We start from the raw sequence: 111,889 nt of genomic DNA on the forward strand, positions 1-111,889 counted from the left end.
TTATAGAGGGTCTTTCCAGTGCCCTGGCCTGTCAACTCATTGGCCCCTTTGTCTTTTGCATGGTCCTAGATGTTGACCCTGTCCCCCCTGGCCACTGTCTAGCACCTTTTATTCCCCCCCCCCCAATTTTGTATAATATGATAAAATACACATAAAATTACAATTTATTTATTTATTTTTGGTACTAAGGGTTGAACCCAAGGGCGCTTAACCACTGAGCTACATCCCCCCCACCTTTTTTTTTTTTTTTTTTTTTTTTTAGAGACAGGGTTTGCTAGGTTGTTGAGGCCCTCACTAAGTTGCTTAGGCTGGCTTTGAACTTGTGATCCTTCTACCTCAGTCTTCCAAACTTCTGGGATTACAGGCATGTGCCACCATGCCTAGCTATTAGTGTTAATTTGTATTTCCCCAGTAATTAAATGACATTGAGCATCTTTTTGTGTATTTGCCTCAAATGCTTTTAATCATGACTCATGTTACCAATTATATTTTATGTATACAATGTTTCTATTTTGGATAATGAAAAATTTTGGAACTAGTGGGTGATTTTGCAACAATGTAATATACCTGATGCCACGGAATAATACATTTTAAAATTGTTAAAATGGTAAATTTTATGTTATACAGGTTTAGCATGTCTAATCAGCAAATCCAAAATCTGAAATATTTTGAGGGCTGACATGATGCCACAAATGGAAAATTCCACACCTAACACCCTGGGGTGGTTCACAGTTAAAACTAAAAATGTAAAAAATGACCTTCACTTTTGTTTTAAGGTTTGGGTCCCTTTCCCCAAGGTACCTCATTAAATATATGTGAATATGCCAAAATTGAAAACAATCCAAAATACTTCTGGATAAGGGATACTCAAACTGTATATTTTTACCACAACCAAAAATAATTTTAAAATTGTTTCAAGTCAGGTGTAGTCCTGTAGTCCCAGCTACTGGAGAGGCTGTGGCAGGAACATTACAATTTCCAGGTCAGCAACTTAGACCGTGTCTCAAAAAAATAATGAAAGGGATAGGGATGTAGCCCAGTGGTAGACCACTTGCTTATCATGTGCAAGGCCCTGGGTTCAATCCCCAATACCACCACCACCACCAAAAAAAAAAAAAAAATGTTTACATTGTGATCCAGTGCACATATATGTGAAATAAAAGTTTCATGATTTAATATCATTTTTAAAATGCCCTGATATGTTTCATGCTTCTACTTCTATTTTATTAACAAAATCCAGGACACAACTCTCTAAGTGATCTTGTCACCATAAGGAGGTTCAAGGCAATTCTTTATAGAAGCAGAGGATGCCTTTCAGGCTCTTGACATTGCAGAAGAGATTTTAACGATGTGTCAGGTTTTAGCGATAAGAGGAAGAGCTTTATTAGAACGTGAAAGGCAAAGATACATATTCTTGGCCTGAGGTTGTGGCTTAGAGGTAGAATGCTCGCCTAGCATGTGTAGCACGTGTGAGGCCCTGGATTCGAACTAACAAATATTTTAAAAAGATACATATTCTCAGAGCAGAATGTGGCTATCACCAGAGCAAGATGTGCTTTTGGAGTCTTGGACTTTTCTTTTACAGGAAACTTTGAGAGGGGAGGGATGGGCAGGAGAAAGTAGATAGGAATGACATCTTCCTAGTGAACTCAGTTCTTTGATTATGGATCACAAGACTTTTATGATGTCAACCCTATCTAATGTTGGGAATGTGCCTATGTTTTAGGTTTTTTAAAATACAGCTCTTTGTTTTATCTAGCCTGAAAAAAAAACAACAACATTGTGTAAACTGACAGTACATGTAAGTTTTAATCAAAATAAGGCAGTGTTCATAGATGAGTGAATTTACAATAACTTTAACATTTGTAGATTCCTCAGAAATTTGGGAATGAAAGTTGTGGAGGAAAAATCAGGTCTACGGAGTAAGTCTAATCATGGGACTTTTAGATTTATAGCTGCAGTCTCTTTCTTTCCCCTTAATCTACTTTCTCCTTTATTTCTCATCTTTATTTCTTTTATTCTTTTTTTTTTAATTTTAATATTTATTTTTTAGTTTTTTTGGCGGACACACATCTTCGTTTGTATGTGGTGCTGAGGATCGAACCCGGGCCGCACGCATGCCAGGCGAGCGCGCTACCGCTTGAGCCACATCCCCAGCCCTCTTTTATTCTTAATTATTTTTTAGTTGTAGGCAGACATAATACCTTTATTTCATTTATTTTAATGTGGTGCTGAGGTTTGAACCCAGTGCCTCGTGTGAGCTAGGCGAGCACTCTACCACTGAGCCCCAGCCCCAGCCCCTCATCTTTATTTCTTCTATTTTATCTCAGTTTCACAAGATGCACATCAGCCATGCTCTGCCATCTGCCACCCACTGCTGGTCCTTCTCATCACACTGTCTATAACCAGCCCATGCTGATAGGCTTCCTTTCCACTCTTGAAACCTCTCCTTTTAGCTCCCAGCCCCACAACTCATGGTCCTATTGCCTGTCCTCCTCCTCTCTCAGTCCCTTTCCCACACTCATGTTTGAAAAAAAAAAGTCTTCTGACACCTGGAAACACAGCAGTGCAGCTGGCTGCAGCTTTACTTTCAGGAGATTAATTTGTCAGAGAGCTTAGTCCTCATGGCCACCCTCCATCAGCTCCACCTCTCATGTCCATTAGGTTCCTACCCTTCTGCAAGACAATTATATGTCTCCTACTTTGCTAACTCTGTGCCCTCCTATATGAAAACAGACACGGACAGGAGAAAATTTCTCCCTGTTCCCACCATTAAACATCCCATCAGTGTGCCTCCCTTGCCCATCAGCCAACGCCATTAATACAGAGCTCATGTCCTCAATTCTCCTCTTTCCTAAGTGGTCCCACAGAAAAGGAGACACTTTGTAAATTCCATCTGCCCCTTTAGCTATCCCCATGTACTGTGGTTTGAATATGGCTTGTTTCTTCTGAAAATTGTTGAAATTTGACATTGCGACAGTTTGGGAGGTGGGGCCTTAAAGAGGTGATTAGGTGGTTAAGAGGGATTAATGCCTTTCTGTCAGTGAATTCTCATTCTTGGGGAGAATGAATTAGTACCCCTCCCAAGTAGGCTATTTAAAAGCCAGGCTGTCCTTCTTATTTCCCTCCTTTCACACATGCCTTTCTGCTTTCTGCCATGAATTAAAGCAGCAAAATGCCCTCACTAGAAGTGGCTGCCTAAACTTAGATTTCCCCAGCCTCCAGAACCATGAGTCAAAATGAACCTCTTTTCTCTCTCCCTCTCTCTCTCTTTTTTCTTCTTCTTAGTACTGGGGATTGAACCCAGGGGCTCTTAACCATTGAGCTCCATCTCCAGTCCTTTTTATTTTTTTATTTTGAGACAGGGTCTCACTGAGTTAATAAAATTCTGACTAAATTGTTAAGGCTGTTCTCAGATTTTCAGTCCTCCTGACTCAGTCTCCTTAGAGTTGCTGAAACTGCAGATGTGCACCATTTTGACTGGCAAGACAAACCTCTTTTCTTTATAAATCATCAAGATTCAGGAATTTTCTCATAGTAATAGAAAATGAACTAAGACCCCACATTTCTCTACAACTGTTCATGGCAAGATTATTTAGAAGTGGCCTAACCTGGGTCCTCGCATCCTCATTCACCCCTCATTCCCATTGCACCTCCACATTACCAAACCTCAAGTCTGGGCTCAGTTCACAACTTACCAGATGGTTGAGGCAGCATTTCATATGGCTTGGTCACTACCTCTGAACACCTTCACTTTGATTCTGGGACTCCACTCTCCCTCACTGGTTTCCCTTTTTCCAAATCTTCTTACCCACCTGATGTTGGAGGACATAAAGCTCTGTCCTCAGGACTCTGTTCTTCCTTATGCATTTGTGACAGGTGATTTCCTTTAAGACCATCTGCTATGAAAACAATCTTTACACTGATACTTATCAAATGGATACCTCGGCACAAACTTACCTGCATGCCAGGCTTACATGTCCAATTGCCTAATATATAAATAAATAAATAAATAAACTTTCATCTATATGTGGTGCTGAATCAAACCCAGTGCCTCACACATGCTAGGTAAGTGCCCTGTTACTGAGCCACAACTCCAGCCCCATGTTGTTGTTCTCCTGCCAGGGAGAAAGTTTCAAGAACTTTCTGATCCAGAAGCTGAGGGTAGAGGCCAGTCCACTGGGCCAGTCCACTCTTTTTTTTTTAGTGGTGCTAGGGATTGAACCCAGGGCCTTGGGCATGCAAGGCAAGCACTCTACCAACTGAGCTATATCCCCAGTCCACCAACCCACTCTTTCAGGAAAGTTAAACCTTTTACTCCACAGTTCCTCTGCTTACTGCTCTCCAGGCACACCCACTTTTTTGCTGCTCCTTCATAGTGACCCTTCCTTCAGGGTTCTAGAATTGAATAAGATCCAAGATAGGAGCTACAGAGTTGATGCTGAGGAAATGTTAGTGTTCTTTCTGACATTCAGCCCCTTCCTCTCAGGAAATCCAGTGGAGAGTTTCTCAGGAAAAGACAGTATCAAGGGACAGAGGTTACACTGAGCAAGTCTGCCTTGTGTTCCAATGTGGGTGAGTGGAACAGGCTATGTATTTCGCTTTTTTGGGTGGGGGGTGGTGTTGGGAATTGAACTTAGGGGCACTCTGAGCCACATCCCTAGCCCTATTTTATATTTTTTAAAAATATATTTGTTTTATTTATCTATTATGTGGTGCTGAGGATCCAACCCAGAGCCTCATGCATGTGAAGCAAGCGCTTAACCACTGAGCTACAACCCCAACCCCCACCTATTTTGTATTTTATTTAGAGACAGGGTCTCTCCGAGTTGCTTAGTGCCTTGCCTTTGCTGAGGTTGGCTTTGAACTTGCGATCTTAAGAGTGCCACCTTTCTCAGCCTCCTGAGGTGTGGACCACCATGCCCTACTCAAGCTATGTATTTCATAAATGGATAAGAACATTAAATCTTTGGAATTGTATTAGTTTCAGGGTCTGTTGGAAGCTCTCCAACTCTGTATAGAATGGCATCATGCAAGCATTCACTGCTGTTCTGGAGCCAGACCTTGAAGATAGGGTCTGGCAAACTTGGAATGGAACCACCATTTGACCCAGTTATCCCACTCCTTGGTCTATACCCAAAGGACTTAAAATCAGCATACTACAGTGATGCAGCCACATCAATGTTTATAGCAGCTCAATTCACAATAGCTAAGCTATGGAACTAACCTAGGTGCCCTTCAACAGAAGGATGGATAAAAAATGTGATATATATCTATATATATCCATATATATGGATATATATATATATATATATATATATATGTATATGTGTGTATATATATATATATATATATATATATATATATATATATATATACATTTACTTGCAAGTGTCCTCAATTCATTCCTCTTTATGGCTGAGTAATAAAAAATGGAATATTACTCAGCCATAAAGAGGAAAGAATTGATGACACTTGCAAGTAAATGTATGGATTGGGAGACTATCATGCTAAGTGAAATAAGCCAGTCCTTTGTAGTTTAATGTTTTTATTGATATGTGGAAGCTAACCCACAATGAGGGGAGAGAGGGGAAAAAATAGATATTTAGTAATTTGGACAATGGGGAATGAAGAGATTGCCGCCCCCTTTTTTTCCTTTTCTTTTTTAAGTGTTCCTTTTTTTAAAATTTATTTTTTTTAAGAGAGAGAGAGAGAGAGAACTTTCTAATATTTATTTTTTAGTTCTCGGCAGACACAACATCTTTGTTTGTATGTGGTGCTGAGGATCGAACCCGGGGCGCACACATGCCAGGGGAGCGCGTTACTGCTTGAGCCACATCCCTAGCCCCTGGAGATTGCCCCTTTAAGCAACAAGGATTTCTCTGGAATCTCCCGGCAGAATCAGAACTGAGATAATGACCAACCAGTAAACCCCATAAAACGCTCCTCCATTTCCTTATTTGGGGAGCTCTCTCCCTAAGTGCTGTCTTACCTCTCCTTGAGGTTAAACTCCTCAATTAAAGCTTTGCCTGTGTGTCCCATACTCTTGGCCTGGTTTCATTTCTATTGTCCTGGGGTCAGAGGCTCCCAGCTCTTGTATCACCCCCAAAATTTGACAGCAAATGGATCTTTAAGGAAGTAATTAAATTCAAATGATGTCATTAAGATGGACCTTAAACCGGGCAGGTGCAGTGTCAGTGTTGTGTGTCCGCCCAGCGGCTGGGGAGGCTGAGACAGGAGGATTTCGAGTTCAAAGCCAGCCTCAGCAAATTGGTGAGGCACTTAGCAACTCCGAGAGACCCTGTCTCTAAATAAAATATTAAAAAGGGCTGGGAATGTGGCTCAGTGGTTAAGCACCCGTGGGTTCAATCCTCAGTACCAAAAAAAAAAAAAAATGCCCTTAATCCAATATGACCAGCATCCTTATAAGAAGGGATTAGGAGTGGGCATAGTGGTACATGCTTGTAATCCCAGCAACTAGGGAGGTTGAGGCAAGAGGTTCACAAGTTCAAGGCCAGCCTCAGCAATTTAACAAGACCCTGTATCAAAATAAAACATAAAAATGAGTGGGAATGTAGCTCAGTGGTTCAATCCCCAGTACAAACAAACAAAAACCAAAGAATGAAATAAATATATACAAGAATAAGACATGTGAAGATCATGCCATGAGAAAATGGCATCTACACATCTAGGAGAGGCCTCAGAGGAAGTCGATCCTGCTGACATCCTGATTTTGGACTTCTAACTCTAGAATTCTGTAATCCCTATTGTTTAAGTCACCAGTCTGTGGTACTCTGTCATGGTGGTCCTAGAAGACAAATACACTTGATTTTGTGGGCGCAGAAAGATACCTAAACCAATTCTTCTGAAGCATCTTCCAGCTGGCCTTCCATCCCCAAATCCTGCCTCGAACCCCTGGGTCAGTCAGGACTGAAGAGTCTACTTACGTGGAACTTTAATTCAAGCTGACAGGACAACTGTTCCAAAGACAGAGAACTTAATCTCTTCAGGCACCGGGGGTCTGCTTGGCCATGTTAGGGGCTGGGATGAAGACATTCCAGTTCCCCTTGAGTTCTAAACTTCTATGGTTCCCTAATAGTTTCCTTCATGATATTAAAACCCATTAGGAAGTATGCAGGTGCCGTTGCCATAGCAACTGCAAGTCATCTTATGTTCTTCCCAAATTAAAAAGTCTCCTGCTTTAGGACAGAGGAAAGATGTAAGAGAATAGATGAAATTAAGTTATTGATGGAAGCAGTTACCATGGTATCATGCTGTCCTTGGAGCCTGCCAGCTGCCACTTGATTTCTCCATTTCTCGTGTAAATGAAGGAGAGAAGAAAAGGACCTGCCTTCCACAGTGAGGGAGAAAAATAAATTATATATTTTTTCCATAGTTTTTACTCAAACTATATGTTTTAATTAGAGATAGTTGACTAATTATAGGAATTTATATCTGCAGAGTAGCTCTGCACCAAATGTACTGGGCCAAGCTTTAACAAATCACTTGCAGATCTTATTAAAATGTAGACACTAAAATGGTAAATGTGGAGGGCCACCTGAGATTCTGCATTTTTAAATTTAAACTGTGATAAAAGACATATGACATAAATTTTTTAAAAAAAGTGTTGGTAATGTGGCTTAGTGATCAAATGCTCCTGGATTCAATCCCTGTCACACACACACACACAAAAAAAAAAAAGACATGAAATTTGCCATCATGCTTGGGAGGCTGAGACAGGAAGATCACGAGTTCAAAGCCAGTCTCAGCAACTTAGAGAGGCCCTAAGACCCTGTCTGTAAATAAAATATAAAAAATATGGCTGGGGAGGTGGTTCAGTGGTTAAGTGACCCTGGGTTCAATCCCCGGTACCAAACAAACAAACAAACCCACTACCACCAACAAAAAAACCTCCAGAACACATTCCAACTCCCCCTCCCCCCCGCCCACCAGTGTTGAGGATGAATCCAGGGCCTTAAGCCTGATAGGTAAGTGCTCTACAACTGAGCTAAACCCCTAGCCCCACCAAAACACTTCCTGCAAACCTGAAACCCTTTTTAAATAAGTCCCCATTTTCCTCCTTGTTGAGGATGAATCCAGGGCCTTAAGCCTGATAGGTAAGTGCTCTACAACTGAGCTAAACCCCTAGCCCCACCAAAACACTTCCTGCAAACCTGAAACCCTTTTTAAATAAGTCCCCATTTTCCTCCTTGCAGAATCTGCATCTATGACCAGGTAATGGACCACATTTGGAGCATCAGGCTTTTGTTTGCAGCTGCTCTTTTTCCAGAGTCTGAGGAAGGTGGCAGGCAGATGAAGAATAAGCAGGCCATATGGTGGGCTTTCCAGGGACTTCCTGGCAGATGGAACAAGAGAACAGGAGATGTCAATTCAGAGGAGTGGAGAAAGGGCTACCTAATTTACAAGTGTGAGTAGGATTTACGTAATTGTAGGGAGATCAAAGCATGGTAGAAGTAATGTGAAGACACTAAAAATTCTTTGTTACTGTTTGCTATGGTTTGGAGGTGGTTTGAGTGTTCCTCAAGGCTTCACATGTTGACATTTAATCACCAACATGAAGCATTAAGATGGTGGACACTTAATCCAGCTATTGTGTTTGGACATGGGGCCTCTGGGAAGTGATTAGGATTAGGTGGAGTCATCAGGATGGAGCCCCCATGATGGAATCCTGGTGGCTTTATAGGAAGAGGGAGGGAGACCAGAAGACACACAGACACTTGCTCCTTCTTTATCTTGCCCTGTGATCTCCTGTACTGCTTCTGGATTCCAGTGAGATGCGAGCCCTTGAACCTTCAGAACTGTGAATTAAATAAACCTGTTTCTTTAAAACTTGCCCAGCGTGTGATTTTGTGTTATTAGCATCAGAAAATGGATTATTATACTGCTGTATTGACTTGCTAAATTCACTAGCCAGCTGACTTACTTTCTTTTTGCTATAGCAAATAGTGGTGATATTTATGTTTTTGTACACATGACCGCTTTTCTCTTGAATTGTTCTCAAGGGAAAAAAATACCAGTAATGGAATTACTGAGTCAGAACTCATCTTCTCATTGGCTTCAGTCACAGTGAGATTCCACTGTATTCGTTTTCAGTACTATCAGCAATGCCAAAGGGTACATATTGCTTTACAACTTTACAACATTTGGCTTTTATAATTTCCCTTTTGCTGAAAACAGAATGAAAAAAGTAGAGTATGCAGGGCTGAGGGTAGAGCTCTGTGGTAGAGTGCTCCTCTGGCTTATGCAAGCACTTGTGCTCAATCCTGAGCACTGAAAAAACAAAACAAAAAGCACAAAATAGCTCTGCCCAGAACGACACTTCCTCCTTAATTTACTGCACATTAATATATTTATTTATTATTATTATTTTTTTTTTTTGGTGGTGCTGGGGATTGAACCCAGGGCCTTGTGCATGTGAGGCAAGCACTTTGCCAACTGAGCTATATCCCCAGCCCCTACATTCCCATATTTACTAATGGCATTGGATGCTTTTCCTCATGTAAGTAGATAATATCCTTTGATTGATTGTCAGTTGGGAATGAGAAAATTGAATTTTTTTGTCTCCGTATGTTTTGGATTTATTATTGGTCATACATGGCGGATGTGTCCCCAGACTCAGCCTTCCTCCCTGTTGTCTGCATTGGTCTGTGTAAAATCAGGTGGAAGATAATTCTCCATTCTTCCAGTTTTTCTAAGACACTAGAGTTAATGGTTTTCTCTTACCATATCTGCTGAGTGAACACCTGACCTTCTAGTTGCATCTGTTAGAAAGGGTACTGGGTAACAGACTAAGAAGAGGGGTGACTTCCAATTTTAGTTCTGACATGAAAGAGCTTAGAAATCGTTACTCTTTTCCTTATAATAAGAAAAAAGGCAAATAAACTGAAAATCAGTGACTTTTCTTAGAACCATCAGAGAGAGTTGAGGTCAATGGACCACTTCCCCTACCAAATTAGTGAACCAGGAAAAGACAGAAATTTTTTTCAATATCTTTATTTTGTTTATTTATTTTTATGTGGTGCTGAGGATCGAACCCAGGGTCTCACACATGCGAGGTGAGTGCTTCTACCACTGAGCCACAACCCCAGCCCCACAGAAATTTTCATATGTTAATCAGATTTCTGTTACTATGACAAAATTCCTGAGATAATTAACTTAAAAGGAAGAAAGTTTATTTTGGTTTACCATTTCAGAGGTTTCAGTCCATGGACACTTGCCCTTTGCACTGGGCTTATGCAGCACAGTATACCTTGGCAGGAGCACATGGCAGAAGAGGCCTGTTCAACCTATGTTGGCTGGGGAGCAAACAAAGACAGGAAAGGGCAAGATCCTAATATCCTTGTCAAGGGTGTACCTCCAATGACCTAACTTCCTTCCACTACACCCCATCTTCTAAAAGCACCAAGCCTTTAACACATGGAACTTTGTGGGACATTTACCATCCCAGGTTACTTTGAACAGAAGTCACTGGAACCAAGAATGGGTAGGAAGAATGAAAGGACCATTTAAATATAACTGTGCTGAATTGCCAGAGGCTGAATATGGATGAACTTAAAGATTCATAGGAAACCAATCTAAAAATATTCCAAAATTAAGGACAGAAACCAAAATACCAAGCCAGTAATCTCCCCTGCCCACACACCGCAAAGTATTGAGTATTGAACTCAGGGGCTCTCTTCCACTGAGCTACATCGCCAGTCCTTTGACTTTTTATTTTGAGAAGGGATCTTGCTTAGTTGCTGAGGCTGGCCTTGAACTTATGATCCTCCTGTCTCACCTTCCCAAGTTGCTGGAATTACAGGTGTGAGCCACCATGCCTGGCTCAAATCCAGAAATCTTAGAAAACACTGAGCAGGAAAAAATATTGAAAAACGTTTACACTTAAGCATATCATATTCAAATTGGAGAAAGCAAAGATAAAGAAAATCTTGATAGAAGCCAGAGTGGGAAAAACATCTTACCTACTGTGGTGGTTTGAATATGTTTTGAGTGTGTCCCTCAGGAGTTATTAGGTGAGGAGGCTGGTCCCTAGGGTGGCTATGTTGAGAGGTGGTGGTACCTAGTGGGAGGTCACAAGATGGTCTATCCCTTTCACTCTGGCTTCCTGTCTTGAGATGTGATCTCTTCTACCCTGCTCACTGCTGCCATTATGATGATGCATTGTCATGAATTCCTTACCAGAGTGCTAATGCCCATGCTATGCCCAGAAGTGGAAGCTAAATAAACTTATTTTCCTTATAAATGCCTTAGGCATTTTATTATAGCAATGAAAAATCAGACTAATATATCTACAGAGGATAAGAAATACATTGGGGACTGGGGTTGTAGCTCAGTGGTAGAGCGCTTGCCTGGCACGTGTGAGGCACTGGGTTTGATCCTTAGCACTATATAAAAATAAACAAATATAATAAAGGTATTATGTCCATCTAATATACTGGACTTATTAGAAACCATGTAAGAAGACAGAGGAATAGAATATTTATATTGCTTATGAAGATCTGAGCTTCTGATCCACAAAATTTTCTTTCTGAAAAAAAATTTAATATTTCTTACACCACAGGTCTATTGGCGACAAATTCCTCCAGTTTTAGATTTTCTAAAAAAGTCTTTCTCCTCCATTTTGCTCTGCTAGGCAAGCACTTTGCCACTGAGCTACATCCCCAACCCTTCTTATCAATTTTTGAAGGTTAATCTCACCAGATATAAACTAGATTGGTGATTTTTCTCTCAATACTATGTTTTTAATAGGCATGGCAAGAGGGGATATTCAATCTTAGGGGGAAAGCATCTAGCTTTTCACCATTAATATGATATTAGGTGCAGGATTTAAAAAAATTTTTTTTAGTTGTTGACGGACCTTTATTTTATTCATTTATTTATATGTGGTGCTGAGAATTAAACCCAGTGCCTCACACTTGCAAGGCAAGTGCTCTACCACTGAGCCACAATCTCAGCCCCTAGTTGTAGGATTTTTATAGTTGCTTTTTTAAAAAAAACTTTATTTTTTTTTTTTATGTGGTGCTGAGGATCGAACCCAGTGCTCATGCATGCTAGGCAAGCGCTCTACCACTGAGCCACAACCTCAGCCCCTAGATGCTTTTTATAAAGTTGAGAAATTCTTTTCTATCCTAGTCTGCTGAGAGCTTATATCATGAATGGGTGTCAGATTTTTGTCAAATACTTTTTCTGCATGCATTGTTACAATCATATGATTTTTCTTTATCAACCTTATATTTTGATGAGCATTTTTGCATCTATGCTCGTTAGAGACAGTCTGTAGTTTTTCTTCCTTGCAATGTCTTTATCTGGTTTTTGTATTAGGGCAATAATGCTGGCCTCACCAAATGAGTTATGTGCATTCCTCTGCTTCTGCTTTCTGGAAGGGATAATAAGGAATTGATATTTCTTTCTCAAAATATCTGGGCTTAGAAACCATCTCTTCATATTTTCAAGTTGTAATTTTTACCTTTCTGCATTTAAAAAAATTCGGCCATCATTCTATATGCACTCTTCTTCTTCTCCTTCTCCTTCTTCTTTTTTTTAGTTTGACCTGTTTTTTATTTTGAAATGTGATTGCTAAAATATTTTAAAACTACCTGTAAGGCTTGCATTCTGTTTCTTTTCTTTTTAATTGCTCAAGACAATACAATGATCTTGACATATCATACATTTGATTCAAATGGGTATGAATTCTCATTTTTCCACGTGTACAGATTGCAGGATCACATTGATTATATATCCATGTGTATACATACAGCAATCCCAGTGTCAGTTGTATTCTGCTGCCCTCCCTATCCTCCCCTCCCCTCCCCTCCCCTCCCATCACCTCTCTCTCTACCCAATCTACTGTGACACTTTTCTCTCTCTCTTTTTTTCCCCTTCCCCCTCACACCATCATATATGTATTTTGTATAACGATGAGGATCTCCTTCCTTCTTCCGTGCAATTCCCCTTCTCCCTCCCATTCCCTCCCACCTCTCTTCCCTGTTTAGTGGTAAGCTTCTTCTCATGCTCTTCCTCCCTACCCCATTTTGAGTCACCCCCCTTATATCAGAGAAGACATTCGGCATTTGTTTTTTAGAGATTGGCTAACTTCACTTAGCATAATCTGCTCTAATGCCATCCATTTCCCTGCAAATGCCATGATCTTGTTATTTTTTTAGTGCTGAGTAATACTCCATTGTGTATAAATGCCACTTTTTTTTTATCCATTCATCTATTGAAGGAATCTAGGTTTTTTACCCCTCACACTTTTATTTTTACCCCTCACACTTCAGATAGAGCTCTAATCTCCAGAATATACAAAGAACTCAAAAAGTTAAACAACAAAAAACAAATAACCCAATCAACAAATGCGCCAAGGATCTGAACAGACACTTCTCAGAGGAGGATATACAATCAATCAACAATTACACAAAAAAATGCTTACTGTCTTTAGCGATCAGAGAAATGCAAATTAAAACCATCTCACTCCAGTAAGAATGGCAGCCATTATGAAGTCAAACAATAACAAGTGCTGGTGAGGATGTGGGGGAAAAGGTACACTTGTACATTGCTGGTGGAAATGCAAATTGGTGCAGCCAATTTGGAAAGCAGTATGGAGATTCCTTCGAAAGCTGGGAATGGAACCACCATTTGACCCAGCTATTCCCCTTCTCGTACTATACCCAAAAGATCTACAAAAAGCATACTACAGGGACATAGCTACATCAATGTTCATAGCAGCACAATTCACAATAGCTAGACTGTGGAACCAACCTAGATGCCCTTCAATAGATGAATGGATAAAAAAAAATGTGGCATTTATACACAATACATGCTTCTTTTTTAATTTTTTTTTTAGTTTTTGATGAACCTTTATTTTATTTATATGTGATGCTGAGAATTGAACCCAGTACCTCACACATGCTAGACAAGTGAGCCATAACCACAGCTCATAGATGTGTGCTTCTAATTCATGTTCCTGCACATGTGACCTTTGTGAACAGAAATTTGCATGGAAAAGTTATTTACTGCTTATAGCTTTGGATTTAAGTTACTGAAGTGAATACCAATAAAAAGAAAAACCAAGGCCATGTTCACTGGTTACACATTTGGAATGTTAACCAATATATTTTGTAAGTTATGATTTTTATTAACTGTTACATTTTATGTATGCTCTAACAAATTATTCCTTTTAAAATCTAGAGTGAGTATACTAAAGACTGCTAGTAAAGATCTGAATTAAAAAAAAATCTGGGGCTGGGGATGTGGCTCAAGCGGTAGCGCGCTCGCCTGGCATGCGTGCGCCCCGGGTTCGATCCTCAGCACCACATACAAACAAAGATGTTGTGTCTGCCAAAAAATAAATATTAAAACTCTCTCTCTCAATCTCTCTTTTAAAAAATAAAATATACTACAAAAGTAATTTAAAAAAAAATCTGGACCTGGTACAATCATGTTTCTAGGTGAACTCCTGAATAAGTTGAAAACATGTGTATACCCAAATCTGCAAAATCTGCCAGTATTTAAAGCAGGTTTATTTTATTTTTGCTTCTGCAGATTGAACCCAAGGATGCTTTACCACAGAGATACATCCCTAGTCCTTTTTTTTTTTTTTTTTTTAATTTGGAGACAGAGGCTTGCTAAGTTGCCGAGGCTGCCTCAAACTTGCTTTAGCCTCCTGAGTCTCTGGAATTATAGGTGTGTGCCACTGCACCTGGCTTTATAGCAGCTTTATTCACAATTTCCAAAACTGAAAGCAACTCAGATGTCCTTCACTAGGTGAATGGGTAAACAAACTGTGGAACATCCATATGATGGAATGTTATTCAGTGATATGAACAAATTAGTTATCTAGACATGAGCAGACATGGAGAAATCTTGAGTGCATATTACTAAGTGAAAAAAGCAAGTCTGCTTTTTTTTTGCATTTGTTTCCATACACAAAACACTTTTTTTTTTTTTTAAAGAAAAGGTAATGGCAATAGTAAACAACTTGTGATTGCCAGGAGTTGGGGAGGGAAAACCAGGTATGCAGAGGATTGGGGGTAAGAGTGGGGTAGATATGTGGAGCTTTACATATTATCTGCTCAATGATTCAAAAAGTCTAAAACTGACTAAAAAAAAAGTAAGATATGTACAAGAAGGGAAAATTGGCCAGATTTTCTGAAGAAAAGAACATTCACAGGAATCAAGAGGTATCTAAAATGAGATTTGATAACCACAGTGAATGAGATATATAGGGATCCCTGATATCAGAGGATTTTGACAAAGGAGTATTAACTGCTCTCAAGACAAATGTTAGAGCCTGAAAAGCAGAAGAAATCAGGAGTTCCTCCACTCATAATGGGTTTATCCTGATAAACCCTTCATAAATTGAAAGCATCAAAAAGTATATCATTATTATTATTTTTAAGTACTGGGGAATGAACCCAGAGGTGCTTTACTTCTGAGCTATATTCTGGGCCCTCTTTATTCTTTAATTTTGAGACAGAGTTGCTAAGTTGCCCAGTTTAGCTTTGAACTTGCAGTCCTTCTGCCTCAGCCTCCTGCATCTTTGGGATTACAGGCATGCTGCCACAATGCCTGACTTCAAAATTGTATTTAATCCATTTAACCTACGAACATCCTAGCTTACAACACAGCACACTGGAGTGTTGGTTGTTTCCTTTTGTGATCTCAAAACAGCTGCTACTGCTGTTCAGCATCATTGTGAGAGGATCATATTGCATGTTTTCCAGAGAAAACATCAAAACTCACAATTCAAAGTATGGTTTCTATTGAATGCGCATCACTTTTGCACCACTGAAAAGTCAAAAGATTTTAAATACAACAAAGGTATGCTGGGGACCTCCTTAGTTGAATAGGCAGCCTGAGGTCTGCTTGTTATGCTAAGTAAACAAATCAATGCATCAATGAAAGAGGTAAAATGAAAGACTTTTTTGTGGATGGCAATGTTCTGGAATTCTCAGAGTCTCTATGCAGGCTCCATGCTTGCCATCTGGTATGCCTGCATGAAATGCTTTCTAGTTCTAATGATTCCCCTGCCCTGCTTATCAGAGTAATTATAAAGTATTAAAAAACCTCTTGCTTGGGCTAGGATGTGGCTCAGTGGTAGACTGCTTGCCTAGCATACATGAGGCCCTGGGTTCCATCCCCAGCACCAAAACGACAAAAAATACCCAAACAAGCTAAAACACCAAAACAACAAAAAACCCTCTTGTACCTGTCAAGAGAATGCTGCATCTTAGAAATTCCCTGGTATACAAGGAACACTACCTGAATCCTGGATCACAGGGACACCCTTCATCTGGCCAATCTCAGAGGCAGGGCTGCCATGGCAGAGCTGGGGAGGTCTTGGCCTCCATCCTGGGTAAAGCTTTGCCTTCCTGCTCCAGCCTGAGGGGTTGTGGTCCTGAGCTTTTCCTCCAATGTCTGGTTTGTTTCAACACTGGAGTTAGGTCTGGCAGGCTCATGCTGTGAATTCACCCTGGCCAAGAAGTCCTGGCAAAGGGTCCTTGGGCTGAGGTGCAGAGGGGCAAGCCTGGAAAGGTCTGGGGTCCATAGGTGGTAGCAGCAGCAGCAGTTAACACTATGTAGACTCAGGGCCTTTTGCAGGAGACATTCCACTTGGGAGATCACACCATCTGATTTCTGTTGTGTGTGGTTGCTGCTTGAGGTAGGACGGAGATAGGATGTTGAATGGAGGCTGCTGCTGTGCTGTTCATTGGCACTGAAGACCAGAGCAGTGGGGCTCTTTCAGGGGCCTGACAGGGCCTCCAGAAACAGAAACATACCCCTGCTCTCTCCAAGGAAAAAGAAAACTCAAAGCAAACAAGACACACAAGAAGGAAAGGAGTGAACTAGCAAGCCACTAAGAGGCAGGGCCTGTCATCAGGCAGAGGCCCAAGGCAGGGAGGGTCCTGCCTGAAATCAGCGAACCACTGAGCAGCAGGGTCAAGAGCGGAACATCTCTCTTGGACCCCAGGCTTTCTGAGCATCCTAGTAGAGATCTTTCTCCTTTTAAAATCAAGCTAGTCCCTGGCATTTGTACAAAGACCGGGTCTCATCATAGTTCAGCAGCAAGGAAGCCTCACAGGGATGCTACCCAAACCCCAGCTGTCCCTGAGATGCCCTGTGGTGGTATCTCAGGGGTGTATCTGCTTTCCTTTTGGAGCTCCTTTGCCAGCAGAGATATTTTGCTTTCATCTCAGATGGGGCATTCTATGATGACAGCCTGTTCTTAAATGAAAATAGCAGGTGCTTGCACAGGCATGCAAACCTGGGTTAGCATGTCAATGTCAGAGAGGTAAGCAACAAAGGGTGGCCAGAGGGTGTGTCCAAGCCAGTTTCATGTGGCCTCAAGGTTCCTGTGTGCTTGAGGATCTCCCTTCCCTTTAGAGGGATGCCAGAGAGAATCAAGGTGGGGCTTGTCCTGGGCCCCTGCCTTCCAGGGTCCAGGGAGGGATGGTTGTGTTGAAGTGCACTGACTGTTGGCTTCTAGTGTCCCCAGCCTACATCATTGGTCAGAGAACAGAGAAACAAGTCAGAGCTGAGGCATTTTATTTACTCTTCAGTCAATGACCTCATTGGCCTTTTTCTCCCCTTCTGAATTTCATTAAAATGTTCTTTGTGTGGTCTGCATGTGACTGGCAGCAGTGGGCTCTTCCCGGAGAATTTAATAGCGAGGCCCCTGTAACTTCTCCTTGCCCCATGCTTCTCCCTTTGGAGAAGCCCTTTAAATGCTGTGCTCCCAGACTCTGCTCCCAGGGGTGGAATTTGATAACATTGATCCCTGGTGTTAATTCCCCTAATGCCTTCCTACCACACTTTCTCCTTTTAAAATCTGCTTTGGTCCCACATTTCCTTCCCAATCAACTGACACAGACAAGAGGCAGCTGCCCTTGCTGATTTAGATTTTTATTTTCAATCTAGCAGTGATTACATTTTCTAATACTGTCGAAGTTGGTACCTTTAGTTCATCCTTGTAGATATTTTCTTTGAAGCCCCTATGGCATTGTAATGTTTTCAATTTTTTTTTTGGGGGGGGGGTACCAGGGATTGAACCCAGGGGCACTTAACCACTGAGCCATATCCCCAGCCCTTTTTTTTTTTTTTTTTAAATCATTACATATTTTATTTGGAAATGTTTACATAAGTACAGGGAAACTAATTTTTTGAGTCAGTGGATGTTATTAGATTATCATCAGTTTATTATAAGAGACGAGGAAATTATTTACATGATGAAAGGTTTCAGCACTTCAGTGGAATGAGCAGCTTCATAGGACGCCATTTCAACAGCAATTTGTTTCAGTCTACATACTTTCCAAGAATGTCACCATCTCTAAATAAGAAATAATCCTTGTCATCTAGAACTACTGTGGTGCCTCCATTCTCTGGGAGAACTTTATCTCCAACTTTCACACTAACTGGCAGAATCTCCCCACCCTTTCCTTTAGAGCCTGATCCCACAGCTACTACTGTCACTTGCAATACTTTTCCTTGAGATTTTTCTGGAAGCATAATGCCTCCTTTGGTTACAGTTTCACATGCACTCCTTTCGACCAATACTCGGCCAAAAAGTGGAAGAAACTTTCTAAGTGCTTGTCTGGCCGTGACTCATGCCACTGCAGCTCGGACTCTGCTCTCATGCCACCGCCGCAGAGACCCACAGTCCGGCCCTTGGAATACATTAAAAGGCCTCCCCAGCCCTTTATTATTATTATTATTATTTTTAGTTGTCAGTGGACCTGTATTTTATTTATTTATATGTGGTGCTGAGAATTGAACCCAGTGTCTCACACATGCTAGGCAAGCACTCTGCCACTAGCTACAGCCCCAGCCCCCCAGCCTTTTTTTGTATTTTATTTAGAGACAGGGTCTCACTGAATTGCTTAGGGCCTCGCTAAATTGCTAAGGCTGGTTTTGAACTCGCAATCCTCCTGCCTCAGCCTCCCAAACTGCTGGGATTATAGATATGTGCCACCATTCCTGGCCGATTTTTCCCTCTTTATAGTTGTTAACTAAAATTGAATGCCTAACTACTGCAATACTGCTGCCTTCCCCTCCTTGTTTATTTATATGGTTTCTCCACTGGTCTTAACAATTCTTCCTGTCCTTTTAAACCAGGAGGATGACCTTACCCAACATGACAGGCTCTCCTGCATGGACCATGAGATGGGCAGGTGACGTGTGCCCATCTCAATCTGTAGTGGAGGTGCTGACAACCATTGTGGCCTTGCTGTTTCTTTGATTGCTTGTTCTTTTGTGACACATTTGTTCTTCTCTCTGGTTTCTCTCATCATCTGATTCATAAATAAAATGTTCTGGCAGAATATTATGCTATTTGGTGGATGGCAGATAGGTAAGGGATGCAGGTAGTTTTTAGATTTCATTTCAGGGAAGGGCAATAGTGATAAGTATTCAAAAATGCAAAAACCTGAGCATGACATATTACCAAGCTACAGTCCCAGCCCACTGGCTCTTGGAGCTGTTCTCATGTCTCTGGTGTATGTCTCTTGCTGAGGTCTTGGATTATGGTTGGTTCCATCTCAAAAAACCCACATTTCCTAGCTTATTAAAGTCTAGCCAGCTCCCCATGAAGTGGGAATACTTTATAATTTTAAAAGGAAGTAATGGCACTTTTGGACAGAGAATAAAACAAATCTCTGGGCTTAGGGGAATGTAGATTTATGGGCTGGTAATGTGGCCATTGACTCCCTGCCTGCCTCTTCTAAATTGGCCTCAGAGTGACCCTAAAGGGGGCTGAGGATGTAGCTCCGTGGTAGCATGGCTTGCCTAACAAGGTTCTGGGTTCAATTCCCAGCACTCTAAAACCAACAACCATGGAAAAACAACTAGAACAAGGATCATCTATGTGTGGATAGCCTGTGTGCCTATATTGCCAATCTGCAACATACCTTCCTCCAGTGCCTTGTACTGGGCTTGAGAGCTATGGCCCTGGTTCAAGTGTCCCAGGTTGCACAACTTCCACCCCCTCTTGCTCTTTCATATGCTTGGCTTCTATTGCCAGATTTCCCACCACACAGATGTGCCCTCCTTGGCCCAATAGGCAGCTTCCTCCTACCATTTATGCAACTGACAACTGGTTTCTGTTACCTTCTGGTCTTACTATACAAGACAGGTATTGGCTCCCCTGCTCCTTCTGGCCATTCAAGAGTAATCCTTCCTGACGGAGAAATTTTGGACTGGGTAGAGGGTAGTGAGGGGAGGGGAGTGGGTAAGGAGGTAGGAAAGATGGTGGAATGAGACAGACATCATTACCCTAAGTACATGTATGATTACACAAATGATGTGACCACATCATGTACAACCAGAGAAATGAAAAGTTGTGCTTCATTTGTGTACATTGAATCAAAATGCATTCTGCTGTCCCATATAAGCAGTTAGAACAAATAAAGAGTAATTCTTCCTAATTCCCAATCAGGTGCTTCTCTTATCTAATATTTTAATTGAGAAGGTCCTGAATTCTTGGGCTCAAGCCATTGTTTTGCCTTATCCTCAGGAACTGACTGCTGGTGTGTGCCACTGTGCCTGGCCCTTACCTAATATTTTGACTCTTTTTTCCCCAAGTTTGTGTTTACAGCATTCTTGTTCTAAATCCTTGAGCTGAAACTGCTGGGCTTCCTATCCTCGGGACCCAGACCAGCACATCACAGGCTGTAGTTCCCAACTGTGTCCCATCACCTGAGGGTGAATATCTTATACAAAGAATTCCCTTAAACTATTGTCTTTCGGAAGAGGAAATTAAGAAACAGAATGAAGGAAGAATTTCCCCAAGCATCAGGGATTAAAGATGTTTTTCATTTCAAGCAAAAAAGATCTTGCCTATTTTCCATGTTTGTCTGCACCACTATAATGGTTCTCAAAGCCCATGAGAAACTTGATGGCCACTCAGAGTGTCTGATCTTCTCAGAATGGGAAAGTTGTTTTTAGATAAATTACTTTCCACGTTCCTGTTATCATCAAGCTTTTAAAATCACACTCTATGTATCACCATAGAAATATCACAAAGATACTGGACATAGGTCTTTTTGCCCTTTATATAGATGAAAAGCTCTCCCCTCTTTCTCAAACTTACAACTCCAGGGATTCTGTGAAGATGGAGGAAATCCTTGATGCAGCCGAGCCATTTGCTCTGCAGGTCTATGGCAGGAACTCAGTAAGTGTACGCTGAATTGATCTGAAAGCATATTAGTAAACTGAGGCGAGACCCATGGTTTCTTCCACTCAATGACTCGCAACTGAAATCGAACAGGGTCTCTTTCTCCTGGCTATCCATCTTTTCAAATTGGTGCTGGGGATTAAACCCAGGGCCTTATGCACACATCCCCAGCCCTCCTACCTACCATCTTAATATCACTATCCACAAAGGTGACACATCCAATGCACTGATCTCACAGCCCTACCACAACAAATTTCTGCTCCCCATATACAGTTCAGGTTTGTTTCTTCATTTAAATAATAAACAAACCTGAAAACGAGGCAGGTATCTGTTCAGTCTCCCCATCATGTCTGCTTCGTGTATGCAGTGGGTGTTCACCATGTGATCTCTACCCATCTACTGCAGCTCCTTCCCCCTAGTCCTATGGCCTCAGTCTTACCACTCCATCTCATCTCCTTGGTCCTTCCCTTTGCCCCGCCCAGCTAATGATATATATGAACAATGTCCTATTGCATCACTGAGGCCTCTCTCAGTGGTGGGCAGTTCTCATTTCCACTTCTTAGGAGGATCTTCCTCATCCTCACACACTTCACCCAAAAAGACATGTTATGGGGCATGACCTGTTTCTTCCTTTTTACCTATGAAATGAATGTCTTTAGCCATCCTTGGCCAGACTCAAAGAGTGAGGCTGTGTCCATCTCCACCTCCTTCTTCCCCTTGGCAAGCCCAGTCCCAATCCTCCATCTCCTCTTCCCTGATAGTGCCTTCCTCTTAGACTCACTCAGAGGTACCACTGTCCCCTCATAAAAACTCATTCCTTCACTGCTCCCTTTTGGATACCCTCACCCTGGGGCCTCAGAGGTGTGATTCCCTCCTTGCTTCCACCTCTCTGTGACCCGTTGCTTGGCTTTATTCTCTCCTCTCTCGGATGACCTGAAGTGACCTCTGCCCAGCTCTAAACACTTGGTTTTGATTAAATACAGCAGACAGTCCAGATGCTGGTCTACTGCCAACCAGAATTGGTATGCCATTACTAAGGAAGGAGCTCATTATCGGTAAAGTGGGGAAAACTGTTGATTATCAGCTTTCTGTGAACAGACTGTGACTACTTTCTATTGGATTTGGACAACAACAAAGTGTTAACCCACCAAGGAGAAAGTGAATGTTATGTACCCTCAAGTGTTTCAAATGTCCCCTTGAAAACTTCCAGTTTAGGCTATATTTCCCTGAAGAAAGTTTTTGGATAGGTTTTCCTTTCTCAGATCTATAGAAAGCAGTTTCTTTAGTAAGTAGACATTTTAATGCTCTAACATTTAATGAAATTAAAAAAAAAAAAGCACTTAAGAAGACTTGCTGTTTACTGAATTCTTGCTTTGAGGTAAATCACTTGAAATATATTTTTATAATCTTTACCACATACAAGGCAATTTTGGTTCTGCTTCATAGCTGATGGTCTGCCATGGAGAGACTGAAGCACAAACAAGTAGGAATGAGCAACCCAAAGCAGAGGGTCAGGCTGAGAACCTGGTTTAGGGGCCTGTGTTTTTTCCTACAATACTACATCAAAAACATTTCCCACCAGGGCACATGCCTATAATCCCAGCAATTTGGGAGGCTGATGCAGGAGGTTCACAAGTTCCAGGCCACCTTCAGTAACTTAACAAGACCCTGTCTCAAAATGAAAAAGGGAGGGGGATGTAGTTCAGTGGCAATCTGGGTTCAATCACCAGTACCAAATAAACAACAACTAAAAATTTCTGTCTTGTGAATAAGTCACTGCATAATGCTCAATACTGACATGAATCAAAATGTCTAAGACTCACTAATACAGCTATAACTTCTTGGTCTGAAAAAAGAGCTGCCCCCATACTAGGACTGCTGAAGATAAGGGTGGGAGGCATACAAAGAGAGGACGTGGGGAATACCTTCCTCTCCCCCATTTATACCTAAGGAAATGTAGAGGACTAAAATTAAAACCCCTTTTTGACTCTAGAGAACCAGCTTATGATCCTATCACTAATTGACATAAGCAAAGCCAAAGGAGGAAGGCTGGCTTACTTGCTGTAATTAAGGCCTAGACGATTTCATACTTTCACATGTAAAACTGCAATTAAACTATACATGCACAGTACTGTTATTTTGGTAACACAGGGACACAATTTAATGATTCTAAGGATTTTTTTTTGTAGATTTTTTTTTTTTACAAGTCAGGTGCCATAAACATTCAAATAATCCATCTTTTAAAAAGTACGTTTACAACATCAAAAGAATTAAGATGAAATATAAACCTTTCTACTTACAATTTTTATACAGATTAACCAAATCACAAATACCACAAATAAATGTTAAGTTGTAGCAATATAATGAATAAACATTCAGATTCTTAATAAAATCTTCCTTTAACATTTTTTTTAAACTTACCATTATACTAAATAATCTATGCAGAGTTTTGGGGTACAATACCAAGAAGGCACCAACAGTACAAAGCAGATACAAAGCAGTTTCAGAACTTTCTGGAGTGCTCTACACGGATAAACAGCACAAAAAGGCAACAAGCTTAAGCTAAACCTGGTATAACCCTAGAGAATTCACTCAGAATTCACTCTGGATTCCCAGTTGTTGCTGATCCATCATGTCGAGTTGGATGACAGTAAGAGAAACCACATCCTTACTCCACTCTTACATGCTTCTCATCTGCACTATAGGAGTATCTTGTTTCAATACCAGCATAACAATTTTAAAGCACAAATGCTTTAAAAATGTGTAAGCAAAAGGATTGCTCAGATTTTCAAAACCACTACATTTACAAAAATATTTCCCTTAAACTTGGGATTGCTCCAAAACATTGATTTACAAATATAAAAGTATTATGGAAGGACCCAAAGCGTGTGCATATGTATGTGTGTATTAACATACAGTTATCATACTATATAAAAGTTAATTAAAAAACCATATTAACATAAAAGCAAATAAAGATCAAAGTCTCCTCTGAATGGGCTGAATATTATGTGGCATGTGGGTGGTTTACCTTCATGATTCCTCAGAAACAACTACTGGTGAGCCATGTATAGTTTACTGAAGCTAACAGTTTTCTCCACACCCACTGCCTCTGCCTGAAAACAGCAGAAATGAGTGTGAACATACCACACCTGCACACAGAACATGATGATATTTGTTTACCCAGATTCCATTGTGGTCTGTGTTTCTCTGTAAGCTCTAAAGACTGTCAGGGCAGAGTCTTCATAATTGGTTCTCACATCTATCCCAAAGGCTTATTGGCTGGCTGTTTCATACCAAACAGAATGTCTTGGAATGTTTCAATGGGAATTTTTTGCTTACATTTTAGACACCAAAAAAGACATCCATCAGAAAGCTTATCTGAGCATGCTAATAATGGAGGCATTCAGCATCACCAATATGAATTGAGATGACATAATCTGTACATATTTAGAAATATAAAACCAAAATGATGTGTCTGTTATACATAATAACTTGTAGTTTCACAGGTACCTTGGTTATAACAATTCTCTGACCTGTTAAACTACATTTCACATGATATTAATGAAAAGTATACCACTTGTGGCTACAGTAATTCAACAATGCAGTGAGTGGTTTCATGCCAATCTGATTCCACAGTACCAACAAAGAGGATGGCAAAGAGCTTGTAGCCCCTAGATATTAATAAGCAGCCAAGGCTAGTTTTTCTACCTAGAAGATTGCAAATTAAACTAATAATATTAACATTGCATTAAAAAAGTACAAAGAAATGAGTAATAAAACTGCCAATGCTCTTTTTAAAATGAAAACTGACTTATTTATCAATATATCAAATAACAGTCAAATCTCTGTATCCTGTCAATGCTGCATGGACCATGACATGGCAGCTCTGAGTATGTAAGTGAAAAGTTAGTTATGTATTTTTAGGGCAAGAATCAAGATGTGATTCTTATTTCTAAGGATGAGTCAGCCATCTTTCTTTAGTCACATGAGGTGTGTCAGCATACTTGGCCAGGTGGCATGCACCATGTGGTGCTGGGCAGCTCTTCCCAGCACTTGGCTGTGCTAGCAACAGCTCTGGGGCATATAGGCAAGCCCCTTTTTGGAGGGAACCAGAGATTCCAACCTGAGATGTCTGGCTTTTGTCCCCAGGGTTTGACAGACTTTTTTGAGACTTAATATTTGAACAAAGAAACATGTCAGAATTATCTGCTGTGCAGAGGGAAAAAGGCCCTTTGTAAGCCACCTCATGTAAACTGAAGTGTGGGGCAATGCCTAGGGTGGGGAAGTGAGGCCCATGGGCACTTCTATTTGGAGCACAAACAGAACCTGTTTTGTCCATTCAGACACACTGATCCAGAGGAAATCAACACTGAATCTTAACATGAATGTGAAGATAAAGATGTACATTTATTTCCATGAATTACAAGTGCATTGCTGTTCATATTAGCAGGCAGTCTTTATATAACCCATTCTCCATTGCTGTCAAAAATAAAAGAAAAAAAGAAAAATAGGACAGCTGAGAGACGAAAAGCAAAAAATAGAATTATTTTCCCTAAATGATCTGCTGGATAGCATTTTCCGTGGAACACAACTCAGAGGTAACAATAGATTTTTCATTTCAATCATAGGCATGTGGCACTTGGACAGTCATCTCTGCACAGAAAGCTGTAACAGTCATGCGAGGGTACAGTAATTATTGAACAAGGCAAATTTCTCACCACAGAGAGCAGTGGGGGAGTCAGGAGGCACCGCACTGGGACAGAACACCGAGTCAACTCCACAGTACACAGTGGCAGAACAAATACTTAAAGAGATTAGGAAAATATGGAGAGCTCTGAACATGACTTAATGCTAGCTTCAGCTTCTTCTGATGGTCTTAACTCAGCAGTATCAGAAATATTTAAAGAGTACTTGATGACAGAACAGTGCTTCATGTCATGAGCTCATGAAGGCTTTATTACAAATTGTTATATTGTAGGTTGAAAAATAAACTTGAGATGCTGACATGCTATAGAAGGAAAAAGAATTGTACACTTTCTCATTAAAGTTGCAGTGTTCCTCTCTGCTAAATCCTCCAGCATTGAATGTGGTTACTGAAATAGTTCAGGGTATATATGCACCGGGTATGTGGAATTCCATCGTGGATCAGCCTGCTCACTACTTCTCCAGAAACATTCCATAGTACTGTCACCTTTTGTGTCTCATCAAATGCTGAGCACAGCTGCCATTTCAAATCTTTTTATGTAGGTTTAGCAAACAGTAAGTACTGCATGTAATACATTTTGACAAGTGTTATACCTCTATAATTGTTATAAGTAACCACAGTAAATCTGCAGAATGACATTGCTGGGTGCAGTACTTCCTTTCTGTTTAGAATGACTGAATTTTCTAAAAGCTGGGCAAATAGCACATACCTTAAATATGTTAGTAACTAACATGATATTAGAAAAGACACTGACAAGTGCTCCCAAAGGATTCCCGAGACAGAAGCACTTGCTGTAGGCTGCAATGTCATCCAAGGTATTTCCATAAGCTCTGGGGGAAAGTTACAGTCAACAGATGAAGTGCAAATTTGGGGCTGTCACTGACTTAAAGTGCCCTAGGTAGTAGCCTTCCCTATCATAAAGATGCCAGTGACTAGAGCCAATGTGGAAAGACTCTTGCTCTGGTGAGGCTGCATGGGTCAGTCAGCAGGGCATCATGTAGAAAGGATTCAGGAGTGGGAGGAACCACTGCATCTTTCAAATCAGAAAGCGATTAGTGACTAAAGCAACGGTAAGCAGTACGTGCATTGGAAGTACATACTGCTGCCAGTCACCGGTGGGTGACACACACAGGGGTGGCCAGGAGGAATTCTCTGGACTGAAGGAATTCTTTGAAAGCATAAAAGCCACAACTACCAGAAACCGCCCCTCCGAACGGCTCAAAGGAGTCAAACTGAATAAGCCATGACAGGCTGGAGACAGGACCAGGGGTCAAGAACTGGAAAGAAGAACATCGATGTCTGAGCACGTCCAGTCCTCTGATCCCTTGTCCTATAAAAACACAAATAAACCTGGGAGTTAGGACTGAATTATGTTAAATCAACATCAGCAGCATTACAAAATGGAGAAGTGAAAAAAATGAACATTAATACGTCATCGTCAGCATCATGAAACAAAAGTAAAAAAAGCAAAAGGGGGAAAATTACTACAAAAAAATCACTTAATTTACACATTTGTGGGCATGTGTAACACATGGCAATTTTGAAGGGGCTGGTGCTCTGCCCAGACTTCAACAGCACCTTTCTCAGACAGTTCTCAGAGGCTTTTTTTCATAACAATCATAGGAAAGACATACAGGCACTGACATACACAGTTAGGTTGGCTTCAGTGTTCCTGGGATGCCCTTTAGTAACCACATGGTATCCATCCAAAGTCAAGAGGCTTGGCCCTCTCTCTGTCTCCTATTCTTATTAAGCCTCTTTTTTCTCTGAATGACCAGGTAGAATTAAGTCAACTGCACTGACAACAGAGTTTGTGTTGTTATTAATGCTCAAATTTTCTCTGAAAGCTAAACCTGGTGCTGGTGGACAGCAGGGGTGGGATTCTGGAAAAGTAAGCTGGGGCTGGTTCCCAGAGGGTCGGAACATGAATATCTAGCAGAGGGCTAGGGATGTAGCTAGGTGGTAGAGCACTTGTCTAGCTTGTGTGAGGCCCCAGGTTCTACCCTCAGCACTGCTATGGCTTTCACTTGCCATTTAGGAGTTAGGGCATGAAGGATGGGTGTCATGGTCCAACTAAGGACAAGGAAATGGACTGAGGGGGAAGTGGCTCTTGCTGTTTAGAGGTACACATCTTAAGTTGCAGCCAAACCTACTGGCTCCCCTAAGTTAAAGATGCCCTAAGATGCTTTTACCTTCCAGGAAACCACAGGGAGATGAGATTGATAGTCCCGAGTAATTAATTTCTGAGAAAGTTTGTATCACTAACAGGCAGAAGAGAAAGAAAGATGAGTATTTCATCTTCACAGTCTCATGGCAGGGGACTGAGGAGATGGGTCTAAGTGAGGATGAGGCATGTCACAGGTACTGACTTCATATACCTTTGAGACTGGTAACTGAGAACATTTCCACAAGCAAAATACAATGAAATACTCTGATCCTTTAAGACCCCACACAAATACTGGCCCTAGCAAGGGGGGGGGGGGGGTCCCTTGAGAACTTCCTCTACCAAAAAAAAGTCCCCAGTGTGCACGTTTTCCAGTTTTTTCTAGCTTCAGCAAAGTAGGTGATCAGCACCTCTATATAACTTCCCTGTGTCTTCTACCTGGCAGGCTTTCTGATTTGGAGCTTTTTATCTCACGTCTATAAGGAAAGGAACTCAGGAACATGTTCCTTAGTGTTGTGAACAAGTCCCAAGACCTCTCTAGGGAACAAGGTTAGCGGGAGGCAGTGTTGATCGATCATAAGAAAATGGCATCTTAAGTCTACAATGCCTGAATCCTCTGCTTAGTTTTGCACTGATGTACAATCTTTATATATATATATATATATATAGTTATAGGTGGACACAATACCTTTATTTTAATTTTATGTGGTGCTGAGGATCAAACCCAGTGCCTCACGTGTGCTAGGCCAGCGCTCTACCACTGAGCCACAACCCCAGCCCTGATCTACAATCCTGAGCAAAACCCTTAGGTACTCTAATCTTTTATTTCCTTAATCATAGACCTGCAGTGTGTGCTGACTTCAGAGAGTGCTGCTGTGACCACTAAAATGAAATGCTTATGAAAAGAACCTGGCTGGTAGGTTACAGATTTCCTAGTCCCACCTTCCCTGCTGGATTCATTTTTATATTCCAGATGACTAAACTATAAGTCAGTCTAGATGTTGAAAACTTCCTTTGAAATACATGAAGAAAATGGATTGATGGGTAGATGGAGGAACATATTAAGGGGGAAACCAAGCATAGTAAAACAACTGCAGATAGCCCAGTGTAGTGGTGCATGCCTGTAATCCCAGTGGCTCAGGAAGCTGAGAAAGGAGTATTGCGAGTTCAAAGCCAGCCTCAGTAAAAACGAGGCACTAAGCAACTCAGTGAGACCCTATCTCTAAATAAAATACAAAATAGAGCTGGGGATGTGGCTCAGTAGTCAAGTGCCCCTGAGTTCAATTACTGATAATCCTCCCTGCCCCCCAAAAAGAAACCCTGTAGAATCTAGGTGGTGGGAATACGGGTGTTTACTTTAAAATTCTTTTAACTTTTAAGAATAGCTGAAAACTGCCATTTAAAAGAACAATGGAAAAGACCAGGCTCTAAGTACATAATGAGCATCTGCGTGCCTCATGTGTGCCTAGAACAAAAGAATGACACCGAAGTGATATACTTGCCACACCTGAATTCAGAGTTGGAGTGCACCTAGTGAGAATCTTGTCCCTGTCTGTAATGCTAACTTCAAAGGGCATTTAGTCAGCAGCCACATCATGTAGCCCCAGGAGTACCCTGGCCAACCATCCCATTGGTCTCTGCTTGCAAAGTCCTTTTACTTCCTTGCTGCCCTTACAGTCTCCTGAGATAACACTTCAGGATGGGTAACTACTTGTGAAGGAGATTTAGCCTCCTTAATAAGGCAAGGGCTATGTCCTGGGCTTGGCCCTCTCTCTGCAGACTCCTCCTACTTATTAGCTCGAGGCTGTGCTTACATGCTCTACCATTCCTGGTTTAGTACTACTGTGTTCCCTTTCCCACCAGTAATCAAGATTCAGCATAGCACAAATGCCTCACTCTATGATGCTTAGTTTTACTTCTGGGGCCTGTTGTGCCCTTACTCACCTCTGTTATAGTACCTCTGATCCTGAGTTGCTCTGGTTATATGGTTTCTCCCCTGCTAGATTGGGTGCTCCTTGGAGGCCACATGTAGGCCTGTCTGTTCTGTTTATTCCTGGAGTCTGACAAAGTACCTGGTACAGACTAAGTAGAAATGTGTCTGAACTAAGACAAGGAAGATGGGGAAAATCAGAATCTACTCACTAGTTTAAGAAAAATAACCTGTGAAAGGAATCATGAGGGAGCCCTTGTTTTTCAGGAGCATGAGGAGGGTAGTTTCCTAGATTTCAGAGGCACTGGATGATGTTAGTGGCTTTGGCTCCACAGTCTCCCTGAGTCAGTGATAGTAAGGTCTCCTGATGAGAAGTGTCTGCAGTCTCTGACAGCTGCAGTTATAGTGAGTTCCCCAGCATCCTCACTTGATCAAGGACTTTGGTTAACAACCTCTTACTATTTTAGCTGGAGAACAGGAATAGCTTCCTGCAGTGACCAATCTGTAGTAATTCCACTTTCCCTCTTGAGCCCTTCTAGCACCTCTGATCAATCACCTGCCTTTTGTGTGGAACACCTGGAGTGGCTTCTGCTTTCCAGCCTGGGAACTGACCAACAGAGTCCCAGGGATCCCACAGCTTGAGGTATTGTTTCCAGACCCCAATATGATGATAAAAACAACGAGGAGAGGATGGATATCTACCTAATGAAAACCTCAAAGGAAAAAATCACTGCCAAAACCACTATTCCAAAACTCCACCCTTGGCCTCCTGTTCCAACACAACCTCAATGCCACTTTGGCCATTTGTCTGCAGTCTCTGCAGACACATCTGCCTGTCAAGGGATATCTCTGGCTCCTTCCATGTTGCTTCCATGTAAAGCACTTCCCCCTTCCTCGCAATTCTTTACTTCCCTGTCATTTCTAGGGTTCTGACATAAGCTTTATTCTCTTCTCCTCTCACCATATGTTCTGGAAAATCCAGATTTGTATTTTCTTTTTTTGTACATTTTTAAATTTACCAACATTACCACCTTGTACTGTATTCCTGGTGCAGTTTCTATCCAGGTCCATATAAATCCCTCTAATGGATCAGCTTAGCCTTTACCTCCTTGATGAAGCTTTTCCCAGCTTTGCTTGCCCATACTCCTGATCTGAACAGAGAACCGTGTTTGGACTCCCTTGTGGGAAGCATTAATTACAGAACTAGGTCTCCACTAGGAGTTTCTCAGGGGCAAGCACCTAAATTTCCATTTCTTTTTTATCCGTCTCCCAAAAGAGGCAGATACAGAGGACTCTGTAACACTCTGTAACTCTTTGGATTTGCTAAACTGGTGGCTGCACTTTCCATGGGAGGAAGGGAGTCCTGGAGTGAACCCTTTTCAGAGAGATGCTCACATACGGCAGCAAGAAAAAGATAAGAATCAAAAGACAGTCTATTATACAAACAAGCAGTTGCCAAATAATTACATTCATTACTCTTGAATAAAGAAAGGAAGGACTTTCAATTTCTAATAAAAAGTGTGTGTGCGTGTATGTGGTGTGTGACTCCTACAAGTATCTAAGTAAAACTCTCTGAATTATTCAAAAATCTAAATTAAAGGAGGTGCTTGGAAATGAACATGAACCAATGGAATCTTAAGGAACAGAATGTTCTAAAGACCAAGGGAAATGTGGGGCCTGATGGTGCACACCTGTAATCCCAGCAATCTGGGGAGCTAAGGCAGAAGTACTGCAAATTTGAGATTAGCCCTGGCAAGTTTGAGGCCAGACAACAGCAACTTAACAAGACCCTGTCTTAAAAACAAACGAACACAATGAATGCTCAGCAATCAGACTGTTACTCTGAGCACATGGCTGGCTCCTCTCTTTGGAAAGTGGTGAACCCGATGTCCATGTTTCCTAGCAAGTACAAGAGTTACCCTGTGCACATACCCCTTCTGTACACACTGGTACTATGCATCTAAAAAAATGAAGTTAAGTCAGGCACAGTGGCACATGCCCGTAATCTCAGCAACTTTGTAGGCTGAGGCAAGAGGACTGCAAGTTTGAGGCTAGCCTCAGTTGCTTAGTGAGACTGAATCAAAATAAAAAATAAAGGCTGGGGATGTAGCTCAATGGTAAGAATGCTTACCTGGTATTCACAAGGCCCTGGGTTCAATCCCCAGTACTACCAAAATCAAAAACAAACCCAAACCAAACCAACCCATTAAGTTAGGTTGTGAAAACTTATGTCTTCTTGGGACTCCATGCATCTTCCTTCCTTTCCTGACTATTTCCCATGTCCAGTCTTCATGATTTTTCACTCTCATGCTCCTTGTCTTCCTAGCACTTCACTGGCTTATCAGTGTTTCTCTGTCCTGACTGGCCACTGTGTGTGTACTTAAAGTCACTGTGTTTACTGCATGAAATTCTATGTTCTTAATTCTTAGAGAAACATTCTAGGTAGCTGGGGATGGAGCTCAGTGGTACAGTGCTTGCCTAGCAAGGCCCTGTGTTCAATCCCTAGTACTGGGGGGAAAAGGGGAAGTCCTAGGGCCTCAAAAGTTGCATGTTAAAATTTCCCAATGTTTAAAATGTCGTATAAAGTAAAAAACCTAAAATTTTCAGGAACGAAGGCCTCAAACTTATTCTATCCCATGAATTTATTTTCTCAAAAAATAATCAGGTTTTTGGGCTGGGGATGTGGCTCAAGTGGTAGCGTGCTCGCCTGGCATGCGTGCAGCCCGGGTTCGGTCCTCAGCACCACATACAAACAAAGATGTTGTGTCCGCCGAAAATTAAAAAATAAATATTAAAATTCTCTCTCTCTCTCAAAAAAAAAAAAAAAAACAAAAAACAAAACCAGGTTTTGGAGCTGAGGCTATGCTCAATGGTAGAGCACTCACCTAGCATGGGTGAGGCACTGGGTTTGATCCTGAGCACCACATAAAGATAAATAAATAAAGTTACTGTGTCCATTTACAACTAAAAAATATTAAAAAAAAAAAAAAATCAGGTTTGTAAGTCCCCTTGTGCCTAAACACCAGTCTTACTGTAGCTATTACTCTAGAAACTGTCATTCAAACTTCATGTCACTGTAACTGTAGGTCAATATAAACTGCCAGAAATTAAAAAATTCCAAGTATATTCACAATGGTGAAAGACAGAATGTATTTTCCCCAGTTTTAAATTCAAAAGTGTCAGTATACAAATGTATATTTAAGTAAAGAGGAATACATTGAATTCTTTTACTTTCTAATGACACTTATATTCCCTCTCCTTCTCTAGGGTTAACTATGTGGTTAAAGCTCCAGGTACCTGACAAATTTAAGATCTGTATCCTGGCTGAAATCTAGCAGTCTCTTCAAAAATGAGTTCTTTGAGCTTTTCCTTAGGTAAGTCATCCAATTCCATGTCAAACTTGAATGGTGCTTCAGCGATGGGCTTTAAGAGAAGACAAAACATTTATTAGTCAAAAGTTGTTCTTGTTCAGGCAGTAATTTACTGATTAGATTCATAAAATGACTCTAAATTACATTCTGAAATTTATACAACAAGATTGAAGTCTCATAAAACCTGAGAGCACCAGGGCTTGGAGTGTAGCTCAGTGGTAGAGCACATGCTTAGCATGTAAGAGGCTTTGAGTTTGATCCCCAGCACCATGAAATAAACAAAAACATCTGAGAGTTCTGATAAACATTGTATTTGTGCCCATACTCCTGAAAGCACCGTTCTCATAAGCATTTAATAAATGGACTGGGGGGGTAGGGATGTAGTGGTATAGCACCAGCCCACCATGCACCAGGCCCTGGGTTCAATCCCCAGCAAAACATACACACACCCACACACAAACAAAGCAACTGAACCCATTTTGTTTTTTTGTAAACTTATCACAAATCCCAGAATAACTTGCAAATGTTTCAAGGTACTGGATGTTGTAATAACAGAAATGTGCTGTTGTGGAGGTGGTATGTTTATATGATCCAAACCCATGAGACTAAAATAAATGCATTTGATTAAATTATAGCATCTTTGTTATGAGGAACGATTATAGAGCTGTTAAAAATGAAGCTGCAGCTGGCTACAGTGGTACATGCTCGTAATCCCAAAGACTTGGTGAGATCCTGTCTCAAAAAAAAAAAAAAGGGGGGGGGGGGCGCTAGGGATGTAGCTAGGCACAGTGGCGCACACCTGTAATCCCAGCAGCTTGGGAGGCTGAGATAGGAGGATCCTGAGTTCAAAGCCAGCCTCAGCAACTGCAAGGCACTAAGTAACTCAGTGAGACCTTGTCTTTAAATAAAATACAAAACAGGGGGGCTGGTGCTGGGGCTGAGTGGTAGAGTGCTCGCCTAGCACATGTGAGGCCCTGGGTTTGATCCTCAGCACCACATACAAATAAATAAAATAAGGGTTAAAAAAAGAAAAGAAAAGAAGAAAAAAATATATACAAAATAAGGCTGGGGATGTGGCTCAGTGGTCAAGTGCCCCTGAGTTCAATCCCTGCTACCAAAAAAAAAAAAAAAAAAAAAAAAAAGGCTAGGGTTATAGCTCAGTGTTACTGTGCCTAGAGTTCAATCCCCAGTAACTGACAGCCCCCCCGAAACAAAAGCTGCAAAGATGCCCATGTTTTGCATTTGCATTTAACAGAATGAACACTAACCCTACTTTAAAAATTTAGATATAGAAACATAAGATTATGAAGGTAATATTCCAAAATTTTACTAAGAACTGCAACTAGATTAAACGATTAAAGAGATCTTTTAAAATATCTTTCTCCAAGTTTTTTGCCTTTGTTTTTTCCTGGTCCTGGAGATTAAACCCAGGACCTTACGCATACAAGGCAAATGCTCTATCACTGAGTTATATCCCGAGCCCCACACATTTTTAATTTAATTCTTACCATACTGTATGCATACTCAGAAAGTTATTTAAGAAATATATAAACTGTTTAGGTCAAAGAACCTCCATATATACTGAATGACAAAGATAATTAATTACATATTTATTCATTTAGTAGTTAATAGATGGACAGAATGCTTTTATTTTATTTTTTTAGGGTGCTAAGTATTGAACCCAGTGCCTTAGCACATGCCAGGCAAGCACTCTACCACCCAGCCCATATTACATTTTTATTTAGGGGGGCAGTACTGGGGACTGAACACATAGCCTCAAGCATGGTAGGCAAAATTTCTACCACTGAACTACATTCCAGCCTCTACATTTTGATTTTTTTTTTGGTGCTGGAGACTGACATGGGTCTTGCACATGTTTGGCAAATGTTGTACCCCTGAGTTACATCCCCAGCACCTATTTTTAAATGTCCACAAACTAATGCAATGTTAAAGAACTAAGCTGAGGGCTGGGGCTGTAGCTCAGCGACAGAGCATTTGCCTAGCATTGCTGAGGCACTGGGTTCGATCCTCAGCACCACATAAAACTAAACAAATAAAGGCATTCTGTCCATTTATAACTACCAAAACAAAACAAAACAAAAACAAAACTAAGCTGATGATGATGGCAACTGTCAATCAGTGGTTGAAAAGACCCCCAGATCTCACCCACCTAATCTTCATGAGAACTTAAGGGGGAGGAAGTATGAACCTCAGATACTATAGTATGCTTTGGCTACTTGAAAGGGGAAAAGGATTCAAGTTCCAAGAGAAGAACAGGTAGCTCTCTCTGGAGGGTGATCTGTATTTGGGATCATACTAGGAATCTTACATATAGGTGCACTGCCCAAACTTGTTGATTAGGACACAGAATCTTTAGCTCACAAGGCCAGGATGAGACACATTTTCATCTGTTTCCATGTCACTGACTGAACTGTAGTATCTCTGCAAACTGCCTCAAGTATTTTTTTTTTTGGTGGGAGATGGATGTGGAAGGGGAAGCCAATTAATAAATACTCCCTTGTTTTGATTTCTATCTTCTTTCTCTGTATCAGCTTTTAGCTTTGCTAGTTTTTCATTTTTCTTTTCCATTTTGTCCTGTAATTTTAAGATAATACACTTGCTTCTTTCCTTTAAGAAGAGGATGTGGAGGCTTTATTTTCTATTTACGTAAGCTTCAACCAGAACAATCTAAACTTTTGGCTCATGCTGAATTTTTGTTAACCTCCAGAGAATAAAGGTTAAACTGAATCCATAGAGGAACCAGAGAAGTACAGTAAGAGAACTGTCTTGGAGTGAACAAGACACCAAGTCTCTTTCACAGGGATGTCTAGTCGGCTCTGAAGAGCTGCACATGCCCCTCTGGTCACATTAAATCTCTCAATAAAACAGACTCTTGTGGCCTATCTCCAGAGAATGGCATACCCAACACAGAGTTGCCAGGCACAGTGGAAACTGTCTAGACTGACTTCTCACTCAGTGTGTTGCCTTCCTTAGCAGGCTGCCAACTCATCTCCATCCTCAAGGTCAGTACATTTGTCTTTTCCTTCTCTGGACCATGTCAATGGTCTCCAGCCTCAGTTCCCTGCCCTCTACATACTCTACATTCCACACTGGTGAAGCTATTCCCCGTTATCCATGTACTGCCCTGGTCCCATCTACTGCAGATGACTTGGAGGAAGTCTTTTGAGGTAGAAAGGTAGGTCTTGGGGACAGGGATCTCAAACTGTGTCCCACAGTGCTTGTCCTCAAGGTAGAGGAGGTAAATATGTTGGGAGGATCAGGTATGCAACCATAACCTCACAAGCTGAACATGGTTAGGCCTGTTGCTCACTGGTCTACATCCCTGAACAAGCAGCCAGGAGCATGGACTCTTACCTCATCACTTGGGTCATAATACTGCTCCAGATATGGATGGGCCAGAGCCTGCTCGACTTCAATTCTCTTATGGGGGTTGAATGTCAACATTTTGTCCAGTAAATCCAGAGCTACAAAGATAAAGGTTTTATAATGTGAGAAGCAGAAGTATTCACTAAAATACTTTCCATTTAAGTAAACTGATCCATAAAAAATGAAATGAAGCATTACTGAGGGGCAACCAGCTAGCATACTGAATGCCTCTGCTGACCACCAATCACAGATTTCAATGCTCAGCAAGATGGAGTGGTTAGACAAAGGCTAAAAGTGGAAGATGAGGACACAAACTTACATTTGCCTAAAAAATGTGACATTTTCCAAATCACTGATCTGTAGTTATCGAAAGCAAAGTCCTCCTTTCAGATTAACTCTGAAGTCATTTTTGCTATGGTCATTTTATCCATCAACACAAAGGAAAGGCCTCTACAGTCATAAAAGACAATAGTCTTTTCAGGTCCTGGCTAACAGTCACGTGTGACCCACAGGCTATAGGCTTACTACTTCCTAGATGGGAGTCTTTCTGGAAGGCCCAAAGTTAAAAGCACTCTTTTGATCTGGCTAGGTGTAAAGAGTTGAGCATTTCCTTTGCATCAGAAGCCCAATAGGAGGATCAAGTGCAGATCAATGGGAATGGAACATATGGGCAGCTAATGAGAAGCCTACCCTAGCCTCTGTAGTTAGTGACCACCTCAGGTCATGACTGTGGCCAAAGGGCAAGGTTAACACTGCCTGGGACAAAGGTTTGGGAAAATATAATGAGATACTTCCTGTATTAGAAGGAGTAGAATTGTACCAGAGACTGAAACCAGGGGGGTTTACATGGAGCTACATGTCCAGCCCTTTTTATATTTTATTTAGAAACAGGGTCTTGCTGAGTTGCTTAGGGCCTCACTAAGTTGCTAAGGCTGGCTTTGAACTCAAAATCTTCTGGCCTCAGCCTCCTGAGCACTGGGATTACAGGCATGAGGAGTAGGAATTCACAAGAAAAAATAGATGCAAGAAAATACATTGACTGGGGGTGATGGTACATGCCTGTGATCCCAGCAGCTTGGGAAGCTGAGGCAGGAAGATCAAGAGTTCAAAGCCAGTCTTATCAACTTAGCGAGGTCCTCAGCAACTCAACAAGACCCTGTCTCTAAATAAAATATAAAAATGGGGGCAGGGGGGAGGCCTGGGCCTGTGGCTCAGCAGTAGTGCACTTGCCTGGCATGTGTGAGGCACTGGGTTCAATTCTCAGCACCATATATAAATAAACAAAATAAAGGTCTATCAACAACAAACCAAAAAAAACCACCACCACCACCAAAAAACCCCACAAACACATGCATAAAAGAATACATAAAAATGGGCTGGGGATTTGGCTCAGTGGTTAAGCCCTTCTGGGTTCAATCTCTGGTACAAAAAAGAAAATATTTATGTATACATTACGGTTTTGAAGATCAGGTTACAAAAGGCTCTTCTTTTAAAAACATTTTGACTCCTTTCATTTAACAATGTTTAGACCAATGGTTTTCAACTTAAGCAGCAGGTTCTCTCTTCAAATTAAATCCTAACAGGAGAAGCCTCAAAATATGGAATGGATAAAAAAGGAACTACCCGATCTTTTCTTGAATCCTAGTTCATAGACCTTCAGGCACCCCTGAAAAATTCAAGGCTCAAGTATGAGAACCTACTGCAAGTCTGAAAAACTACTAGTCAACGACAAATACAGTTCTTTTTTTTTAATATTTTTGTTTTAATTAGTTATATATGATAGTAGAATGCACTTATGAACTTTGATATATCATACATAGATGACTCATTTTTCTGAGTGTACATGCTGCAGAATCATATGGGTCATGTAGTCACATATATACATATGGTAATAATGTCTTTTTCCTATCTCCACACCCCCCCCCTTCTACCTAATCTAACGTTATTCTTCCCTAGTGTTCCCCTGCCACCCCACCCCGCCTTATTGTAAAATAGCATCCGCACATTAGAGAAAACATTCAGTCTTTGATTTTGTGGGATTGGCTTATTTCGCTTAGCATGATATTTTCATCTCCAACCATTTACTGGCAAATGCTATAATTTCACACTTCTTTCTTCCAAGCTGAGTAATATTCCACTGAGCATATGCCCCACATTTTCTTTATCCATTCATCTGCTGAGGGACATCTAGGTTAGTTCCACAATTTAGACATCTGAACACAAGTTCTTTATAGAGTGTAAATTATCTTAAAACAAAACAAAAAATATGTACAAGCTTAATGAAGTTTCTTTTCTAATAATGATTATTTCTTACTTTATTTTAAGGTGGCAATGTCAATCTTGCCCATCTCAAATTAGTACACTAAGACCTAAGAGTAGAATGGTAAAAGATCATTTAATAATCAAATGTATATGGTACACTTTAATATTCGTGATCAGTTTAGCTTACTTTCAAGAAAAGTTTTAATCATTTATTCATTAAAAAAAGTCAATCAACTCTTGAAAGTAGATAAGTAAAATGTCCAAAGTGACTTCTTGTTTACTAAATGAGGGTCAGGGAGGTATTCTGTTGCCTGAGGTTATTGTAAGGGTGTGTGCAGGGCTGGGGCTGTAACCCAGTGGCAGAGTGCTTGCCTAGCATATGTGAGGCACTGGGTTTGATCCTTAGCACTACATTAAAAAAATAAATTAAATAAAATAAAGGCATTTTGCTCATCTACAACTACAATTTTTTTTTAAAAAAAGGAAAACAAAACAAACAAAAAACGAAATAAAGGGTATATACGTGTGCATGTTCACATATGTTATACACACAGTTCTGACCCCCCCCTTTCAATTTCCTTTATTGAATGCCACCATAGGGCCAATCTCTTTTTTTTTTTCTAAAGAGAGAGAGAGTGAGAGCAAGAGAGAGAGAGAGAGAGAGAGAGAGAGAGAGAGAGAGAGAGAGAGAGAATTTTTAATATTTATTTTTCAGTTTTCGGCGGACACAACATCTTTGTTTGTATGTGGTGCTGAGGATTGAACCCGGGCTGCACACATGCCAGGCGAGCGCGCTACCGCTTGAGCCCCAGCCCCAGCCCCCAATCTCTTTTATTTAAGAAAAAATAATAAATGTCATAAATGACACATTGGACATAATAAAGAGAACTTTTCTCATATCTAATAAGTGTAAGTGGGTGCTGTATTTAAGAAAAAAAACCAAATAAACCAGACAATGAATTTCTACAATTCATTTCAAATTTATTTGTGTCTTTGTCTACAATCTTTTTAATACATATCTAAAATGTACTTTAGGAAATTATGGAATAATGACACTTTGCTTTATATGCTAGAAAACATTTTGGAGCAGGGATCTCCAGACAGGTTTGGCCTTGACTGAAGCAGTCTGGCCCAGCAGAAGAGGTGTTCATGCCTGCAGCTGTAACAAAGGGTCTTCAGATTGGTGAGGTTTAGGAGGAGGCCCTCTTGATAGTCAAGACAATGCCACATGATGGTCAAGAACTCAGATACCTCCAGCTCAAATCCTAGTTGTATCCAATACTTGGTAGATGTATGTATGAGAATTCTTAGATGTATCATGAGCTTTAGATTCCTATTGTCAGTAACAGGTAATAAGACCTAACTTACTTCCTGCTTTGGACCATCCCTTACCACAAAGAGCTTCCAGATACTTTCCCTATGACTTTCTTGAGAGGCAATGAAGTCATTTGGGCTTTTTGCCCAGTACAGTCTATGCTAGGAAAAGGTTGAATCTGACCACAGATTCTAACAGCACTGTTTCTAAGTTATTGGGGGGTACTTCTCCCTGGCTCACACTTGTTGGTGTAAGTAGTGAACCACTTCGAGGCAACTTGTATTTTGCAGCTTAAGCATTTCTAAAACAGATCTGTTAGCTCTTTCTAACTAAATCTTAGGACCTTAAACCTCCAGATAAAAATTTCAAAGGAAGGTAGCTTTTCTCCCCCTACTTGAAAAATAACTGAATCTCAGCTTTCTTTTATTGCAAGTGCTATTTCTGCATTATTCACAGCTACCAAAGGAGAAAAGGAGAGAAATGGGAAGCAGCTGGCAGGTGCTGATCCCATAGTCAGAGTGCTGGGCCTCCTCCTCCCACGCTACACAGCAATCTGCTGGCACCATTCACATACTATGAATCATGGTTCCCTGTGTGCATGCTTACTTGGGAGCAGGTTTCTTTCCCCTGAAAGAATGGAAGTTCCTTTGAGGCTGGGAGTACATCTGACCATGATACATGACTCTCCTTAGTGTCCTCCCAGAATCCCATATTTGTCTTAAGTTTCAAGGATATATAGCAATCTGGCCTCCATCATTCTCTTCTATTTATTAGCTCTTTTCCCCTCCTGGGCAGATCCTGAGCAGGCCATTTGCCTGGCTCTCTACAGTATCTCTTCACCTACTCAGCAAAACTTTGATCCTGGATCAATGATGCAACCTGTCACTTTTATCCCCAAATGAAGGTTCTGGGCAAGAACCTTCATTTTCAGAGAAAATGCCCAAATTGTACAAACTCTGCCTCAGTAGCCCCAATTCTCAAACCTTATGATCTTAGAACTTCTTATAACTCAAAAATTACTGATGATCAGTTTCATTTTATTCCCCCGCCCCCGCCTTTTTAAAAAAGATATCATCTTGCTATGCTGCCCAGTCTGGCTTTAAGCTCTCAGTCGTCCTGCTTCAGCCTCCTGATTAGCTGGGAATTCAGGGGTGCATCACTGCACCTGTCCTCAGAATCAATTTTAAAAAGCACTTAACTTAGCTCACAGCTCAAGTAACTATACCAGACTTTTCCTTGTGAAACCATTCCATATGTAGCACAGAGCTCAGAGAGACATGTATTGAGGATGGTATCTAAAAGAGTGAGCACTCTTTACTGTTTCACATCTTCTGTGTAATTGGTGTTGATTTTAGCTGTGAGAAAATTATATGTGTGGAGCCTGAGGCCTACCCTGGTGCCATGGTCTTGCCCTGGGCTGAGTTGCTATAGTCCTGCTCACTGCTGCTTTGGTACCATGAATGTAGATAGCATGGCAGAGCAGCAGTGTAAAGATGGCTTGGTGCAACTGTGAAAACAGTTTTAACTTCATGAACACCCGGAAAGGATCTTGGAGACTTCAGGTCTAAGTCGAAAATATCAAGAACAATTATGTTGTGGGTCTGGGCTGTGGCTCAGGGGTAGAGCACTTGCCTAGCACGGATAAGGCACTGGGTTCGATCCTTAGTACCATATATAAATAAATAAAATAAAGGTATTGTATCCATCTACAATTAAACAAACAAACAATTATGTTATAAAAATTCAAGATTTTCCATTTCATCAAGGCCGTTAAGAACTCCAAGAAAGTCCTGATCAACTCCTTCCTCTATTCTAACAGTGGGTTCATCTTGTATGGCTTAAATCATGGCCTTCCTTCCTATCAAGTGACCCTCACTACTCTCAACAGATGTTTCCGAGGAAAAACTGAGAACCCCAGAGGTAATATTCCTGGACTTCCCCTATCCTCACCAACAATGCCAAGAGGAGAATTTTTTCCTATTTAAAACCAATTCTCTCCTATGTGCAGCCTGCCCCAGCCGAACCAGTCATTTCTACTTTCACTTTCCAAATTTTTCACTCCAACTCTTGTTTTTACTAATCTTATGTGGTCACCAACTACTCCATAGTTGGAAAACCAACTTACATTTTTCAGTTTATATCTTGCCAGGTATTTTTTTGTTTGTTTTTTTGCTCCATGATGCTGCTGTGTAGTCCACTTTCTTTTTTGGTACTGGGAACTTAACTCAGGAAGTGTTTTGCCACTGAGCTATATCCCTAGTCCTTTATAGTCTTTATTTTATTATCTATCTATTTATTTAAGTATCAGGGATTGAGCCCAAGGGTGCTTAATCATTGAGCCGCACCCCAGCCTTTTTTATTTTGAGTAGGGTCTTGATAAATTGTTTAGGGCCTCGCTAAATTGCTGAGACTCATTTTGAATCTGTGAGTCTCCTGCCTCAGCCTCCCCGAGTCACTGGGATTATAGGCATGTACCACCATGACTGGCTATATATATATTTTCTTTAAAAATTTTGAGACAAGGTCTAAGGTCCTGAGGGTCTTGCTAAGTAGCCAAGTCTGGCCATGAACTTGCAATCCTCCTGCCTGAGCCTCCAGAGTCTCTGGAATTAGAGGTTTACAGCTGTATGCCATTGTGCCCAGATAGCCTTTCTTAAAATGCCATCTTCTGTTTCTATGAAAACACATGACACGTTTTCTTTGCTTTGTCTAGTCTTTCTATATATTTTAAGGGGTTCCTATTTCTATCCCATTGCCCACTGAAGGTTTGTTTTCTCCAGCTTCTTATAGTATCACTCTTCTTTCTTCTCAATCTCTTATATAAAAGGCCATGGGTTAAATAACTCTCAAAACTGTCATTAGTTTAGGGTGGTCAAGCTTCAGATGAATAAATACAACTCTCTGTAGGTAAAAGAAGAGGATGTAGCCTATGATCCTATTTACAAATAATGCATGAATCCAAGTGAGCAATAATAAAGTTCATAAACTCTTCAAACAGGTTATTTGAGAAATGGAGATAAGATTTCTGACATGAACTGCATTTTGTTATTTATTTATTGTTAAATATTTTGTGGTTGTAGATGGACACAATACCTTTATTTATTTATCTTTGTGGTGCTGAGGATCGAACCCAGGGCCTCATACATGCTAGGTGAGTGCTCTACCACTGCGCTACAACCCCTGTTGTTGTTATTATTATTATTATTTTTAAGAGAGAAAGATAGTATTTCTCACCCTTCTTCAAGATGATGGTCATGTGTTGGTTTTACCTGCCAGAGTTCACTGCCTCTGCAAGCAAGCTGTGTTTGCTATGAGGGAGCTCATGGGCTTGCCCATGTTCCCTGGCTGTGTTGTGGGAATGGGAACACTGTTTGGCCATTCAGCTGAGTCCCCCCTTGGCCACAATGACTGGTGATGGCATCTAAGCTGGGCACAAACAGGCAACTGAGATCAGTCCCATGACTTGGGCTAAAACAATCAGGAAAACAGGTCAGTTTTCTCCAAGTTCTTGTTATGTGAAACTGAAAAGGCAGGCCTCAAATAGCTAACCATCAAACCTGCCCCGAAGTTCCCTTACTCTAGCACCCATAGCCCCGTCACTTAAGGGTAACCTCTGGTAATCATTTGATGTATTTTGTTGAAATTTTCTATACACTTTCTTTTACATAACTGAAATCATACTGTATAACAAATGTTGTCTTATTTTTCCTGAGTAAATATTACTCATTATTTCCCTATCAAAACTTAAAAAAAAATCACCTTTAGTGGCTTTACAATACTCCTTTAAGTAAATATATCATAATCTACTAAATGATTTGATTAACATTTGGCATTTGGGTGATTTCTAATGCGTGGTAGGTGACTTAAATTTAACAAGTTCAAACCAAATTCTCAACTGATATCCCCCAAACTGTTCCTCCTATATTTCCTGTGAATTGTTAACTCTTTATTTATTTATTTACCCACTGAGGTCTTACATTTGTCTCTATTCTTTATATATGAATAATATTAATGAGGAATCCAGCATCAATAAATGATAATTCACCTAACCCTCTCAATTACCATATGAGGTGGGACTGAATTTGTATTTTTGAGATGTGGAAATCATGAAACTAAGAGGCTAAATCACTGGTTCAAAGTCAAAGGCTCCAAATGGTGGCTCCCTGGTTTGAACTCAGGAGGCAGATTCCAGACCACTGGGCAAATGGTCCCTTCCATGTGATAGGATAGGAATCCTTAAATGTTACTTAGTTTAACTACTACTCAACCTAAACAGTCTAATTTCTCCTAAGTTTTAAACTTTAAGGTCACAAAATCTATTCTCTTTCCTTCATGTTTGTTTGATTTGTTTTTAAAGCTCATGAAGATTGGGCTGGGGATGTGGCTCAAGCCGTAGTGCGCTCTCTTGGCATGCGTGCGGCCCGGGTTCAATCCTCAGCACCACATACAAACAAAGATATTGTGTCTGCCGAAAACTAAAAAATAAATATTAAAAAATTCTCTCTCTCTCTCTTTAAAAATAAATAAATAAATAAATAAAGGTATTGTGTCCATCTATAACTAAAGAAGATTAAAAAAAAAAAAGCTCATGAAGATAGTCTTTCTTCATTTAGTGATCAGAACAACACCAAATACTCTAAATATTGTTAGTTTTTAGATTTGATTTTTTTAAAAAAAACATTTAATCATCTATTATTTTGAAATTAATTTTCATGTGTGAGTAATGATTTAAATTGATTATCTTCCAAATAGCAATTCACCAGCCTAGCACCATCTGCTGAATAATAATCATTTCTTCCCCCTCACTGGAGTCATTTTGGAGAGATTTCTTAGTTAAGATTCCTTTGAAGAAAAATTTACAATACTATTGGCTCAAGAGACTCAGCAATCAAAAATTACTAACAAATATGTGAAAAATGTTCAATCTCTTTTAATTAAAGATGAACAAGTTCAATGCCACCCTCATCTCCATTTGGTTGGCAGACCCAAAAGTTCAATACTCAGAAATGCTGGAACAAAAAGATATGGGACAGAATTGCCAAAATGCCCTCCGCAGAGACTCAACCAATTTACACTCTACCAGCAAGCTGTCTTGAGAACATCTTTTCCTCACAGCATTGACCACCCAATGTGCTATCAAACTCTTTGACTTCTGCTCTTGTGATGAGTGGGGTTATTAAAAACAAAAGGAATTACCGATATTTCAATGTTCATATTTTGTGTGAGTAAAAATGAGTGGCTTTTCCCCATATTTAAGAGACGTTCCTTTTTTTTTTTCTTTTTGGTGGGGCGGGGGGGGGGGGGGGCGGTGGCGCAGGTGTCCTGGGGATCAAACTCAGGGGCACTCAAGCACTGAGACACAGACAGGGTCTTACTGAGTTACTTAGCACCTCAATTTTGCTGAGGCTGGCTTTGAACTCGCTGTCTTCCTGCCTCAGCCTCTTAAGCAGTTGAAATTACAGGTGTGCAGCACCACGCCTGGCTTATATTCCTTTCTGTGAACTATCATTAACTAGACTTTCTTTTGAGTTCCTTGAGGTCTTCCATTGATTTTCTTAAGTTACTTTCATATTTGATACAATCTGGACTATCAGTTTTCTGCAGACCAGTCCTTTATCTCTTTGTTACTGGTTCTATGTCTAGGGCCATAGAAACCTTGATGGCACAGAACAGACACCCATATTTATTATTAAATGAATAAATTCAAATATTATAATAAAACTACAAATAACTTAAGGGCATGCTAATTGTGGCATGAATTCTTTGCAGTTTCTCTTACCAGTGGGAATATTTATTTCCCCATCACTTGAATCTGTTTTGCCTATGTGATTTACTCTGACCCACTGAGTGAGGCAGATTGCTATTCTGGGACCTGCTCTCAAAAGACCTTGTAGCTTCTGCTCTTGCTCTTGAATATTTTTGTTATCAGGAGAAGAAGCCTAGACTTGTTTATTATGGGATGAAAGAACAACAACTGTGAGGAAGAAGACCAATGGCAAGATGTGGTGAGGTCACCTTGGACCACCCTACTGGAGGGGAGTCAGCAGACCCACTCAGCTATACCAGTCTAAGAAACTCATAGCAGTTGTTTCAAGCCCCGAGTTTTGGGGTGGTTGTTACACAGCAATAGATAGCTCATGCACCAACAGATAGGTCATGTGAACTTCAATGTTCAGTATGAGACTGATTAAGGACATTTATGGGCCATCCCTACAAGGGAACGCTCTTCATAACTACATATATGGAAGGATCTTCAAACTTTACACCTACAAATGCTAGAAGAGTGGACATTCACAGAATCCTGACATGGGTACTATTACTAATTCTATTTTATAAGTAAGAAAATAAGGCCCTGAGAAGTTGAGTGAGTAGTTTCCCTAAAGGTCACACAACTGGTAAGTGGCTAGGCTGTGGATTAAACCCAGGAGGTATGGCTGCAAAGCCTGGGCTCCAAACATATGATGCTCTACTGTTCTCCTCTGTACCACTAACTCCTATTTTTCCATTTTCTTCATTCTATTTCTATCTTTTCCCTGCATCTGTATTATATTCATCCAATACTTACATCTCAAAATTAATTTCCTAGATTTTAGTGGTATTAATTTGTACTTTCATGAACCAATCTCAAAGTTCATGACCTTAAACTAAGGAAAATAAGCATTAAAAAAAGACTCAGAGCTGGGTGCAGTGGTTTAAGAAATTCCAGTGACTCAGGAGACTGAGAGAAAGATCGCAAGTTTGCCTCAGTAATTTAGCAAGACTCTGTCTCAAAATAAAAAACAAAAGGGCTGGGAATATAGCTTTAAGCACTCCTGGGTTCAATACCCAGCAACGCCCACCCTACTAAACAAACTTCAGAAATAATTTAATATGAAACACGACTGACAATAGAAGAGTGAAGAAACAAACAAGAAGTGGAGCCTGGAGTTGGTCTATTATCAGAAAATCTTATTATGTAGTTTTTGTTAGGTATGCACCTCCTTTTAAAAAGGTGACTCAGGAAATAACATCTAAATAGGCAATTGTTATATGTTGATACATATATGTACACATGCACATACATATGTACTATATATATAGATATATACAGTATCTATCTATCTATCTATCTATATATATATATACACACACACACATACATATAGATAAAATAGCAAAAATTAGAAAAAGCTGAGTGCGGTGGCACACACTTATAATCCCAGTGACTTGGGAGGCTGAGACAGGAGAATCCCGAATTCAAATCCAGCCTCAGCAATTTAGCAAGGCCTCAAGCAACTCGGCAACGCCCTATCTCCAATAAAATATAAAAAAGGGCTAGGGATGTGGCTTGGTGATTAAGCCCCACTGGGTTCAATCCCTGGTATAAAAAAAAATAAAATAAATCAGAAAAAGCTAAATATCCAACTGAAGATTGAATAGAAATAATACAAAACCATTAAAGATAAGCCAGATCTATGTATTAAACATGGAAGAGTATTCAAAACACAATTCTATTAACAGTGCTATTCAAGAGCTGCTTCTAAAATAATTTTTACCTTCTCAGTTAAACAGTACTATAATTTTTTGAATTTTTACAAAAAATGTTAATTTTAATAATAATAATAATTTTTGTGGTGCTGGGAATCAAATCTAGAGTTTTGTGCATGCTTGCTAGGCAAGCACTGTACCACTGGCTATAGCCCTACTAATTACTTTTTAAAAGTAAATTTTAGGTAAAAATACACATATGTATATAGAAAGAGTAGATATGGAAAGATAAATAACAAAGTACTGGTAAGCTGCTATATCTCAGGTTCATCATTCAGATTTCCTATCATACTTAAAAGAACCTGTGCTTATATTGTGCCCGCCTATATAATCCAAGATAACTTCCTGTCTCAAAGTCAATGGATTTACTTTTAATTACATCTGTAATTCCCCTCTGCCATGCAACCAAACACACTCAGATTCATGGGCATCTTAGAATGGGGAGAGTCATTACCTATCTACCATATTTTTATACTGGTATAAAATTAAAAAAAATAGCTAACTAATATTTTTACCAGAGACATGTAAAATGAGAATAAAAGACATTAAGATTATTAAAGTCAACCCTAAATTATACAAAGGATAAAACTAATGTGTTACTTAAAAAAAAAAAAAAGATGGGTATTGAATCTAAGAAAATTTCAACTAAGGTAATGAGGATTCTGTCCTATTTTTTTTCTCTAAGATTACTAGTTTTAGTGTGGGAGACCAACCTCACACATGACTGAGTCACACTCCCCGGCTGGGTACTGAGGCGCTCAGTCACAGAAATGTGGCAGAGCTTTCCCCACCCTTCTTGGGTTCGAGGGTTGGTGTCTCGTGCATGGGTGTGTCTTGCTACAGCCCCATGGGTGAAGCTATGCTCACCCGTTCCTTTGTAATATAACCCCTTGACCTGTTTAGGATAGAATCTTCCATGGAAGTGCCTTATGTGTGTCCTCTTTTCTTACTGTCCCTTTGGGTGTGGCCTACCCAGATGTCAATCAACCTGTTGACAGTGGACATCATGAAGATAGACTCAGCCCCCTGAAACCTGACCCCTTGCCTCATTTGAATAGCTTCTCCTCAATAAAAGGGGTCAGCGCATGATCTCGCTCTCTCTTCCTGTGGACCCTTAAGGTCAGAGGAGCCGTCACAGCTACCCCAAAGAAAAAGGTATCTGTGTCTCTTGTGTGGCTTTTTTGCGCAGCCCAGTTAGCCCAGTTCAACTGAAGTGACCCCTGAGCCTTTTAGTCGCAAGAACTGAAACCCGTTAGGTCTTATATTTAGGTCTAAGTTCCAATTTTAGGGATTTTTAATTGTTGTTTTGCTTTTTGCACATGATCGTCTTTAATTGTTCCAGCACCATTTGGTGAAGAGTAAGATAGATAATGAGATGCTCAAATGCTTTCTAAATCTCAAATGCTTCAAGCCGAATGTAGACAAAAGGCCACATACTCTATGATTCTATTAATATGACATTCCAGAAAAGGCAAAACTATAGGGATAGACATCAGATCAGTGACTGCCAGAGACTGGGGAAAAAACTTACCCCAAGAGGGCACAGGACACTTTTAGTGATGATGGAACTATTCCATATATTGATTGCAGTAGTGGTTAACTTAAAAGTATACGTTTGGTGGGGCTTAGAGTCCTAGTTCAGTAGTAGAGCACGTGCCTAGCACATGTGAGACACTGGGTTTGATCCTCAGAATGACATAAAAATAAAATAAAGGAATTGTGTCCATCTACAACTTAAAAAAAAAAGTATATATTTGTTTAAACTCAGAAGCCTGAACAACTAAAAAGTGTGAACTTTGTGTAAATTATGTTCCAATTTACCCGACATTAAAAATTATCAAAAGAGTCAGGTAATCATGTGGTACACGACTGTAATACCTGCAGCTTGGGAGGCTGAGGCAGGAGGATTGCAAGTTTGAAGCCAGCCTCAGCAATTTAGTGAGACCCTGTCTCACATAAAATATAAAAATGAGCTGGGGATGTAGCTCAGTGGCAAAACATCCCTGGGTTCAATCCCCAGTAAACCTGCCCCCCTGCCCCCCCCCCAAAAAAAAACCCTTAACAATAACAACAAACAAAACCAAATGAGAAGATAAAAAGATTATAAGGTTGAAAATCTCTGTTCCTAAATTTGAAATACTCCAAAATCTGAAATATTTTGAACACCAACATGATACCACAGGTGGAAAATTCCACACCTGACTGATCTCGTGTGACAAATCTCAAAGTACAGGTGCACTAAAAATAATGTATAAAATTACCTTCAAGCTGTGTGTATAAGGGGTACTAAAACATAAATGAATTTTCTGTTTAGATGTGGGTCTCATCTCCAAGATATCTGTCATATTTATGCAAATACACACACAAAAAAATCCAAATCCCAGATACTTTTGATCCCAAACATTTTAGGTAAGGGATATTCAACTGTAATTTATTTTGTAGGCTCCTAGGCTTTCTGAGCCCTGAAGATGTGAACATAATCAAAATTAAAAAGTAGCAGAGAAACCAAAAGGTAGAAAACCAGAGTCATCCCCAGAAAGGAGATATAGCTCAGTGGCAAAGTGCTTGCCTAGCCTGACTCAGACCCTGGATTCCATCTCAGCAAGGCAGGAGTGGTGGGCAATAAAGTATGAGAAGAAACACTTTTTAAATAAAGAGTTACCCAAGAGCCATAGGCTGATTTTTTTAGGACAGTGACCTAACACTTTAACAAATACAACAAACAGACAAACATGAAGTTAAGCCAGGGGTTGGGGGGCGGGGAGACAATCAAAGTAAAATTTACCTTTAGAGTCAGCATTGGGGAACAGCCTGTTCCATGGCACCTTATTTTTGTGTGGAAGAGAAAGCAAATAGTTTCTAGCTTTTAAATTTATTATACAATTCAGGTCTTCCTGTGATGGGGATCCAAGAATACCTAATGGATAAAATAATTAGCTGTTAATTACCAAGATTAAAACAAACAACTGCACACCACCAGCTATGGGACAGAATGAACCCTGGTACTACTTTATGTCTTCTCGTCACCAACCTTACCTTTCTTAATGAAAAAGATTTTTAACATTTTAAATCAGAGAAGATAAAAACCTCATGTCTATCATAGGTTTCAATTATCAGAACTCTTTTACAGTTAATGATGTGACTTGATGTAAACTGTGCTCAGGAACCTTACCCAGAATGTGGTTCAGCTGGTCGAGATAATGTTTCCCTGGAAAGATGGGCCTGTTGGACAGCATCTCTGCCAGGATGCAGCCCACAGACCAAATATCAATGGACTTGGTATAGCCCTGCAGCAGAAAGGGAGAAAAGGCTAAGAATGATATCTGCTGTTGCAAACAACATGTTGAGATTTCCCTATGTGACAGGCACATGGCTGTTAAGAGTTTTGAGATTCTCCTTTGATTTTAAAATTGAGTAACAACACTGAAAAAACAAATAATAATTTGGCTTTCTTATGAGATGCCAAACAACCAAGATAACTTAAATTTCTTTTTTCTATAATATTATCATTAAACTGGAATTTCAAAAGTATACATCAGTCCTTTAAAAAAATATTTGAAAGACAGATTCAAAATTTTTTATAATGGGAGCTGGAAAAGAAAAAAGTCATAACATTTATTGTTTTAGGATATTTGTGGCCCATCTATTCATTTTTGTAAACCTGGAAGTCAACTCAAAAGAAAGATCATTGCGGTACTCTCAGAATGTCTAGCCATCTTGCAAATCGTATTAAAAAACATCATGTTGAAAGGACTAGGGGATGTCCAACTCAGTGGTATAGTGCTTGTCTAGCATGCATGAGGCACTGGGTTTGATTCCCAGCACTGAAAAAACAAAAATGAAAACATCAGGTTGAAAAACTGTGATCTCTGGGGGAAAAAAGAGTGTGCTGCCTCCAATATTCTCATCTCCTTTCTGAATTATAAAATTTCTCTTAAAGGAAGTCTATTCAAAGTCATGGATGAATTCTGTCTAAATCATAATAGCATCAAACAACAACAACAACAAAAAGTTCCAAGGAATGAAAGCTGAATTTTATGAAAAGAAAAAGTTGCCTCTGGTGATAAGTAGGAGAACTGTAGAAATAATAATAGAAAAAAAATTAAGTCAAACAGTTGAAAATTTAGGTTAAGAATGAAATCTTTTTGGAAAATCAAATTAAAAAACAGTGATAAGATTTATAGCTATGATAAGATGGGTCTGAATTTTAAAATAAGTCTAAAATTATTATAATCTATAATAGTTTTTGCTTTGGGCCAAATGTAACAAAGGTAAATATTGAAAGTACACACAAAAAAATAAATAGCTAAAAAAGGGAGAAATGGCTGCTCCAGGTCTGGGGCAGGGCAAGTACAAAGTGACCCCAGAGCATCTAATGCCAGAAAGCAAGGAAGTACCTGATGCTAGTGGGAATGTCAAAAGCAGCTCTTACCTGCCAAATCTGGAACAAAAACATTTAACGATAGAGATGGATAATAAATCATAGAATAAATAAATGGAGATAACTAAAACAAAATAATAGAGTTATAAAATCATCAATGAATGATAAGAATACCAGGTTCAAGTCTGATAAAGAAGACAACTTTAGGGCTGGAGTTGTGGCCCAGTGGTAAAGTGCTTGCCTAGCACATGTGAGGCACTGGATTCGATCCCTAGCACCATTTAAAAAAAAATAAGCAAAATAAAGGTAGAAGAAAGAAGAAGAAGACGACAACTTTAAACAAAGTATTTCCCCACAAACTATTATTATAAAGAGGGTAATGATAATCTGATTGTGGAGACCTGGAGGATACCATCTTAATCAAAAGAGCAATGTGACCATTACCAATTATTTGGCACAAACCAGCTGTGCCTTCTGATACTAGGCACTTAGAATACAACATTGCGCCACATCAATGATCATGGCAGCACAATTCACAATAACTAGACTTTGGAATCAACCCAGATGCCCTTCAATAGATGAATGGATTAAAAAACTGTGGCATTTATACACAATGGAGTATTACGCAGCACTAAAAAATGACAAAATCATGGATTTTGCAGGGAAATGGATGGCATTAGAGCAGATTATGCTAAGTGAAGCTAGCCAATCCTTAAAAAACAAATGCCAAATGTCTTCCTTGATATAAAGAGAGCAACTAAGATCAGAACAGGGAAGAAGAGCATGAGGAAAAGATTAACATTAAACAGAGACGAGTGGGGGGAGAGAAAGGGAGAGAGAAGGGAAACTATGGAAATGGAAGGAGACCCTCATTGTTACACAAAATTACATATAAGAGTTTGTGAGGGGAAAGGGGAAAAAAAAAAAAAAACAAGGGAGAGAATTAAACAACAGCAGATGGGGTAGAGAGGGAAGATGAGAGGGAAGGGGAGGGGGGATAGTAGGGAATAGGAAAGGTAGCAGAATACAACAGTCACTAATATGGTATTATGTAAAAATGTGGATGTGTAACCGATGTGATTCTGCAACTTGTATTTGGGGTAAAAAATGGGAGTTCATAACCCACTTGAATCAAATGTATGGAAGATGATATGTCATGAGCTGTGTAATGTTTTGAACAACCAATAAAAAAAAAAAAAAATTAAAAAAAAAAAAAAAAAAAGAATACAACATTGCTTCTGTGGTATTTGTGCCAAAAATCCAGGACCCAAAACTGCACAGCATTCTGCAAAATAATTGATCTTCATTCTTCAAAAAAATGACACTGAATTAATGTTGGTATCTTAGATATGCTAAAGTATCATGGCTGTGGGGAAGAGCATTCCATTTTTAGGGGTATTAATAATGCCCCAAATGGTATGGAAATAAGGTGTTGGTGAAGTGTCAGATGGCATGTCAAAAAGAAGGGAGAGGAGTGAGAAAGAAAAGAGAGGGAGGGAGAGAAGAAGATGGCAAGATGTTTAGTTGTTGCAAGCTCAGATATTTAAAAAAAAACAGATGGCAAGATGTTAAGATGGTAGATCAAAGTAAAGGGTACACAGGTATTCAATGTACTTTCAATTTTTAAAAATGTTTGAATATTTTTTAAGTTAATGAAAAGAAAAAAGTGAATACACCGCTAGAAGGAACATTCCCAGGGGCTAGAGATGCTGCAAATAAAGATTTTACAGTTTTCACTGTAGTAACTCTGCAAGTAGAAGGGAGTGTTGGGCATTTGGAAGAACACAGAGCTAACCCTATCATTTTTGGCTACTTCCCCATGGATGGTAACCGAAAAATGAAGGCAGTACAGGACACTCAAGATCAAGAAGCCACCATGATAAAGATCTACCACACCAACCACTGTCTTTTACAACCAGCAATGTACACTGCATACCAATGATCCTTGTCTGGAATGGCTGTCATGTGGCCCATCAAAGAACGAACCTGTGTGTGGGATTATTTGTAATACAGAGTTACAAGAGAATCAACAGTATTTTCTTCTTTGGAACACCTGTTACACCAAATCCTTCATTATGATACAATTTCTTTTAGTGGAATTTTGCTTTTATAATGAAAAAATGTAGGATATCAAGAATATCTGCTGGAAACAAATTCCATTTCCTCACAAAAGCACTTAATAGCTTATCTCTACACATAAAGAATGGAGGAAGACAATGGAGCCCACAAGCTAATTAGACCTGTTCATTTCCTAAGCCTCTCAGGACTATTTCTGGTTGCTGGGCCTTAGACACAATGCCCAATATGAATTCATATTATTTTCTTCATGTTATATTTTCTTGTTATTTAAGAATCTCATCCTGTGATATTAGGTATAGCTAGTATGTCAGATCTATTTATACTATCCAATTTTGAAAACTTTTCCACATACTATTTGCAGATAATATGTTAAAAATACTGAACCTAATCTCCCATAGCTGCCCTCAATTTTGCCTACTGATTCCTAATTCTAAATAGAATTAAGAATATTTAAATATAAGAATATTTCACTTTTTCCTTTTTTTAAAAAAAATTTATTCCTTTAGTTCTGGCTGGACACAATACCTTCATTTTATCCATTTTTATATGGTGCTGAGGATCGAACCCAGAGCCTCACACTGGCCAGGCAAGCACTGTACTGCTGAGCCTCAACCCCAGCTCACTTTTTCTGGCTTTTGTAAATGTATTCAATCATTTCTTATGACCAAGAGACAGACCTTGTCAACAGAGTTCGTACAAAACCTCCATGTACTCTCCCTAGCCACTTGGGAGATGTAGAGGAAATATTTCATTTGGAAGCAGGACTATATAGTTTTGAAAGACTCCACGACAGTTCTTAAATGGAAAGAATAACAAATCATACTATTATTTTGCTGAGGAGACATTTTTCATTAAGAGATATATCTGACTTTTATAGGACAGCCCTAGTCTGTGTTCACAGAAATACAGATTACCGTAACTTCTGAAAAAAGACAGCCTGAATGCGCCTTGGCAGCAGTAGGTGTGAAAGTTGCCACAGAAAGGACTGCAGGAGGATGAACCAAGGTGAGGAACACAGACCATTTATGGTAAATGTGACTGGAGATGAAACCCTCTGACTCTCATCAGGCCAGCAATACTTCAGCTGAGATGGAGAGGGCAAATTCCAATGTCCAGGAATTCAATGCTGAAGAAGAGATTAAGATAGCACCTTGGCTCTGGGCCTATGTGGGCTGGTCAGACAGGACAAGGATTAACCCAAGTTGAGGCTGGAAAGGGAGGCTTACAGTCACACATTCAGAAAGTTCTCTTACTTCTGATTTTCTTTTTATGCAAACAGGTCCTTACCTTGGAATTCAACATAATTTCTGGAGCCCTGTACCAACGTGTGGCTACATACTCTGTCAGGAATCCTGTGTGATCATGATCTGGATCTGCAACACGGGCCAGGCCAAAGTCGCAGATCTAAGATAAAAAGTGACATGCCATTATTAGAAATTCTAATCAGCTTGACATCAAAACATAATATTAAAAGTAAAAAAAAAAAAAGACAACAGTAATAATAAGTACTTGCTATCATACTGTGTCAGACACTTTGCTGGGAATTTTTTAATCCTTCCAATAACCTGAAAAGTAGCGATGACTATCCATGTGCTAAAGATTAGGAAACAGGTTACAGGGCCTTTTAATAGTCAATTTCATTATCTGCTTATCACACAGCAATTTTGCTTAGGTACTTGACAAATTGTTTTGGGTAGTCATCAAATCCATCTAGAGTCCTTTTTCAGCCCCATACTACTAGAGCTCCTGTGATGAGCTCTTTAATGAGCACTGGACTTATCTTAGGCTCCATTTCCTATTAGTCTTCTACTTAGTCCAAGAATGTTGGTATTTCTCAAGATTCTTTTCACTTCCTTCCCCTTTCAAGTAATCAAATCTTTAAAAAGTTTTAAGTTTCTAAAGCTTCAAAAGTTTCATGTATGGAAGATACATTATTTTCTTTTTAAAAAGATACCCAGTTTCTCATTTCCTTCTCACTCTCAGAAGCACCTCCTAGACTTTCATCATCTCGCCATCTAATACAGTGCGGTTACTAGGGACTAGCTATTTCATCAAACTCTAATGTATATAAACATAATGTATTTTATCCATAAATGCAGGATATTTTAATTCTTTGGCCTCTGGGAAACTAATGAGAAAGAGAGGGAGGAAGGAGATAGACACATAGACACAGGAGAGACAAGTTAACAAGATGGGCCAGAGTATAGGAGAAGGTAGCCTAGAAGACATAGATTAATATGGAAGCTTACTACATCAGTCATCTAAGAAACAAGGGCCCAAACTCAGGCTAGAGATAATAGGGTCAATGAAGAAGGGACAAATCTAAGAGACATCTGTAGGACATGGGAGTTTAGCAGAATAGCAGTCTGTTTAGATATCTCACAAAAGAGTGCCTCAATAATTGAAAGATTTGGAAAGATCTCACCGACTTCACAAATATCTTCCTCTGGTCATCCCACCTTGGAGGCTGGCATTGTCAGTAGTAGCGATAGGCTCTCTTGCCTGCTTCAACTAGAGCATCCAAGGAAATGCCCATCTGAATTGCATAATTTCCCTGTCTTTGACACACTGTCACTGCATCACTAAAAGGAGCAGATAGCACATCTGCTGTCCCAGTGACTCTTCCACATATTACTTTCCATATGGACTCTCACTTGGTAAAGTGGTGAGAAATATTGTCTTCTGTAGTTCTGATCAACTCCAGTCACTGCATTCTTGCAATCTACGTAACCTTCAATGTAAATCCTGGGACTCTCTTCTCAGAGATGGCCTCCTTGCCAATGATATTAGACTCATCAATAGTCATAGGCCTCTCAAGGAGATCTAGCTGAGGAACAGCCGTGAGCTTTCACAAGGCCTTGTACATGCTAGGTAAGTGCTCTACTACTGAGCTACATCCTAGCCTCAGTCATAAGCTCTTGAGAGGGAACATATTTGAATTCTCAATTCTGCTTGACCATCTGAAGGCTTTCAATATATCTAAATCTCATTTTTCTTTTGAGCCTTTTCTACCAATTCCTCTGAAGCAAACTGCAGGAAGTTTTTCCAGTACAACACTCACTAGCAACATGAACCAACAAACAGAAGTAATGAATGACTGATTTCTTCCATGTCTGAAGAGTGCTGAGTCTTCATTTGCCATGTTGGACTATTGCTAATTCATCCTAGTTCTGTGGTTTGAACTTTTTTATTTTTAGGTGGACACAATATTTCTATGTGGTGCTGAGGATAGAACCCAGTGCTTCATGCATGCTAGGTGAGTGCTCCACCACTGAGCCAGAACCCCAGCCCTGGCTTGAACTTTTCAATGTATGTGTGATCCAGTTTCTCTCAAATCACATAACAAATCCCACATAGATTAAAAAAATGTATGAAATCTGCAGATCAATAATGTTAAGTACTAAAGTGAATGTTTCTAAATTCCTCTAGGACTTTGGAAATATGGAAGTTGTATTTTAGAAGGCTTGTTAAGATTCTTTAATATCTATGAAGACAAGGATAATGAATGCTATGAGTAACTGTGTGTGTGTGTGTGTGTGTGTGTGTTTGAGAGAGAGAGAGAGAGAGAGAGAGAGACTGCCTTGCCAATATAACCCACCCCACTGTATTTCTTCCTCCTCTTTGTTTTTATGCAGTACCTAGGGCTTCATGTATGTTAGGCAAGCACTCTACCACTGAATTATATCCCAGTTTTCCCTATGCTTTTCTTCTAAGCTCTTTGGTTGAACCTGTTTCAAGATGTCGGGTCTATCTCCTCTTCTTGTGAATCTGAGTGAACCTCTAAGCATCTGAACCAATAGAATACAGTGAAAGTATTCTACATTATAAACTGACATATGGCTTCTACTTGATCCTCTTGTGGTACTTGGAACCCTCTACCCACAAGAGGAAGCCTGGCTACACATAGACATCCCAGCCAAAAGGCAGCACCAATTGCCATCAAGCATATAACTGATGATTTTACACCCTATCTTATCTTTTGACAAAGACCCAGATACTGGAGAGAAACCAGGCATCCCTGGGCTGCCCCTTGACTGAATTCTGGACCTACAGAAAACCATGAGGCAATACATGATCATTGCTCTTTTAGGTCACTATGTTTTGGGGTGATTTGTCATAGAGCAAGAGTAACTACAGTGGTACTGTGCTGAGTTAATGAGACAGGCACTCCCTAATGAAGATACATATAAAATGATTCTAGAATACTGCAGAGATGCTTCCCTGAGGAGACCTGGGAAAGCCAGAACGAGGTCCTAGAGAAGAACCAGCTGGGCATGTTTGAGGGGCAGAGAGGGGGCAAGGTAGGGTAGAATTCTCCAAAACATCTCTTGAACTGGCTGCTTCTCCTACATCTCAACTGCCATTGTAGTTAGTTTGTGTAGATTTAGATAAAAATTCATATTAAGTGTTATTTCTAAATAAGTCATGCCTTTGGCTTGAATAAAGACCAAACTCTCTTTTAAGAAAAAATAGTTGTAGATGGACACAATACCTTTATTTTATTTATTTTTATGCGGTTCTGAGATCAAACCCAGTGCCTCACATGTGCTAGGAAAGTGCTTTACCACTGAGGTACAACTCTTGCCCAAAGACCAAACTCTTCAAGCAAAACTTTTAGACTACTCTCAAACTCTCACCAACCTAACTTCCACATTGTTTTTATCTCTCACCATTACTTTTGATTCTAATTTACTTGACACCTATTTCCCTTTCCTTGGCTAAGCAATATCATCTCACCCGTGGGCCCTATCCATGCCATTCCAGTAAGTTAAATACCTACATGAAAACTCTTCTGAGGAGTTTCCTAGGAATTAAAACCACCACCAAGAATTAACTGCTTAATTTTATGAACTCCCATACTATTTGGTTAGAGTTATACTATAAGTATACTATCACAATCCATAATAAACAACTGTGTTAAGTGTCTGTTTTTCCCATTAGTATGTAAGTCCCTAGAAAATAGCAGTACTTAATTTACTTTTTATTCCTGCTACACATAGTGAACATCCAACATTTGATGAAAAAAATGCCTCACCTGAAATGTTTTTGAGAAGCACAACCTAGGTGGATTAATGTGCAGAGATTCTAGTAATGACTATTTTTCATAATATATAAATCACTATATCTTTTAAAAACATCAGGGCTTATAATATCACAATGATAATAAAATTATATTTTAAATGTGGCAATATTAAGAAGGAAAAAATAAAAAAGTGGAATTAAAAATCCTCACTAGGCAAACAACATACTCTAACACTCTGAATGATGTAATTATATATCTATTTCTTTAAAATTTAAACCAAATGTGTAATTGCTTTTCCCTGTCTCTTTTCCCCAAGAAATCTGGTCTGAAAGCCATTAAGTGAGATCATGAAACATTAAGTCCCCAGTGGGGTAGGGGAAAGGCACAGCAGTTTGGTGGGGAATGGAGCATGTAGATAGTAAATTAATAGTAGACTAAAGATCTGGATATGCTATAGGTGAAAGGTGAAGAGGGGTCTAGTAGAAAAGGTTGTAACAGCCCACCTGGGGACTAGAGTAAAATAAGGTAATGATATACAGTCAATTGTTTCATTGGGGGTTGCAAAATGGAGATGTTTCTAATTTTATTATTCCCCTGCATTTATTAGCTGGTATTCTTTTAAAAGGTCTGTGGTTCAACAGGGGTTTACCCTGATACACAGAATCTAGTTTCCCATTGGAAAAAAAGGAGAAATGTTCAATTCTTCAGAGAAGTGAGCTGGTGTAAGGGGAACCATATTTTTATCATTTGTATCTCCTATACTTAGGACAAGGAACAAGCAGGTTTCCCATGTCACTGGATATATTTTTAAAAATAAAGGAGTTGTGGGATTTATGGCTCTTGAAGATTTTATAACTTCCTTCCTGGTCATCAATGGAAAGTTCATGTCATTTTTTTCTCCCTCTCAAGTTATCTTAACATGACAACACCAAAGACTAACCAAATTTACATTGCATTAATGACTAACTGCTAAGACTACAAAATAAAATAGTAATAAGATATGGTATAAGAAACATAAAATGACTTATAAATATTAGGACTTCTATCTGGCTACTTTTTGGACTGTGTAAAATAAAATTTCATGAAACAAAGTAAGCCCCAAAGACATGTTTCATTTTGTATCCTCCAGAATACTCCTTTATAGGTACATCCAGAATCACAAGGGCTGCAATGACTTCTATTGGGATTTCTGTGTGGTCAGCCTAGTAAACAATGAGTGCAATCAATATAGCACATTTCCCTGGTAGTCACACTAAAAATATGCTAAGAACCTCCAATTAAGGTCTCTAATTTATGTTTTTGTGGCCCTGAGAAATAAAAGGTCTATAAGTAAGGCTCCCAGAGAATTCTAAAATGTCAACATCTGCTGGACCTCAGGGCTTCAGATAATAAATGCAAAGTGTTTACAGAAACCAAAAAGAAAACTTACTGCTATTGACCTTGTCTGGTATCAGTCAAAAGTTTAAGGTTTAAGTCACTAAGAATAGTTGATACCTTGAGAGTTGAAGAGTAGGAAACACTTTAGTAACACTGACATTAATGGATAAAGGAAGAAATGACATTACTGTCTGCTAAGAAATTCTAAAGGACCAAAAATAATAAGTTAGGTAAGGCATAGGGGCTTGAGAGATGGGCATTACAGTCATCTTTGGAGTACAATGCTCTCCTGAATATTTATATCCATGATACAAACTCCATATGCACACTTTAAACATTCAAGTAAATTGTACTAATTTAAATATATAAAATACTTTCTTGGGTTTCTGACTCTCTGTGTTAAATTCAGTTTTGAAAATAATGCCTGTTTTTTTATGAGGATGACCAACTCATTTATCAGTGTGGGTACAAGTTTTGGTGAGTAGGTGAATAAAATGGCTCTAGCTAGGTAAGGACAAGTCCATTCACAGTGAGAGATAATAAAGAAAGTAGTCTCGTTCTGTTTGTTTTATTCTTAAGGATGAGCATTTTCAAGCAAAATTAAGAGCAAACTATTTCCAGAAATATTATATACTAAAGAACTGAGAATGTATCTCCAAAACTCAAAATATTCTGTTATAGTAGGGTTCTGTCAGACATTTAAAGGGAAAACAAAACAACTGGGAAATACTCATTGCAACTTTCCAAACAAAAATCTCTAAGAGCTAAAGAAGTAGTACACCATTCCTAAAAGCAGCTTCAATCTTATTGTACTCACTGGCTTTTAGGTGCACAGATCCAGAAAGAAGGAAACAGTTATAGCCCATGTGGAAAGTCTAAGAATCCATATCAGGATTCTAAGAGGCAATGGTCCAACTTTTAATCTCCACATCTCACTGAATGTGGGGCACTCGGTTTCAAATATCCCTTGACAGTGTATAAGCCAACTGTCTGACTATGGAACCCACTGCCTTTTTTTTTTTTTCCTTTCTTCAAATTGAACCCAGGGGTGCTCTACCACTGAACTACCTCCCCAGTTCTTTTCATTTTTTTATTTTGAGGCAGTCTCAAGAAATTGACTAGGATGCTTCAAACTTGTGACCCTCTAGACTCAGCCTCCTGAGTCTTTGGGATTATAGGTGTGTGCTCTGCATTAGGTCCCCACTGCCTTTCTTAGATAGTTACAGAAGGCTCTCTGTAACGTACTTCTACCCAACCTCTCCACCCTAGAGCCAATGACTAATTCCCTATTATTCATTTAATGCTGCAAGCACACAGAAGAGAATTTAGTGTTTTATGTACTCATTCCTTACTTTTTATTTCCATCATTCCTTCTGCCTACAATATCCTATTCCCAATATGGCCACCCAGCTACTGAAAGTCTACCCATTCTCAGAGGTCTGACATGGATACCACCTTCTTCCTGGCACCTCTCATAGATTGAACCAGAACTGGTTATCTCTCTCCTTTGCATTTGTACACAACTCTTTTCTATATCTGTTATTTTTTTTAAAACCTTTTTTTCAGTTGTAAATGAACACAATACCTTTGTTTATTTATTTATATGTGGTGCTGAGGATCGAACCCAGAGCCTCACACATTTGAGGCAAGTGCTCTACAGCTGAGCCACAACACCAGCCCCTTTATCTCAGTTATAACATTATTACAATGATCTGTTTATCAGATTTCTGATTTATCAGTTTTCAGATTTTAGGAGCAGATACTTATCTCCCTGATCCAACATAGCTTTACACAGGAATGTCTACTAGACAGAAATCCAGAAAATGATATCTACATGTATACTTCTTAGATATTTTCCTTAATGTTTGAAAGATTCATCAACTAGAATCAACAAATGGGACTTACTCAAACTAAAAAGTTTTTTTCTCAGCAAAAGAAACAATAAGAGAGGTAAATAGGGAGCCTACATCCTGGGAACAAATCTTTACTCCTCACACTTCAGATAGAGCCCTAATATCCAGAGTATACAAAGAACTCAAAACAGACACTTCTCAGAGGAGGACATACAATCAATCAACAAGTACATGAAAAAATGCTCACCATCACTAGCTGTCAGAGAAATGCAAATCAAAACCACCCAAGATACCATCTCACTCCAGTAAGATTGGCAGCCATTATGAAGTCAAACAACAACAAGTGCTGGCGAGGATGTGGGGAAAAGGGTACACTTGTACATTGCTGGTGGGACTGCAAATTGGTGCGGCCAATTTGGAAAGCAGTATGGAGATTTCTTGGAAAGCTGGGAATGGAGCCACCATTTGACCCAGCTATTCCCCTTCTCGGTCTATTCCCTAAAGACCTAAAAAGAGCATACTACAGGGACACTGCTACATCAATGTTCATAGCAGCACAATTCACAATAGCAAGACTGTGGAACCAACCTAGATGCCCTTCAATAGACGAATGGATAAAAAAAATGTGGCATTTATACACAATGGAGTATTACTCTGCATTAAAAAATGACAAAATCATAGAATTTGCAGGGAAATGGATGGCATTAGAGCAGATTATGCTAAGTGAAGCTAGCCAATCCCTAAAAAACAAATGCCAAATGTCTTCTTTGATATAAGGAGAGTAACTAAGAACAGAGTAGGGAGGAAGAGCATGAGAAGAAGATTAACATTAAACAGGGATGAGAGGTGGGAGGGAAAGAGAGAGAGAAGGAAAATTGCATGGAAATGGAAGGAGACCCTCAGGGTTATACAAAATTACATACAAGAGGAAGTGAGGGGAAAGGGAAAAAAAAAAACAAGGGGGAGAAATTAATTACAGTAGATGGGGTAGAGAGAGAAGAGGGGAGGGGAGGGGAGGGGGGATAGTAGAGGATAGGAAAAGCAGCAGAATACAACAGACACTAGTATGGCAATATGTAAATCAGTGGATGTGTAACCGATGTGATTCTGCAATCTGTATACGGGGTAAAAATGGGAGTTCATAATCCACTTGAATCAAAATGTGAAATATGATACATTAAGAACTATGTAATGTTTTGAACAACCAACAATAAAAATTAAAAAAAAAAAAAAGAAAGATTCATCAATGTTGTAGCATTACCAGTACTTAACTCCTTTGCAGTTCATTGTTATGGATCTATCACATTTTATTAATCCTTTATTAACTGGGCGTCTGGATTATTTCCACTTCTTGGCTACAGGGAATATTGCCATGAACATTGGCGAACAAATGTTTTTGGAGACAGGTATATACTTAGGAGTAAAATCCTTGCCAATGCTTGTTATTTTCTGTTTTGATCATAGCCATCCTAATGTGTGTTAAATGATATCTGTGATTTTGGTTGCATGTTTTCCTATTAATGATGTTAGGCATCTTTTTATATTCTTATTGTGCATTTAAATATCTTTTTCAGAGGAAGGTCTATTAGGATCTTTTCCCCATTTTTCAATTTGGATATTTATCTTTTTATCATCGAACTGTAAGAATTCTTCATATATAGTCATCCCTAGGTATCTGGTATGTGATTGGATCTAGGACCCCAAGGATACCAAAAACCAACACATGCTCATCAAATCTCTTACATAAAATGGCATAATATTTGCATACAACATACAAATATCATCCCATGTACTTTAACCTCTAGATTACTTACAATATCTAACATGATGTAAATGCTATATAAACACTGAACAGTTGTTACACTATATTGCTTGGGAAATGATAAAAAGTTTGCTGATGTAAGTACAGATGTGTTTTATTCTCTGAATATTTTCTATTTACAGTTGGTTAAATCCATGGCTGCAGAACCTATGGTTGCTGAACCTACAATATACAGGGGTTGACTATATTCTAGTTATAAGTCCCTTATTAGGTATATGGTATCTCTTATTTTTCAGGTCATTTTACTTTCTTGATGAATTACTTTGTAGGTCAAGCTTCACAACTTAATGGAATCCAATGTTTTTCTCTTTTGTTGTTTATGCTTTTGGTGTCATGTCTAAGAAGCTCTAACACAAGATCAAAAAGATTTTTTCATGTGTTTTCTAACAGTATTACATGTTTTAGTTCTTAAATTTAGGTCTCTGATCTGTTTGTGAGTTCATTTTTGTACAGGTACAAAGGAAGCATCCAATCTCACTCTTCTGATGTGTCTATCCAGATGTCCCAGCATGATCTGTTGAAAAGATTATTCTTTCCCTACTGAGAGGTCTTGATATCCTTGTCAAAAATCAGCTGACCACAGACACATGGGATTTATTTATTGACTATCAATTCTACTCTGTCTATCCTTTGGCCAGTACCACACTATCTTAATTACCATAACTTTGTATTAAATTTTGAAATCAAAAAGGGTGAGTCTTGGGGCTGGGGCAGTAGCTCAGTGGTAGAGTACTCGCCTAGCATGTGTGAGGCACTGGGTTTGATCCTCAGCACCACATAAAAAAATAAATAAAATAAAGGCATGCTGTCCATCTACAACTATATATAAATTTTTTTTTTTAAAAAGTTTGAGTCTTCAGAAAGTGCAAGTCTTCTAACTTTGTAAGACTGTTTGGCCTCCTGAATTTCTACATGAATTTTAGAATTCATCCATCAATTTATGAAACAAACAAAACCCCCCAAACCAAAAACACAGTGTGCTGGGTATTTGATAGGGACAGAACTGAATCTGTAGATCAATGTGGGGAATACTGCATCTTAATATTATTAATGTGAATTTCCATTCTTTCATTACAACTGAAGACATCTGTAGATCTCCCTTTTTATTTCTCTGCCATCTATTAATCTTCAGTATATCTTCAGTATATATCTTCGGTATAAATTTCAGTGCATATCTTCAATATAAATTTGAAAACTATAAAAGATTCCTTCTATGGAAGGTCTTACTGAGGACAGAAGATAGTAAGGTTAAGTTGTCTACTGATTTCTGAGAGTTTCTTATAGAAAGCTTGAACGAAAAGATCACGAATGAAACAATTTAAAAACTTAACATATAATACAATAACTATTTGCACATAAAAAATACTAAAATGCACACATAATAAGAGAACACAAAAAATGCTGGAAGAAAATACACCAATTTGTTAATAGTTTATTAGCTCTGGAATGGAAGAAAGAATGGAATAGAGATGATGATGACTGGCACCTTTTACTTGCATTTTTTGCTAAGTTTTTGCTAAGTGTTTTCTGAAATAATCTTAAATATGAAAGAGTCCCCCCCAAAATATATATCACCCTAAAAATAAATAACCTGGCTGACCTTGAGATCACAAGTGGTGTTGAGCAGCAGATTGGAAGGCTTGAGGTCACGGTGCAAAACATTAGCTGAATGGATATACTTTAATCCTCTGAGGATCTGGTAAAGAAAATAGCAGATATGGTCGTTGCTGAGGTGTTGTGTCTTCAAGAGCTTGTAAAGATCTGTTTCCATGAGGTCCTGTACTATATATCTGTTTGGACAGGTTAAAGTAAATACCAAATAGCTGGTCAAACTTAACAAAACATTAACAACAAAATTCACCCTCTCTTAGTTCTCTTCCCAAATAGCCCATAAGGTTTTCAAGGGAAAGGAGAAAAATGAAGAAAATTTAGTGTACCTTTCTGGAAGAAATCTGAAATAGTTAACTCCCTGACTAGGTCCTGTGGGAAACAGGCATTATACCTGTATAATGTGGCTGATTATAGACCCTAAGACCTGAAACTGAAATATTGGCTAATCTAAGTCTCAACTCCCTTGTTCTCTAAATTATCTACCATCATTAACTCCCCACTCAAGTTTAGAGAGGGTAGGTGGTGGCCAAAAGCATCATACACTCCTTCATTTCTTTGGCCCAGCAACCACTTATAAATGTCACTATTCTTTTCTTCCTTTCTTTGTGCCATCTCCCCATCTCCTCAGAAACCAACCATAAAACTCCAGAAAAATGTTGAAACTAAACCTCTCAGTCTTAATTTTTTTTTTGATTCTTTGATTACTGTTAAGATCCTATAAAAATAAATAAGACCAAGGGAAGTTATGCTTAGAAGGGGTGTGTGCTGGCTTTGCTTCTCTTGCTTTCTTATCTAGCTGTATATCTAAGCACAGCTATGGCTACCTTTTTTCTTACAGAAATTACAGAAACCTTTGTTTAACTTTACCATAGTATTTCATTTTTGTATTAAAAAATTCATTTCTGCATAAATACTTCTGTTTCCCATATTCATGTTAGATGAGACCTACATGGGACTCAAGACACAGGACGTAAAAACTTGTCATCTGCAAGGTTGTTTTCAGGGTGAAAGAAAAATAAAGTAGGACCTACAGATGGTAGCAATGGGAGGCATTTCACTTAAAATATCACTACACCTTATTAACAGAGCTATTTAAAAATGTAAAGAGCCCCCTAGAAACAGTAAAATGCAGTTCCCAGGAGGAGTAAATCACAAATTGGACAAATTGGTAGGAATATTATAGTAGCCTTTAGCATGCTTAATGCCTCTTTCATATGTAATCTTGCTTAATCCAGATTTTTTTTTTGGCACTGGGGATTGAATTCAGAGGCACTTTACCACTGAACTAAATCCCTAGTCCTTTTTATTTTAAGACAAGGTCTCACTAAGTTGTTTAAGGCCTTTGCTAAATTGCTGAGGCTGGCCTCAAACTTGTGATCCTCCTGCCTCAGTCTCCAAGCTGCTAGGATTATAGTCATGTGTCACCACACTTGGCCTTAATCCAGATTTCTAATGTTAGTCCTAGTTATTCACATTAATTTCAGGTGGAGTTGGCCTTAAAGATCATGAGGTCCAGTTACTTCACTTTAAAAATAAGGAAATGGAGACCTAAAGAGGAGCGATGACACTGTTGAAGATCAGGACAGTACCGATTTGACTTAGGTCGATATCTGGTGAACCCTCTTTCTTGACTGATTTTTCCTTTCCTTTTTTTACCACGATAACAAACCATCCATTGAACGGAAAACACATGACTGGAAATTATATTAACCAATACTTTCCATAACTACATTTAAAGAAAGTCTTTACTGAAACCAACAAAGAAAACATTAAACTTACCTAAGAGATACTAAAATTAATTACTGACAAAAGATAAAATCAGTCAGAGAAAAAAAAATTAAATCATGCAAGCATTATGGTAAATAGCAAGTAGATTACAATCTCCTCTTAAATGTGCTTTATATATTTTTCCTTTACTCTGATAAATCTAGCGAATTTCAAGTTATATTTTACTCAATAAGATGATTAAGCAGTAGAGTCAGTTAACAGCCAGAAAAGGATACACATCTTTCATCTGCTCAATGGTTGGTGCTCGAATAATATCATTGATGCCAATGATGTTCTCATGTCTGAAGCGCAGTAAGATTTTTATCTCCCTCAGGGTTCTCTGGCAGTAGGTCTGGTGCTCAAAAGGACTGATTTTCTTGATAGCTACTCGAACTTTGTTGATATTATCATAGGCAGAGCTTGAAAAAAAGCGGGGAGGGAGAGACGGCATTAACAACAGTCCAATCTCTTGGTGGAAAGAATACAAATTGGTAAAATATTAAAATTTTATCATTCGGTGTAAATATCTGTTATCCAAAAAAAGGTCTCAAAGTAGGGAGAAAATATACTGACAGAATATGACAAAAAATAACAGAGGATTCAAACTTAACAGAGGATTCAGCCCTGTTCACTAGGTGGATGCCCATTTTCATAAACCCAAAACATGGGTTTATGCCAGATATACAAAATCATTTTCCCACTGTCTTAGACAGCAACTGCATTCTGATCAGAGTAATCACTTCTGCCTCCAAAACAAGAGCTTACTGTTGTAGTAAATTCCTCTGACTCAGCAGAAATGTTCAAATGATCAACTACATATTTATTCAACCCTAATAAAAACAAACCAAGAAAATGCCTTGATTACTTCTTTATCAATACTTTTTCTCTTAATTGCAAAATGACATATTTCTTTTCTGTTCCCAAGAAACGGAACCAGGAGGTTGGGATAGTTTTACAACAAAACCTGTAAAATAGACTTCAACAAATATTTTCATAGCCAAAACACAGGGCCCAATTAAGATCCAACTTCATATTAATTCCAAGCAGAAGCAAAAATAAAAATTTCATGATGAATTTAAACCTTGAGTATTATATCTTCATAATCAACATTCTATTGAGATATTTTCTATAAAAGTTTTTTATAGTAATAAATATCAATATCTGGCCTATTGACCAAAGCAATGAAGTAATATTTATAGGCAATAAAACCCTGTTTCTTGTTTCCTCAGGGTAAGGGCAAGTAAAACAACTATTCGACTAAAGTTTGTGCTTCTATAATGATATTTATCAATCTCTTTTAAGAATCACTGCATTTGTCTGAATCTACCATAAGACTATGCTCTAGGAGGGAACTTGACTTATTCAGCTTCAATGATCTCACAATATCATTAATATAGTTTACACTGTTCCTAAATATTCTGAAGTGAAATATATTTCCTTAAATAGAAAAATCACTACTTGGATGTGTAGTTTAAGCAAGCTCACTCAATATTGGGAATACATATTTTTAGGAAAGAAAACATTTTTGGTAATGCAAATCTCATAAAGACCACACCTTCAACAAAAGAGAGAGATTAATAAAGGACTCAGTGGTAGGAATGAAGCCCTGGGGTTCCATCTTTCATACTGCAAAAATGAATGAATGAATGAAGAAATAATTTAAAAAGATGTGAAACACTTGATTTCAACTCAACTTAATAAATTTCTAGTTTTACTAAACAGTAGCCAAATCACACATTTGCTTTACATGATAATTCAACAAGATTTCAGGTCAGTGTGCTCTTTTTGCATGAACATTCAGTGATGAAATAACTGACATCTTTTTTTTTTTTTTTTAAATAAGGTAACTTTTTTTCCCCATAGCTTTATTTTATTAATTTATTTTTTATGTGGTGCTGAGGATTGAACCCATGGCCTCTCATGTGCTAGGTAAGTGCTCTGCCACTGAACTACAACCCCAACTCTGTAACTGACATCTTTTAAGTTAGAAGGCCATTCCTACTTCAAAAGAAGGTGTGACCCTGTCCATGGAGTGTGGTCTGTTTCTGATGCTCTCCCCATTTTCTTTTTGCTGAGTTTTTGGTTAATACAATCATCACAGTACTGATCACAAAGAGGTTACATTCTTTTTTAAAAAATATATTTTTAGTTGTAGGTGGACACAATACCTTAATTTTATTTTTATGTGGTGCTGAGGATTGAACCCAGTGCCTCAAGCATGCTCTACCCCTTGAGTGCCTCTACCCCTTGAGCCACAACCCCAGCCATTAACAACTCAACATTTGCTATCTCTCTTTGGGTGTCTCTGTTTTGTTTTATATATTTTACTGTTCTGATACTTGGCAAACATACTTCATTGGCATATCTTTTACGGTGGACTTTTCAGTGCCTCTTAATAGTGGGTGTTTAAAAATTAATTTGATAGAGCCAATATTGTTTTTGTTCCCTGGGATCTCTGCTCATCTCCCTCTTCTCCCCAACTAAAAACACACTACAGTTCTGTAATTTAAATGTATGTCTTTTATTCTATTTTTAAATATTTATTTATTTTTAGGTGTAGATGGACACAACACAATGCCTTTATTTTTATGTAGTGCTGAGGATCGAACCCGGATCCTGCCCATGCTAGGCGAGTGCTCTACCCCTGAGCCATAATCCCAGCCCCAAAATGTATGTCTTTTAAACAATTTATAGTTGCAGCTTGGGATTGTAATCTGATTTGTGATTATAGAGTTTTGGGGATGGATTAAATTCAGGATACTTATATTTTTCCTTTTAACTGATAAACTTGCTCTTTTCAAAAAGAAAAAATTCAAAGGTTAAATAAATTGTTCATAGTTGAGAAAATAAAGAGTTTCATCAACCAAAGAGAAAAAAATAGTTTCCTAACTAATTCCTATAAGGCAAACAAACTTTAAATAAATTAAGATGCAAAAGAATTAAAACCAAAACTAATGATCAATCTTTTCTGTAAGCACAAGCTTGAACATCAAAAGATAAATGAGTAAATGTGATTTCACAACACATTAAAACAATAATCCAAGTTGGGCATGGTGGTGCAAGGCTAATCCTAGCTACCTGGTAGATTACAAGTTTCAGGCCAGCATGGGCAACTTAGTGAGAATCTATCTCAAAATGAAAAAATACAAAGGGCTTGAGATATAGCTCAGTGGTAGAGCATTCTTAGGTTCAATCTCCAATACTAGTGATTAAAAAAAAATTATTATGACCAAGTAATATTTATCATAAGAATCCAAGAACAGTTCATTAAAAAAGAAACACTAAAAATAAGGGATCACATTGAATACACATTTCTGCAAAAAAAAAAAAAAAAAAGGCACAAATGGCCAAGAAGCATACAAAATCAAAACCATAATGAGTTAATACCTCACAATTACCAGGATTTTCACTATTGAGAAAAACAGAACATACCAAGTACTGACAAGGATGGGGAAAACTTGGAACCCTATGCGCTGTTCATGGAATATAAAATGGTATAGTCACTGCACAACATAGTATGAAGCTACCTCAAAAAATTAAAAACAGGACTGGGGTTGTGGCTCAGTGGTAGAGCACTTGCCTTGCATGTGTGAGGCACTGGATTCGATCCTTAGCACCACAAATAAATAAAAGTATTGTGCCCATCTCCAGCTAAATTTTTTTTAATTAAAAATAGAATTGCATTATAATCTAGTAATTTCACTTCTGGATATATATACCCAAAGTAATTCAAAACAGGATTTCCAAGAGATAATGACATACCCATGTTGATGGCAGCATCAAGCACAGTAGCCTAGATGTAAAAGCAGCCCAAATATCTACTGGCCAATGAATGGATTAAAAATGTAGTATATATATATATATATATAATGGATATTACCCAGTCTTAAAAAAATAAGCTAATTCAATTCAACATCCTTCACATGATAAAAACTCTCATCAAATTATGTACACAAACTGGGTGCGGTGGTGCATGCCTGTAATCCTAGCTACTTGGGAGGCTGAGACAGGAGGATCCTGAGTTAAAGCCAGCTTCAGCAAAAGCAAGGTGCTAAGTAACTCAGTGAGACCCTGTCTCTAAATAAAATACAAAGTAGGGTTGGGGATGTGGCTCAGTGGTGGAGTGCCCCTGAGTTTAATCCCTGCTACTCTCCCCACAAAATTATGTATTGAAGGAATATACCTCAGCAAAATGTAGACCATATATAACAAGCTCACAGCTAACATACTTGACAGTGAAAAGTTTTTCCTTAAAGTCAAGAACAAGATAAGGGCTGAATGCTCCCAATTCTTGTATTCAATGTAGTACTAGGACTGTAAGCCACAAAATTTAGGTAAGAAAAAGAGATAAAAGGCAACTAAGTTGGAAAGAAATTTTTAAATTATCTCGCAGACATGATCTTATATGTAGAAAATCCTAAAGATAAAAAAAAGAAAAGAAAATCCCAGATGGGGTAGAGAGGGAAGATGGGAGGGAAGGGGAGGGGGGATAGTAGGGGATAGGAAAGGTAGCAGAATACAACAGTCACTAATATGGCATTATGTAAAAATGTGGATGTGTAACCGATGTGATTCTGCAACTTGTATTTGGGGTAAAAATGGGAGTTCATAACCCACTTGAATCAAATGTATGAAAGATGATATGTCATGAGCTTTGTAATGTTTTGAACAACCAATAAAAAAAAAACTTGTTAGAATAAATGAAGTAGCAAACATAAAATTAACATAAAATCAGCTGCTTCTATGTACTAACAAGCTAAAAGAGACATTAAGAGAATAAATCCATTTATGATAGCATCAATAAAATAATTAGGAATAAATTGAGCCAATGAGGTAAAAGATCTGTATGCTGAAAACTATAAAACATGGATAAAAGAAACCAAAGGCACAAATACATGAAAAGACAGCCTGTACTCATGGCTGTTAAGAACCAATATTGTGAGCTGGGGTTGTAGCTCAATGGTGGAGCACTTGCCTAGCATGTGTAAGGCACTGGGTTTGATCCTCAGCACCACATAAAAATAAATAAATAAATAAGGTATTGTGTACATCTACAACTAAAAATTTATTAAAAAAAGAACTAATATTGTTAAAATGTCTATGTCTATACTATCCAAAGCAATCAATAGATTCGGTACAACCCCTATGAAAATTTCAATGGCCTTTTAAAATTTTTTCCACAGAAATAATCCCCAAATTTATAAGGAACCAATAGCCAAAGGACTCTTGAACAAGAACAAAGGGAGAGGCTGGAATTGTGGCTCAGCGGTGGAGTGCTTGTCTAGCACATGTAAGGCCTTGGGTTCGATCAACATAAAAATAAATAGGCAAAATGAGGGTATTGTGTCCAACTACTTCAAAAAAATAAATATTAAAAAAAAAGAAAAGAACAAAGGTAGAGGTATCATCTTACCTAATTTCAAAACACATCACAAAGTTATAGTAATTGGAATATGGTATAGATAGGAGGTAGGAAAAACTGAGGAAATATTAAAGTGCATGAACTTTCAGTTAAGATTAATAAATTCTGAAGATCTGTTGTATGGCATGACAACTTCAGAAAAATGTTAAGTATGTAAAATGATGGATAGATTAATTGGCTTAATGTGATCATTTCACAACATGTAACATAACATATTGTACACTGCAAATATATTGCTTTTTTTTTACCTGTCAATTACACCCTTAAGAGGCTGGGGCTCAGTGGCAGAGCGGTTGCCTAGCACATGTGAGGCACTGAGTTCGATCCTCAGCACCACATAAAAATGAATATATAAAATAAAGGTATTGTGTGCATTACAACTAAAAATATCTGGTGGGGGGGAGAATGCTTGCAGGGAACCAGCATGTATTAGCATGAAAGCAGACATATAGACATTAATAGAACCCAGAAAAAAGTTCATGCATTTATGGTCAAATTATCTTTGCGTGTCTCTTAAATCAATGGTCTGGAAAATAAAATATTCACAAATAGAAGAATGAAATTGATGCTTATCCCACACCATATACAGAAATCAACTCAAAATAAATTAAAGACTTAAACATAAGACCTAAAAAAAACTAGAATAAAACATAAGGGAGGTCAGGTGTGGTGCATGCCTGTAATCCCAGTGGCCTGGGAAGCTGAGGCAGGAGTCTCAGAACAAAAAAAAGCAAGGCGTTAAGCAACTCAGTGAAATCCTGTGTCTAAATGAAATACAAAATAGGGCTGGGGATATTGCTCAGTGGTTAAGCACCCCTGGATTCAATCCCAGGTACCAAAAAAAAAAAAAAAAAACAAACAAAAAAACTTCTTTTTTGTGATTACATGAATGAACCTAGAGAACATTATACTAAGTTAAATAAGCCAGGCACAGAAATACTGCATGTTGTTTCCTTATATGGGAAATCTAAAAAAGTCATACAAGCAGAGTAAATGGTGGTTGCCAGTGGCTGGAGGGTGGAAGGACATTGGTCAAAGAGTACAAAGTTTGTTGTGCAGGATAAATAAATCCTAGAGATCTAATATACAGCATAGTGACTGTACTTAATACACTGTATTGTAGACATAAAATTTGCTGAGTAGATCAATGTTCTTCCTACATACATGAAAAGAGGTGACAGATATTTTAATTAGCTTGATCATGGGAATCATTTCACAATGTATACTTAACATCAAACATCTCCATCAGCCGGGAATGGTGGCATGTGCTTGTAATCTTGTGGTTTAGGAGGCTGAGGCAGGAGGATCACAAGTTCAAAGCCAGCCTCAGGAATTTAGTAAGTCTCTAAGCAACTTAGCTAGACAAGTCTCAAAATAAAAACGAAAAAGGGATGGAAATGTGGCTCAGTGGATTAAATAGCCCTGGGTTCAACAATCCCTGGTACCAAAAACAAACAAACAAACAAACAAAAACCCACCAAAACCAAAAAATAACCACCATCAATATATAAAATTTTAATCTGTCAATTATGTTCCAATAAAGGTAGAAAAAGAAAACAAGAATAAGGTTAACCTTTTTATCTCATGCTACAACATGCATGAACTGTGAGACCATGAGCTAAATGGGATAAGTAAGTCACAAAAAGACACATACTGCATGTTTCTACTCACATGTGGTATCTAGTTACACTCAGACAATCAGAAAGTAAAATGGTGGTTACTGGGCTGGGGTTGTGGCTCAGCGGTAGAGCGTTCAACTCACATGTTCGAGACCCTGGATTCGATCCTCAGCACCACATAAAAAAACAAAACAATTGAAATAAAGGTGTTGTGTCCAACTACAATTAAAAAATAAATATCTTTTTTTTAAAAAAATGGTGGCTACCAAAGACAAGGGGAGGAGGAAATAGGTAGATGCACTTAACAGGTACAGTTTCAGTTTTCCAAGATGAAAAAGTACTAGAGATCTATTGCATGACAATGGATACGTTTACAGTCCTACTTGTACACTTGAAAATGGGTAAGATGTTGAATTTTGTTGTGCTATTATAATTTAAAAAATTAAATCAACCTGTAGAAAGGAAGGTTTATTTTGGTTCATGGTGTCAGTCCATAATCATTTGGCCCCACTGCTTTCTGCCTGTGGGTAAGGCAGAACATCATGATGAGGACTTCCTGGTAGAGTGAAGATGCTCATTTTGTAGCAGCCAGGAGTCAAAAGAGAGAAAGGAGAGGTCAGAGTCTCAATATCCCTTTCATGGTCATACCCCCAGTGACCTAATTCCCTCCCATTAGGCTCCACATTCTAAAGTTTCCACTACCACCCAATTGTGTCATCAGCTGGGACCAAGACTTCAACATGAGTTTTTTTTTTTTTTTAGGGGGGAGGGCAATTTAAGATTCAAACCATTAAAAAAGAGAGAAAAAGATATATTTAATAAAATAAAAAAATATTTCAACAGATGTCAAAAAAGAATGGATCCGCACACGCCTGTAATCCCAGTGGCTTGGGAGGCTGAGGCAGGAGGATCACGAGTTCAAAGCCATCTTCAGCAAAAAGTGAGGTGCTAAGCAACTCAGTGAGGATTGAGGATGTGACTTGGGAGGCTGAGGCAGGAGGATCACAAGTTCAAAGCCAGCTTCAGTAAAAGCAATTCAGTGAGGGTTGAGGAGGTGAGGATGTGGCTCAGTGGTTGAGTACAGCTGAGTTCAATCCCCAGTACCAAAAAAAAAAAAAAAAGAATGATAGTGGCTACATGAATCTATACGTGATAAAATTTGTACAAGCCAGGATTGGTGGCGCATGTCTGTACTCCCAGTGGCTCAGGAGGCTGAGGAAGGAGGGTTGTGAGTTCAAAGCCAACCTCAGCAAAAGTGAGGTGCTGAGCAACTCAGTGAGACCCTAACTCTAAAGAAAATACAAATAAGCCTGGAGATGTGGCCCAGTGGTTGACTGCCCCTGAGTTCAATCCCTGGTACACCCCCCCCCCCAAGAAAAGAATAAATGACAGCATTTTAAAAAAATGTACAGGACTAAATAATCATATACACATAAATGAGTGCCTATAAAACTAGTGACACATGAATGAGCCCTGTAAATTGCACTAGTATTCATCTGTTGTGGTACTGAAATACAGTTATGCAAGATGATGCTATTGGGGAGAACTGGGATCTATGTTTTATTTCTTACAACTGTGTGAGAATCTATAATCAACTCAAAGTAAAGTTTAATTAAAGAAAAAAAGCCCACAAATAGGGAATTGGTTTTCCATATAATGGAATACTAGAGGTGAAGAGAAAAATGATGTGGAAACATTTTCAATATTAAGCCAAAAAAACCAACAAACAAAACTCCTCCAAACAGAACAACAAAATAAAAAAAAAAAATTAAGGTCTACATCAGTGGCTAGTATGTTATCTTTTCCTAATGAGGAATTAAAGTAAATAATAAATAAAAATCAACATTTGCTAATATTTGCATTAAAAAAAAACTGGGAAAGGATACACAAGAAAGTAGTATGAGTATGTATAAGGGGAAGGACAGAACGCTAGGCAGAAGCAGGGCATATAGGGATAGGGAGGGGTGCAAAACAGTTCACACTATATTCTACATTATTTTGATTAGGGATCTACTATGAATCTGTTCAAAAAATAAAGTACAAAAAAATTTTTAACGTGTTTTTTAAGTTAAAAAAAAAAAAAGAATTACCAGTAGAATACCCTTTAAAGAAGACACAATTATTTTGGAATTCTTGACCAATATAAAAATATTTTTAAAACATAATTACTGCAAGGTGGTATAAAATATCTTTATTTAACCTCATTCTCACTTAAGCAAATAATTTATCAAGTATTGGGTTAGTCCCTTCTGTAAACAGACTACTCATTCTGACATTAGGATATGAAGATTCTAGATAATACTCTGCCCTTGAGGAGTTCAAGGAATTCAGAGTACCCATTCATTTTAAATGAACACAACTTCAAGTCTCAGATGTGTTCTACCCTAAGAACCCTAAATCCTGGGAAATGGGAAGCGGTCAGGGTTGTAGGTTGGAGATGAGTGTATCAATTCTTAGAGAAATTTTCTACTACTTGACAAAAACAAATGAATTTTTTATATAAAATTTGAATCTCAAAATTTGTGTTGGTTTCATGGGTGTATGTGTCAAAACTTATCAAATTTTATACTTTGTGTAATATATTGTATATTATAAATATTATTGTATATGTGTGATTATTGCATATTACTCCTTAATACAGTAATTTTAAAACAGCAACAGCCCTCCCTCAGCACCCTCCAAATTAAGGAAGGAACCAAGGCTCTTTGGACACATGGTCCACTCCAGGGTTAAGGCGGGTAAGAACAGACAGATTCCAGGAACATAATGACCAGTAAGTACATAAGTAAAAGTCCACAAAATTCTGGAGTATTTAACATGTTTTGTGATCACGTAGGTAAGAAAAGAGAACCAGCATGAGTCAATAATGAACAAGTCATGTTAAACTAACTTCATTTCCTGTTTTGATAGGGTTACTACAACAACAGGAGAATGCCGCCAAAGCTGTGGTGAATTCAAGCCATATGCATTAAGCACTTCCCATTTGTAAGACTTCATGTTAGGATTGAAGTAAAAAACAAATGATCCTGCTCTTGAGAAACTTGCAAATCAGTGAGGAAAGAGAGACAGGAACACATAACACTTTTAGCACAGTAAAAGCACTTCTGAAACTCAAGAAGAATCTGGGTAGCATAATTGCAAATAAGGGTATTAAAGGAAGGATTAAAAGAAGACTGAGGTTTATATAAACCATATCCTACAGGAAATAAAAGCAAGGACACAAGGAAAAGCAAACAGAAATACATGGATGGGTTATAATCAGGACATTTTATGGGGACCACTGGCCCTCACCTAGCCATGTCCCTTCTATGAGAGATTTATAGGGTGTGGGGACCATGCCCACCAGGAGCCCCAGATTTCCCTGCACCAAGAACTATGCAGGCCTATGCCCAGCAACTCTAGTGAAAGCGGAATTTCCCTCCAATCTGTGCACCCAAAAGGTGGCCAATTGGCAGGTGTTCACAAGTGTGAGATGCACATGGACTGTGTAAACTGGCAGATCCTATGCGTACACACTTAAGTTCATAGTGGGAGACATTACTGTGGCTCAAAAGAGAGAACGCCGGTATTGGAGGCTTGCTTTCCTGGAAATGAAGGCACAGAACTCTAAGCCTGAGAATTTTCTATTTGAACATGACGTTCCAGGTCATTAAGATATTATTCTGAGAAGTGCCTTTCAGTTTCTTAGCCCACTTATTGATTGGGTTATTTATTCTTTTTTAGTGTTAAGCTTTTTGAGTTCTTTATATATCCCAGAGATTAATGTTCTATCTGATATGGGAGTGGTAAAAATTTGCTCCCATTCTGTAAGCTCTCTATTCACCTGATTGTTTCTTTTACTGAGAAGAAGGTTTTCAGTTATTTATTGATTCTTGATTTTATTTCTTGCATTTTAGGAGTCTTATTAAGGAAGTAGGGGCCTAATTCAACACGATGAAGATTTGGGCCTACTTTTTCTTCTATTAGGTGCAGGGTTTCTGGTCTAATAACTAGGTCCTTGATCCACTTTGAGTTTTGTGCATGGTGAGAGATAGGGGTTTAGTTTCATTTTGCTACATATAGATTTCCAGTTTTTCCAGCACCATTTGTTGAAGAGGCTGTCTTTTCTCCAATGTATGTTTTTGGCACCTTTCTCTAGTATGAGATAACTGTATTTATGTGGGTTTATATCTGTGTCCTCTATTCTGTATCACTGGTCTACTAGTCTACAAGTCCATATTGGTGCTAATACCATGCTGTTTCTGTTACTATTGCTCTGTAATACAGTTTAAGGTCTGGTAACGTAATACCACCTGCTTCACTCTTCTTTAGTAAGGAGTACTTTGGCTTTTCTGGGTCTCTTATTTTTCCAGATGAATTTAATGATTGCTTTATTTCTATAAGGAATGTCATTGGGATTTTGACTGGAATTGCATTAAATCTGTATAGTGCTTTTGGTGGTATGGTCATTTTGACAATATTAAATCTGTCTATCCAAGAACATGGGAGATCTTTCCATCTTCTAAGGTCTTCTTTAATTTCTTTCTTTAGTGTTCTGTAGTTTTTATTGCAGAGGTCTTTTATCTCTTTCGTTAAGTTGATTACCAAGAAGATATACATTCGATCAAAAAATATATGAACAAAATGTTCAACATCTCTAGCAGTTAGAGAAATGCAAATCAAAACTACTCCAAGATTTCATCTCATTCGAGTCAGAAAGGCAGTTATTAAGAATACAAGCAACAATAAGTGTTGGTGAGGATGTGGGGGGAAAAGGAACACTCTTACATTGCTAGCGGGACTGCAAATTGGTGCAACCAATCTAGAGAGCAGTATGGAGATTCCTTAGAAAATTTGGAATGGAATCACCATTTGACCCAGCTAACCCACTGGTTGGTTTATACCCAAAAAGGTAGTCTACAAAATGATATCTCTAAAGCTGATGAAATAATTAGCATGTAGATAATTTGGTTTAATTGAATAACTAGAATGAGGGCTGGGGCTGAGTGGTGGAGCTCTCGTCTAGCATGTGCGAGGCTCTGGGTTCGATGAAAATAAATAATTAAAATAAAGGTATTGTGTCCAACTACAATTAATAAATTTTTGTAAAAAAAGAATAACTAGAGTGAATAAATTATTTCATAGTTAAATACTTTAGGTATAAAAATGCAGGTGAGTTTGACAGAAAAAAAAATATTCCTAAAAATATCACCGGAAACTTTTAAGTTAAATCCCACTTATTACTTTTTTTTTTTTTTTGGGGTGGGGGGTACTGGGGATTGAATCCAGGGATGTGCTACCACTAAGCTACATTCCCAGCCCTTTTTATTTTTTATTTTGAGACAGGGTCTTGTCAAGTTGCTCAGGATGGCCTGGAATTTGCAATCCTACTGCCTTAGTCTCCTGAGTATCTGGAATTACAGGCATGGGTCACTGTTTCCAGCTCAAATTATTTGATATTTATTGAATACTTGCTATTGCCTAAATACTCTGCAAACTGAAATAAATTAAGACATCATCCCACTTGCCTTTCTCCCTTTGAGCATCCTTAAAAATAGAGATGACATTTACTGCAGCACTATCTAAAAAAAAAACAAAACCTTCACTGCCAAACATAAGGATCAATACATAATGTAGTATTAATAACAGGTCATGGTATGTCCACTAAAATAAGTCTGAAGATACTATAGTTTTGCTGGGTGTGGTAGCACATGCCTGTAATCTGAGTGGCTTGGAAGGCTGAGGCAAGAGGATTGAGAGTTCAAAGCCAGCCTCAGCAAAAGTAAGGCGCAAGCACTCAGTGAGACCCTGTCTCTAAATACAAAACAGGGCTGGGGATGTGGCTCAGTGGTTGAGTTTCCCTGAGTTCAATCCCCAGTACCAAAAAAGAAAGAAAGAAAGAAAAGAAGGGGCTCGGGCTGTGGCTCAGTGGCAGAGCGCTTGCCTCACACACGTGAGGCCTCAGCAACCACATAAAAATAAATAAATATAATAAAGATATTAAAAAAAGAAAGAAAATTTGGTAACTTAATTTAAAAAAAGAAAGAAAAGAAATAACTTTTTTTTTTTTAATAACTTGAGTTTTTAAAGCAGTTCCTAAAGTTCTAAATACTTTTAAAGGTTTCTGCTCTTAGCCATCATGGAGAAAGAGATCTACTCTCCTGTCTTATACAACTTGTAAAACAAAAACAAAAACCACCCCCAAACCAAACACATACACACACACACACACACACACACACACACACGCGTACACATGCTTTTCTGATAGTGCAAAAGGCAGCATAAGATAGGAAGGTGAGGTTTGTGACTAACCCAGCTTATTACTGAAGGATTTTCAGGCTGCAATGTAGAATAGGAAAACCCAAATGGCATTTTCCTTGAGCCAAGGACAGAAGAACTTGGGATTTGAGAGCTCAAGTCAGTTAGAATTTGTGGAGCAGAGTACTAGAGAGGCAAGAACATCACAGGGAATGTTGGGAAAATGTGCAGAGGTTCCCATACGGCACTTATCAGAGAACATGCACAATAAAATTCCAAGGGAATTTTATTGGGAAATTTAATGGGAAAGGAACAAGTGGAACAAGGCTGGGAATAGTCTGTCTTATCAGTCAGAGAAGAAAGACATCCCAACATACAGAGCATCAAATTGAGCCCTTAGAAATTATCTCAGAAAGTACTGCCTCAGTAATGAGACTGAATTAGTTTTCATTAATAGCTCTTTTGGTCCTGCCAAGAATGTGTAAAATCAAGCCTTCAAAAGATTTCAGACAACTTAACTACTTCCCAGAGGAAAAAAAGAGCTCAAAAGTATTTAAAGGAATACCAAAATAACTAGTATTCGATAATGTAAAGTTAAAAATGACTTGCATCCCATCATAGTATTCCAAAAGCAAAAAATATGATCCACAATGAAAAGAAAAACCCACCAAAAAAAAAAAAAAAAAAAAAAAAAAAAACCAAAACAAACAAACAAACCCAGAAGGAACAAAGATAACAGACTAAGTAGAAAAGAATGTTAAAACAAGCTGGATGCATTGATGCATATCAGTAATTACAGCTCCTTGGGAAGCTGAGACAGGTTTGCAAGTTCAAGGCCATCCTGGGTAACTCAGTGAGACTCTGTCTCAACAAATGAAAAAAGAAAGGCAGGCAGGTGGTGGTAGGGGTTGTAGTTCAGTGGTAGAGTGCCTGCCTAGCATGGTGAAGCCCACTACCACCCAAAACAACAAATAAATAAATAAAAACAGCTACTCTAAATTTATTCCATATATCAAAATACACACACACACACACACACACACACACACATATATATATATATATATATATATATATACACACAGGGGAGCCTGGGCATGAGGAGAGAAATGAAAGCTACTTAAAAAAGACCAACTGAGGGTTGTGGTTGTGGCTCGGCGGTAGAGCGCTATCCAGCACATGTGAGATGCTGGGTTCGATTCTCAGAACCACATAAAAATAAATAAAATAAAGGCATTATGTCCAACTACAACTAAAAAAAAAATTTTTTTAAAAAAGACCACCTAGAATGTCTAGAGATGAAAAAATACAATGGTTGGAATTAGCAACACATTATACCCTGATCAAAAACTTGTCAAACTAAGACACAGCAATAGAAAGCATCCCAAATCTAACACTTAAATGGGGTGGGAACTGGCCATCTGAGAAAAACAGTAAATGGTGAGCTGTAGGGGTTGGGGATATGGCTCAAGCGGTAGCGCTCTCGCCTGGCATGCGTGCAGCCCGGGTTGGATCCTCAGCACCACATACAAAGATGTTATGTCTGCCGAAAACTAAAAAATGAATATTAAAAAAACTTAAAAAAAATAGTGAGCTGTAGGCAAGATTAAGTGGCTTAAGCTACATTTAAATAGTTTTAAATATCTTCACATACACAAAGTTTAAAGGACAGTAAATACTTATTTTCATAAAAGTATTAATATCAAGGAAAAAACAAATACAGTGTATTTGTAAACTAGTGTATAAGTGCCATTTCAATGATGGTTTTAAAACTAAACAACAGACATTAGTGAAAGAAACTGTCATCAAAGAGACTAAAAACTTTGATATCAAAGTATTAGCCCAGACTAGTTTCAGATAATAATGGCATTTATCTCTTAGATTAAAAGAGAAAAAAATTTTCAGATTTCCACTTGACATTTCAAATCTACTACCATATTTGCCAGATAGGACTGGCAGAAGCAGTCTTGTTTGGGGAAAAAATACAATATGTGGGAGAAAATGGCCTTTTCTAAATTGCTGTATGAAAACTGTGCCTTTTTTAATTTAAAGGAACTAAACTTTCTTCTTCTTTTTTTTTAATTTTTTTTTTTAGTTGTCAATGGACTTTTATTTTATTTATTTATATGTGGTCCTGAGAATCAAACCCAGGGCCTTGCACATGCTAGGCAAAGGCTCTATCACTGAGCCACATCCCCAGCCCCTAAACTTTATTCTTAAGACTCAATTCATCTGAATAGATTTACTTTTGTAGTATAGTTCCTCTCTCTGATATATTTCTTTGCTCATTTTCTTTCTTTTTATCTTTTTGCAGTGCTGGGGATTGAACAGAGTGCCTCTGAAATGCTAAGCCAATGCTCTACCACTGAATTATACTCCCAGTCTACTTTGCTCATGTTAATTCCTTTTCCATCATCCTTAAATGTAATTGCTTTTTTCTACATATATTTAGATCTGTCCATGGCTCTGAAAGTAGGGCACTTAGCAACTAAAACCTTTCTCTGTGCTGGAAGAGCCCACACAAGCTCATGAGGCAGTGAACCAATCTGATTCTTCCAGCTGTACTTCCAATACTGCATTCTTACACAAGCTGTCTATAGTCATGCTGTCTGAGCAGCCATCTCCGCACACAGGCTCACACTGAGGACTTTTCCTGCCACCTATTACTAGAACATGTCTCCCAATGCTATATTTACTACCATGTAAAATGCAACAACGGTTAACACAGTTAATGTAGCACTTTCAAGTCTTATTTCTCCTACACAGATTCTTATTTTGGTGTGTATTATGAGTCAGATGTGTACTCAGCAGCAACAAATGTACATTAAAAATGTGAAGGGTAAAGAACTCTTAGGCATTTGCAGGTTTTGTTTTATTAAAGATGACTGAAAGGGCTGGAGATGTAGCTCAGTGGTAGAGTGCTTGTGCTTGCCTAGCATGCACAAAGCCCCACGTTCCATCCTGGGCATAGTAAAAAACAAACATACAAACTACTTTAAACTTATTACACATAATAATGACTTTTGTAGATTGATGATTTTTTTGGAACTAAGTATAAAGAACAAAAAATGTCTGGGTCTATTACATCATTTTCTCATTGTACTCATGTAAAACTAATGTATTACTGGAAAAAAGTTCTATGAAAAATTCTTACTTGGTGATAGTTACTCCCCCACCCCCCGTACCAAGGATTGAACCCAGAGCCTCACACATGCTAGGAAAGCACTTTATCAATGAGCTATATCCTCATCCTGTTTTTTTTTTTTGCTGGGGAGGAGACAGAGTCTTGCAAAATTGCCCAAGCTGCCCTCAAACTTGTGATCCTCCTGGGCTTCCTAAATAGCTGGGATACAGGTGTGCACTACTATGCCTGGCAAATAATAGGTACAATTTCCTAAGTGCTTCTTATGTACCAGACACTGTTTTATGTTAATATCTATGGACCTCTTTTAGAATGTGGTATTTTAATGATGGCTCAAAAGCAGGCAGGATTTGGGGGGTCATGGGCACCAGGATGGAACCCACATTCTTGCTCCTGCTGGGCATGTGTTCTATCACAGAACTATATCACCAGTCCTTTCTAAATTGTATTTTGAAATGGCGTCTCACTAGCTTAAACTAGCCTTGAACTTCAGAGAGATCCTCCCAGGATTACAGGGATATAGCACCATGCCCTGCAAGATTTTAACACACAGCTCATAAGAAAAACCTGCAGGTGCTAAAGAATGGAAGGTTAAGTATAAGAGCTGGACAGTTCAATGTGGCTGGTGTTCATAATCTGTCTAGGGAAAGGGCAAAAGGTTAAATCAAAGTGAAAAAGTGAAATCTACAATTTACTCTGACAGTAACTTTCAGAATACTTACAACCTTCCCTACTTTGAAATTATATTAGTAGTTAGATCTGCTGCTTGATCTTGCAATTTAAGGCATTAACATAGTATACACAAAGATGCACTGTGGACACAGCAATGAAAACAGAAAACTTCCTGGCTTTGTAGTTTTATACAAAATAAGGGTGATATAGAGACATAGGTATTACTACATATTAATACATATAATATGACCATATTATAAGTTATGATGGATGCTGAGGAAAATGCAAATAATATCGTTAATGTCATTAGGGAAAAGGAGAAGTTGGTTTAAGTTAGTGGTTTACAGAAGGCTCTTTCTCCTTAGAGAAATTAGAGGGGCATTTAAACAAAGACCTGAAGAATGAGCAGGAATTAGCCAAGTTGGGGGGCACCAGAGGAGACAAGTATTCTACAAACAGGGAATGTGGAATATTTGGGGATCCATAAGACGGCCAATGTTGCTAGAATGTACCAAGCCAAGAGCATGGTTCATGATGAGGCTGAAGAAATAGGCAGCACCTGGCAATTGCTAAGGATTTAAGATTTGTCTTAAGTGTGCTTCCACTTTAAGCTAGGGATAAAAGTACCCAATTTATATTTTTAAATGATTTCTCCAGCTAAGACAGGGGCTAAACGGTGTTTGTTTTTTTTTTTTTTTAAAGGAAACTGAAGCACTGTAATAGTACCAGTAGGAGGTAACAGAGTGCTCTGGATTAGGCAACAAACACAAAACTAGCATTTTTAGCAGATCAGTTCATTGTGTAAAATTGTCCTACTGCAGGACAATTAGTACCCCAGACCCAAGAGTGCTATAAACCACAACACTCTCAAGTTAGTAAATTTTTAAAAAAAAAATTTATGTTTTAGGTGTAGATGGACACAACACAATGCCTTTATTTTTATGTGGTGCTGAGGATCAAACCCGGGACCCGCCCATGCTAGGCGAGCGCTCTACTGCTGAGCCACAATCCCAGCCCCAGTAAATAATTTTTAAGAAGAAAAACAACTACACCTCTGAAGGGAATGGTAAAGCCTTTGGAGTATACAAGAATGATTACAATGGAGACAGGAGATACCAAGACAGAAAAGGAAAGGCTACTGTGGAATGGCATCTGAGAATGAGATTTTTGACCCTCCCATCAGGGTCTGATGCAGATGGAAGAAAAAAATTTGCAATACATAGCACTTGTATTAAGAAGACATGAAATCTCTTAGGACTTCAAAATAAGACAATGGGAAACTCAATATTAAAAACAGGCAAAAGAATACATACTTTCTGTGTGATAATAAACATATGGAAATGACCAAAGAAAATACAAATTAAAACAACATACCCATTAACTCAAATGGCTAAAAGAATGACCATAGCAAGTGCTTATCAGGATACAGAAAAGCTAGAACTTTCATACTAGGTGAGATTGCAAGATGGCAAAACCACTATGAAAAAGAGTTGGACAGTTTCTGAAAAAATTAAATACACCTACCGCACTAACCCAGTGATTTCAATCCTAAGTATTTACTTAAGAGAAACTACATGCTCACAAAGACTTGTACACAAATGTTCCCAAACTAGGAACAACCCAAATGTCCACTGAGAAGTAAAGGGTACATAAACTGGTACATCCATACAATGGAACAGAACTCTGCAATAAAAGGGAAACACTACTGATAGGTACAAAAAGGATGCATCACTATGCTAAGTGAAAGAAGGCATGAAATGCTGGAAAAGCTGAAGCTGATCCATAGTGATAAAAAGTTGACCGGTGGTTGTCTGAGGTACAAAGGGAATGCAAAGGGGCAGAAGAGAGCCTTCTGGGGTGATATGAATGTTGTCTGTCTTCATTGTGGTAACAGTTACAAGTATGTCCATTTGTCAAGATTTCACTTAAATGTGCACCTAGAAGATACATTTTACCACCCTTGCCTTTCTGGGTTTAGTTGATTGAACCCAGAACCTCATGCATACTAAGCACACCCACTACCACTGAGTTACATCCTTAGCCCCAGAGATGCATTTTATTAAATATAAATTATACCTCAAAAAGGTGATTTAAATTTTTTTTTCAAACTGTGCTACAAAATTATGGGGTTGATTTCTTTCCATGGTTCATAAGCTCATATTGAAGGCTATTTATTCCAAGGGAAATGTTCCAATCAGGTTTTGAGAGTGAACGCCCACTTTATATCAGGTTTTGATATAAAATTTCTGTATATTCAGATTTTCTCCTCCTAAGCTCTATCACTACAATCATCTCATAGGAGAGGATAAATAATCTTTGTAGATAATAAAGTCTGTCTAAATAAAATGGTATCTTATCATGTACAAGCAGCACATATTGTATATGTTGTTAAGCAACTAAAATGCTACCTATCAACTGTGAATGGGTTATTTTTAGAGGAAGCTATTAAGCTGTTCTCTAAGCTACCCATTTTGGTGAACTTTAATTATCTGCACACAAAACTACAGTACTTCGTTTCACAGATAAAAATTAACTTGTCTTCAGATGCTAAGTAAGTTAGACTGATACAAATTAATGTTCCAAAAATAAGTAGGTAGATAATACTAATGATGCTTTAAAAGAAAATGTACTTATTGCTTTAACTTGGTTCTCTAATAATTCACTAAGTAAGAAAGAAAGCTGGTACAAAAGTTCTTGTTTTTTTTTTAAAGGTGCAAACCATTAAGTGAGCAAATAAAAGTGAGTCTAAAGTCATTTTGACTATAAAACCAATGCTAGTAAATGCCTTTGCACTTACTCATAATTTTATATTTTAAGAGTCAATTGGGCTGGGGATGTGGCTCAAGCGGTAGTGCGCTCACTTGGCATGCGTGCGGCCCGGGTTCGATCCTCAGCACCACATACAAACAAAGATGTTGTGTCCGCCGAAAACTAAAAAATAAATATTAAAAATTCTCTCTCTCTTTCTCTTTAAAAAGAAAAAAAAAAGAGTCAATGACCTGGGCTGGGGCTGTAGCTCAGGGGCAGAGCACCTGTCTAGCATGGGTGAGGCACTGGGTTTGATCCTCAGCACCACATAAAAATAAACAAAAGCATTCTGTCCATCTACAACTACAAAAACATTAAAAAAAAAAAAAGTCAATGACCTGACACCATATAGGTATCATGGCTTAAAATTTGATGTCACTGTCACGTATCAATCTCCTCAGTACAGGTTGTCTGGAGAGCCTAGAGCATACACAAATTTTGTCAGATACATATGCATTTTTTCAATCTCTCCAGTAAAAAATAGAGGTTAAAGACCTGGCAAAGTTTCAATTCTGGCCCTATCCCTCATATCCCTCACTAGCTGAGACATAACAGGCTGAGCAAACATCTCCAGGTAATCAACTGCTTGGTTAAAAAATGAAGGACACTGAAGAATTGTGAATATTACAGAGGTAACTAAAGTACAACCTGAAAGATAATAGGTCTTCAAAACACAAACAAAAAAAAACATTATGGGGGCTGGGGTTGTGGCTCAGTAGTAGAGCACTCCCCTAGCATATGCACAGCCCTGGGTTTGATCCTCAGCACCACATGAAAATAAATAAATAAAATAAAGGTATTGTATCCAACTACAACCAAAAAATAAATATTTTTTAAAAATAATAATTCATCATACTGATCATGGCACAGAAGATGTACTGCTTCCCAAACTAGGCTCTCATGTAGAAAAGTTCTGGCTATTTAGATCTTTTTCTTCAGGATAAGCCAAAATTTCTCTCCCATGCAAGAGGAGAGAGGGGTGTGGAAATGGGAAAACAGATATGAAGGCACGATATGTAAAGGCAATCCATACTGAGGGGAGATAAGAAGGATCCAAATGGGACAAGCAAAAAGATCATGTTGAAGACCAGTGGAAATTAGAATTCAGAGATTTTTAGTGGTGCCAATCATGACAAGCAGATTTTTTTTCTCTAGGATATATCAGCAGCCTGTGAGGAAGATCAAGACAAAAATGAACAACTTCATAAGGGCTTATATACTTTTGCAAGCTGTACCCTCAGAGTCAGTTCCAAGGGGGAGAGACTCAGTGGTCTTCATCACTGAAACTTTATATAAAGGAGTGAAGAAATGCAAATCTTTCACAAATTGCCTCATTGTCAAAAATATTAAACACCTGTCTCACACATGTGAAAAATGATTTTAAGATGGCAAAAATGTATAAACTTGAAGTACATGGTATTATCTAAACTGAAAAGAGCTGCCTGTACAACTAAGCAGGTGGTAATTTTTTTTTATATAATAGGTGCTAAAGTAGAAAAATGTAATACATAATTGTACCTTTAAAATGCCAGTAAGAAAATCTCTAGTCATTACTTAAAAAACTAATTTACTTCTTTGCTTTAAAAAGTCTCTGTAGTTAGTGTGTTTTGTAACCCATCATGACAGATGAGGAAGTAGGCAGGATAAGGAAGACCATGAGTAAAATTTGATACTCATTTATATGTATGTGCAGTTTTAAAATATATGCAAGTGACAATTATATATTGCTGCTAGGAATGCAAACTGCACAATCCTTCTTGAGAAGAATCTGGCAATACTGGGTGGGATTGTAACTCAGTGGTAGAGCACTTGCCTAGCACGTGTGAGGCACTGGGTTCAATTCTCAGTACCACATATAAATAAATTAATTAAATAAAGGTCCATCAACAACTAAATATATATATATTTTTTTTTTCAAAAGAATTTGGCAATACCTAACAAAACTATATATGTGTATCTATCTTTTGACACAGCAATCCCACTCCTAGGAATCTACTCTACGTTACAAACTTTCAATGATATGAAAATACATATATACTGAGCTATTCACAGCAGCATTATCTGTAACTGCAAAATACTGGAAGCCACTCAACTGCCCATACATTGGAGACGGGCTGAATACACAATGATACATCCACACCGTGGAGTGAGTATTCTGCAGCGGTAAAAATGAATGAGAAGGATCTCTAAAACAAGGAGGGAATTCCAAGATGTACTGTTAAGTGAAAAAAAGCAAAGTACAAAAGATATTTATACTATGCATTTTTCAGGTAAGAAGGGATAACAAGAAAATATACATGTATCTGCTTATTTGTATAAAAGAAATATAGGAAGATAAACCAAAAACTATACACAGGCTATCTACAGGAACCAGGGAAGAGAGAATGGGAAAAAGATGGTAGGGATAAAGAAGGGACATTTCAGAGTATACCTCATATATAGCTATGACTCACAACTACAGTCATGTATAAAACCAACCAGGATATGGGAAGAATCCAAAATGGAAACAAATGAACCTGACCACACTACAAATGAACAAACCACACTGAAGGGCATGAGGATAAAACTCTATAAGACAGTATTTTACCTGGATACTGTAAAGCTAAAGTCATAAATAACAGAGCCACATGCATATCCTATAATCTAGTTAGTGAATTTGTCTCTAACATGTCAGGTTAGCAATTTTGAAACTATATATAGACTAAAGCCGAATATGTTAAAAAAAGAAAAGAGAAAGAAAGGAAGATAATGAAAGCCAGGTTGGGTCAAGAAAATGTGAGGACTAAAATAAACCAAATGGTGTTAGATTAGAAGCTGAGGTATCAGTAAAAACTCATAGTTTCTTCAATGTAAACAGATACAGAAACACAGACATGTGCAATATATGGGTTTAGTATACATACATATATATTCCAAGCTCTGTCTGTTGAGAAGACCTAGAAACCCAGTAGCAATAAACATACTTAAGATCTTATTTAAGATTAAGATGGGGCTTATTATTAAAGGCAATATAACATACTTTTATTTTTCTTTATGGCCAAATAAAACTCCATTGTGTATATATGCACCATATTTTTTTATCTTTATTTTTATTTATTTGTCTATCTGTTGAGAAGACCTAGAAATCCCAGTAGCAATAAACATACTTAAGATCTTATTTAAGAAAAGGATGGGGCTTACTGAAAGGATCTAGAGGCCAACCAGAAGATGCAAACAAAAGTTGAAGTTGTAATGGAATAAATAATGATAGCACTGGGTTACAGCCCTTAGAATAAAATGAATATTCATAAACCTATATTTTTAATACAAAAATGAAGGGAATTAAAAAAAAAATCACCAATAGGCACATACCACAATTGTTTCAAACAAGATCTATGGATGGATGACAAAATCGTGAGTGAAAATGTGATCATTGTTTCAATGTACATCCCCCACCTATTTATTAATTACAGCAGGATAAATAGGCAGACACCACCTCAACCAGGTGATTCAAATTAACATCTTCAGGAATAAGATGTATCAACATCATGAACTCTTTAATGTGATGTACTGAGAAGGGTACAACATCACTTTTGTGGTATTCTTGCATACCAAATATAAATAATTTTACTCTAATCATAAGAAAACATTAAACAAACCCCAACTAAGTCTGCAAGATAACAGTCGAGTACTCTCTGAAAGTACCATGGTGGCCTGGGCTTGTAGCTCAATGGTATAGCACTTGCCTAGCATGTGTGAGGCCTTGAGTCTAATCTCTAGCACCATGGGGCAGAGGGAATTTTTGGTGGTGGAAAGTAAGGGAGAAACTAAAGAAATGTCATAGTTGGAAAAGACTTTAGAAGATACAACAGTGAAATGCTACATGGATTCCTGAAAAAGAAAAGTGACATTGTTTCTAGTTAACAGTACTGAACCAGGTTTATAATTAATAGTTTTGTTCAACTTTATAAAGAAAAGGGAATGGGAAGGAAAGTTATGAAAAGAAGAAAACAATTTGAGAGAGAATGTAGACGAATAAATTAGGGACCAAAAACACTCAGAAAAAAGGGTCCAGCACAAAGTAAATGCTCAATATTTTCAACACATACATTAAAAAAAGAGGTGGGGGCTGGGGATGTGGTTCAGTGGTTAAAGAGCCCCTGGGCTCGATTCCTGGTACATATATATGTATAAATAAGGAAACAGGAAAAGTTATGATGGTAGGAAGTACTTGCTGCTCTGATCCAATGGTTCTCAAACTTGGTTATATACTAGAATCACTGAGGCTTTGAAAAATCAGTATGCAGGTTCCTCAAAAGACTAGAAATGATCCATGTGACCCATCTATACCACTCCTTAGTATTTACCTCAAGAATTAAAGTTACCATACACTATAATTATACATGCATACATCCATGTTTATAATAACCAAATTTTGGAACCAGCCTAAGTATCTATCAGTGGATGAATGGATAAAGAAAATATGGTGGGGCTTGTATTGTAGCTCATTGGTAGAGTGTTTGCCTTGCACACGGGAGGCCCTGGGTTCGATCCTCAGCACCACATAAATAAAAATAAAGATAAAAAAAATATGGTGCATATATACATAATGGAGTTTTATTTGGCCATAAAGAAAAATAGAAGTATGTCATTTGCAGGACAACGGATGGAACATAAGAGCATTTGTTAAGAGAAATAAGCCAAACTGAGAAAATAAAGGATTGAATGTTTTCTTTCATAAACTAGAAATTGAAGAGGAAACCAACCAACCAACCAACCAAACAAAACCCACCTAAAAAGGTCTGTGTGGGGGATCTCAGGAAAATAAAAAAAAATAAAATAAAATAAAAAGAAGTACTTGATCTCACACTCAGAATTTCTAACTGAATTGCTTAGGCTGCAGTCTGGGCAGGGATTTTTTACTTTTAAAGGATTCCAGTGACTGTGACATACAATCAAAATCAAGAATAATTTCTCCAGACAGTTTTTCCTTCGCCCACTTTGTCCTGGGCCCTAATCCCATGGTTTAGTTCTATTATGTGTGAGAAACAGAAAAGTTTGGTGGTCCATTTTCAGAATACAGTACTTAGCCTTAATTGGGGTATAAGAGCCAAATGCAGTCATTTTGAGATCTAATTGTAGTCAGTTTAACTATAGTTCTTTCCTTTGCCCACCCCAATTTTAAAATCAGCCTACTTGCTCCTATTGGAGCAAGGGGCATTGCTGCATTGGGTATAAAAACAGGCAGACTACCCACCCAAGTGTGCTTGTTTGCCAGACTTTTTTGGTAGCACACCCTTCTACAGAAGTAAAGTTTGCCTTGCCAAGCTACTTCCAAACACGTTTGATTCCTTGTGGTACCCCGTGTTTCTAACATAGGAATAGTCTCCCTACGGAACAAAGACAAGCAAAAGAACACAAATTCTCCCAATTTTCCTTTGGGACCTTCCCCTTCTACCTACCTACTAGTATTAACTTTTTCACGTCTATTGACTGAACAAACTCTGGAAGTAGAGACTGGGGGAAAATTTTTTTTTTTTAAACAAAGTTCTCACAGGTGACTTTCTGTGACAGATGCCTTTCAGGGTATCTGCTCAATCCACATCACTCTCACCCAGAGGAATTTGTCCCACTTTATCTATGCCCCTTGAGAATACTGCCCCTGGCAAAGTAAAACCTATCCCAGACAGAACCCATGCAAAGCTGAGGAAGGTCATTGAGCTCCTTTTCCCAGAGCACCCGGAGCTAGAGCACAGTCTAGGCACACACTAGACCACAGATTGGTAAAGGGATGTCTCTCTGGAGTGCTGAGGATTCTGGGAGGGCCATGTGTACCCCGAGATTATTCTGCAGACAGAAATGAATAAGAAGGAGTATATAATAGCCATACACTGCAGGAGCAAGCCCAGATGCTCCTGAAAGGACAAAGGCACTGCCTGGGATTTTTTTTTTATAGTTTTTAATTGTTAAAGGACGTTTATTTATTTACATGCGGTGCTGAGAATAAAACCCAGTGCCTCACACATTCCAGTTCTCTACCACTGAGCCACTACTCCAGCCCCACAGCATTGTTTTTTGAAGACTTTCCTTTTTGGGGGGTGGGGTGGGGGAGGGGTAACAGAGATTAAACTCAGGAGCACATCCCAGACCTATTTTTTATTTTATTTAGAGCTGTTTAGCTCCTTGCTTTTACTGAAGCTAGCTTTGAACTTGTGATCCTTCTGCCTCAGCCTCACAAGCTATTGGGATTACAGGTGTGTGTAACTGTACTTGGCAACTTTCCATTTTTTTTTAAATACTTATTTTTTAGTTGTAGTTGGACACAATATCTTTATTTTATTTATTTATTTTTATGTGGTGCTGAGGATCGAACCCAGGGCCTCGCACGTCCTAGGCGAGCGCTCTGCTGCTGAGCCACAACCTCAGCCCAGCTTTCCAATTTTTATATCTAATACTTCATGCCTCAGATCATGACCTGATGTCCTGCCTTCCAAAAGTCTGGGAAGGGGCACAAAGGATCCTCTAAGGACTTCAGAGATCCACAAGAATGCTGTAGAACACTGGTCAAACAGAACTATGAGTTTTGGTGAAATTACAAAAATTTTTCATTGCTCAAATTACTGTAGAGATTCTGGTATTAGTTCCTTTTCTTTTCTCTCCTAATTTTGTGCTCCTTACTTTTATCCTTGGAGCATGAAATACAACTGTTTCTAAACAAAACCAAAGAGCTAAACATAAATTCTGCCAGAGACAGTGGCAATGTTACAGCTTTTCACTATGCCCCAGAGGACAACCATGCCCACAGTCCTGACCTTTACACATTCAGAGTAACAGAAATCTCCAGGACAACAGATTGAACTCTTGCAGTCTTCACGCACTCCACATCATCACAACTCTATGAAGTATAGGATCTATACTAACCTACTGAGTGATAAGAGTGATGTATATCTGAAGAAATAATTTTAAAACTATTCTTTGGATTCAAGTTACAAATCTTGTCCTTGGAAGTCTTGAAACGTGAATTCAAGTTCTTACACTGTCATAGTTCTATGCCCTGAACAATTTACTCTCTTTACCTTGCTAAACCTCAATATTTTTTCTGTAAAATAGACACACTTCTCTTTCACATGCTGGGTTATTTGGAAGAAATAAGTGCCTGAGAACTTGCATCATAAATTCAACACAAATACAAATAATGTCATTGCCACTTGGAAGATTTTTACCACATTCCATGCCCCCAACCATAATTTCCCCTTCTTATTTTATCATTTAAAAGTAATGTTAAATAATTCAATAATCATGTTTATCTTATTTTTCAACTGATCATTATAAATTTTGCATTAGTTTTCCTGTTGCATCATTAAATATAAAAGTTATGCCTATTTTTTAGAACACAATAGTCAAAGTCCTACCATTGAATTAAAGTGACTTAGCCAAAGCTACCCACTGAAAGAATTAGGTTCATTCCATTTTATTTCCATTTATACAAGAATGTGCCCAGAAAGTCTCACACAATGGAACTTTGGGAAGAGCTAAGTGACAAAAGGCACAGAATGCCTCCTCCTTTGAGTTCCAACAAAATAAATATGTTATAAACAAGAACAAAGATAAGACTAGTCCACAAGGAAGACAGTGAGCAAATTTTAAAGGGCAACCCAGGAGCTGGGAGTGGTAACAGATCATAAAGACACAGGAGAAAACCAGAAGGCTACAAGAATAGAGACGGAGATGGAGCAAGGCTAACAAACTGTAGTTAGGGTGTTCCGTATAAGGAGAATGCAAAATAAGAACAGGCTAGAATAAATATGCAGAATTATGACACCTTACAAAAGAACTGAGAACATCTCTGAAGGCAACAAATAGAAGAAACAGAAAAGAAACAGGATAAAAAGATGAGTCAAGCAGAATATACATTATAAAATGATCAATAGTAATTATGATAGAAACCAGACAGAATGGGCAGAGGAGTACAAGTGAAAATCATCAGAGCTGAAAAACATCAAAGTAATTAATCCACAGTAAGAGAGACTTGAAGAAAAGAACTATTTATAAATCACAGTAAAGAATATCATCACACAATATTTTTCAAATTTGAAAATATAAGCGAAGAATATCATTGGTGAAAATGAAAGAACACTGTGCCTAACACAGTTTAGGGTTTAGAGGCAGAGGCTTAAAAAAGGGGCGAATAACAAAATCTAAATGACGGGGGGCAGGGGTGGGGGGGGGAGTGGGGGGGGTGGCGGGAGAAAGGTCTAGAATATAGAAAGAGAATGATTAGACAATGCATACCTGGGCCTAATACAATTAGGTAAGATACGATTGGTTTGTATCTCAATGGTGGAGTGCTTGCTTTATACGTGTGAGGCACTGGGTTTGATCCTCAGTACCACATACATATATACATAAATAAAAAATAAAGGTATTGTGTTCATCTACAACTAAAAATAAAAGAAAAAATTAAGATGCTTCAAGTTGATTTTATGAAGCTAATGCCAAATCAGTGGCATGACTCTGAAAAGTAAATGCTGATACAAAAACACAGAAAAATAAGGAAGTTAAAATACATATGCTCAGAAAGAGGCAAGTAGGGCAGGTTATGCACTATTAAAGGAGACAGAGGTTGATTGCTAGAGGATGGTGAGGAGGAGAAATGGAAAGAGACAAGTTATAGGGTTTCCATTTGGAATGACAAAAAATGTTCTGGAATTACATGGTGGTGGTGATTATGCAACTGTGAATATATGGAAAACAATTGAATTATATACTTTTAAAAGAGTGAACATTTCTGACATGTGAATTAACACAAAAAGAAAGTATTTTCTCTTTAACCCCCCATTACCAACCCCAGGGCGATTTTTATCACTATGTCAAGTGCTAACACTTAAGAATTTAAGGTAATAATAGACATTATTATTGATGTATGCATATAGGTGACTGTATGACAATGTGATTCTGCAACCTGTACAATCAGAAAAATGAAAATTATACCCCATTTGATTCAAATGTATGAATTGTCAAGATCATTGTACTGTCATGTGTAACTAATAAAAAAGAATTTAAGGTAAGAGATTCCTTCACTCTGGAGAGCTAACAGAAACCAAATTAAGGCACGAGAACCTGGAGCAGGGAGACAAATGGCTCTGGGTTTTTAGAGAGGACAAAACTAAAAGAAATGGATGTGTATGATACTTTTTATCATGGCCAATCCACTTTGCCAGTGTAGGAAAGCTGACAAGGACCCCAAGGCAAAATCCTGCTAGGGAATTAAAAACTAGATATCTGGGAAAAAGAAAAATAATTTAAAAGGCTTGGTATTAAACAAGACCAAAGGAACAGATTCCAGAAAGACATAAGTAAATATGTATAAGTTAAATATGACTATGTGAAAAGCAATTAGGGGCTGAGGTTGTGGCTCAGTGGCAAAACGCTTGCCTCGCACATGTAAGGCACTGGGTTTGATCCTCAGCGCCATATAAAAATAAATCAACAAAATAAAGACATTGTGCCCATGTATAACTAAAAATATTTTTTAAAAAAGAAAAGTAATTAGTAAACATTAATAAAACATAAACTATTAATAGGAAGCAAAATAAGCATCCCAAACGTAGCATTTTTTTTTTAAAATTTTCAGTTATAGGTGGACACAATATCTTTATTTTATTTTTAGGTGGTGCTGAGGATTGAACCCAGTGTCTCACGCATGGTAAGTGAGCAGTCTCCTCTGAGCCACAACCCCAGCCGCCTCCCAAACGTAGCACTTTTGTCTACAATAAATTCTATAGAGGTTAAAAGGCTAAATTAAAGGTTAAAAGCCTCAGTGTACTTACCAATTCAGGAGCAATAAAAGAACACAATAAAGAATTAATACACTTGGTTATAGAAATATTTTAATGATTTTCAGGAAATAAAGATTAATACTCAACTTCTAATAGGCAAACAGTGCAATAATTTGAATACAGTTAAAATATGAGATGAGTAAAACCTCAAAAAAGTTTAGCTTTATAAATAAAGCTCAAATAAAGCAACTAAGTAGATTCTACGTACAACTATAAGCTACTACCTACTATTCAATTATAAGTAAGAATACCATGTTACAAGAAGGGAAAGCAAAGAGAGATTCTCTTAAAAATTAATGGCAGCCCTCAAAAGACAAGACATAGAAATCACCACATGGCACAGCTATACCACTCCTTGGTATTTGTCCTGAAGAACTAAGGTCATCACACTACAGTGATACGTGATGTTTATAGTAACACGTTCACAATAGCCAAATTATGAAAGCAGCCTAGCTGTCCATCAATGAATGAATGGATAAAGAAAATGTGGTATATATACACAATAGGGTTTTATGCAACCATAGAGGATAAAATTATGATATTTGCAGGAAAATAGATGGAACTAGAGACCATTATGTTAAGAGAAAAAACTCAATATCAAAAGGTCAAGGATTGTATGTTTTCTCTCACATGCAAAAGCTAGAAAGGAAAAAGGAAAAGAAAGGTGGAGGGGGAAATCTCATGAAAATGAGAATGAGATAAATAGAGGAAAAGGACCAAGGGGTGGGAGGTGGGGAGGAAAGGGGGAAGTGCTGGGCAGTGATATTAGTCAAACTATATCGTTACATTGTGTGCATGTACAAATATGTTAACAAATCCCATCATTATGTAAAACTATAATGCACCAATAAAAATATGGAAAAAATTAATGGCAACATAGTTTAAATGCTATTCCAGGACAGAAATATGGCCACATAGTATGAAAGCATTATTCTTTCTTTGACCTGGTTATCCCATTTTGTGCATCCATGTGTATGTACATGCACATAATATAACAAATTCTAAGAAAATTATTCAAAAAGGGATGAGGGCTGTCATACTAAAAATATGTATAACTGTATTATTTAAAAATAGGAACGAACTAAAGCAATCTGAATGTCCAACAAGAGGGTAACAGTTATCTAAATGATCTATTTTTAGTAAAATTTAATGTTATGTTGACATGACTTGTTGGATTCATAGATATATGAAAGGGGGAAAAAGGGGACACAATGGCATAGCATAAGCATTAAGTTAGAATTAAAACAACAAAAGAAATCCTGTTGAGAACATGTCCAGCACAGCAAAAAGAGCTTTAGCTAGAGGTGGGAGGAAAAAGATAAAACAGTAGACAGGGACCTAAAGGAGAGACAAGGATGCCTTGAAGGGAAGTGGAGGTTTGGTTCTGTTTTATTTTTAGGACTGGAGAGTCATCAGTCCCTAGGAATTTGGATGAGGTCACCCAGAGAGACTGTATGGAACACACACGAGGGCCCAAGAACTAAGAACAAAGGGCCCAAAGACTCAGTAAGAGGTGCCTCAGCAAAGAAGCAGAGGTAACATTTTAGAAAGTAGTTTACAATAGCAAATGCTCCAGAAAAATCACAGAATCTGTTTGATGGGGGAAGGAATAGAGCAGGTAATCAGGAAAAAAAATCACCAAACAGAAAAATCAAAGCTGAGGAATTACAAAGTGTGCAATGCCAGTTGACAGTGGGTTTAGGGAATATCTAGCAGCAGCAGCAGAAGAGGCAAACTAGGAGTACTAGAAAAGACAGCAATACAGACAATTCCTGAAAGAAACTGGTTATAAAGGAAACATGGCATACTGTACTCTGGGGCAAGACCTAGGAAAGTCTAGCTAGAGTAACAAAAATGGATATTTTTATTAAGTGTTTTGCAGCAAAAGGCTTGTTTTTGTTAAAGAATCATTCATGGGGGACTGGAAAGATACTGGTCAAAGAATACAAAATTTTAAAATATCTTTACAATAAAACTGTTTAATACAATTTCAGAAAAATTAGAATATGGTTTTAAAATAATTAAATAAAAAATGAAATCCTATATAAATCTTTAGTCACTTGGAAAGCCATTTAAAACTTTAGCCCAGATCATCTCAATAGGCTCAGCAAAGCATTTGACAAAAGCCCTTTCAAGTTAAAAATGCTCAAGGAACTAGGAATAAAAAGGAAAGGGCACCTACCAAAAAGCTCCATCTAATATTGTACTCATAATGGTAAAAGATTAGGAGTGGTGCTCTGGCCAGGGTAATTAGTCAAAAAAAAGAAAAGAAAAGAAAGAGATAAAAGGCTTCCAAATTGGAAAGAAAGATGTAAAATTATCTCTATTTGTAATGACACGTTTTATACAGAAAATCATGAAGAACTTGCTAAAATTGGAATAAGTGAGTTCAGCACATGTTGTAGAATACAAGATCAATATACTAAATATATGGTATACAAAAATAGACCATATACATATGCAGTCAATCCAAAAATACAATTAAGAAAACAATTTCATTTACAGTACCAGCAGGGAAAAAGAAAAACCACTTAGGTATATATGTAGTGAAAGTAGTACAAAACTTACACTCTGAAAATTATAAAGCATTATTAAAATTATTATTTAAATAAGCAGAAAGAAATTCATGTTCATGGATCAGAAAACTTAATGTGGTTAGGATGGCAATATTTCCCAAGTTGGTGTACAGATTTCAATGCAATTCCTACTAGAATTCAGCTGACTTCTTTGTAGAAATTAATAAACTGATCCTAAATTTTATATGGAAACTCAAGCAAAATAATCTTGCAAAACAACAATGAAGCTACAGGACTTGTAGTACTGAATTTCAAAACTTATTGCAAATTAAATAATCAAGAAAATAATCCAGTCAGTGTGGTACTGGCATGAAGAAAGATCAATAGAACAGAACTGACGGGCTGGGCGATGTGGCTCAAGTGGTTGTGCACTCACCTGGCATGCGTGGGGCACTGGGTTCCATCCTCAGCACCACATAAAAATAAATAAAAATAAAGGTAAAAAACAAAAACAAAACAACAACAACAAAAAACTTTTGCTTCAAAAGGCACTATCAATACAGTGAAAAGACAACCCACAGAATGGAGGAAAAAAAAACTCCAAATCATATTTAATAAAGAACTTGTATCTGGAATATATAAAGAATTCTTTTTTTTTAATAGCTTTTTTTTTCTAACTTTATTTATTTATATGTGGTGCTGAGGATCGAACTCAGGGCCTTGCACATGCGAGGCAAGTGCTCTGCTGCTGAGACACAACCCCAGCCCCTAAAGAATTCTTAAAGCTCAACAAAAAGGCAAATACTCTCTAATCTGAAGTTACATTATGCTAAAGGAAAAGGCCATATACATAATTTAAAACTGTATCACTTAAGTTTTTTAAAAGATAAACTTATTTAAAAATAGCTTCATATTTACAGAAAAATTAAGAAGATAGGAGTTTTTCCATATACTCCACATTCAATTTTCCTTGGTATTGATAAATTTGTATGGTACATTTGTCACATTTAATGAACCAATATTGATACATTATTAATTAAAGCCCACACTTAATTCATGTCCTAAGTTTTTACTTAATGTGCTTTTTCTTTTCTAAGGTCCCATCCAGGACATATTACATTTAATTGTCATACTTCCTTACTCTTCTGTGGGCAATAACAGTTTCTTAGATTCTCTTCTTTTTTAACGACTATGACCACTTAGGGGAGGATTTGTCAGATATTTTGTGGACTGCCCCCAACTGAGATTTGTCTGATGTTTTCTCATGATTAGACTGGAGTTGTGGATTATGGTTACACTGTACAACTACTGTTTAAGAAATACTTTTAAATTTTTTTCTATGAACAAAGAGCACACTTGGGGAAAAATATATACACATGCACGGACACACACATTTAGTTTTTAAGCTCCCCACTGTATTCTCCAAAGATTCCTTTGAGATAAGAGTTGTCTTATTGTCAAATATGCACTGCTGGTATATCAAACACAGGCACAAGACCCAGCAAAACAAGTTCTTTAATCCTGCCCAATAGGATCAATACTATCAAAAAATGCAGAAAATAAGTGGTAGCAAGCATGTGAGGAAACTGAAATCCTAATCCACTGTTGGTGGGAATGTAAAATGATACAACCACTTTGAAATATAGTGATTATTCGTCAAAAAAAATTAAACAGAATTACCTTATGATCCAGAAATATCACTTCTGGGTATATACTCAAAAAGAATTAAAAATAGCTTTCAAAGAGATATCTGTACACCTATGTTTATAGCAGCATTAATCACAACTGATGAAAAAAAGGAAGCAACCCTAGTGTCCACAGATAATAAATGGATTACATGTATATATTCAATGTAATATTATCCAGCCTTAAAAAGGAAGTTCTGACATGCTACAGCATGGATGAGCCCTGAGACATTATGCTAAATGAAACAGGGCAATCATACAAGTCAAATTTAGAGAGAAAGTAGAATGGTGGTTGACATGGACTAGGAAAATGGAGAGTTGTTTAATATGTTTAGAATTTCAGCTTTGCAAGAAGAGAGTTCTGGAGAATGGCTGTACAATGTGAATATACCCAAACTAAGATGGTGTATTTTTTTTTTTTAAACAGAGAGAGAGAAAGAGAGAATTTTTTAATATTTATTTTTCAGTTATCGGCGGACACAACATCTTTGTATGTGGTGCTGAGGATCGAACCCGGGCCGCACGCATGCCAGGCAAGCACGCTACCGCTTGAGCCACATCCCCAGCCCCAAGATGGTGTATTTTATGTCACATATATTTCAGCATTATTTAAAAAAAAAAAAAGGTTCCATAAAGTTACCTATATATGCAGGTGTCCAGCCTATGCCCCAGTCATTCATTTGACACTTTAACCTTTAGCCCTACACTGGGATACAAAATTTGTAAAATTACATAGTGATTTAGTTAATATAGTCAGTCCAACACTCAAAAAGCATAATCTCTGTCTCACCAAAAGTAAAATGAGACTCTGAGAAGTTAAATGATATGCTGTAAATCATCCAGCTTTTAGAGCTAGAGCTGAGATTTCAAATGCAGTTTTCTAAATTGATAAATGGGATGTTTCTTGCTGCTTATAAAGAGGCTTACAGTTTGTTCCTTCATTCATATTCAAATAATATAGGAAAGTGAATGGAAAACAGGAAAGGTGGAGATGATTATAAGGTTAACACAGAGTTAGCTAGCCTCAATGCACCATTACTAAGATACTATTACATTCTGCCTGATTTGGCAAATATTTACGGAGTACCTAATACTATGTACAATGCTTGCACTAGATACTGGAGATAAGGCAGGGACAAAGTCCTCCCTTTCAAGGAGCTTAAAAGGAGTGGGGGCAGTCCTTTGAGTCATATCTAGAAGACTTTCAAGCACACAAAAGTGGTCCCAAATTTACTTCACATTTTCCAAACCTCCAATACCTCATGCATTCATGGCAGACACTGACTTTATCTCCTACCTGGCTCAGAAGGTAAGGTTACCTGGCATAAACCTTTTTTTTCTCTTGGACTGAGGAGGAAGAACTTCTCTGTTCTTTCCAGCAGTGATCTCACAACATGCACGACTATACCAGAGATGGTGGAGACCTGTTCCTTATTTTTCTTTCTTGGGGCAGAGAACCTGAGATGGACCTTAGAGAGGATCTATACTATTGGTTTCCTAATGCTTTTAGAGCAACTGAATCCTTTCCCCAAATGGAATTTTACCCTGATGATCCTGTAAGTATATATGTGAAGGTGACCAATGAATAAAAGAAAAGAGAAAGGGGAAGAAGGAAGAAGAGGATAAGAAAAGAAAAAGGAAAGGAAAATGCAGAGATGCTTCAATGAGGAAAAAGAGTGTGCTGCACATGAAATTTCCCCTTTTAGGGTAAGGCCTGAAGCCCCTCAGGAAGCTGTTTGAAAACCAGATAGAACCCAATCCCTTCATTTTTAATTGATAAAACATGAACCCATAAATTTGCTGAGCTTTCTCCTTCTGTTTTTCTGCTCAGGTTCCAGAAAGCCCAGGTTCAGAATCTTCCTGGTTCTCTCTCTTCCTCCTGGTACAGTATGGGCCAACTCAAAACTTAGGTAGGTAGCCTTTTCTAGTAGAAGTAGAGAGAGCGCAGGCTACTAAATGTGTGCTCGTAGATACCTCTTGGTGTGGTAGCTCTAAGTTGTATATGGGAAAGGAGAAGCAAAAGGGAAGAAACAGTAACCTAAGTTTGGCAGATAGGTGTGTAAAGTACGCTAGAGGAAGGGAGTTCTGTATGTTTACTGGAAAAAAAAATAAACTTTTTAAAAAAAGGTTGTTTTTTTTTTTTTAGTTGTAGTTAGACACAATACCTTTCATTTAGTTATTTATTTTTATGTGGTGCTGAGGACTGAACCCAGCGCGCCTCGCATGTGCTGGGCAAGCGCTCTACTGCTGAGCCACAACTCCAGCCCAAATCAACTGTTTTTTAATCAAATATCTTAGTGTGTGCAAGGTGAGGCATGAATTATATATGGTTCTTGGGAAAACTCAATTTGGATGCTTTTCATAACAATCTTTTTATAATACCTGAGAACTGAGAATATACAAATTAAATTCATGGGAAAAATGTAACACAGTTAACTACCAGAAGCACATTATTAGAGGTACTATTAATTTTGAAATTAAATGTCTTCTTAGTTTTATTTGCACTCTAAGCTTTGTTCAGAAACACTAGATTTCCTGCTATTCATGTAAATTGGTCTCCTCTTATTTTCAGGCTCCAAAATTGGTATAACAGATCTCTGTCACCAATCAAGATAGTAAGTTGCTCCTCCCTTTCAAACAGGTGACACAAAACCCAGCAGTTTCAGGGTGGAAGGGAGGGCAAAGTTCACAGGGATGAGTCTTAGCAGAAGCCACAGCTAGAAAAGAACCCAACATTTCCTAGGTTTAGAGGGGTATACTATTGGCACTCTTGCAGTACAATTCTCCCGTGGAGGGACTGACTATATGGTGCACTGTGGTCATTTAGCTTGTATGCCCTCATTGCATAGATAATAAAGGCCAATATCATCACAGAAAAAAAAAAATTTCAGTTGATAGACATAATATCTTTGTTTTATTTATTTTTTTTATGTGGTACTGAGGATCGAACCCTCACACATGCGAGGAAAGCGCTCAACAAGAGCTACAACCCATCCATGAACACCAAAATTTTGACAACAAAAAAGCCCCTTGCATTTCCAAACACCTCAGGAGAAGGTGGGTGAAATCACCCCAAGACCAAGAAGCAAAAAAAAAAAAAAAAAAAAAAGCAAGTAGGCACAGCAAGTAGAAAACATAAGGGAAGCAAAGTGAAAGAATGCATGCAACTAAAAAATTTGACAAGAACTGCCATATTGAGGGCCATACTTTAATGACTTCCAATCACCTACAAAATCAAGACCAAACTTACAAACACTGCACTTCAGAATTTGGTCCTGCCCACCCCAACTTTCTCAACTCTAGCCTTCTCCCAAAGTCTTTCTATAGTCTTGGTACCCAAACAATGTGTGGTTTTCCTGACCTCATATTATGTTTTCAGCCTTCTGTGTCTTTCCATGTGTATTTCCCTTTGCCTGAAAAGTACTTTTGAAGGCAAACATCTATTCATACAGCAACACCAAGCTCAAAAGTGTGTAAGACCATTAAAAAAATAGCCTACTCCCATATCACTCAGGCCTTCTTTTTCTCCCAGCATTTCATACATTTCTCCCATATACTGGTGGTATAGTGTTTGTATTACTGGCCAACCTCATCCCACTATTTGGATTAAGTCAGTCAAGTGCATAGATCATGTGTGAATCCTGGCACATTAAATATTTCGAGTAAATGACCTTGCATGAAAATTTTTTTAATTTGAGAAAGGGTCTTGCCAAGTTGTACAGATTGGCCTTGAACCTGCCATCCTTCTGCCTCAACCTCTTGAGTAGCTGGGATCACGAGTGTGTGCCACCACATCTGGATTTCCATGATTGGTTGAAAAATAGGCAAAAGACATTTTCTGTTGTTGAAAACATACTTTTTCATTTTTTTTTTTTGGGGGGGGGGGTGATACCAAGACCAAACTGAGGGCCTTACACATGGTAGACAAGTGCTCTACACTGAACTACACCCTCATTCTTCCATTGTAATCTTTCTTAGGAACCAGGCAGAATGGGTTTTCCTGTTACTTCCTAGCTGTGCATCTTGGTCAAATTAACTAAAGTTTCCTTACTGACTAAAAAAAAAGAAAAAGAGTAACCACCTTTGCAGGGTGGTTGAAGATTAGACAATACATGTTTAAAAACAAAACAGAACTATAGAATAAATGGTACAGTAGTTCTAGACAGATATAATAATTATTATTTTTTAATTTATTTTTTTAATATTTATTTCTTTTAGTTGTACACAATGCCTTTATTTTATTTATTTATTTATTTTTATGTGGTGCTGAGGATTGAACCCAGAGCCTTGCACACACCAGGCGAGTGCTCTACCACTGAGCCACAACCCCAGCCCCTAGACTGATATAATTATAAAATCCTCAACAGGACAGAATACCATACCATCAGGAATGTGACCATAATAAAATTTCAGTTGAAACCATCCTTTCATTTCTGAAGTACTGGGCACTGAACCCAGGGCCTCTTGTGTGCTAGGTAAGCACTTTACCACTTTAGCTAAAACCCCAACCTTTTTTAATTTTATTGCCCAGGTTGACCTTGAACTTTGAATCCTTCATCCTGAGACTGCAGATGTGTGCCACATTTTCAAAAAGGGGAGTGGAAAAAAATCAACAAATATAAATAGCTTGTCTTCAGATGCATTATTTTCACTCTCTACAGTATTCAATACCAATACTGTAATGACCACTGACTTTGTTCTTTGATCTCTCAGACAATATTTCCTGTGCTCTTCTGTAACTTGCCATCTATTGACACCTAAAGGTAGACATTTCTTTGGCTCAGTTCTCAGGTATTTTCTCATCCACTCACAAGGCTTCAATTAACATCTCTATGGACATGACCCCAACCTTTCTGTCACTTTTAGAAACAATTTCAAACTCAACTACTCTAAAACAGATAAATTCTTATCTTAGTTATCAAGACAATGAAGCATACACCTTCCACTTCTCTCTTAATCCCACCAGTCTTTCTTACACATTTCACCAGTCCTCAAGTTCCTCTTCCTTTGTCTGCTATTAGTATTTGTTTGCTGGAGTAAACTCTTTGGTCCATCTCTTCTATCTCAGGGTTCTGAACCTTTCTGGGATAATGAACCCCTCTGAAAATCTACTGAGTGTTACAGGTCATACACCAAAAAAATGAATACATGCTTGCAATTTTACCTAATCAATGACCCCCAAATAAGAATCTGTGCTCCTCCACTCAAGATTTGAGCTATCATTGGCTATACACAAAATTTCATCTCTAGTTCCTGTTCCCCTGTTAAAAATTTCAAGACACTCTTTATATAACCTGAATGGGATGTAGGTATCACTATCTTGAGCCTACATCAGAACTCACTGTTCCTCCCAGACAAATCTGCTCTGCCTCCAGAATCTACCTCTTCTCTTGGATAATGGCACCCCCATCCTCCCAAGTTCCCAAGACAGTCTTGGCATTGTCTTATTCTCTCTCAGAAATCTCTAAAATATAAACCCCACCTTTCTTGTTCTCTTATCCTTTATACATCTCTTTTCCTTCTACCCATACATGCCATGATTACAAGTCTTTCTACCATTCTTCCCATAAGAACTCCTGTGACTAATGCCATCTATCCAAGACCCCTTAATTCCCTCTGCCACAGGATTACTACTCCATTAGATAGTTACAATGGCCTCCATTCCAGTTCTTTTTCCTATCATTCTTACCAGTATTGATCCATCTTCCCCCAAATCTCAAAACTGACCATGACTGCCTGTTTCAAAAATGTCAATGCCTCTCCACTGCACAAATACAGTCAAACTCAGATGTGCCATTAAGAATCCTTTACAGGAGCTGGGCTTCTGGCTCAGTGGTAGCATGCTCGCCTAGCATGCGTGAGGCACTGGGTTCGATCCTCAGCACCATGTAAAAATAAATACAATAAAGTCCATCAACAACTAAAAAATATTTTTTTTTTAAAAAAAGATAATCTTTAAAAAAAAAATCCTTTACAGTTTGTCACTGAAGTACTTTTCCAGGATTAGATTTCACAGCTCAAGCTGTCACCTGCTCCTATTATCTGCCTATCAAAATCACACCCACTCTCAAAGGCCTAACTCAAAACCCTCTTCATTTTTATAACATCCACATAGTGATTAGGAAAGAAACCTGAATAAAACTACCACAATTTCTAATGAACTGATTCAGAAAAAAATTTTTTAAATTGCTTAAAAACAGCCTTAAATCCTTCTGAAGTATTAAGTTTTTAAGAGATTATTATTCAAATATTAACATTTCAGCCAAGAAGCTCTCTAAAAACCCAGAACTTGTTAATCAACATTGATCAAAAGCTAATGTGCAATGCAGATGATTCAATTAATACTAAGGTGTATTTTCAACCTGAAGATAAAGGCTATCATCTGGACCCAGGATTCAAATTCCAATTATATCTGTATTTTACTTAGGAAAAGAAAAATTACAGTAAGAGGACTTGGCATTTCAACTGGAGACTTGGGTCAAATAAATTGACAGTAGTGGGTGAAAGAGTTCCCAGATCTAAATAATCTTCAGACTTTTAAGTATCTTATCAGATGGTGTGAGGGTAAAACTTTAAATTGACATCTTCTACAAATTTTTCAGACCATATTTCAAAAATTTCATTTTTAGAAAGAGACCAAAGGATGCAACTGCGAGCCTCTATTAATGATATATTTACTAGCAATACTTACCAGCAGGTGCAAGAACAATAAGATATGAGACAGAAGTGATGCTTTGGGCAGTACTTTCTCTCCACTAGTTTCAGAACCTATTTCTCTATGGCCTGACCTAATTTACTATCTCTTTTGGCTCCTAAGCCTGTGAGTTCAAGTTAATTTTCATAGTGGTACACTGTGAAGCATTTTGCTCCTAAAGAAAATGAAAATATTCATAGTATTTTTTTAAAAAATGTTGTCTATTTAGTTAAGACATTTGGAAGAACATACCCTCTTTGGCATTTCTAAAATTATGATCATTCAAATTTGAATGCATTTCTAAAAAAGACTTGTTCATAACAGTAAAATATGCTAAACTTCTGAATTATTATTAATACTATTTAAGGAAAGCTGGGTGTAGAAAAAAAGCTGCAGCATTTGAAGTAGGATATCAGTATATAAATTTAAACCTGACTTTAGGTCTGTGACCTTGGGAATGGCTTCACCTATAAATACTTCCTTACCTGAAAGAGGAATATTGTCACTGTCTTCCTTCCACAAGGTGCTAGCCAGATAAAATCAATTAAATAATGGAGGTAGCACAGTACCTGCCACGATGCATTCAATAAATTGGTTTAATACAAGAGACCCAAGATTTAGGTGTAAGAGAATCTACTTCCACAAGTCTTCATCAACATAAAACACTACAATTAGGTCATTATAATAAAAACAATATCGTTTCTAGAGAGATCTGGATCAAGATGAGACAGCCTGAATGTGATAAGAATACCATTTAGACTTTATATACTGACCACTAAAAATATTAAGAGGTAGAGTGCTTGCCTCGCATGCACAAAGCACCAAAAGAATCAATCCTCAGCACAAAAAACAATAACAACAACAAAAAAACCCCAAACCAAACATTAATAGGAAAAGTCTACCATAATTAAGCTAAAATGTCTGGATGCATTTATGCTGTTAAAAGAGCTCACTTAGAGTAAGGAGAGGGGAGTCCAATTAGGCCCAACTCAAACAGATTTTTAATAAGTTAAGAGAGTGATGCTGGCTTGTCCTTCCTGAAACGCAAACAGCACAATATTAAAACCCACTTAAAGACTTCAAGGTTGAAATATTTCGCAACCAATACTGGTGTCACTAATGCTTTTTAGAAAGCGTGCGCAGAAAAGCACCATTAGCATCACTGGAGGTACTTAATGAAAGCTGTTCACGGTAAACAGAGATGGAAGGAATAAAAATAGTATTTCGGTATTCTGCACATAGGCTGAGGCGAAAAGGCTTTCAAGAACACCGCCGCCACCATCGACGAGCATCTGATGGCATCCCAGGGTTTACAATTGAACTTCAAAAAGGAGGCCGTGATATTAGACAATCAAGGGACAAGAGGTGCCGAGGTTCCCTTCCTGGGGGTCCAGGCTTGAAAGTCCGCGCTTGCGACCGAGTACGTGGGTCTCCTAACCTCCACCCGCTGAGCCCCTCCCAACCGCGAGAGAGCAGCCCTGGAAACGCCCTTAACAACACCTAAATATCTATCACCCCCCGGGGACCCCGCGCTAAAACCCCGTCGCGTGGACCAAGAAGCCTATGGTTGGGGTCGCGGCGCGGGAGGCCAAAGCGCGGGTGAGGCCGCGGCTGCGTCCGCTGGAGCCCCAGGCAGTGGTGTGTCCCGGCGCGGTCGGGGCTGCGGGCGGGCGCGGCCACTCACCACACCATGCCGTAGGCGCCCTCGCCGATGTACGAGAGGTTGGTGTAGCGCGGCCCCACGTCGAACACCTGCCCGCGGACCATCTCCGGGCCCGCGCCCGCCGCCGCCGCCGCCGCCATGTTGGCTGCCCGGCCGCCGCCGCCGCCTCAGCTGCGCTAGGCTCGACGCTCCGCTGTCGCCACTCAGTCCCTGCCGCGCCTCCCGAAGGAACTGCGATGCTTCTGGTGCAGCCGCTGTTGCTGACCAGGAAGAAAGAAGGACGGCAATGCCCAAGAGAACTGGAGGGGTTACGACCGCTCGGACAGACTGCCTGCCTGACTGACGGGCGGGCCGGCGGGCGGAGGGAGGGGCGCGCGCCGAGGAGGGCGCCGGGGCGGGGACAAGCGACGTACTCGAGGATTGGCTCATGACGAGCGAGGGCGGGGCTTAGCAGACCGGCGGAAGCGGCGAGCACAGGGCGGAACACTGCGGCGGCGGCGGCGGGAGCGGCGGCTGCGGCGGCGGCAGCGCAGCAAAGGAGGCGGAGGAGGCGGAGGCGTCGTCCAGCGCGGTCACATGCATTCGCAGTCGAGCCTCTGAAGGAAACGGATGCGTCGAGACAGAACCCACCATGAGAGACACGGGGCAGTGCGAACCCGGAATGAAGTTATGACACAGCCAGAGGAACTTGGGACAGCACGTGAGACGCCAGGACGCCCGACACCCCAATCACTGGCACCCCCGCTACCGGCCTGTGCGAATCCTAGTCTCACACAGCGGTAAACTTAGACCTTTGGATATGGAAAGAAACCGGAAGGCATGACCGAGGCAGAAAGACATTTGCATACCGAGGAAGTGTGAGACACAAATATAGGGACCAAAATGAGCGACTAAGTAGACCCAATAACCAGAGGTTTGTTCAGATATTTGTCAAGAGTCTACCATATTTTTAGGGATACATCCTTTAGAAGTTACCGCCTAGAGGAGCTGGGGTTGTAGCTCAGTGGCAAAGGCTTGCCTAACGTGTGAGGCACTGGGTTCGAACCTTAGCATCTCATAAAAATAAATAAAGTCATGCTGTCCATCTAAAACTACAAAAAAAATTATTACCCTCTAGAGAGGGGAGACACATAAATAAAATACTCAAGCTGTTAAGTATGAAGATATATAAAACAAGAGTAAGGAGTTAGTGGGTAGTGAGTTGAGACATTTTAGAAAGACATCACTGACTGAGACCCAGATTAGAACAGAAGAGCAGAAACTTAGACATAATGAAATATAAACACAAAAGTCGCTAAAACTGAAACATCAAGATTTAGAAAAAAACTGGGCGTGGAGCCTCTGCACCATTTCTGCTATCTCTGGAGGGTAAAGTAGGAGTGGCAGACCCCTAATCCTGTTTGGCCAACTGGGAGGTCTTCGTAGCCATCAACTGTGAACTTTCAGATATTAACAAAGATAAACTAGTCAGTTGCAAAGGAGAATAAACAAGTCCTTGAAAAACCCTGTGTGAGGGGCTGGGAGTGTATCTCAATGGGAGAGTGCATGTTCAGCATGTGAGAGGTCCTGGGTTCAGTGTCCAACACCAAAAAAACAACAACCCTGTGTGTGTTGGTGGGGGGAATGTGTCACATGAGAAAACAAATAAAGCACTAGAGCCAAAAATTAACTCCTTCAAAATACATTTAGCAAGGTGCAGTGTTGCACAACTGTAATCCCAACCAGGTGAGGCAGGACTGCAAAAATGCCAGCCTCAGCAACTTAGCAAGACCTTAAGATAAAAAATAAAAAGGGCTGGGGATGTGATCTAGTGGTTAAGCACTTAGCCCCAGGGTTCAATCCTGGTACA

The 111,889-nt window shown here is 38.6% G+C and overlaps 1 protein-coding gene and 1 pseudogene across 2 annotated transcripts; both read right to left on the minus strand.

The window, feature by feature from the left end:
• Window positions 1-8,336: 8,336 nt before the first annotated feature.
• On the minus strand, window positions 8,337-110,396 carry Mapk1 (mitogen-activated protein kinase 1). 2 transcript variants are annotated; one of them, XM_071618374.1, is made up of 9 exons: window positions 110,062-110,396; window positions 67,998-68,180; window positions 65,984-66,173; window positions 55,596-55,712; window positions 51,021-51,135; window positions 50,634-50,765; window positions 36,733-36,842; window positions 33,284-33,409; window positions 8,337-8,356 (listed from the first exon to the last, which is right to left on the minus strand). In XM_071618374.1, exons 1-8 carry the CDS (start codon window positions 110,178-110,180, stop codon window positions 33,293-33,295), a joined length of 1,083 nt encoding a protein of 360 aa, XP_071474475.1. In that variant the 5' UTR covers window positions 110,181-110,396; the 3' UTR covers window positions 8,337-8,356; window positions 33,284-33,292. The 2 variants fall into 2 exon arrangements, with proteins under 2 accessions (XP_071474475.1, XP_027780044.1); XM_027924243.2 differs by lacking the exon at window positions 8,337-8,356 and adding an exon at window positions 25,576-27,222.
• On the minus strand, window positions 18,193-18,621 carry LOC114083134 (10 kDa heat shock protein, mitochondrial pseudogene; annotated as a pseudogene).
• Window positions 110,397-111,889: the final 1,493 nt, after the last annotated feature.

The sequence above is a fragment of the Marmota flaviventris genome, chromosome 1 (genome assembly GCF_047511675.1).
Source record: "Marmota flaviventris isolate mMarFla1 chromosome 1, mMarFla1.hap1, whole genome shotgun sequence".
Classification (NCBI taxonomy): domain Eukaryota; kingdom Metazoa; phylum Chordata; class Mammalia; order Rodentia; family Sciuridae; genus Marmota; species Marmota flaviventris.

Coding starts and splice junctions, on each gene's coding strand:
- Mapk1 (XM_071618374.1), bottom strand. CDS start 110,180: ATGGCGGCGGCGGCGGCGGCGGGCGCGGGCCCGGAGATGGTCCGCGGG. Junction 68,181..110,061: donor GGCGCCTACGGCATGGTGTG/GTGAGTGGCCGC, acceptor CTTTTTTTCAAG/CTCTGCCTATGATAATATCA. Junction 55,713..65,983: donor ACACCACTTGTGATCTCAAG/GTCAGCCAGGTT, acceptor TTTTTATCTTAG/ATCTGCGACTTTGGCCTGGC.